General features: G+C 37.5%; 2 protein-coding genes across 3 annotated transcripts; both read right to left on the bottom strand.

Annotated features, from left to right (window-relative positions):
- Positions 1 to 5,843: 5,843 nt before the first annotated feature.
- Positions 5,844 to 90,338, bottom strand: RAB6A (RAB6A, member RAS oncogene family). 2 transcript variants are annotated; one of them, XM_052652352.1, is made up of 8 exons: positions 89,824 to 90,338; positions 46,903 to 46,961; positions 35,889 to 35,942; positions 34,227 to 34,332; positions 32,343 to 32,454; positions 23,824 to 23,917; positions 9,110 to 9,176; positions 5,844 to 8,105 (listed from the first exon to the last, which is right to left on the bottom strand). In XM_052652352.1, exons 1-8 carry the CDS (start codon positions 89,891 to 89,893, stop codon positions 8,041 to 8,043), a joined length of 627 nt encoding a protein of 208 aa, XP_052508312.1. In that variant the 5' UTR covers positions 89,894 to 90,338; the 3' UTR covers positions 5,844 to 8,040. The 2 variants fall into 2 exon arrangements, with proteins under 2 accessions (XP_052508312.1, XP_052508313.1); XM_052652353.1 differs by lacking the exon at positions 34,227 to 34,332 and adding an exon at positions 34,399 to 34,504.
- Positions 24,443 to 25,908, bottom strand: LOC128060099 (sorting nexin-5-like). The gene has a single exon (XM_052652351.1). The coding sequence runs from the start codon at positions 25,906 to 25,908 to the stop codon at positions 24,694 to 24,696; it is 1,215 nt and encodes a 404-aa protein (XP_052508311.1). The 3' UTR covers positions 24,443 to 24,693.
- Positions 90,339 to 117,563: the final 27,225 nt, after the last annotated feature.

Raw genomic sequence — 117,563 nt, forward strand, 5'->3', positions numbered from 1 at the left:
GAATGATTTAAAAGGTGGAATTCTTAGGACGTCCCTGGCAGTCCAGGGGTTAAGATTCTGTTTCCACTGCAGGGAGTGCAGATTTGATCCCTGTGAGTGGAACTAAGATAGCTGATGCCATGTGGTACACTGAAGTGAAATGAAAATGAAAATAATAGAAAGGTGAAATTCTTAATCAAAGGGGAAACAGGAACTCGAAATTTGAAAATTTTTCAGCCTATTCATATTGAATAAGAGAGTTCATTTAAGAGAGAATACAAAGGGTGTGGCAGGATTTGGTAAGAATTATATGGAGCTACCATTTCAACAGAAGCTAGGAGCTGTTCTAGACAATGGGGAGATTGGTTGGTCATCTAAAGACAGGACCTATTCTCCAAGGCAATAGAAGAATGACCCCAAAGGCATTGCCATCACTGTCCCAAACTGAAAGGGCATATAAGGACAGATTAATTCCAAAGGAGAGGCTTCTGCTGCCTGGTACCCTTTCACATTGCAGGATCTGATCCCCAAATTCTGGCATCTAGCCCCTCAGCTGCCCTCGGTGTAGTGCAGGCCATGGTGGCAGTTCTTTCAGAGGTGTAGCTAGCTCTGTCCACCCAGATTCCAAAGAATGGACCCTTCTGGGCCTCTGGTGTGCAACCCCATCAGAGAACCACTTTAGGGTACAGCAGAGAGCTCCTATGATGGCAAAGCCCAGAAGAGTTGTGGGGGTGGGACTGCTCTCAAACCCCCAAACTGGTAGAGCCAGTTTTGAGTGTGAGATTCCACTTCCAGAGCCACAAGCACAAGATTCCAACCCACAAGAGCTGGGGTGTGGCCACTCCAGTTAGTCCAAAGTGCAGGTCCCTGCCCCAGTGTACCTTAGGGTTTTGGACTTGCTTAGGACTTGTTACCCCTTTCTTCTTTTGTTTAGCCATGCCATGTGGCTTGTGGGATCTGTTTCCTGACCAGGAATTGACCTGGGGCCCTCAGCAGTGAAAGCATGAAGTCCTAACCACTGGACCGCAAAGGAATTCCTTTATTTCTCGTTTTTGAAGTAGGAATGTCTATCCTATGCCTGTCCCACCATTGTATTCTGGAAGCACATAACTTGTTTGACTTAATGGGTTCATAAGTTGAATCAACACTCAATCTCATCCATGTAAAAAAATTAATAAACAGAAGCGTCAGAGTCAGGAGACCAGAAGAGGGAGCTCTTAGACTCTGCAATGATAGTCTTTCCTGGCAAGGAATCGGCCAATGAAAAGCCATGAACTTTCCCCTAGTCCTCCTTCTTTTCCCCACTAAAAAACCATTCTCCTTCCCTTGTCAGGCAGGGACTTGCCACAGTTGCAGATCCCAAACTGCAATTCTCTGCTGATTCTGAATAAAGCCTTTTTTACCCCCCCTGGAGAAGTAACTCGCAGTTTGTCTGTTTTAGGTCAACACCCATTTCTAATTTGGATGAGACTGGTGGCCTAGACGGTAAAGAATCTGCCTGCAATACAGGAGACCTGGGTTCAATCCCTGGATCAGGAAGATCCCCTGGAGAAAGGAGTGGGTACCCACTACAGTATTCCCTGGAGAATTCCATGGAGAGAGGAGCCTGACAGGCTATGGTCCATGGGGTTGCAGAGTCAGAAAAGACTGAGTGACTAACAATTTAACAGATTTAGGCTTTAGAGTCAGTACTTGAACAGGTAGATTTGGGGGTTACTGGGATGGAATGAATGTATTTTTCATGTGAGAAGGATATGGACTTTGGGTGGCCAGGGGAAGAAAGCTATGGTCTGAAAGTTTGTGTCCCTCCAAAATTTTATACATTAAATCCTCCAAAAGATGATGGTATTAGTAAATAGGGCTTTGGCACATGCTTAAGTCATGAGGGTGGAACCTTCATGAACAGGACTACTTATAAAAGGGATTCCAGAGAGATCCCTCACACCTTTCACCCTGTGAGTTCACTGAAAAAAAGGTTATGGCAATGAACTAGCACCTCGCCAGGTGATCACACTGGTGCTTTAATTTTGGACTTCTCAGTCTCCAGAACCATAAGCAGTAAATTTTCTGTTGTTTATAAACTGCCCAGTCTGTGGTATTTCGTTATAGCAGTCTGAACAGACTAATATAGAAAAGACATCCTGTGTTCATGGACTGGAAAACTTAAATGACAAACTACCCAAAGTGATGAGAACAAAGAAGCAAGACCCACACTTCGAGGCCTCCAAGTATACCACAAAGCTACAGTAATGAAAACAGTGTGGTAATGCATAAGGACAGACACACAACAGATAACACAGAAATAAACCCTCACACATATGGCCACTTTTCAACAAGAGTATGAAGACCATTCAATGAGGAAAGGACAGTCTTCAATAAATGTTGCTATGCAAACAGTATTTATATGCTAAAAAGAATGAAGTTGGACCCTTACGTTATGTCATTTACAAAAGCAACTCAAATTGATCAAAGATCTAAGCTTTAAGAGCTAAACTATAAAACTGTTAGAACAAAACATAAGAAATAATCTTCATGATATTGGATTTGGCAAGGATTTTTCTGATATGACACCAAAAATATAAGCAAAAAAGGAAAAAAGATAATTGGAATTGATTAAAATTTTAAAACTAGTGCATCAAAGGACACTATTTGAGAATGAAAAGAAAACCCATAGAATGGGAGGAAATACTTGTAAATCCATATATCAAATTAATATCTAGACTATATGAAGAATTCCTAACTCAATAGCAACAAAAAATATTAATAAACCACCCAATTTGAAAATGGTTAAAGGACTTCAATAGACATACCTCCAAAATCTCTCTGTAAAACAGCCTGCAAGGAACTTAGAATGTATACAAATGGCAAGTAAGCAAGATGTTCAACATCGTTAGTCATTAAAGAAAGGTAAATCAAAACCACAATGAGAAAGATACCAATACATGCCTATTAGGATGGCTATCATTTAAAAAGTCAGAACATAAAGTGTTGAGGATGTGGAGAAATTGGAACCCTCATGCACTGCTTGAGAATATAAAATTGTGTTGATGTTGTGAAAAGTATTTTAGCATTTCTTCAAAAAGTTAAATATAGAATTATCATATGATCCAGCAATTCCATTCCTAAATACTAAAAAGAAATGAAAATAGAGACTCAAGAGACTGGTACACTAACGTTCACAGTAGCATTATTTAAAATAGCCAAAAGATAGAAATAACACAAGTGTCCATCAGTAGTGGATGAATGAATAAACAAAATATTGTATATACATACAATGGAATATTAGCCACATAAAGGAAGCAAATCTGATACACGTTACAACATGAATGAACACTGAAAACATCATGCCTAGTGGAGGAAGGGGGACACAAAAGGACTTGTGATTCCACTTATATATGGTACCCAGAATAGGCAAATACAGAGATAGCAGAATAGAGGTTACTAGGGACTGAGGAAAGGGAGAAACAGATTGTTGTTTAGAATAGTTTGCATTTACTAGAATTTTATATAAATGAAAACATATTTTTCTTTTTGAGTAATTTTTTCTCACTGAGGATAAGTTTCAGAGATTCATTTATGTTGCAGGTACCAACAGTTCCTTCTGCTTTACTGTATATGATTCCATAGTATGTGCCATAGTTTGTTTACATAGCCACTTCTTGATGGACACTTGGGTTATTTCTAGTTCTTGCCTAATACAAGCAAAACTGCTATGAACATTTGTGTTCAAGTCTTTGCATAGAAACAAACTTTCATTTCTTGTGGGTAAGTACTTAGGTGTGGAATGGAAACTTTACCTAAATACTTATTTAACTTTTAAAGAAACTTCCAAACTGTTTTTCCAAAATTTCAGATATCTAAGTACGAGAATTCCAGTTGCTCATCTTCACCTACACCTAGTATGACCAATCTTTTTAATTCTAGCCTTTCTGATATGTATATATTTCATTGTGGTTTTAATTTGCATTTCTCAAATGACTAATGATGTCAAACATTTTTCATGGTTTTTTCCCTATCAACTTATGAGAATTCTTCATCTATTTTGAATACTGGTCCTTTATCAAGCATGCAATCTACAAATATTTTCTCAATCTGTAGCTTACTTTTTGTTCAGTTCATTTCAGGCTGCCTAATTAAGAATCTCAGTTCCTCATTGACTGGAGGCTGCCTTCAACTCATTGCGGGGCCTCTCCACAGGCAGCTCAAATGTGGCAGATTGCTGCATAGAAGCAAATGAGGAATCAGATTGTGTGGACAAGACAAATGCCACAATTATTCATAATCTAACCTCCAAAGCGATGATGCTACCCTTGCTGTATTCTATTCCTTAGATGCAAGTCACCAGGTGCAGACTATATTCTAGGGAAAAGGATAATGAAATGTATGAATATGAATACTAGAGGCAGATATACCATTTCAGAAACTGCTTTCAGAAGATACACAGATGCCTATACAAATATTATCTTCAAAATTCTTTTTCAGTACTTTATAATTCTTCTTGGTTTTTATCTTACTGGGACTTCTGAATGTTGCTATGTATATTATTCTATTCCTAATCTTTACTTTTCTATTTCTTTGCTAATGAAACGGCTCCTCAATTTAATTTGCTAATTCAATCAATGCAATCCAGTCTACTACTTACCTGTATTTTTTATTTCAGCTATTATATTTTTCATTTAATAGTTGTATTTTTGGTTATTTTTCACTATTACTCCACATATTAACATTATCTTATTTCTTTAATATTTATCATGCCATATTTAAATTATTGGTTGTCTTTTCAAGTATTTCTGCTTCAAATGGTATTCACTTTTTCTTTTGAGGCAGTTTTCAGATATCCAACTACTCTAGCTTATGAGTCCGAATTCTCCTAGGGTTTGGGCTATAACTCTGGGAAGGTACACTGGGCAAGAGCCAAAGACCAGAATGTTAAGTATTAAGGCAGAAAAGGGACAAACCTTGGCACAGCTTTCTAGGAATCACAAGACCACATATAACTGTTTCCATTCAGTTTCATCCCACCAAACCAAACCTTTAAATCCAGTCTAGGAAGAAGCACCTCTTGCAGGAGGCAGTCTCCCTAGATTACAGACCAGTAACTGATGTTTTCAAAGGATAAAGAGTGAGTGAAAGGCCTAAGGTAGATAAGTTATTTCCCACCTAGTTTCATTCTCACTACTCAAGGATTTTTTTTTTTTTTTGCCATGCTGATCAGGGATTAACCTGGGCCATAGCAGGGAATGCCCAGAATCTTAACCACTAGATCACCAGGGAACTCCCTCTCACAGATTCTATTCTGCCCTGATTTCACCCCGGCGGATATCTGCCACCTGTAATCTAGGTTGGGGCCTCCATTTCTATAGTAATGGGGCTAGTTGTGGTTTGCCCTAAGGCAGGGATCAGCCCCTTTTTCTGTAAAAGATAATAAATATTTTTGGCTTTGGGGGCCATAAAGTCGGTTACAACTACTCAACCCAGTCTTTGTAGGCGAGTATGGCTGAGGTCTAACAAAATTTAATTTAAAAACAGGTCGCAGGCTGGATTTGGTGGAAGGGTAGTTTGTCACTCCTGTCTCAAAGCAAAAGTGGAGTTAAGAGTGAGATGGCATAAGCAAAACTTAAACTGCTTTCCTTGAGACATCTTATTATTGCCTCCACCTATCTTTCAAGTTGCAGCCACTTTCCCTCACTCTCAACTGTTGAAGAGAGTCTTCTGATTCCCCTGAGGTTTCTCAGTTTTGTTGTTACTTATCTGGAGTCCATATTCCCTTTATAGTTCTTGGGAGGAAGTAAGTAGCACATGGTAATTCATTACTTTGGCAGGAATGGGAAACCAAGTCAATAATTGTTTTCTTTTGTGTTTATTTATACATTTTTTTGGCAGCGAAACTTTATTAAACAGAAAATCTGCACTATGAACACACTTCACTGCTTCTGTTGAAGAACCCCAAGCCAAATAAAAAGACCAATATTAAAAGCAGCATAACTGGTTACTGCCTTAAAGATACATCAAATGCTACAGTGTAGGAAGACAATCATCCCCATATCAGAAATCACAACTTCTTCCAAATAAAGAATATGACCGACCCATCTGCCATATTGAATTGATATTTATTTCAGGACATGCCATGTCAAAATAAAACAAAAGAGTCAACCCTTGCCTTTAACAATAATATTGTATTATAAAAGCACTTTACAACTCCATCCCATCTTTGAGTACAAGTTACTGGGGTATGTGGGCTAATGATTATCTGAAAGCATTTCTCTATTCAGACCCATAATCCAAGTGCTCTCTGAGTATTATAAGGTGATATAGTAAGTGGGAAGTGGAGGAGGAAGAGGAAAGAGAGGGGAATAAGGTTCTCCCAGTTAAGGGCTTTGTTGCAATGAGGGGATGAGGAAGTATGAAGATATTTTTGCTGTCTTTTCATCCTTATACTGTGTTAAGTAATGCTTACAACATAAATTCAGCAGGCTTTTCCTGAGCTATAACTCAGAAATTTACTTCCTGCAAACAATGTATTTACAAATATGTTTATTAACTTACACAGCAATCTCACAATAACTAGTAAAGATTAAAATGGTGCACTCCTAGTATATTTGTTTGCAGTGTTTTAAGGGAAATACATATTGCCATTGTGATGAAGCTCTAAAGACTGAATAAAATATCTAAAAATTAATAGTTAAAAAGGCAAAGAAATAAATATCAAAGAAAAAAGATTAATTGTAGCTTAAATATAAAACCGAATCACTAATTAACCAAACTATACAGATCTAATAAAAAGCAAAACCAGGTTAAGAGAACCAACATAAAAAAAAAATGCTGAAAAATAAGGCATAAATCTGCATAATGTTAAGTTTTATTTTCATTCTCTCTTTTCCCTCTTCTATGTATGCTTGTTCAGATCTGCCTCTAAGGGCTTATAAGAAAACTTTCCATCTTCAATTTGATCTCAAATGTCCTGGGCAAAGTATTTGCTATTCTGCTGAAGAGTCTACAGTTGGTATGCTTTAGATATCATTGTTTCCACTTGTTACAGTAGTTTTGATCAAGATGCCAAATTTAAATTCTTACACTGGTTCTTCTTAAAGGAATTTGATTTCTACAGTGACTTGCCTGCATAGCATTTTTAAAAAAAGAAACAAAGGAAGAAATAAACTCAAGAGAAATCTATTGCTTAAAAAAGTCTTCTTTTTCAATCAGAACTTTATTTTGACAATTTTAAAATCTTGGGAGAATTAGCTCTTAGAAGAATTAAATATTTAAAACTTGTTCTGAAGCACTTTTACTTTTCTCTCCCAGAGTCTAACATGTGCAAGGATCATTTGTTTTGGTCAGAAATATATTTTATGTTCATTTACTTATAAGTACTTAGTGTGGTCATTAGGACTCATTCTGAAGACACATCAGAAACCCTTTCCTTATTCCAGCACTGCCTTTCATGATAGCTGAGTTTTGACCTCAATTAAGGTCTAAGTAATTTGTATCAGTGCTCAAGAATAATTTTGGATATCTTGGCTCAAGGCCTAGAGCAAGTGGTATCGCTAAAATACAAGGTAAATCCAGTGGGCTTGGTCTGACTTGGTCTGGCTTTGCCTCCTCTTGTTAGTTGAGGGAGGGTGGGTAGGACTAGGAGATGGGGTAAAGGAAAAGTGAGTACAGCAGGGAGAGATCAAGTAAGTCGGCATAGGCAAGTACTCCTATGAATAACTATTCTGTAACCAAGCCACATATTGTTGAGAGTTCCATCATTATGAAGTACATTCTCGTAACATTAAAAATGAAAAACAATGTTAAGAAAATGTATCTAATTTTTAAAGTTATCACTGGAATATGCTGGAATCATTTGGCTTTTTGTAAAATATAAATAATGAAGACACTGACTTTTTTGTGCTTGTGAAGCTAATAGATCATCTCCACGATACAGGCAGCAATGATGAATTGCAATACGTTATTACTGAAGGGAAAAGGTTCAAGCCAATATTCACACTGCAGTCAATGAAACAGTAAGGGGGCCAAAGCAGTGAGCTTCTGGAGGAAAGTTGAAGATGCCATGGGGGATTAGCAGGAACAGCCTCCTTCGCTGACTGGCTGCTCCTGAGGCTTTTCCAGTTTTATGTCAATCACTGAAACAAAAGTTAAGGAACCATAAACAGAGAAGTACAATTCCAATTCTCCTGGACACCAACAATTCTCCCATTCCTATTTGGCTTCAGAGCCTACTCATCCATTATTTCCTATATAGCTAGTCCACCACATGAAGTACTCATATGAAATAAATGTGCTTTTATCTCCTATATGCTGCAAGTTTCCAAACAAGGTTAATTCCTATTCATCAGAATCTATCCTAAGGTAATTATTCTACAGGAATAAGAAACCATACAAAGATGATGTTCCTTAAGGAATTATCTGTAACAAAAATCTGAAAACAGCCTACGAGAGTTCCAACAATAGGGACAGAATTTAACAAACAACTGGGCTTCAACTCGGTAGAACACATCATACTATTAATAAAGGCTTAGAAAACACATAACATTTAGAAATGGGAAGAGCTGACTATAAAGTGCTATGAATTCCATGGCTTTTAATAAAAATGTCTGCATATAGAAAAACACTAGAAGATAAATATGTGACAAATAAGGAAAATATAAAAACTCTTTTAAATAAATAATTTACATGTGCTTTGTTCTGTCCCCATTTCTGAAAGCAGAGGCCGTGATAAAGCTCCAGACTGAGTTATCTCCTGCCTATTCCAAGTACAAAGCTCAAATGTTAGAAAACACAGGGGAAGAAAGTAAGATATATACTGTGGTGAAAAAGCCCAGAGTCAAGAGGAGTCAAAATTAGGAAGCAGCAGGGTGGGATGCTAACAGTTTCCTGCTCATTAAAAACCAAGCAGGCAAAACAAACACAAACCCTGTCACTGATTAACTGTAGTGAGCAGCAGGCTGCAAAGAGTGCACTTGGATAACCAGACTGCATTTACTATAGAAAAACTCAGAGCTTTTTTGCTCCCAAACCATCAATTCTTAGCTCTAAAAGGCAATGGCATAATATTCCTAAGTCAACCAAGTTGGGCTTTAAAGGCCTATGTTAACAACAAAATTTTCTTATGAAACAAAAAGGATACTGTCTTCTCTGCTTCTGTCCTGTGTGCTTTCCATTCCAGGTAGAGCTGCTGCAACACGTCGGAAGAGCTATGGGGAAAAAAAAGACATGATAATTGGGAGGGGAAATTCAGCAAATGACATCAAGTAAAGACCACTGGATGGCTGAGCTAAAGGATATGGCTTCTCGGTTATTCCTTAGACCTTAGCACAATTAAAACACATTAAAATGTCTATTTATTCTATAAACGAATGCTATATGAAAACCAATATGCCAAACACAAAGAGGAATAAAGATATGATCCTTGCTTTCCAACAAGTGAGATTAGACATGAACAAACAGCTAAGAACTAAGCAGTAAAAATATAATTTGAGTCACATAAACAAAGTACTATAGGAATTCAGATTAAGGACAGAATATTAATTTAGTTAAACTGTATAGTGGCATTCCTATCTTATTTATAATGAGTTAGGTTCTAAAGTTAGTGTACAGTATGAGAAGGTCAGTCTAGTCGGAAATCATTATCTTAGAAACCACCACACCACACTCAAGTTGGGTGAGATGTTCACTTCGAGGAGCGAGTGGGAACAGAAACTGAAGGAACAAAAGATTTAAACCTTTTACTTTGTGCCCAGACCTAGCTATCCACTTACTGGGTAGAATGGCAGGTGAAACTGCCACATTATTTCAATCATTTCTCTGTTTTGTTAGGTACTCAGTGCAAAATTCCTATAAATTAAAGTGCACATATGATGTAACTACCTTGTACTAAATAAATAAGTACTTGCTTACTTGGGGCACTGTCTAAAGTTCTCCAGAGACACAGAAATGAACAAGATGTGGTTTACAGATGTAAGGAGCTCAAAATTTGGCATAGGATATAGACTCAAACCATTCCTTGTGATACAATGTTATGAGAGCTATAAACTAAGGAAGTAGAAAATGATAGGCGAATACAGCTGTAAGAAGGCCCTGTTCAAGCAATTGAGAAAAATTCTTAGGCAATGACGTTTGAGTTGGGATTTAAAGATTTCACTCAGTTGAAAACCATACCATGGAAAGCACTCAGAGTTTGTGTTCCATAAATGTTGCTGTATTAAAATGAGAAGTGAGAAGTAACAGAAAGAAGGCCAGAGATGACAGAATGGAACTATAAATAATCTGTTTAGGGAAAGAAGTATAGAAAAGGAGCAAATCTTTATCTGTAGGCAACAGCTTGATGGGGTAGGATTAAGCAAGATATGAATAAAAGTATAATTGTCTTGGTTCTATAACATTTAGTAGCATTTTAAAGATGTGCCAAAGTTAGGCATTAGCCTCAATTTTCAACCAAAATGAGTTATTAGATTTAAAACTGCAGAATGCTTACCATAACATCATTTCCGCTACTCAAAAAATTGTGCATGACTAAAGATCATGAATAATTGTATAAATTACTATCAATCAAATAACGCAACATTAATTGCATAGTGAAGTGAAAGTCAAAGTCACTCAGTCATGTCGAACTCTGAAACCCCATGGACTGTCCGTGGAATTCTCTAGGCCAGAATACTGGAGTAGGTAGCCTTTCTCTTCTTCAGGGGATCTTCCCAACCCAGGGATCAAACCCAGGTCTCCTGCATTGCAGGCGGATTCTTTACCAACTGAGCTATCAGGAAAGCCCATTAATTATTAATTAATTATACAATTAATTAAGCCATTCAGTTCAGTCGCTCAGTCGTGTCTGACTCTTTGTGACCCCATGAATCGCAGCATGCCAGGCCTCCCTGTCCATCACCAACTCCCGGAGTTCACTCAGACTCACATCCATCGAGTCAGTGATGCCATCCAGCCATCTCATCCTCTGTCGTCCCCTTCTCCTCCTGCCCCCAACCCCTCCCAGCATCAGAGTCTTTTCTAATGAGTCAACTCTTCGCATGAGGTGGCCAAAGTACTAGAGTTTCAGCTTTAGCACCATTCCTTCCAAAGAAATTTGATCCCTAGGTTGGGACGATCCCATGGAGGAGGAAATGGCAACCCACTCCAGCATTCTTGCCTAGAAAATCCCATGGGTAAAGGAACCTGGTGGGTTATGGTCCATAGGGTCGCAAAGAGTTGGATGTGACTGAGTGAGCACACACACACACAGATAAATATACACTTAAAGCAACAAGCCTCCGTTATCTACAAAATTAAATATATTACACACAGAAGAGTAAATAGGTTAACATGATCCCATAGGTTCTTCCCACTGTTTTATTTAACTTTGAGAGTAATTAGAACTAAATATTTCAGGAAAGCTTTACTGAAAGGTTATGTGTGAAGTCCTTTGCTCTAGACCAGTAGTTCTCAACACCTACAGTGCATCTGAATTACCCAGGAAACTTAAAAACAAACAAAACACCAGATGCTTGGGTTCCACCCCCAAAGACAGAGTAAGCTAGTCTGGGGTGGGGCTGGATCTTCAGTGTTTCATTCAAAAATCTCCAGGTGGTTCTAATGTACTGCAAAAGTTAAAGGCCAAGGCTCTAACAATAACCTGTAAGGAGTGTGAAGTAATCAAATCAAGTAAGGCAAGAAAGAAGCTAATACTGAGTGTTTAACTTCACATATTTTCTCATTTTTATCCTTGCAGTAACTTGTAAGGAAGGTATTAATATCCCCATTTTACAGAAATCTAAGGCTAAAGAGAGTATTTGCCATTCACCAAATGAACAGCAGAGCCAAGATTCTGAAGTTCATATTTTTCCTATTATCTTATGTTGCCTAGTATAAATGGAAGTTGTTTCTTCTGTGGGAAGAGCTATGTTAAGAAATAGCTAACAATCGATTCTGGGTATAGGAGTTTGCTTTGTGAAACACTGATTATACACAAATTACAGACATAAAAATTTAATCCATTTTCTGTAACTTAAAATTTTTACCTATAGCTTTAATCAATGTATTTGAAAAATTTAGTTCTCCTCCAAAATATTTCAGTTAAAAGGGTCAATTAAAAAGGTCAACGTCACTAACTTAACTAACTTATACTAAACTTAAGACATCTGAAAATGGGCCAAGAAAATGCTTTACAAAAACCAAGTTCAACCCTTACATAAATAAATGTAAAAGACAAGAAGGAGAAAACTTTAGAGGTTTAAGCTGTTTTAAATTATTAAAGGAAAATCTATTTCTTAAATGCCAACAATATGCTAACAGAGGTTCTGCTAAATTAGAAATGACAGTTGACTAACTATGGGGTCAGTACTGTTGGTAATATTTTTTTTAAATCCTCTCACTTGTATTTACTGAGTATCCACTTTCTTTCTTTTAAGTTTTTTGTTTTTATTTTTTGGCTGCACCATGTGGCATGTTGAGCCTTAGTTCTCCGACCAGAGACTGAACCCACACCCCCTGCATTGGAAGCATGGCGTCTTAACCACTGCACCACCAAGGAAGTTTCAAGAATCCACTTTCTACAGACATTCTTACTAGGACATTTTCTTTTCCTGGAAAAATCGTATCAATTCCACTCGGACCTCCAGGTGTATGGTATTTTACTTGTAATTTCTAGGGGGAAATAAGACATTTTAAATTGCAGTGACAGCTACAGGAATTAGCTTTGGGGATGATGACAAGTTGAATATTGGGTCTCCATAGAAACTTTAAAGTTGAATAAAGTTTGGGCTATAATTTAAGGTATTTCATTTAAAGGGGTAAATTGGAGATCTCAAAGTAAAATCACTGTTGCTACCAGTTCTTACCTTTATTATAAAAGTAACTAAGTATTTTATAAGCAAGAGGAAATTCCATTCCGCAAGCTATCCTAATCAGCTCCATTAACATACAAAAAATTTTCCCATTATGAACATAATCTTTGTAAGAGCACGGAGTGTATTATACATCACTATAATTCGCACATGTGTGCTCAGCATTTGTTAACTTTCATTTTTCTTGCTAGATTTCTATTATAATTTTAGTAGCCAAGCATTTCTTAAACAAAAGGTTACTTTATTACCTGGGTCTTTGGTTTTGTTTTTCCCCCAATAACTCTGAATAATCTTTTTGCTTCTACTCTTACCCCTCTATAGTCTACTTTTACAGAGTAGCCAGTGACTTCTTTTAAATCCTAAACCACAGCATGTCAAATCTCTGATTAAAAGCTTCCTATATTACTCAGATTATTCAGCCAGCCAGGCTCCTCCGTCCATGGAGATTCGCCAGGCAAGAATACTGAAATGGGTTGCCATTTCCTTCTCCAGGGGATCTTCCACACCCAGGGATGGAACCCGTGTCCCTGCAGTGGCAGGCGGATTATTTTTTACCGCTGAGCCACCAGGGAATCCCATATTACTCAGAATAAAAGTCTAAATCCTTGTTACAGCCTGCATGGACATGGACCTTTGTCCCCTAGTACTATCCCTCTGTAAGTTTATTTCCTATCACTTGCCTCCTCCTTCACTTCACTCTAACTGAAGCAGTCTTACTAATCCTTAAACATGCCAAGTATCTTTGAACTTCTCATTGCACTTGATGCTTAGAATGTTCTTCCCCAAATACATAAACAACATACTTCCTCAATTCCTTTAGATATCTGTTCAAATATCCTTATCAGAAAAGCTTTTCTTGATTATCTTCCATAAAACATCAATATCCTAGCACTTTAACTATACTACTCTTTATTTCCCTGACCTTACTTTTTCTTTTTTCCACGGCACTTATAGCCTCATGAAGTACTGTATTCTCATTTATTGCCTAACTTTTCATACTAGAATGCAAACTTCATAATGGTATGGAATTATGATATTTTGCTAACTATTGTATCTCCAGGGCCTATAACACAACAGAACTAGGCATGTAGGAGGGGATCAGTAAATATCTGATGAGTGAATTAATAAGAACATGCTTAACCCAACAGAACTAGGCATGTAGGAGGGGATCAGTAAATATCTGATGAGTGAATTAATAAGAACATGGTCAATATAATAATTTCTCATTTAACCAGTTCATATCCACTTGTATATGGATTCCTGACCATTCAGTGATATTAAAGTCCTACTGTGTTAGGGATATAAAGCACAAAAGGATAAATTAGGGGTAAGGTTAAATATGAAAGAAGCAGAGTGGTATAGGGTTAAGAGCACAGATTTTGGAATTAAATAGATCTGGGTTCAAATTCTAGCTTCAGCTATAATCTTAAGCAAGTCACGTACCCTCTAAAACTTTGGTTTCCTCACAGTGAGATGGATATACCTATCTACTTCAAGGGATACTGTGAGAATAAGTGAGATCAACACTTGGTATATTAAGTGGTTCTAACACATAGTAGCTGGGTAATTTGGAGAAAACTGTATAATTTCTGTGTCTCAGACCTTCTAAAATCAGGACAACAATAGCAGCAGACTTAGAGGACTGTTACATGGATTCATTCTTGTATTCAACAAAAATCTAAGCCTTTATATACTGTATGTAAAGTACTTGGTAAGAAGACAACAAAGAAGTGTTTTAAACTTAATATTTATGATTTATGACAAGTATTTATACAATATGTACTAGGCAGTCTTGTACTATATGTTAATTGCTCTTCTTTCTTGGAGTATCATCTGTCTTTTATGTATCTAAATCAAATATACTCCTTTTTTTAGGGGCTGAGCCATACAGCATGTGGGATCTTAGTTCCCTGACCAGGGACTGAATCCATGTATCCTGCATTGGAAGTGTGGAGTCTTAATCACCGGACCATCAGGAAGTCCTCAAATATACTTCTCAAGGATTTAACTTTTTTCCACGGCATTAAAATAATTATTTATTTATTTGGCTGCACCAAGTCTTAGTTGTGGCACACGGGATCTAGTCCCCAGACAGGGATCACACTTGGGACCCCTGTGTCGGGAGCACGGAGTCTTAGCTACTGGACCACCAAGGAAGTCCCTTTTGCGGCATTTATAAACAAAGTCTTCCTTGATCATCCTATCTGAATATGATCTTATTCATTTCTGCAACAAATATATATCCTTGTGTCACTATTCATTTTACATCTCAATAATTATGTGAATCTTACTATCATGTAGCATTTGCATCTTTTATCACATACTACCTACCTTTCACTACACAGATTTCATGAGAATGTGATTCTTTTCCTCAGCTATAAATGTTTTGAAGTCGAGAACCGTATTTTATATCACTTTATATTCTCCAAAGAACCTACAGTGGTAATACACACTGTTGGCACTTGATACTTGTGGAATAAGGTATGTGATAAATTACAAGATTAAGATCTGCTATGAGTCAAGAACTATGGTTGACATGGGATATGGTGGTGTGGAAGAGACACCATCCCTACCAATGCTTAAAGTAAGTATGTCTTCTCAGCACATATAAAACAATTTTTTTCATATACACATGCAACTCCACGATGAACAGTACACAAGTTTTCACTGAGTTGTTAGTGCTGATGCCCATTAGTTATCATTAATTTCCCAAAAAGTCCTCCTCTCTTTCAAACAAATCTTTTTCTTCTGAAAAGTATTGATGATTTCAGAAGCGAAAGATCAAGGAGTGTTTCAGTTCTATTTTATTTTCCAGTAATGCAAAATTATATAATATAGCAAGAAGGGTAACACCCACACAGTGAATACTTTACTAAAATAATGTATTAATGATCAGATGAAAAATGAGGTAGAACCTTAAATATTACCGTATCATTACCATTTCCTTCAGCAATTTAAATATGAGACCACTTTCACAAAGAAAACAATATTACTGTGTGTGTTTTTTTTTAAGAACAAATTTAGAAAAATAAAGGGTAAATTTTTCTTAGGCTGTGTTTCCATGAGGATTTTAGAGTTAAGTGCTTAAACCAGACTAAAGAGTAAAAGGTTTTAAGCAAAGATCATTTTTAAATAAGAAGAATAAGTAGCAATAATGAGTAGGAATAAATTTATTTTATTTTAAGCCAAAGCTCTCAGGCACTAAGACCCAATTACTTGAACCATGGTTAGACATTAAATGATGCATTAGTGAACTCTCTCCTAGAATTGTTTAAAAAGGAAAACAAGCAATAGAGAAAGCCCATTTTAAGCTTTTATTATATGTATTATAAGCCAGTACATGAGGGAGTGGGGAGGAGGAATCCAATTAGCAGAAAAAACTAAAAAGACATCTATGTATATGTAAAGTACAACTAGATGGTACCTTTAGTACTGATAAACATGTCTTATATACAGAATGACTTCTGTTTACCTTCAGTGAAAAGGCATGATTTTGTCAAATAAAATGAGTACAATGCACAATCATCAAAAGGAACTCTGTTTTGCAAACACATGGCTGAACAAACACACACAATGGTTACTGAATAGCTCACAAGAGTGTGATTCCCAATGTGTTCCAGGGTAGTGACTGGACTGTAAAATTTACCTGGTAAATTTTTGAATACCAGCACCATTTCTAAATTGTTACTGACCTACAACAAAAACTCGGAAGGAATTTGACATTATTTCTTCAAAATCACTTCTTTTGATATGTTACTCACTGACCAAATAATTTACTTCAAAGATCTACTTACACTGATCTTAGATAAGCAACAACATACAGAATCCAGGAGTAAACTAACCTTCAATATTAAATAAGACTAAGTATGTACATGCTAAATAGTCTCAGCTATTTCATTTATGATATTTTAATTTTTACCCCAGTTCAAGATAGACTCCACTTTTGGTAACGCACAGCAGCTTGTATAGGACTAACATTCTTGCAGATAGCAATTATTAACTCTGAACAACTATTTGAAGACTTTCAAGAGTAACAAGAGGAGATACAAACTAGGAGTAATTCAATCCTGGGAAAAACAGAACTCACACTCAATGGATGAGAGTCATGCTTATCAACAGGTTTTCCCAAGAGCCAATCCTAGCTTGTACAATAAAGGGTGGTTAGAACTCAAGCAAAAACTAGAGTTTTACATGTTTGAGGTGTCAACTAACTACCAGGATGGCCATACTGATGAAGGAAATAACAAAAAGGAGGGAGCCAAGAGGCCCTAAAATTTACACATAAAATTCCTACAAACCCTCAGTTAACTCCTTAATGGTACATATGTAGGAGAAATTCTAAGGAGTCACCATGTAGATGACTCCAAGGAACTACTTGAAAGCAAAAGCTAGAAAGAATGCTGAAAGAAATGAGCAGAGATTTCAGCTACCGCCTGCATCAGGGATACAGTTTAGAGTTTGAGTCTCACCAAAATAAAAAACCCTGCTGAACATCTCAGGCTTTCTACAGGCCCACCCGAACTGCATAATATCAAGACTATACAAACTCATGATCATCAGGCAGCAATATAACAACCTGCCATAATACAATCCCAAACTTTAGAGAAAAATAACAGAAACCAGAATCTCTATGTATATACTATGCCAAGCATACAATAAAAAATTACTAGATACATGAAACAGAAAAGAAAAATCTACTTAGAGTCAAGAGAAAAAGTAAACAGCCATCAGAAATAGGCTCTTAGCTGACCCAAATGTTGGAATTTGTTGCTGTTTAGTCACTCAGTCATGTCCGACTCTTTTGCAACCCCCTAGACTGTAGCCTGCCAAGCTCTTCTGTCCACAGGATTTCCCAGGCAAGAACACTGGAGTGGGTTGCTATTTCTTTCTCCAGGGGATCTTTCTGACCCATGTATTGAACTTGCGTCTCCTGCACTGCAGGTGGATGCTTTACTGCTGAGCCATCAGATACTTCCCATGGTGGAATTAGCAGACAAGAATTTCAAAGCAATTACTCAAATATGTTCAAGAACTTGAAGGTAACAATGGCCATAATGATTGAACAGATGGAGAATTCTGACAAAGAAATGGGAATTTTAAGAAATAAAAAAAATTTAGGACTTAATTACAATATCTGAAATAATAAATTCACTGAATGGACTTCATCACAGTTTAGATATGGCAGAAAAAGGATCAGTGAACTTGAAGACACATCAATAATAATATATAATCTGAAAAGAGAGGAAAATAAGGTAATAAAAACAATGAACAGAAGCCTTAATGACTAGCAGGCATGGGATAATATCAAGTCATTTAATAGATGTGCCACTGGAGAAAATAAGAAAATGGGACAGGAAAAATACTTTAAAACAACACATTACAAACAGAATGATATAAATTTGAGTTCCCTTCTCATTAAAAACAATGGAATCCAGAAGACAATAGAAAGGCAACTTTGATGTACTGGAAGAGAAAAATTTCTTTCCAAAACAAAATTTTAAAACTTTCAAAAATATTCTTCAAAAATATTCTTCAAAATTATTCTTCAAATGGCCTTTTGGCATATGTGAAAGCAGAGAGAATTTATCACTAGGAGACCCCTGAAACAAACAGTAAAGGAAGTTATTTAGGCTAAAGAAAAATATCAGGTGAAACTTAGATCTGTAAGAAGGAATGAAGAGCACTGGAAATGGTAAGTATATAGGTAAATAGGATTATCTTTTTTCTTCTTTTAATTACTGTTTAAAGCGAAAATTAAAATATTTATTGGGCTTCCCTGGTGATCTAGTAGTTAAGAATCTGCCTTGGAATGCAAGGGACACTAGTTAGATCCCTGTGCTGGAAGATCCACAAGCTGCAGAGCAACTAAGCCTGTATGCCACAACTACTGAGCCTGCGCTCTATAGCCCATGAGCCGCAACTACTGAGCCCATGCACCTAGAGCCAGTTCTTCACAAGAGAAGGCACTGCAATGAGAAGCCCATGCACAACTAGAGAGTAGCCCCCCATGAGCTGCAATTAAAGAAAGCCCACATGCAGTAGTAAAGATCCACCACAGTCAAAAAATAAAAGTAAATCTAAAAAAAAAAAAAAAACATTTAATATGGAGGTTTATAATATATGTAAATACAAAATACGTGACAACAAGAACACAAAGGACAGGGTGCATAATCTCATATGAAATGGCATAATACTAACTCTAATTTAACCCCTAGAGCAACCACTAAAAAGGTTATGAACAAAAGCTAAGGATCAAAAGAGGAATTAAAACACAACATAAAAGTATTTGATTAAAACAAAAATGACAGAGGGACAGGTAGAAAGCAAAGAGCAAATGGTAGAAATAAACCTAACTACAATTAAATCTAAATAAACCAAACACTCAAAAGATAGCCACACCAGAGGGGGAAAAAAAAAATCCAACTGTATAACATCTACAAGAGACTCACTTTACAAAGAAAAAGAGATACCAAGTAAACAATAAGTAGAGAGCTGCTGTGGCCATATTAAGATCAAATAATGGAAAGCAGTATTATCAGAGATAAAGAACAATATTTCTCATTATTTTTAAAATTAACACATTAGGAGGATAACAACATTAACATGTATGCATCTAATAACAAAACTTCAACACACATGAACTAAAAGCTGACAGAAGGAATTCCCTGGTGCTCCAGTAGTTAGGACTTCATGCTTTCACTGCTGAAGGCCCAGGTTCAATCCCTGGTTGGGGAACTAAGCTCCCATGAATACAAATATTGTTATAGAAAAATTTAATACCCCATCCTTAGTAATTGATTGAACTACCCACCTCCCAAAATTACTAAGGCTATCTAAGATTTGAACAATGCTATCAATTGTTTTGACCTAATTGATATTATTTATAGAACACTGTACCTGACAATTGCAGAGAAGTTTTTCTTTTCCAGGGCACATGGAACATTCATCAACACAGGCCACGTGCCAGGCCGTAAAACAAGTCTCAGTGAATTATAATTATAAACAACTGAAATGTTACAGAGGATATTCTCTGATCACAGCACAATTAAATTAGAAGCCATAACAAACTCTAGAAATGCCTCAAATATTTGGAAATCAAACAACCTATTTCTGTATCTTCATTAATGTGGTCATTACATTTATCAAAATTCATTTAATTATAAACTCAAGATGTGTACATATCCCTATAAATACTTATCTTAATAAACTAGTGGAAAAGTTCAATATAAATTTAGCTAAATTAAAACAAATTCAATGTATCTTTATCTAAGTTGCAGTCAAGGTACTGAATGAAGGAAAATTCCCCATGTAACCTAGATTTTCTAAGCTTAAGACACAGTCAAGCACAGTCATTAAATTATTAATCAAGCTCAGTATATTATTCTTTCATTCAATGAACATTTACTGAGTTCAGTCTAATGGGAGGCAGAGCTGACAAAAAACTTCAATATTAAAAGAGCTACTACAACAAATAGGAAAGGCACATCTACATTTGATTATGTTTAAACTGGGCTTTTAATTACAGATAGCAAATAGGGAGGAAGGAATGTGTTAGAAAGGACAATCCCATACAATGAAAATGTGAGAACACAGTAAACTTCAGGCACTTTAAGATGTATTGTATGGGTATGTGGTGGCCAAAGATTAGAATTGTGCTATATGGAGGGGCCAGATCACATATTCTGAACAGTAGAGCATAGCACACTAAGAAGTTTGCTTAAAATTCAGGATAAAATTCACAGATGTAAACTGAGCAGATCTGTATTGTAAAACAATCATTCTGGCAGCAGAATGGAGAGTAAACTAAAGTTGGGCAACATTGGAGCAGCTATCAGTTAATAAGTTATGGGAGCAAACAAGGCAATAAATAGACAAGTACCTTAATACACCAACGGAAAAAGGACAATCAACAAGACCTGGTATCTAAATGATGGTCCTAAAGTGTGGAAACAACCAAATCAAGAGAGCTTCTGGGTTTCACTACATTCGTCCTCTTATTTTACGAAGACACATTTTGACACTTGGGACGCATGACATTTAATTCCTCATGTTTTAAATTTGGCTTCTACAAAAGATTGAGGGGTTTGAGTGTAGGAGGCCTGTCTTCTGCATCTAACAGGGATTAGGGAATTAACACTTGTTCAAACAATTATCACACTGAATATATTTGATATAATTGACAAACCATCTCTATGGCTTTCTGTGTCTTTTTACAAAGTATGGTTTGCATGAGAAATCCCTTGGTATTCTTATTAAAAATGTAGATTTTAGGATACTAACCTAGACTTACTGAATCAATATCTGTAAGTCAAGCCTCAGGAACTAGTAGTTTATATAAACTTTCAGGTAACTGATGCACATTAAAATTGAGACCCATTAATCTCTAATCCTAGGAAAATAAGCACTGAACTCCAACCACACAAGGTGCACTGTCCAGTCAAGAATTGGGCAATGGTTACTGGGCAGATTTGATAAAAAGTTTACTTAAGAAAATTTCAATTTTTCTATACAGCTAACCAGTATCAAAGACCATTTTTTAAAAAAAAACATTGGAGTGACTTGTGGTGCAACTAAAAAGATAAACACTTTCATTTTAAAAACACTGGTCATTTAAAAATTAAGTTTTAAAAGTGATACTCTAGCTGATTAGTTTTAAGTTCCTTTATAAAACCTAACTCAAGGAACAGATAATCCATAAAAAATAATTTTTAAAAATGGATTATAATTTATTTCTTATCTAAAAGTTAAAATCAGTCAGTAATTTCCACACATGGCAGAAATGCATTCTAAATGATAAACTATATACAGTTAGGGGGGAAGATTTTAAACCTATTATTTAAATGTGCTTATTAACATAAGATTTTAATTGCTTTTTAATTTTTCATTATTTCATGGGCATGTGAGAACCCCAGGATTTCTTTCTTCCTTAACTTAATTATATAAGCTAACAAAGCATAGGTCTTTAAATATTGAAATAAAATTCTAAACACACCGTTGGTACTCTCTATAAAATAAAACGTAATGGTTTTTATGAGTTAAGAAGCTACAAAAACATTAAAAGGCAGTTCTGTTCCAAAGTTTGAAATCAGAAATTTTAGTCACATTTATATTTAAAAAAATAACAAAATTAGGTCCTAATAGAATAGGGACTTTAGCAAAACCACACATTCAGACATATCATCTAAATAAGGAGAAATAATAAAGTAGCACATTGGTTTCAAATTCAGGATAAGATTGTTTTGTAAAAAGTCTCTCTTCATTATCAATGGGTACCAATATCTGTCTGTACAGGTCAGGCTTCTAGAAAAAAATTGCATGGCAAGTGATGAAAATGTTCTAAAGCTGAATTATGGTGATGGTTGCACAATGATGTAAATTCACTGAAAATAACTGAATCCTACACTTAAAACAAGTGAATTTTGTGGTACACAAATTATACCTCAAGAAAGCTGTTACTAAACCTATGAGATTACTTAAGGTTGGGACTAGGGGACCACAGCAACCCCTTCTTTAGGGGTTAACCTAGATCCAAAGATGTCTTGGAGAAGACCATATTCTAACATATAAGCAACTATTTCACATCCTTATCAAAACATCTGTAAATACAGAAAGGTAAATGAAGCTACCCACTTCTTTGTCTTAAAACAGTAACATATGATAATATTATGGCAACTTTTACTACTCAAACTGTTTAATAAATTCCTTATATACTTGCAGGCTCTGAGAATATATAATTTTGATGGGAAAGCAATTTCAATACAATATGGTAAGTTCTATAACAGGGGTTTCACAGGGGTCAAGGATCTGTGAAAGCACACAAGAGAGTCATTTATCACTAAGTGATAACACCTGGAGGTATGGTGGAGAATGGGCTTCCCTGGTGGCTCAAATGTAAAGAATCCACCTGAAATGGGGGACCTGGGTTCGATCCCTGGGTTGGGAAGATTCCCTAGAGGAGGAGATGGCACTCACTCCAGTATTCTTGGCTGGAGAATCCCCATAGACAGAGGAGCCTGGTAAGCTACAGTCCATTGGATCACATAAGAGTCAGACACAATCAAGCAACCAAGCACAGAACAGCACGGTGGAGAATGTAAGAGAAAATACCTCTAAATAGCTGACATCTAAACTGAAACTTAAAAATATGGGTAGGTATCAGTCAGGAAAGAAGAAAATGAGTATTCTAAGCAAAGAGAACACAGCACGAATGCAGATATGGAGCCATGAAACAATATAGTATGAGGAGGGAATTAGTGACAATTCAGTATTACTTACATATGTTTCAAGGTAAAGAGAATTGGGAAGAGCCAAAAATGAAAACAATAATGAGAATTTTTCATAAAGCTCTACTTACTCAGTTTCAAGGATTTAATTTTACCCCTTTACTGATAACATACAATTTAAAAATAATTTATTGGGAGGTAAAGCCTATAAATCTGGGACCAGTACTCTATATGATATGTAGACCTGAAGAATTAGGCAGGGAAGTTTTTGGTTACCCCATCTTTAAGGTAACAACTTGATAATGGGAGGTCTCCCCATATTTTCCTGTTCTCCAAAACAGGAATAAACACTGTTATAAACACTGTTAATACCAGCAGTTATTAAGGATAAAATAATCAGAATGTATTTTTATAACAAGCCTGAAAGCAAATACTTGTTTATCATAATCTTATCATTAAACACTAAAATGAAGAAAATTCACCTTAAAACAAGGCAGTAGGGATGCAGTTAGAGTATGGCCAGTTTACAACACAGCAATCATCTTCTAATCATAATGAAATACTCGTTCTATGAACAATCTGAAAGGTTTTACAAGTCTCTTTTTCCCAAACTATGTCACATTTAGACTTTTCACTGTTCATTGTAGTATGTTGCTAATTCATAAGGCCTGCTACTGTCAACTGGAAGAAAATCTTACACTAGAGAATAGAAAACTCATACAATTATTTTAAAATATATTTTTTCAATTTGATAACCTTAACCCTCTCATTCTCAAATAACTTACCTGCTTTACATTGTATCCTGCTTTTGCACTAGTTTCAATAAACATAACATTCAGCTCTTTGGCTTTCCTCTCTCCTTCCTCAATTGACACTTGCCTGTAGAAAAATAAAATAAACAAATTCACCTTTTTGAATGATGATATGAAGATTATAAACAAGGTTCTGAACTTTTCTTTTTTTTTGGAGAGCATGGATTATTTTATTGGATGCTTTATAAAAAGTCCAAGCACACACATACTGTGCCCCCCACCAGGAAGGGAGGGGTTCACATTAGTTGTTCTTATACCCTCAAGATAAGCCTCTCCCCACAAATATTTGTATCCCAGCTACAAAAATGGAGTTGCAAAGGGTATATATAAAGATACGGTATTTTTCTTGCTCTTGTTATAGTACAAACAGCTGAAGGTGACTACCGATCTGTGAGTAAGAAAGGGGAAAATCACTTGACAAAGGGATGGAATGTCTGTTACCTGCAACGAGTAGCTGACTCATCTGCCATTAACAGGTACCTACCCTAAATTACAGGGACGCGGGCACATGAAACTTGAAATGACATGTGTGGGGCCCCTACTGATTACACTCGCTCCAGAAGGCACGTGATTCTGCACCCCTTCTTCATTACTACAAATTAGAGGAGAACCCAGTACTTAAGATTCTACCCACTGAGGTATTAACTGCATCAAGATTAGTTATGTCCAAGGAGCATGCAATAGAAATATTTTTAAACCAACATGGTTAAGTGTTAAGATCTTTAGAAATCAAAATATGTATTCACATAATTTTAAACTGAAGTCAAGATAAATCAAGTCAATCTTCTGTGGTAATGATCTGAGTGCAAGTGATGCTGGCTTTCTTCACATTCAGTCCTTCACTCAGTTGTTCTTGAACAGGTCGATGCAGCTTTGTAGGAGGGACACGTTGTTCCTGGCATGCTTTATTTCCAGTTCAGACATTTCAATTAGATTCTTCCTGAATGCTGCCACTCTCTTCCGCTTGAAATTGATTAGCTCTCCTTTTGCAGATTCAGAGAGCTGTTCAAACTTCTGGCAGCATTCCTGCTGGTGTGTCTCGGCCAGCTTGACATCTTTGCTCTTTAACCGGGCCTTATCCAGCGCTTTATTTGAATTCTCATAGTCGATGAGGGCTTTGGTGCGTCGGTATAAGAGATCCTTGGCAGCCTCTATGTTGAGCATGTAGTATCGCAGGAGCTCTGTCAGCTTCAAGTCTTCATCTGAGGAGACTCGACTCTCCACTTTCCTAAGTTTTTCAAACAGCTCAGCCACCTTCAACAGGTACTTCTTGATGACTGTAGGCTCCTCTAAAGCCAGGCTATGCAAGCAGGCTGCAGTGTGGATATAATCATCTGCGATATTTTTATGAGATCTGGTCATCCTGTCAGCCTTTGCACAGGAATCCTTGATCCTGTTGTAGTAATTGATGAGGAAAGTCTTCTCTTGCTCAAAAAAATCATCCACCTCTTTAACTCCTGAAAAAAGAACTTCATCAGCACTTTTCACCACACTTTTAAAAAAGCCACCAAACATCTCTTTAGTATTTTTTCGCCTGACACTTAGATCTTGATCATATTCCAAGAACATGTGGAAGTTGCGGTCCTTACTGAGAACAGGGTGGGAAGAGAGCCGCTGGAGAAAGACTTCGTGTGAAGACACCGTCTTCTTGAAGACAGCAAGGTACTCCGCTTCTAGCTCTTGCTTCATCTTGGCAAATTCTTCTTTCGTCACTGACCCTTCACCCTCTCCCAGCTTCTGCATCTTCTCTCGAGGGCCATCGAAGTCGGGCTTGGTCGGCGCCGGCGGGATAATAAGCCCAGCATAGTCTGTAGTTTCAATAAGAGTGTCATGTAGCCACACAAAGTCTTCATGTTGCCTTGTAACAGGAAACTCTGGGCTCTGAAACGTGGGCAGTGTGGTCTTGGTGTGCACTGTAAATTTGACTTTATCTCTCTCACTGAGTGCACCAGGTATGTCAATCTGAAGCGAGGGATCAACATTCAGGTCCACTGACACAGATCTCAGCTTACTGCGGTCCTCCTCCTGCTGCTGCAACACCTCGGGAACCTCGGCCATGGCGACGCGGGTCTCGAGCGGGGCCACCCTCGCTCTGGGCCACCCGGAAGCCGCCAACCACAGGGCCGGCCTGGGGACACGGAAGCCCAGGAGCTCTAGTAGCGAGGCGCGTCTCAAGAAAGCTGAACTTTTCTTAATACGGTGCTAGTTATACAGGTAAGACTAGCTTGATTATCAAACTGCAATATACTTAAAATTTGTGCACTTCTTACATCAGAAAGACAAATACCATATGATATCACTTTTATATAGGATCTAAAATATGACATTAATGAAACAGACTCACAAACATAAAGAACAAACCTGTGGCTGCTGAGGAAGGGAGGGATGGAGTGGAAGTTTGGGGTTAGAAGATTCAAACTATACAGAATGGATAAACAACAAGAACCAGAGGTGTATAGCATAGGGAATTATATTTAATATTTTATGATAAACCATAATGGAAAAGAATATATAACCCAAACACACTTTTTGGCCAACCCAGTATTTTAATATCAGATTATAAAAATTTAGTTTTGTGATTAAAATTTTTTAATGTAAAACAATTTTTAATGGCTAGACATTTATCTATTTTAACCAGTCTCAAAGTATTAAAAATGTATGTTGCTTTCAAATTTTACACTACTGTGAAAAATGTTGCTATGGACATCTTTGTGCTTTGAGCACTTTGGATCATTTCTTTAGGTTGGATTTTGTGGATTTCTGTAACTGGAACAAGTGAGTCAAAGACATATGTTAAAGTTTCTTGATACACAGTATTAATGCTTCTTTTACAGGGAAGCTTCTCAAGATGTCAGCTCTTCAAGAGCAGTATTCTCTCATTTATCGTGGTCTTCCTAGTGCCCAGCAATCATATAGGTGTTTAATGAATAAGCAACTATTCTAATTAAATGGATCTAAGATGACACCACCCTTATGGCAGAAAGTGAAGAGGAACTAAAAAGCTTCTTGATGAAAGTGAAAGAGGAGAGTGAAAAGTTGGCTTAAAGCTCAACATTCAGAAAACTAAGATCATGGCATCTGGTCCCATCACTTCATGGCAAATAGATGGGGAAACAGTGGAAACAGTGTCAGACTTCATTTTGGGGGGCTCCAAAATCACCACAGATGGTGATTGCAGCCATGAAATTAAAAGACGCTTACTCCTTGGGAGGAAAGTTATGACCAACCTAGATAGCATATTGAAAAGCAGAGATATTACTTTGCCAACAAAGGTCCATCTAGTCAAGGCTATGGTTTTTCCAGTGGTCATGTATGGATGTGAGAGTTGGACTGTGAAGAAAGCTGAGTGCCAAAGAATTGATGCTTTTGAACTGTGCTGTTGGAGAAGACTCTTGAGAGTCCCTTGGACTGCAAGGAGATCCAACCAGTCCATTCTAAAGGAGATCAGTCCTGGGTGTTCATTGGAAGGACTGATGCTGAAGCTGAAACTCCAATACTTTGGCCACCTCATGTGAAGAGTTGACTCATTGGAAAAGACTCTGATGCTGGGGGGAATTAGGGGCAGGAGGAGAAGGGGACGACAGAGGATGAGATGGCTGGATGACATCACCGACTCAATGGACGTGAGTCTGAGTGAACTCCAGGAGTTGGTGATGGACAGGGAGGCCTGGCGTGCTGCAATTTATGGGGTGGCAAAGAATAGGACACGACTGAGCGACTGAATTGAACTGAAACTATCAGCTGATAAATCTTGCTTCTTAGAAAACAGAAAACCAAAGCAATGTAAGAGAATTTCTACAAGCTCACACCACATCTATCCTACAATCTACTTTTGCATGTGCCTCATATTCTACCTCTAGACCCACGACTGTGGAAGAACTGTCCTTATTCCTCAAACTTATACCAATGTACTAGATTCCACTCTCTTCTTGTCTACAAGAAGATATTATTCTACAATTTCTCCACCTTCTAGAGCAAAATCATTCTTTATATATAATACTTCAACTGCTAATACTTTATCCTATCTGCTTGTTAAATCCACTCATTCTCTATGTATTAATCTATAAATTTTTAAAAATATATTTTTTTAACCATTTGAAAGTAAGCTGACAGACAATCAGCAGCAGAACTTTAAACACTTCAGTTCAGTTCAGTTCAGTCGCTTAGTCATGTCCAACTCTTTGCAACCCCATTCAGCAGTATGGATTTCTGAAAAAATGATTTCAGATGCCCTAAAACTTACTCGTTGAATCTTTTCTCTATCTACAATCACTGCCTTGGAGATCCTATGCAGTCTCATGGCTTTAAATATCATCTATATGCTGATGACTCAACTTATATATCTAGCTTGGATTGCTGCTCTGAACTGCATGCTCATAGCCAACTGCCTACCTGACCTCTAATTATTAGGATAGCTAATAGCCTTTCTACACTTAAAATGACCAAAAGCTGAAGTCATGATATTCCCTCCCAAACTGTTTCTTTATGCAGTCTCTCCTGTCTCAGTTAATGACGATTTCTCAGGCCAAAAATCTAGGGGTCATTCTTGATGACTCCTTCCCCAACATCATATATTCCATCCATCAGTATATATTCTATCTATCACATCAGTATATCCTGTCAGTTCTATCTTCAAAATATCTAAATTTGACCACTGATCACCACACAAGTTACCACTATCCTGGTCCAAGTCATCATTATTTCTTGCTTGGAATAAAGTCTAGTTTATCCTCCTCTCTTCTCCCCTTATGCATTTTCAACAGAGCAAACAGTGACCTATGAGAAGCTACTCCTCTGCTTAAACCCTCCAATCTCATCCAGAAAGTTTTTACTTTGTGCTACATGATCTGGCCTTCATTATCTTTCATTTTATTTTAATTTCATTTCATTTCCATATTGCTCTTTCCATCATTCTCTTTATCAGTTATATAGGCTTCCTTGCTGTCTCTCAAATAAGTGTATTCCCAACTCAGTAATTTTGTATTTTCTGAGTTATCTGCCTAGGACCTTTTCTTCCTCAACATACTTGTATAGTTAACTCCCTCACTTCCTTAGCTTCTTTACTCAAAGGTCACCAGTCATCTTCTCAGGGAGGTTTTCCACTGCTATCCCACCTAATATTACAAACTTGTCCTTAACATTTCACATTCCTTTTCCCTGCTTTATTTTCAACCTTAGCATATATCACTATAAAACATGCTATTTTTTCTTTATTTACTTATTGCCTGGTTTATTCACTGGAATAAAATCTCCTTGAAGATTTTAGTTCACTGAAATATATATAGCATCCTCTGAAATATACATGATACTCAACAAACATCTTCTGAATCAATGATTATTAGTCCATAGACCCTACATGTGAAGGATTCCAGGTAGAAATTCTACCTAGTTGTAGAACTATAAGTCACCTCAATAAAATGGTTGAAAGTTAGCTATACCAAGGTTCACAACAGTGGTTTGGATTTGTCAGAAGTCCCAGAACCTGGGACTTCCTAGGTTGCACGAGTGGTAAAGAACCTGCCTGCTAATGCAGGAGACGCAAGAGACACAGGTTTGATCCCTGGGTCAGGAAGATCCCCTGCAGGAAGCCATGGCAACCCACTCCAGTATTCTTGCCTGGAGAATCCCCATGGACAGAGGAGCCTGGCAGGTTACAGTCCATTGGGTCCCACAGAGTCAGACATGACTGAAACGACTTAGCATGCACATACCTAGAAAGATTAATTAAAACATAGATTCAAGGGACCTACTCTGGATTAACTGAATCTGGAAGAAGGCTCAAAAACATCAAAAAATTTAAAGTTGATCACAATCCTCTATAGCCAGAATCTTAAAAGAGGGTCTAATATACCGTGTTTAACAAGTGATTCTCAGGTTTGAAACGTCTGCAAAGCACTGGGCTACAGAGGACAAAAAGAATACTGAGCATCTAGGTGCTAAGACACTGTAACAGATATATTCCAGTCTTTCCTCCAAGTTTTCATGAAAAAACTAACTGTCAAAGAAAGTGGAAAAGGTCATTTAACTTTAAATTGCTGTTATTAAAACTTTTTTTTTCTGATTACAACAGTAATTTTTAAAAGACCAATACAATAAACTCCTATATAATCCCACTCTCTTCCCAAAAAATACTAGTTAAGTTTCATTTATTCTTACACAGATTTGTTCTAGGCCAAAGAAGCATCTTATTTATTTACTTGTTTTAAAGACAAAGGATTCAGGTATATGCATTAATCAAGGGTTTTTCTTAAGCTTCTGTGTAAGCCAGCAATAAATTCCTCTTTTTTTTTTTTTTTACTGACTGGAAGAATTTCATTTATATTATTAAAATACTACTACTACCACCAGTCATTTAGACTGATTTTAATTCTTTAATATTACAAATAATGGTGCAATAATAACTCTTCTATGTTCATCTTTTCACATTTCTGTGGGTATATCTATGGAATAAGTTATTGGAGGTAGATTTCAGTCAAAAAGTATCTTAAATACTGATGTTAAACTGTTTCTGCTGAAAATTGTATTAGTTACATTTTCAGTGTATTAATCTATTCAGATGCTTGATGATACAGTGCATTATCAATCTTTTGAATAATGGCCAACCTAATAGGTGAATACAATTTTTATATTTATGTATTCAAACTTATCAATCTTTCCCTTTAAGGCATTAGAATTCCATGTTATGCTTATGAAAGGCCACCCACTACCAAAGATTTTCTTTTAATGCTGTAAAAAATTTTTTTAACTTTTTTCCTCATTTAAAAATTATTTTATTGGGAATTTCAGATTAACAGATACACACTGTATGTAAAAGAGATAAACACCAAGGACCTACTGTATGGCACAGGGAACTATATTCAGTATCTTATAATAAACTATAATGGAAAAGAATCTAAAAAAGGATAAATACGTATATATGTATTAATATAACTGAATCATTTTTTTCTGAATCATTTTGCTATATACTTGAAACACTATAAATCAACTATACTTCAATTAAAAAACAAGGCAACTGTTACATTAATAAAATAAAGTAGATGAAGTAATAATAATAAAAATAGATGAAAAAACAAAATTATTTTAATGGAATGAACAAGACTCCGATTCTTTTTTTTTTTAATTAAATTTTTTTTAAGACTAATTCTTTTAAATGTGAAAGCTAACAGGCAATAGTCTGGCAAAAATTACTGAGAAAGAAGTTCTAAAGCAATGGACAGATATTATCTTAGAGAAAAGTTACTATAAACATAATTTAGATAACTTTCTGTATCTGTATACTCAACTATTATGCAGTAAAAAGAACAGATGCTTGTATGCATCCTTTTAGATAATTCCAGCTATAAAGAGAAACAAATATATATATAATCTTTCTTTTAATAGTGAAGGTATCCTGGGACTCTCCACTATAAGAATATATACATGTAAGATCTTCAAATTCTCATAGTGAAGATAAATAATGAAAATTTATATAATAGCATCGAAGTCTGAAAAATGATTTTCATAAAGAAAAGATGAAGTCATATGCTGACTTTATTTTTAAATAAAGACTTTCTTGCCAATTCCAAATGAGGTACTGTGAGCAGAAATAGGCTTTACATTTCATAAATCTTTGAACATACTGTATTTCTTTATAACTTTTAAATTAACAGCAAAAGTTCATTACTGGAATTTCAATATCCAACTAATGAATAAACAAATAATAAATAGTAAAAACTTCAAATATTAAATTGTCAAGATTACTTAAAGCAGAAAGAATATCTAGTAGATCACTGAGGAATGCTAAAGGCAGATATTCAAGCCATGGGTTCTACAGTGAATGTTAATACATTTTGCATCCTGTGACTTGAATATATCTTTGCTCATTTGACTAAGGTATCACAATCAAGCTATTCAGTTCAACCTCACAGTTTGGCTCAACCATACAATTAAAAAAAGAAAAGAAAAAACTACACTACTGAATTATAATGAATATTTATAAGGCTAGCAAAAGAGTGTGCATTTAATCATTATGAATACTTTAAAGATAGGATTTGTTTTTAAAAATATTTTGTTCTCTAACAGAATACTGCTTTTATTTATTAATATGAGACCTAAAAAATACAAAATAGCTATGAGCTTCATGTGTAAACAATCTTGCACAAGTTATTTATATATGGGCTTATACACACAAAAAAATTATTTTCCTTTAAGGACTGAGTTCAATGTTGTTTTTTTTTTTTTTTTTTGCCACACTGCGGGGTTTGTGGGATCTTAGTTTCCCAATGAGAGATTGAACCCATGTCCCCTGGCAGTGAAAGCAAAGAATCCTAACCACTGGACTACCAGGGAGTTTCCAGGACTGAGTTTATCTATTTCAGGTTCTTACATTAAAGAAAAGGAGTAGGGGCATAAGATTAAGGATTAAACAAGTCTCCTTTTAAAAACTAACAAAAATAATAGGCTGCTTAACAAAGAAATCAAACATTCCATATACATATGAAATCATTCCATACCTCTTATCAGCAAGATCTGTTTTATTTCCTACTAGCATGATGATAACATCACTTCCTCTTTCTGTTCTGACATCATCAATCCATTTTGTAGTTTGCTGGAAGGAGTTAACATCTGGTACATAGGAAGGTAGACACAGATTAGTGTTACTGCAAGTAACTTCCCAAGTGAAGGACCAAAAAGGGAAAAAAAAAAGCACTGGAAGTTGGAAGGGGGTTGGCACATTAGAACCCACCTTTAATGTGCCTGCAACATGACTCCATTTTATCTGAATACAAATATCAGTGATCTAAACAAATCATAAGAATAAAATCCACAAGGTACCTTTTATAATAGTTAAAAATTTTTGTACGTGACCAGATGAGTATAATATACTATATGTAACTGAAAAAAAATATTTAAATGATGAAAGGATAACTATGGCAGATAATATGGTGTCATGTTGCCACAATGCTCTTTTGATTACTTACACATACCAAACGTGACAAAGAAAGCATCTCCAAAAGTACATCAGCCAGTAAGTCCCAACACATCCACAAAATTTGTAAAGCCTTTCAATAGCTTTCAACACCACTCTGTTTGCATTGCTTATTCAGTTTGTGATCACTTTAACTTGGAGTTTATTAGTTTAATGTACCAGAATCACTAATAACAAAACCCATCTTTTCCAGCCCTGGATTCTGAGTACTTCAATAATTCTTACAGCAGCTAAAGAAAACAATTTGCTAATATTTTAACCACATGTGCACAAATTTCAAAGAATACACCTGGTTTTACTTGATTTGGTTAAAGTAAGCACAAACATTTTAAAGCTGCAAAACTTATGACAGCACAATAATGAACATACATTTTTAAAACAGGTAGCAACCCAAAGAAAAGCTTCAAGAAAAGAAGGACTGCATTTGGCACCTAACCAAAATAAAAAGTTTCTGAATGCAAACCTCTAACTTATAATTCTGCCATTGTAATGATTCTTAAGTAAATATGATTTCTGTTTGAGCAAATTTGTAAAAATGTATGCTAATATTATAGTTTATGTTTTTAAAGAAGTCCAAGATGTGGTACTATCCTGGTTTCCCTAAATTATGGAGCACTATATGGAATGATACTTAATATTGCCTAATATATCATAAACCAATTTACAAAGACAATTTTAATCAGATAATATGTCCCTGTCAGTCATCAAGGCTCTATTCAAAATTTACAGTCACTTAAAATGCCAAAGGCATTATTATTCAGTCTTGAGGGAAAAGAAAAAGGAAGACCATCACTTGTTTTAGTCTCCCATTTAAATGTTTTTCTTGGAGAGAAATGAAAAGTGTCACTTGTTAGCAACAAAGTAAATGAACTAGTCAGAGAATCCAGATTTCACTCAAATGAAAATGATTAACAGAAATTAAGTTTTCTCTGCTCTTCCTCTATAGAGAGGATGGCTAGAAGGTGAAAGCAGAGAAAAGCTGGTTATCAGAAGCTTTTAACAGCCTCAGTAGAAGCCTTGAAGGATTTGGAAAACTTGGCAAGAGACATAAATGCAGATTATTTTAGAGAAATCTGAAATCAAATTAAATAAAAAAGGAGACACTCTTCCAATCATAATTATGGTGTAGCTTAGGGATTACAGGATACTAAGAAAGCCTTGGAGAGGGTTCATAATTAGACCCAAATGAAAATTTCTGGGGCAAAAAACCCTGGCATAGTAGAAATAAGATATATTGGTACAAACAATGAAGCAAATACTCTGACCTAGATGGTGTGTGATAAGGTTTGGTATGATAAAACTCAATTTTACATGCCGGTATAGAAAACAAGCACAAAACAAGAACATGCATGCAACTAAGCTAAAGGTTGAAAGAAGATTAGAAATGCGTAATTCCCCCCCCACTCACTTGTGATATCATAAACAACAACTGCCACAGTGGAGTCACGAATGTAGCTAGGAATCAAGCTCCTGAACCGCTCTTGACCTGCTGTGTCCCATAATTGCAATCGTACCTAACAATAAAATCAGTCAAACAAGCAAGAAAAATAAGAAAGGTCAACCCGTTGCAAAATACCTACTTGTGATATCGTAAACTACTACAGCTGCAGCAGAATCACGGATGTAACTGGGAATGAGGCTACGGAAACGTTCCTGACCCGCAGTATCCCACAGCTGCAGCCTGATCTGTGGGATGGGAAAAAATAAATAAAAAAAAACAAAAAACAAAAAACCAAACTCATACTAAAAAGAAAAAAGAAATAATATTTTTAAAGGGAGGAAGGTGGCAAGGAGGTAAAAAGGAAACTCATGCAAAAGGTTGCAGGGATATGAGGAATGAAAACATAAAATTCCTTCCCTTTTTCAAAAGGGAGTAACATTTAAAATTTGCTTGCTCTGAAGGTACATAACTCAAAAAAATAAAAAAATAAAAAACAGCAATAGGAAAGATTTCACAGGACAAGAAGTACAGCTTCCTTTTTATCCCCCCTCTCTACAACCTCTCTTTGAATCCTATACCTTCCAGACAGCACAAGGAGACTGCTCATGTTCAAACAGTGAAAATAAAAGAGAAAAACAAAGGTAAATGTCAATGATCAGCCCCTCTGAAATGAAAATAAAATGTCTCTTTTCTCTACTGGATACAGAACACTTTGAAACTGGATCTCTGACGACTGTGCTTGTTCTCCCACACATTTATTTCTAGAACATTATATATAATGTAGCAAAAAGGAGAAATATCTTTTTACAACCCTACTTAAACGTGTCTTTACTTTCTTCTTCACATCTACATTCCAGAAGAAAAGCCTGAAAACAAGCATTAAGTTCTTTTATCATCATAAAGCAGTTTCTGTTTTCAAATTTTAAGAAATGGAATGCTATATATTAAAACATAAAGGAGAACATCCAAAAGAAAAAGACTTACAAACTTAAAGAAATGTCATTAGAGATAATGCTTTTTGGGTACAGGTCCCAAAATAATGCATTTAAGAGTTACTGTTTAGGTGACAAGAATCTCTTCAAGGGACAGCAGGCTAGAATACAGAATTTATATCGCACTTAAAGGGAGCATTCCAAAAGATGGAAGACAAAAATCAAACAGGGAGATACACATTACTTTTGTCTATTCACAGTCACTTTGGTATATACCATATTCCGACAAAGCCCGGAAGTTCACAAATTGTGTGATATTCAAATGAAATGTTTGAATGGTTCAGAGTGGTACACAAAAGGTCTTTAGCAGCTCTAATTTCTTCATGAAAATATTCTTATCTCAATGCTATTTGTTATAATATTCCAAGTCAAGACAATATATTTTGTTTAACAAGCCTAGGGCTATCAGAGTATTATAAATAATGGCTTTCTCTCCCCTTTGGAGTCTACTTGAGGATAAAGAATTCAAAGTGCTAAGTACTATTCATTCTATAATAACAGTTTTTCTCAAGGCCTATATACCAACTTTGGCAACTTTGCTAAGTACTCTTATGGCAACAATCACTGATTATAGTTTTAAGCATAATATTCTGTCCTGCAGTGTTGCAGAAAATTGAACACTGAAAACATTACTCACTGTTCGATCCTCCAAGTACATTGTTTTTGATAAAAAGTCAATACCAATTGTTGCCTATAAAACAAAACAAAACAAAGAAGTTAAAAATAGTTGGGCTTCCCTTGTAGCTCAGTCGATAAAGAATCTGCCTGCAGTGCAGGAGATCCGGGTTCGATCCCTGGGTTGAGAAGATCCCCTGGAGAAGGAAATGGCAACCCACTCTACTATCCTTGCCTGGAAAATCTCATGGACAGAGGAACCTGGTGGATTGCAGTCCATGGGGTCGCAAAGAGTCGGGCACGACTGAGCGACTAACACACATAACACACAATGACAGTCAGCAGTTTAGAATTCAAGTGAGCATTCTGATTGTAGAAAAAATAATGAATAAATATATAAACTATCATAGCCAAATAATAAATGAACAAAATTTTCAGTGATAATGGCTTTTACCTATTGAGCACTTGCTGTACATTAGAGATTCTTCTAGGCCCTTTACATGATCATCTCTAATCCTAATACATCCCTACAAAGTAGCTACCAGCTTCATTATTTTTCTCATTTTATACAAAACAATATTAGAGTTTGGAGAAGTTATATAACTTGTCTAAGAACACACAACTTCTGCTGTGGAGTTGAGAGTAAAATTGTATCTCTTTCTAATACATAGTTCCATATTCACTTTATATATATATACTTTTTAAAAAATCTATATTTATAGACATATTTTATAATTTCATGTATCATATATACTTCATATGTTATACATTTTATATACACTATACTTGTGGTGAAATACACAACTGCTCTTTTAAGAAGTCTTTCAAAAAATGGTTAAGAGGGTTAAAGAATAGTTTTCGGTTCACAGCAAAACTGATACAAAGGTTCAGAGATTCCCTTTTGCCCCTGCCCTTACATAGGCAGAGCATCCCTGTTATCAACATCCCCCAGCAGAGTGGTACTACATTTGTTACGAATGATGAACTTAACACTGACAGTGATGTAATTCTTTAAAGACAAGCTTTGTTTTCAAACTGTGGTAAAACAAATATAGGCTTCCCTGGTGGCTCAGCAGTAAAGAATCTGCCTACCAATGCAGGAGATGAGGGTTTGATTCCTGGGTCAGCAAGGTTCCCTGGAGAAGGAAAACCCACTCCAGTATTCTTGACTGGGAAATCCCATAGACACGGGGGATCTCGTGACCTACAGTCCATGGGGTTGCAAAGACTTGGATACTACTTAGCAACTAAGCAATAACAAAAATATACACACCATAAAATATGATATTTGAACTATTCTAAGTATATAATCAAAGGCATTAATTACATTCACAACTGTATAACTGTAATAGTTACAAAAGCTTTTCACCACCTCAAACAGAAATTTTGTACCCATTAAGCAATACCAAATTACAGTGTACGGATATACCATTTGTTTATCCATTCATCCACTGATAGACATTTCGACTATTAATAGTTCCTGTTTTCAACTCTTTTTGGTATAAAACTAGGAGTAAAACTGCTGGGCCATATGATAATTCTATTTAACTTTGTGAGGAAAGTTTCTACAGCAGTGGCACTATTTTATTTTAATTAATTAATTAATCAGTTAATTTTTCTTTATGGTCACGCTGCATGGCATGTGGGATCTTAGTTCCTGGACTAGGGTTTGAACCTGCATCTCCTGCAATGAAAGTGCAGAGTCTTAACCACTAGATCATCAAGAAAGTTTCCGGCTGCACTATTTTAAATTCCCACTAATGATATATAGAACAACAGACTGGTTCCAAATCGGAAAAGGAGTATGTCAAGGTTGTATACTGTCACCCTGCTTACTTAACTTATATGCAGAGTACATCATGAGAAATGCTGGGCTGGAGGAAGCACAAGCTGGAATCAACATTGCCGGGAGAAATATCAATAACCTCAGATATGCAGATGACACCACCCTTATAGCAGAAAGTGAAGAAGAATTAAAGAGCCTCTTGATGAAAGTGAAAGAAGAGAGTGAAAAAGTTGGCTTAAAGCTCAACATTCAGAAAATGAAGATCATGGCATCCAGTACCATCACTTCATGGCAAATAGATGGGAAACAGTGGAAATGGTGGCTGACTATTTTTGGGGGGCTCCAAAATCACTGCAGATGGTGACTGCAGCCATGAAATTAAAAGACGCTTACTCCTTGGAAGGAAAGTTATGACCAACCTAGATAGCATATTCAAAAGCAGAGACATTACTTTGCCAACAAAGGTCTGTCTAGTCAAGGCTATGGTTTTTCCAGTAGTCAAGTTATGGATGAGAGTTCGTCTATAAAGAAAGCTGAGTGCAGAAGAATTGATGCTTTTGAATTGTGGTGTTGGAAAAGACTCTTGAGAGTCCCCTGGACTGCAAGGAGATCCAACCAGTCTATCCTAAAGGAGATCAGTCCTGGGTGTTCATTGGAAGGACTGACGTTGAAGCTGAAACTCCAATATTTTGGCTACCTGATGCGAAGAGCTGACTCACTGGAAAAGATCCTGATGTTGGGAAAGATTTAAGGCAGAAGAAAAAGGGGATGACAGAGGATGAGATGGTTAGATGGCATCACCATCTCAATGGACATGAGTTTGGGTAAACTCCAGGAGTTGGTGATGGACAGGGAGGCCTGGCATGCTGCAGTTCATGGGGTTGCAAAGAGTCGGACATGACTGAGCAACTGAACTGAACTGGGTTAGATTCTGGGTCCAGGAAGATTTATGTTGCAGAACAGCTAAACCTGTACACCGCAACTACTGAGCCTGTGTGCCATAGAGCCTGCACTCCACAAGAGAAGCCACTGTGTTGAGAAGCCTGTGCACAACGCCTCAATGAAGAGCAGCCCCCTCTCTCCGCAACTAGAGAAAGCCTGCGTGAAGCAACAAAGACCCAGTGCAGGAAAAAAATGTTGTCATTTTGTTATTGGTTTGTACAAGTTCCTATATATTCTGGATATTAAATTCTTATAACTTTCAAATATTTCCCCCTATTCTGTAGGTTGGGCCTGGTGTCTCTGCTGAAAATCAACTGTGCGTGTGCTTACATACATATATGTGGATTCTCTACCCTATTCCATGGGGCTTTCCAGGTGATGCTAGTAGTAAAGACTCCGCCTACCAATGCAGGAGACATAAGAGACACAGGTTTGATCCCTGGGTCAGGAACATCCCCTGGAGAAGGAAATGGCAAGCCACTCCAGTATGCTTGCCAGGAGAATCCCATGGACAGAGGAGCCTGGTAGGCTACAGTCCATGGGGTCTCAAAGAATTGGACAGGACTGATCCTACTCCATTGTGTCTATATGCCATTACCACATTGTTTTAACTACTGTAGCTTTGTAGGAAATTCCCAAATTGGGAAGTGGGAAGTGTGAGTCCTCCAACTTTTTCATATTTTCCAGTAATGTCTTAGCTATTGCAAATTATGATGAATCTCTTCATATCTATAAAAAAAGGCATAGGGATTTTGAAAAGGATTGCAATGAATTTGCAGCTTGCTTTGAGTAGTTAGTACTGACATCTTTTTTCCCAGAAGGATTCATTTTATTTTATATTTATTTATTTTTTGGCTGTGCTGGGTCTTCACTGCTGCACAGTCTTTTCTCTAGTTGCAGAGAGTGGGGGCTACTCTCTGTTGTGGTGCATGGGCTTCTCATTTTGTGGTAGCTTCTCTTGTTGAGGAGCTCATGCTCTAAGTCATTCGGGTTTCAGTAGTTGTGGTGTGTGGGCTCAGCAGTTGTGGTTCCTGGGCTCTAGAGCACAGGCTCAATGGCTGTGGCTCACAGGCTTAGTTGCTCCATGGCATGACGGATCTTCCCAGACCAGGAATCGAACCCATGTCTCCTATATTGGCAGGTGGATTCTTAACCACTGAACTACCAGGGAAGCCAAGTATTGACATCTTAACAACATTAAGTTTTCTGATTCATTTACCTGGGATGTCTCTCCATTTAATTAGGTCTTCTTTTATTTTTTTGAGTAGTTTTGTAGGTTTCACTTTCACACAGACTTATATTTTAAAACAAACAACAAAAGCAGCAGCTTCCTCCTTTATTCCAAACTATGTGACTAACATACAACCTAGTACTAATTCTACCTTATGACATTCAATTTGAGAATTATATCCCACTCTTTCATATGGTGGAATGGGCTTATAAACCTGAATTACTATGCAAGAGAATCTAATTGATAAACCCCAGGTATGTACAGGAGTGGCATGGCTGCATTTAAGAAATCTGACTAGTAGAACCTCATTTACTCAGACAGTGTGGCAGAGGTAGTTAACTACCTACACAAATATCCATCTACTCCTTCTTCCTTACTAACACAATCAAACATTTATTTAAATCCATACTTTTCCCATTTGAAAAACTACATTTTCCAGCCTTCTTTGAACTTTAAATAAATGGGGTTAACTCAGTTAGGAGGTAGATTCTTGTTTTTTCTCCCTTTCATCCTTCTTCCTTCCTGAACTGTGGATACCAAGGCTGGAATTCGGGAATCATTCAGTAACCATGAGGCAAAATTCAATATGGAAACCATAGATTAGATTAGGTTAGACAGAAAATAGAAGTTTTGGTCCTGGATGACCATGGAGTTGCCACACTAGCTCTGAAACAGACTACCTTTACACTTCTTTTACATGAAAAAAACAATTGTCATGTCACTTATCAATGTTATTTTATATTTGTTATAAACAGCTGAAAATAATTTTTAATGGCTATAAACAGAAACAAGTTTCACATCTCACAGTCACGATATAAATGTTTTTACAATTAATACAAAGTCAGACTTTACAATAGTCCTCCCCTTCCATTGTACTATCCAAGTTCTGGGGCATCATTTATACCACTGAACTCATAAAGATCAAAACTAATTTGAAAAATAGCCTGCTGCTGCTCTTTTTTTTAAGTTAATTTTATTTCAAGCTGAGCTACTACAGCAAAGAAGTTGATCAGCTTTAAGAATTAAGCCAAGAGTAGGAAGAACAGAAAGGAGATGCCTGGGAAACTAAGCATTATCAACTACTTCAGCATCTTGAATGCTACTGATGTGGAACTAATTCAAACTTTCATAAAAGACAGATGACATTAGTGCAGTCTTTTGCTCATCTCCTTAGAGAAATGCAAAAAGCAATCATTACAGAAGAAATTAAAAGAGAGAATTATCTCATGTACCTTAATTTACTTTTTTACATATTATTTTAAATGTTAACTAATTCATGGATGTTGGGGGGAGTGTCTACTTTGCAAAAAAAAAAGAGAAAAAAATTAAACAGTACTTTTATAGGAACTTACAAATCAAGACTGAACAACAGCTTACCCAAATATATCGGTGTCAGGATGATAACTTCCATTTGTTTATTTTATTTGGATGCTCTTCACTCAGAGAGGTGCTTATTTATCCCAACAGCTAATTTATGAAAGATTGCAGATATAAGTTACAATTCTGTCTGACTTTGTATATGGTGGTTTGTCCCCTGTCCTGATGCCAGAGAAGCTAGAAACCCATAAACATGATTTTCACATGGGGAATGTATTTTACCCAGTTACAAAAGTAACTCAGTAAGGAAAACAAGTTTTCTTCTGTACAAAGCAATGATAATCAGCTTCCTTCTGTGGTTCAAATACACATAAAGTTCTGTTGCCTGGCTGCTGCCTTCTCTAGAAAGAGAAAATAGAGAAGGATTTGAAAGAGGCAATGACTAAAGAAAGAAAAGAGTGGATAAGTTAAAGAATCTAAAATTAACAGAAATAATTTTAAAAAGAAGAAAGGACCCCAGAAAGAAGATGTTGATACATAATCTGATTTAGAAGAGAATCACATTTTAAAATATCCTTACATATATGTACATATACGGGGGAAAAATGTATATATATATATATTTGTATCGATATCGTTCTGCCATACTACATTTCTGTCCATTAGGACAGAAACTAGGTAGAGTCTGCGGATTTTAAAAATGAGTCATTATAATGAGAATAAGATTTTAGTTATACAAGGTGAACAAGTTCAAGAAATCTGCTGCAGAGCATTGTACGAACATGTAGATAACAATGCTATATTGTGTACACTTTAAAGTATAATAAAAAGTTAGAATCTCATATAAGTATTCTTACCACAATAAAAAAAAAAAGAAACCCATCCCAAATAAAATGACAACACCTCTAGAAAAGGCAAAAATCCTGAAAAAAGTCATTAAAAAATTAGATGAAAATAAAAAGACAAATCAAACACTGAGTCAGAAAAACAGTCCACTGGGACCTCCCTGGCAGTCCAGTGGTTAAGACTCTACGATTTCACTGCAAGAGGCACAGGTCCCATTCCCGTTGGGAAACTAAGATCCTGCATACTTTGAGGCCAAAAAATAAAAATAATAATGATAATTTTAAAAAGAAAAACAGTCCATCTAGTTAAGGATTTTGGTTCTATTGATAACTAGAATTTTGAATAGAACAACCTAGAGCTTTAACTTATACAGGTTAAGGATATACTTAACCACCACCATCATCTTTCTGGACAAGTTCATTAGTGTCTAAAACCCACTGTTTTAATCTATGCCATCCTGAACTTAACTGTTGATTTGTAACAGTCCTTGGAATAAGAAATCCTCTAAATTCAAAGAAATTTCAAAGGTTACCCTGAGTAATGTAATCTTCCTCAAAAGAATCTACTCTAGTTGTAGGAATCTTTCTTGAGCTTATTTATATTAAGTTGAACCATATAATATAAAACTGCCAATATTCTATCATTTTTGAATGATAAAAATAGCAATTATGTAATATGGTTCAAACTGATACATTTGAAACTACTGGACAAATTTCCAACTGGAAAAAGAAAAACAAAAACAAAAAACTGGTGAAAAACTAGAGCAACTTAAGAAAATCACTTCCAGCCTCTAGCTACAAATGTTTACCAGACTTCTCAGGTTTTTTGCTTTACTTTGAAATAACTGACTAAATATGGTCAATAAAGGACTCTTCTGGCCAACCAGTTTAGTCTTTTTCAAATAAAATTAATTCAGTGCAAAGGAATCATAAATAGCATGAATTATGAATTATATATAAAGTTTATCTTTTTTGTGAAATAAAATTTCACTTAAACTAAGTTTCAGATATACATTACATATAGCTCAATAATAAATTTCTAGCTATGAGACTAGCTCTTCAATTATTTCAGAAGTCTTTCTGTTGAGTGTACGGTCAGGGCATAAGACAGGGAATCTATCCTAATTACCCTGTTAAAGTAAGATTATATCTAGGACTGTGCTTAACTCTTATAAAACTTATAGCTTACATGGTTAATCAATGTCTCCTATTAATTCCACAGTACAATGGTATTTTGGCTTCAACAACTTTATAGAAAGAATAAAAATTTTTGCTTATCTGTCAAATGTAACCTCACCCCAATCAACATTACCTCCCTTAAAAAATGTCTGCATGAACAACAGCAATAGTCTTAATGAATAAGTAGCAACAGCACTTAAGACACCTAAAGATCTCTTTAATTTCACAGAGAACTTGAGTATAATGAAATACTTCAGAAAGTGAAAGTACCTGGTTTGAAGATTACTGATTTATTCTTTTTAACTTATTCTTTGGTTTTTGTTTTACAATTAAGCTATTTAAAATATTCATATATATAACTTAGACATAAACATATATATATGCAGATATACATGGTTATATTTATATACATATATATAGTTTTATATATAGGGTTAGGGTTATATATATCGGAGATGGCAATGGCACCCCACTCCAGTACTCTTGCCTGGAAAATCCCATGGATGGAGGAGCCTGGAAGGCTGCAGTCCACGGGGTCGCTGATTGGACACAACTGAGCGACTTCACTTTCACTTTTCACTTTCATGCAATGGAGAAGGAAATGGCAACCCACTCCAGTGTTCTTGCCTGGAGAATCCCAGGGACAGGGGAGCCTGGTGGGCTGTCATCTATGGGGTCGCACAGAGTCAGACACGACTGAAGTGACTTAGCAGTAGCAGCAGTAGGGCATATATATATATATATATATATAACCAGATATATATGCAACTGAGAGCAGACATCCTTGTCTTGTTTCTGATCTTAGAGAATACTTTCAGCCTTCAAACATGAAGTCTGATATTAGCTGTGGGTTTTTCATAGAGATGTTCTTTATCATGTTTGGACACTTCCCTTGCATTTGTAGCTTGCTGAGTGTGTATTACTGAGAAGGTAACAGGCAGGAAAGCCAGGGGTCTCCAAACGGAGGAAATAGGCTGCAAGTGTCAGACATTTTTTTCTCTCTCCCTTAAGCATCTGGAGGAAACAAACTACGAGTGTCAGATTTTTTTTCTTTCTCCATACAAAATTAAAAGCAGGTTTCTCTATGGAAATGTTTTTCTTAAGTTATGTTAATGAAACTATGTATTTGCTTTGGAATTTGCCTTTCTTCAAAATGGTTCCACCTAAGATTAACTTTTTTTCTTTTCTCAAACCTTGGGCTGATATTAATTCAACAAACCAGGAATCATATTAATTGTTTTATGGCTGGGGGATGACATACTTCGTGCCATCCTATCTCAAAAATGCATTTTATGGGAGAGGGGCCTGGTGAAACTCTGTCAGCCTTGAGGTGTCTCTCTTACCTGATTAATAGCTTTCTAATAGACATAAAACACCTTGTTAAAGACTAGCAGAGGTGCACTCTCTGTCCCCCTTCTGATGTCTATGTCAGAAGCTTTCTCTGTCCCTTTTCTTACTTGCATAAAACTCTGCTACACAAAATCTCTTGAGTGATCAAGCCTGGTCCCTGGTCTCGAAGCTTAATCTTCTTCAGAGATCACGAATCCAACACTGTTCACCATAAGCTATCATTATCATCAAAGGCTACCAGATTGTATCCAGTGTTTTTTCTGTGTCTACTGAAATCATCATGTGATTTGTGTCCTTTTTTCTTTTTGGCCACAAGGCACGGTTTGTGGGGTGTTAGTTCCTTAATCAGAGATCAAACCTGGGCCCTCAGGCGTGACAGTGCAGAGTCCTAACCACTGAACCACTGGAGGATTTCCCTGATTTTGTCCTTTAGTCTATTCATATAGCATATTCCATTACTTTTTGTATGTTAAATCAACCTTGCAACCTCGATACTCATCTACCAATCCCACCCGGTAAATGGCATAGATCCTTTTTACAAGTCAGCAAATTCAGTTTGGTAGTATTTTGCTAAGGTCTGTTGTGTTTCTATTCGTAAAAGATATACACTGTAGTTTTATTTTTGATGTCTTTGTCTGGTTTGGGTATCCTCATAGGATAAGTTGGAAAATGTTTCTTCCTCTTCTATTTTTGGAAATTTATGAAGTATTAATGTTGCTCTTCACGTACTTCATTGAAGTGATCAGTGAAGGCATCTAGTCCTGCAATTTTCTTTGTCAGTTTAAAAAAGAAAAAAATTCTTTATGGCCGTCCTGGGTCTTTGTTGCTCCACATGGGGCTTTCTCTAGTTGCAGTGAGCAGGGGCTACTCTCCAGTTGCAGTGCACGGGCTTCTCATTGCAGTGGTTTCTCTTGCTGTGGAGCACAGACTCTGGAGCACAGGATTAATAGTTGTGGCGCACAGGCTTAACTGTCCTGTGAATGTGGAATCTCCCCAGAGCAGGGATCAAACCCGTGTCCCCTGTATTGGCAGGCAAATTCTTAACTACTGGACCACCAGTGAAGTCCTGTGACAAGTTTTTTGATTGCTAATTTTATCTACTTATTACAGGTATGTTCAAATTTTCTATTACTTCTTGTGTTAGTTTTGGTAGTGTATCTTTCTTTGACTTTGTCCATTTCATCTAGGTTATCTCATATGTTGGCATATAACCATTTTACACTATTCTCTTATAATATTCTCTCATAGTAATCTCTACTTCCATATGGTTGGTTAAGCATGTCTTTATTTTCTGTATTTTTGTTGTCCTGGTATCTGGGAGCTTCCTAACACTAGAGAGACTGGCACTTCCAGAGTTTGCTAGTTCCATAGAGATGCAAACTTGCCCGTGAGAGGGACTTTCATATGAAAACCAACCAATCCAGACCCATACCCCAACCATCTCCTCGATCACACTCAGAGCCACTATGCCCCTGCCCTAATCACCCCAAGGCCAAGTACCAGAAAACCAAGAACAGCCCCCACAGCCCAGGGAGCACTGAAATTATTAAAACTAGGCAATCCTTTATTTGCTGGTCTTACCCATCCATCTCACAAAAATCACAATTTAAAAAAAAATCACAATAAAGGCTAGCACCTTAGTACCTACATTTCCTGTCCCCTACCCCATCTCCTGATCAATATCAGTACTGCTTTCATCTGCCCTCCTACTATGGCCTGGAGTGTCCCTCCCTCTTGGAATATGTGAGTATAACAGCCTTTTCAGTAGCAATCATCTCCTGATCTGTTGGCTTCATCATACCTGAATAATAATAATAAAACCTACATTTTAAAGCAGTTTCTTACTTCTGCTTAAGTTTACTTTTCTTTTTCTAGTTTCTTAGGATAGAAGATTAAATTACTGAGTTAATATATCTCTTCTTTTCCTTATAGAACTGCTTTAAGCTGTATCCCATTAGTTTTGGAATGTTGTGTTTTCTTTTTCATTTATCAAAATACTTCCCATTCCCAAATCTCCTTCTATTAGTGACTTCTAATTACAGTACTTATTCTTGACTTCAAGTATTGACCAAAATGTCATAGAACCCTAGACTTAGAAGAAATCTCTCCAAAAGAATATCTATCGATATAAACACTCTACTTCTATTCTAGATGGTATTACCAATAACCTTTCAATAGATTCTGCAAGAGAAGCTAAAGAAATCAAATGAAAAAGTTGAGGACTACGAGCATAATCAGTTATACTTTGTATTTATACAGCATTTTACAGGTTACAGAAAGTGCTTTTATATCTATGACAATGTAAAAAAGTGAATATTTAAAAGCACCTTGAATATTACTTGCAAACAAAATAAAGACAACTAGTAGGCTGGAAAAAACAAAATACCTGATAGGTATTGTCGAAACTGTCATACATGAATCTGGTAATCAGTGATGTCTTTCCAACTGAAATGAAAAGAAAAAAAAAGATTCACTTAGTTAGCACATTAAATTGGGTTCTCAAGTATTTTTCTACAGAGAACTGCAATTCAATTCATTGAGAAATATCTTCAATGGTTCTACTAATGATAATTTAAAAACATAGCCCTGAGTTTGTTGAAATGTCTTTCTTTAATAACAGATAATCTCTCAAATTGAGAGCACAAATAAAGCATATTCATTTAGTTAAGAGCTGAGCAAAATAAAGAGAAACATGAAGGAAAACAACTATGTTGACATCTCTAATTCACAAAAGGCAAGCAGATATTTACTTGGGTCCTAACAAAAAGAATTAGGATTATACTAGGAAGAAATTATAGTAAATTCCTGGACAGTAACTTGGGGAAAATGAAGGTCAGATCCACTTCATTCAGTGAATCAAAGCTTAATCTCTGGAAGTAGGAGACTAAAGATGAAGAGTTCCAGGAGGGGTATGAGGGCTGTAAAAACTAGACTGCTTAATGAAGTGACCTGGAAAATTGTTTTAAAATTCATCTCAGGATCAGAGCTCTATACTTCTTTGACAGGGCAGTCCCAAAGATTCATAATACTATCTTGTATTGGTATTTTTAGGTTAATCCACAAGGAAGTGCCACTAGGAAAAAATAGTGGTATACTGCCAATATCCTTATCCACAGGCACACTGTTCAAGGGCAAGAACCATATCTAATTTTCTTATTTCTCCAGTAGCTTGGCCAAGACTCAACAAATACTAAATGAATACAATAAATTTTATCAATTAGAAAACAACTGGGCAAATAAAGTATTTCAAATGCTCCCCAAAATGTAAATACTTTGGGAAGAAGAAACAATACCTGGTCATTCATATTTTTGTATGGATTTAAGTAACTTTTGATTTCAACTTCTGATTTTTAAGAGACCTGATTGGGGCCTCTTTATTGCATCCTCCATCCATGTTTCATATGAAAACATAAGGAAAAAACTGAGCCAAAGAGATAAGAATCTCATAAAATCACCTACTCCCAAATGTCTCATTTCAAAGAGTCTAAAGTAGTAGGTAGAAGAGCTAAAGCTAGTTTCCCTAGATCACAGTCAAAAGCAAATTAATATTTGAGAAGAAGTCTCTATCCGGAGCAATGAGTAGACCGATGCACTTCTTCATTAACAAATCAGTCCAGTTCAGTCACTCAGTTGTGTCTAATTCTTTGCAACCCCACGGACTGCAGCACACCAGGCCTCCCTGTCCATCACCAATAGTAGATAGTATAGTTTTTATTTTGTTTTGAAAAATGTCCCTCCTTCTTTATAAAAAGAGCAAAATGCATGCTCTAAAGCAGGCAATACAGAAAAGACCAAGAACAAAGTGAAAATTATGTATATCCTACCACCTATATATAACTAATGTTAAAACTTTAGTATATATTTTTCTAAAATGCTTTTATATATAAAAATATATATGTACTTAAAGGCAAAACCCTAGAACCATTCATAATAAAGTCAGGAACAATACATATACTACTACTAATATTATTTAACACCGATCAGAATCTATAAAAAGTAAATCTAAAATCTGAAGAGATAAAAGGCAAAATGGTGATGGGGGAAAGAGAGGTAGAAAAAAGCCAAGGTACATATAAAAACACAGTGAAGAAATACAAAGTACCTTGTTAAAAGTTTTTATTCCAATGATTAAAATTTCATTACTAAGCATTTTAAATATGATTCTTCAATATAGGATCTTTGTAAATGTATTGTTCTTGTTTACCCCAAAACCTTCTGTAAAATGGTATGTAAACTTATAATGATTTGCTTAATGTTTGCTTTCCTTGATAAAATGTAAGGCCCATATTTGTCTTATTTAGTCCACATCAGAGTCTGACACACCTTTGCTGAACTGATAATTTTCCAGAAGATAAAAAATACATATCTAGGGTTCTTCCAAATAAATCTTATTTTTAATTAAACAAGTTATTTTATTATAAATACTTCTACTACAAAACAAAGTGATAATATACTTTATATTTTTAAAGATGTCTAATGAGAATAATTTTTGTTCAGTACAAGGACTACATATTACATATTATAGCACTACAATAAAGTGAGTATTGCAATAAAGCCAGTTATATGGGAAAAAAAAAAAAACAACAAACCCTATGGTTTGTAAATCCAAGGCAATGGGTTTGCTTCTATGGATAATAATGACAAAAAAATTTAAACGACCAGCTTCCTCCACTACCTGAAAGTAGAGTGTTCGTATGAAACCTTTCCTAAGCCAAAATGGCATAAAGCAAAGCAGCAATTACCTTAGGACACATCTTGCTAAACGGATGCACAAAATAAAATCAAGTTAAAGCACAGATGCTCACCCACACAGCTCAAAGCTTTAACAGCTTGATGCTAAGTATAGTTCCCAGAGAAGGAGCTTGGAGGTTCCACTCTTGCTGCCTGGGGTACGTGTTGCCTCAACAATAACCTCTCTAAGTAAAAAACACCAAATGCTATTTTCACTTTTTGGTGAAAGCAAAAATCCTCTTCAGATTTCTTTCAGGTAGTGAAAACAAGTACTGATGGGTCTTACACAAAAGTAAAGTGGCATAAAGCAGACTTGTGAAAAGCAGGGAATACTGTATCTTTTTCGGCCTCAGATCCTATACTGGGTATTTTATAGGACAATGCTAACCTTGACATTAATTTGCAAGAAGTGAAATTTTATTTCCATCTTTCAAGAAAAGGTAACATGCTCAGGAGTTTAGAAAATTGCCCAAGGTAATTCAGTTCCCTATTACAACACAATGCCATTCCATTTCTAACCAAAGGTCATGTTCTTCTCAATATACTACTTTCTTTTGCTGTTTAAAACAAGCCCCCTCCCCGCCACAAAAAAAAAAAAAAAAAAAAAACCCATGGTCACCGCAGCAGAAAAGCTATTGTTACTACCTACCTAGCCTCCAGGTTTTAAAGAATCTGAACATAGACCATAAGAAATAGAAAATGAAAGGGAGTATATCTTTGAAAGAAAAAATAGTGAAAAATGAGAGTTTTCAGGCAGTAACTTTTTTCCTGAAGCACTAGGAAACATAAGGGCTTCCCCGGTGGGTCAGTGGTAAAGGACCTGCCTACCAATGCAGGAGACACAGGTTCAGTCCCCAGACTGGGACAATCCTCTGGAGAAGAAAATGGCAACTCACTCCAGCACTCTAGTATTCTCACCTGGGAAACCCCATATACAGAGAGGAGCCTGGCAGCCAAGAGTCCAAAGGGTCACAAAAGAGCTGGGCATAAGTTAGTGACTAAACAACAAACAATGAAACACAACCCAATGGGCATGTTTCTGGTAGCAGAAGACCCAATTCCTAAAAGGTTTGAGGAGTCACAGGATAAAGTTCAGGGCTCAAAGAACACTTAGAAAGATTGGGAAAGTAGACTTCTGCAAGAAAAGAGAGCTCCAAATAGAGAGATCTGCATTTAAAACGTGTCCTAATTCTTGGCTGATGTCCTCAATGATCTATGAGGACTTGATGGGCAGACCTTAGGGTTCCCAGCAGTTGATGGATGTTAAAAGAGTCCAACACACAGTTCAGAATTTGAATCCAGCCAAAGTAACTGCCTTCTAGGACAAAACAACTCTTTGGAGTAACAATAAAATCTAGAGTCTGTATATATGTATGCTTCATCATCCTGTATCCAATTAAAAAAGTGTGGATGTGCAAAGAAATAAAAAAATATAATTCATACCCAAGAAAAAAAGGAGTAAAAACACAGACTCCAACCTCGATGGAGGGGAGTTTGGGGGATAATGGATACATGTCCATGTACGGCTGCATTCCTTCTGCTATTCATCTGATACTATCTCAACATTGTTAATTGGCTATACCCCAACACAAAATAAAAAGTATAAACAAAAACAAAAAACTAAACCAAAAGACTCCAAGATGAGTCAGATTTTGTAGTTAGCAGACAAGGATTTAAAGCAGCTATCAGAGACATATTCTAGACCTTGGAAGAAGATATGTATAAGAAATAAATAAAAGGGAAATGTCCACAGAGAAACAAAAATGAGAAAAAAGAATCAAATGTAAATTGAAACTTACAATAAGTAATCAGAAAAGTAACTATGGATTTAACAGATGATGGAAATGGCAGAAGAAAGAAGTGAAGCTGAATATAGGTTAAATAGTTTAATATATATATAAAAGAAGTTCCCACTGGATAAGATAGAAGAAATTAGGGGGAAATATTTGTAGAAATAATAGCTGAAAACTTTTCAAATATAGTGAAACATTAAGAACTTACAGATCCAAGAAATTCAATAAACAGGACAAATACAAAGAAAATCATACCTTGACAAACTATTAAAATCCAAGGATAAAGGAAGAAAATCATCGAAAACATCCAGGGAAAATGTACTACACATAGCAGGTGGACAGGGGAAAAGGCAGGAGGAGAAAGTGATGTACATTTTTATGAACTCCTCCACAGAGAAAATGAGAACACAAGACAATGGAATTACCTCTTTAAATTTCTTAAGGAAAATACATTTTTTAACACTTAAATACTGTATCTCGTAAAACTACCTTTCAAAAATGAAGATTAACTGAAGATTATAAAGTAAGGTCATAAAGTGAAGTCGCTCAGTTGTATTCGACTCTTTGCGACCCCATGAACTGTAGCCTATCACGCTCCTCCATCCATGGGATTTTCCAGGCAAGAGTACTGGAGTGGGTTGCCATTTCCTTCTCCAGAGGATCTTCCCGACCAAGGGATCGAACCCGGGTCTCCTGCACTGTAGGAAGACGTAATTACCGTCTGAGCCGCCAGGGAAGTCCACAGACAAGTGAAGATTACAGACAAACAAAAAGGAGAGAATTCCTTGTCAGATCTGTAATACCTGGTGGTCCATCAGTTAAGAATCTGTCTGCCAATGCAGGGAACACACATTCAAATCTGGTCCAGGAAGATCCCACACACCACGGAACAACAAAGGCTGTGGGTCACAACTACCCAACCCACGCTTGGGAAGAAGAGAAGCCACTGCAATGAGAAGCCCAAGCACCACAACAAAGAGTAGCCCCCACTCACCGCAACTAGAGAAAGCTCCTGCAGAGCAACAAAGACCCAGCAAAGCCAGAAATAAATAGATAAATAAATAATTTTAACAAGAGAGAGACAGACAATTAAGAGAGTGAGAAGGAAAACCCAGATTGTGAGATATGTGAAAGGGAAACCAGTTTCAGCATGACATTGTAATGAGCTGCATACACCAACTTCCCAGTGAAACTGGGAAGAATTTAAACAAAACCAAAAGCATTTAAAATCTCTGGAAACAGTCCTAAAGGCATAAAGCAAATGAACATTTACTCAAGAAAATATACTAAAATTCAGTAATAAAAGAATGTCTGCGGTATTTGAACAACAACAAAAAAGCCAGGTACAAGTATGTTAAAAACAGCTTTATTCATAATGGCCAATAACCAGAAGTAATCTAAATCTTTATCAATAAGAGAATGGATTAAGAATTCCCTGGATGTCCAGTGGTTAGGGCTCCGTGCCTCCACTGTGGGGATATAGATTCAATTTTAGTCTTGGAACTAAAATTGCACATGCCCTGGGACTAAAAAGAAGGGAGTGGTGGGGGGAATGAATTAATTATGGCATAGTAATAAGGAAATGTTACACAAGCAAAAATAACATCTTATATACACAACTAAGTGAAGTTTCTCAGTCGTGTCCGACTCTTTGTGACCCCATGGACTGCAGCCTACCAGGTTCCAACATCCATGGGATTTTCCAGGCAAGAATACTGGAGTGGGTTGCCATTTCCTTCTCCAGGAGATCTTCCCAACCCAGGTCTCCCACATCGTAGGCAGACGCTTTACCATTTGAGCCACCAGGGAAGTCTATATACACAACAACATGGACAAATTTCACAGACAATACATGGAGTGAAAGGGGTCAGATATAAAAAATATATATGTTGTATGATTCCACTTATATATAGTTGAAAACTGGCACAATTAATCAGTGGAGATAGAAGTGAAAGTAGTAGTAACTTCTGGAGTTTCTAACTGGAATATGGAGTCAGGGAAACTTCTGACTGCTAGAAAGACCTACATTTTTATCTGAGGAGTAGTTACAAGAATGTATTAATACGTAAAATTTTCAACAAGCCATACATTTAAAATTTGTCTACTTTATGGACTTCTCTGGTGGCCCAGATGGTGAAGTGTCTGCCTACAATGCAGGAGACCCGGGTTTGATCCCTGGGTCGGGAAGATCCTTTGGGGAAGGAAATGGCAACCCACTCCAGTACTCTTGCCTGGAAAATCCCATGGACTGAGAAGCATGATAGGCTACAGTTCATGGGCTTGGAAAGAGTCGGATACGACTAAACGACTTCACTTTATGACCTTACCAGATATTACACTTTAACAAAAAGAATTTTTTTTTAAAGTAAAATACTTAATTATATATATGTGATTCCCAATAAAAACTGCATATATTTATGTGGATATCATGTAATCCTGATCTATTGTATTAAGAAGGGTCTTTACTTCTGTTGCAGTCTACCCTATACCTGAGAAAAACAACAGATAAACCCAAACTGGGGGCACTCTAAAGCAGCGGTCCCCACCCTCTAGGATCTAATGCCTGATGATTTGAGGTGGAGGTGATGCTTTTGAATCATCCTGAAACACTCCACTCACTCCTGTCTGTGGAAAAAGTATCTTCCATGAAACTCATCCCTGGTGCCAAGAACTCTGGGGACTGCTGCTCTAAAGGATACCTTGCCTCAAGATGGATCATGAAAAACAAGCAAAGGCTGAATGAGAAACTGTCACAAACCAAAGGAATCTATGGAGACATGAAAACTAAATGCAATATGGCACTCTAGACTGTATCCTGGAACAGAAAAAGGGTATTAGTGAAAAAAACTAGTAACATTCAAATAAATGTCTAGAGAGTTTGGTTATATATAGCAATACACTAATGCCAGTTTCTTAGACAAATGTACCATAGGAATTTTAGATGTTAACATGAGGTAAACTGCTGCTGCTGCTGCTGCTAAGTCACTTCAGTTGAGTCCGACTCTGTGTGATCCCATAGACGGCAGCCCACCAGGCTCCCCCGTCCCTGGGATTCTCCAGGCAAGAACACTGGGGTGGGTTGCCATTTCCTTCTCCAGTGCATGAAAGTGAAAAGTGAAAGGGAAGTCGCTCAGTTGTATCCGACTCTTCGCAACCCCATGGACTGCAGCCCACCAGGCTCCTCCATCCATGGGATTCTCCAGGCAAGAGTACTGGAGTGGAGTGCCATTGCCTTCTCCTAGGAGAGGGTTAAATGGGAATTCGGTACTGTTTGTAATATTTCTACATATTTAAAATTATTCTAAAATAAAAAGTTCATTAACAAAGGTAAAACATACACACAAAATCCCTGAATTCAAAGTTTAAAAGACTTGTATGCTTTACTGTGTATATATTATGTCTAACCTAAAAAAAAAAAAGAAATCTAACAAGTCTCAGAGCCTATACATGCTTGATCCCTAAAAAGAGGGATCAGAGGAGACATGTAATGGGTCAGAGGATTCAGGTTAACTGGCACTAAACAGTAAAAGTAACAGTATCCTGGAACTGAGTATACTATATCCACTTGAGTAAACCATTCATTTAAGTTGGATAGAATCATCATAAAGATCAGAAAACAGGGACACTTCATCAAGTTTACATAGACTGTATGAAGAGTTCTATGTCTGGCTGCTAGTAAATGGTTAATAAAAATCTATAGGTTTGACAGGAAGAGGGACAGACAGAAAGGACCACAGGGAGGGAAGCTTGATTGCTACTCTTTCAGGGTAGCAGAGAAGGAACATATGAGAGAAATAAAACAAGAAATGCAAAACATTAGTAACATAAGCTCTTTGATGGTACTTGGGGACTGAAAATCAAAAACAATTACAATCACACAGCTTACTATCTACATAAACATCACTTACTATTCTAGTGTTATCAACCTGACTTTACTGGCCTGCATGTGTGCAGGCAGGTCACTTCAGTCATGTCCGACTCTTTGTGACTGTATGCGCTGTAACTGGCCAGGTTCCTCTGTCCATGGGGTTTTCCAGGCAAGATACTGGAGTGGGTTGCCATGCCCTACTCCAGGGGATTTTCCCAACCCAAGGATTGCACCCATGACTCTCATGTCTCCTGCACTTGGAGGTGGGTTCTTTATTACTAGCGCCACCTGGAAATTCTTATCTAGGGAATCAGAGTGCAAATAACTACTGCTCCTTCAGGAAATTCCCCAAAGTTCATCAAATTAACATAAAACTGTCCATCTAGTCATAAGATAGCATAAAATGATGTTTACTCTCACAGATTTCTTAAAAACGTTTGCTTGCTTGTCTGCACCAGGTCTTAGTTGTGGCGTGCAAGATCTTTAGTTGCAGCATGTGAACTCTTAGTTGCAGCATATATGTGATCTAGTTCCCTGACCAGAGATTGAACCTAGGGCCCCCTGCAATGGGGGTTTGGAGACTTAGCCATTAGACCACCAGGGAAGTTTCTCACAGATTCTTTGAACTTTGTCTCAAAATGCTCACTCTTTGTAGTGTCCACAAATTTTAAATGATTGCAACAGTCTTTACCCAATTCTAATCAAGCCTCCATATTAATATAGCCTCCTTAAATCAAACCTCCCAAACCATAAACATCCCAACTTTGCTCTCCTCCTTCCCAAAAGGCTACAGTGTTGGTTTGAATAGTGTATCCCCAAAGCTCCTGTTCATTGGCAAACTGAAAAGTGACCTTCTTTGGAAATAGGGCTCTTCACAGATACAATCAAGTTAAATTCTGGTCATGATGGATTAGAATGGGTTCTGGCAATAATCAGAAGCTAAGAGAAACAGATAGGATGGTTTCTATTACAGAGCCTTCAGAGGGAGAATGACCTCCCTGACAACTTGATGCGGGACTTCTAGCCTCCAAGAACTGTGAGATAATAAACTTTTGTAGTTTAAAGACACTAATTTGTGGTAATTGCTATGGCAGTCCTAAGAAATTAATAAAGCTCCTAAAACTAAGCATTATCTTCCTTAAAGTGGTAAGCAATAAACTCAGATTTACCTTAACAACAGGTTGTGTTAGTGCAATTTTCAGGGAGTAAGCACTGAACAGAGTTCATTATACTATCTGAACTATATGACATACATTTGAAAAAGTCCATAATAAAAAGCATTTGAAAATATTTTCATAATCTAACATATCATGGCCCCAATGTGAAAATCAGCATGTTACAACTGAATTATTATAAAGGTCAAAGGATGCTCTGTCATTAGTTCAAATATCATTTCACATGAAGTCTTTATCCAAGTCTTTACAGCTTCATCCTCTATGCTCTCCTGACAGTAAATAAAGCCTTAATGACAACCCTTTTCCTTAGGTAGAATGGATTCTTCTATAGAAAGACAAATAAACAAATGGTCCTGACAGTAATATTACAAAGGCTATAAATCCTAAATAATATGGGTAGTGAACCAAGAACTTCTAGACGTACAAGTTGGTTTAGATAAAGCAGAGGAACCAGAGATCAAATTACCAACATTTGCTGGATCATAAAGACTGAGAAGGAATTCCAGAAAAACATCTCCTGCATCACCAACTACGCTAAAGCCTTTGACTATGTGGATCATAGCAAATTGTAGAAAATTCTTAAAAGAGATGGGAATACCAGACCACCTTATGATGTTTCCTGAGAAACCTGTATGTGAGTCAAAAAGCAACAACTAGAACCAGACATGGCAAATAACTGATTCAAAATTGGGAAAGGAGTGCAACAGGGCTATATATTTTCACCTTGCTTATGTAACTTATATGCAGAGTTCACCATGCAAAATGTCAAGCTGAATTACAAGCTGGAATCAAGATTTCTGGGAGAAATATCAACAACCTCAGATATGCAGATGATCCCACTCTTAGGGTTAAGGTTAGGGCACAGAGCAAAGAGAAACTAAAAAGCCCCTTGATGAGTGTGAAAGAGGAGAGTGAAAAAGCTGACTTGAAACTCAACAGTCAAAAAACTAAGATCATGGCATCCAGTCCCATCACTTTATGGCAAATAGAGAAAAAGTGGAAGCAGTGACAGATTTTCTTTTCTCAGGCTCCAAAATCATTGAGAATGGTGACTGCAGCCATGAATTTAAGACACTCTGTCCCTGGAAGGCAAGCTATGACAAAGTTAGACAGTATTAAAAAGCAGAGACATCACTTTGCTGACAAAGCTCCATATAATCAAAACTATGGTTTTTCCAGTCGTCACGTATGGATGTGAGAGTTAGACCATAAAGAAGGCTGAGCACCAAAGAATTGTTGCTTTTGAATTGTGGTGCTGGAGAAAGACACTTGAGAGTCCCTTGGACAGCAAAGAGATCAAACCCACCAATCCTAAAGGAAATCAATCCTGAATATTCATTGGAAAGGCTGACGCTGAAGCTCCCATACTCTGGACACCTGATACAAACAGCCAACTCATTGGAAAAGACCTTGATGCTGGGAAAGACTGAAGGCAAAAGGAGAAGGGGGCAGCAGAGGATGAAATGGTTAGATAGCATCACTAACTCAATGGACATGAATTTGAAGAAATTCCAGGTGATAGTGGAGAACAGAGGAGCCTGGTGTGTTGCAGTCCATCGGGTCACAAAGAGTTGGACACGACTGAGTGACTGAACAACAGTGTTAGGTCACTTAAGTACATTCATTTAAAATGGGAGAAGCATCTGGGGTATTTTATTTCAAATTCCAGTATTAGCAAAGCTAACAAAATGTTGCATAGTTGAGAATATAAGGACAATCTTTCCTATAGAGCCACTTTGCTGTATTTATCAAATATGGAGCTCAGACTTTCCTGGTGGTCCAGTGGTTAAGAATCCTACTGCCAATGAAGGGGACACAGGTTTGATCCCTGTTCCAGGACGATTCCACATGTTGCAGGGCAACTAAGTCCCTGAGCCACTACTGAAGCCCTCACACTCTATAAAGCACATGCTCTGCAACAAGAGAAGCCACTGAAATGAGAACCCCACCCACCACAACTAGAAAGAAGCTTCTGCTCACCTCAACAAGAGAAAGCCTGAGCGCAGTAATAAAGATCCAGCACAGCCAAAATATTTTAATTAAAAAACAAAACGTGTAGTTCAATCCAGCATGCAGTTTGATCTAAACAAGTAAGAAAATAACCAGACATATACACAAAGATTTAGGTATAAGACTGTGCCTTAAATAGTATAGGTACCACTATCTTTAAGAGTAAAATTTAGGAAAAGCCTGCTATTACAACAGGGCTATCCATGGTTATATCAATTATAACATCTTCCTAAGTTCCACAGTGCTATGTATCTAATTCAAATTTCTGCTATAGAAATCTTAGTGACAGAGGAAATGGGTAAAATAAAGTTGTAAAAGAAAAATCTGTATAATTTTATTACCCTAATTTTCGTAAAGCAAACATGTCTTAATTATTCACAATCAAGAAAGATTACATCTACAATAATTAAAACTTATAAAAGCAGAACAATTTCTAATAGTAAAAATCTAAGTTAGAGGAGAATAAACAACTAAAGGAGAGAAGCCCTCTCAGAGTAAAATTAAATGGGAATAAGACAACTATAAAATACTGGAGGTCAAGGTAGTTAAATACAATAATTTTTTCTCAAGTAGCAAATATCAATGTTTTAAAAAACTAAAATTGGTACTGTTATGCAATTAAGACTGAAATGCAATCAGAGACCCCCCAGGAAGAAACAAAAACTTTTTTTCTAACCATGGGACAATTGCACTTATCTTCTATGCTAGTAAGGTTATGCTTAAAATCTTGCATGCTAGGCTTCAGCATTATGTGAACCAAGAACTTTCAGATGTCCAAGCTCAGTTTAGAAAAGGAAGAGGAACCAGAGATCAAATTGCAACATTTGTTGGATCACAGAGAAAGAAAATTCCAGAAAAACACCACCTCTGTTTCACTGACTTACATCAAAGCCTTTGACTGTGCAGATCATAACAAACTGTGGAAAGCTCTTAAAGAGATGGGAATACCAGACCTGTCTCCTGAGAAACCTGTATGTGGGTCAAGAAGCAACAGTTAGAACCCTGTATGGAACAATTGATTGGTTCAAGATCAAAAAAGAAGTACAACAGGGCTGACTGCTGTTGCTCTGTTTGTTTAATCTACATGCTGAGGACATTATGAGAAATGCCAGGCTGGGTGAGTTACAAGCTGGAATCAGGATAGGTGGGTGAAGCATGAACAACCTCAGATATGTGGATGATACCACTCTTATGGCAGAAAGTGAAGAGGAATTAAACAGCCTCTTGAGGGTGAAGGAGGAAGAGTGTAAGAGCCAGCTTAAAACTAAATATGAAAAAAACCACAGCCCCATTACTTCATGGCAAACAGAGGGGAAAAGGCGGAAGTAGTGACAGATTTCCTCTTCTTGGGCTCTAAAATCACTGCAGATGGTGACTGCAGCCATTAAATTTGAAGACGTTTGTTTCTTGGCAGGAAAGCTATGACAAACCTAGACAGTGTGTTGAAAAGCCGATAAAGGTCTATATGGTCAAGGCTACGGTCTTCCCAGTGGTGACATATAGTTGTGAGAGCTGGACCATAGAGAAGGCCGAGCACTGAAGAACTGATGCCTTTGAACTGTGGTGCTGGAGAAGACTTCTTAAAGTCCCTTGGACAGCAAGACCAAACCTGTCAATCTTAAGGGAAATCAACCCTGCATACTCAATGGAAGGATTGATGCTGAAGCTGAAACTCCCAGTATTTTGGTCATCTGATGCAAACACCTGACTAAATGGAAAAGTCCATGATGCTGGGAAAGACTGAGGACAGAAGAGGTCGTCAGAGGATGAGATGGCTGGATGCCATCGCCGATGCAATGGACATGAACTTGGGCAAACTTTGGGAGATGGTGAGGGACACAGAGAGACCTGGCATGCTGCAGTCCATGGGGTCGCAAAGAGTCAGAAATGACTGGGTGACTGAATGACAACAAATGAAATATTCAAATGTCCTGTTCTGATACATGTATTTTCAAGTAATCTCTAAAATGACTAGAATGGCATTTAAAATGCTGCCTCAATGCCACCTCCAGAAACAGAAATTCTAGCCCAATTCCAACATTTGTAACAACGTGTCTGAAATCAGACCATCAGCAAAGCATTATTTCTACTCTCTCGTAGTTCACTACAGACTAGGCATTGATAAGTTCTTATTGGGATTCCTATTTTATTTTACTGTAACAATCACTGAAGAACAATTTAGGTATGAAATCTAATTCAAATGGTGTTCCTGTTCAAATTAAGTAGGGAAGACAGAAAAAAACTAATGCAATGTGATTAAAAAGTAGAAATATGTACAGAATGTTGTGGGTGGGAGCAGTCTTACACAATGAGGCTGGAAGACCAGGAAAAACCTCTGAGAGAAAACCTTTAAAGCCGAGGTGAAAAACAGATTAGTTAGCTAGGAGAGATAAGATGGCATCTCCTGACCTTAACAAGCATTATGAACTACCCTATATTTGACAGCTTACTTGTGGAGCTTCATTTAATTTTCCAATCTTATCTGAAATACATCTAAAAAGAATTAAATATGCAACTCCATTTCTATATAGAAGTACCCGAATTCTTAAAAAACAAATCAGAAAAGAGCATTTGCAATAAGCTATATATAGGATATAACTCTCAAATTACAGGCTGATGAGATTTTATTTCTAATATTGAACCTATCGCAACCTCAAAAGTCTGAGTGAGTGAATAAGCAGTTTAGGGGAAATAATTCCTGAGTTGGAATTCCTGTTCTGTCTTTTTAAAAGAAATTGAAATACAATTCACATATCATAAAATTCACCCTTCTAAAGTACAAACTTCAATAGTTTTTAATATATTCACAAAGTTGTACAACCATCACCACTAATTCCAGAACATTTTCATCACTCCAAAAGAGAAATTCCATACCCATTAGCAGTCACTCCACAAAACCCCCTAGTCCTAGCAACCATTAATCTACTTTCTATCTCTATGGATTTGCCTATTCTCTAGCCCACTTTTTTACCAGCTACGTAACCTACACAGTTTACTTAATCTTTCTGTGCCCCAGTGTCATTTATAAAATAAGTATAATAATAACTCCTATATCACAGGGTGGTTATTAATACGTACAAAAAGCATGCTCAGTGAGTATAAACAATTATTAGGAAGCATTTTAGAAGACAGTTTTCTTCATAATGATTTAAGATTTCAACAGAAGGATGAGAATAATTCTAGATGAATCTAGAATCTAGTTATCCTCTAACTGAAAACAAATACTGGTCTATCAGGCAACCCTGAACAAATTTCAGTGATTTGATACACAATATATTTTCTGCCCTCAGTGAAGCTGAAAAAGAGATTTATAAACAAAAGATATCTAGAAAGACACAAAATGTTTGGAAATAAACTAATACACTAATAACCCATGGGCTCGTGAAGAAATCACAATGGAAATTTTAAAATAATCTCAACTAAATGATAATGAAAATATTATATGTTATGCATGATTCATAAAAGTCAAATGTTTATAACCTCATGAATGAATAAACAAAGTGTGGTATATCCATATAATAGAGTATTATTCAATCATAAAAAGGAAAGTGCTCATACATGCCACAAAAAAGATCAATCTACAAAACACTATGCTAAGTGAAAGAAGCCAGTCACAAAAGACCACATATGACTCCATTTATATGAACTGTCAAGAATAGGCAAATATATAGAGACAGGAAGTAGATAAGTGGTTGCTTAAGGATTGAAGAGGGTAGGGGAATTGGGTGATGATAGCTAACAGACGCAAAGATTCTTCTGGAGGTGATGAAAATGTTCTAAAATTGTTTATGGTGGGACTTCCCTGGTGGTCCAGTGGTTAAGAATCTTTGTGCCAATGCAGGGGATATGGGTTTGACCCCTGATTGGAGAATCAAGATTCCAAATGCCATGGGGTAAGTAAGCCCATGTGCCACAACTACTGAGGCCATGGTGCAACTACTGAAGCCCTAGAGCCCATGCAACTGCAACTAGAGAAGCTACTGCATTGAAATGCTCTAGCATCGCAACTACAGAGTAGCCCCACTCATCCAAACAGAAACCCCACATGCAGCAAGGAAGAGCCTGTGGGCCACAATGAAAACCCAGCATAGCCAATATAAATTTTACAAAGTGCTTATGGTGACGGTTGCACAACTTTGTGAATATACTAAAAACTACAAACACTTCAAATGCGTGAATTTTGCTTTCTTAAAATTTCCAGTAGAATTTATTGCAGAATTTATTTCCAGTAGAATTTATTATCATGTTTTTCTTTTAATTTTATACTGGAGTATAGTTGATTGACACTGTTAAGTTAGTTTCAGGTGTACACCAGTGTGATTCAGTTATACATGTACCTATTCTTTTTCAAATTCTTTTCCCATTTAGGTTATTACAGACTATTGAGCAGAGTTCCTTGTGCTATACATAGTATATCCTTGCTGTTGGTGGTGGTTGTCTAGTCACTAAGTTGTGTCCAATTTTTCTGACCCCAAGAACTTCAGCACGCCAGGCTTCTCTGTTCTTAACTATCTCCCAGAGTTTGCTCAAACTCATGTCCATTGAGTCGGTGATGCCATCCAACCATCTCATCTTCTCCTCCTGCCTTCAACCATTCCCAGCATCAGGGTCCTTTCCAATGTGTCGGCTCTTTGCATCAGATGGCCAAAGTATTGGAGCTTCAGCATCAGTCCCTCCAATGAATATTCAGGGTTGATTTCCTTTAGGATTGACTGGTTTGATCTCCTTGCAGTCCAAGAGACTCTCAAGAGTCTTCTCCAGCACCACAGTTCGAAAGCATCAATTCTTCGGTGTTAGTCTTCTTTATGGTCCAACTCTCACATCAGTACATAACTACTGCAAAAGCCATAGTTTTGACTGTATGGACCTTTGTCGGCAAAATGGTGTCTCTGTTTTGTAAAACGCTGTCTAGCTTTGTCATAGCTTTCCTTCCAAGGAACAAGTGTATTTTAATTTGATGGCCATAGTCAACATCCTCAGAGATTGTGGAGCCCAAGAAAATAAAATCTGCCACTGTCTCCATCTTTCCCATCTATTTGCCATGATGTGACAGGACCAGATGCCACGATCTTAGTTTTTTGAATGTTGACTTTTAAGTCAGCTTTTTTACTCTCCTCTTTTACCTTCTTCAAGAGGTTCTTTAGTTCTTTAGTTCCTTTAGAGGTTCTTTAGTTCCTCTTCACTTTCTGCCATTAGGGTGATAACATCTGCATATCTGAGGTTGGTTATCTCTTTTAAATATAGTAGTATGTACATGTCCATCCTAAACTCCCAATTTATCCACTTACCCACCCTTCCCTCCTCCCCGCTTCACTGCGCCCCCCAACCCTGTAACCTTAAGTTTCTTCTCAAGTCTGTGAGTCTCTTTCTGTTTTGATTAAGTTCATTTGTATCATTATGGATACTAATTCCTTGTTGGTCACATCATTTGCAAATATTTTCTTCCATTCTGTGGATTGTCTTTTCGTTTTGTTTATGTTCTCCTTTCCTGTGCAAAAGTTTAATTAGATCCTTTTTATTTTTATTTCCATTACTATAGGAGACAAACTGAAAAAGATATTTCTGCAGTTTAAGTCAAGGAGTGTTCTGGATATATTTTCCTCCAAGGGTTTTATAGTATCTGCTTTTACACTCAGGCCTCAATAAACTCCACTTTGAGTTTATTTTTGCTTATGGTATTAAAGAATGTCTTTTCTTTTTTTTTTCAACATGTAGCAGTCCAGATTGTTTCTTCAATTTCTCCTTCTGATTTTTTATTGTTAGTGTATAGAAATCCAACAGAGGACTTCCCCGGTAGCTCAGTGGTAAAGAATCCACCTGCCAATGTAGGAGACATGGGTGCGATCCCTGGTCTGGGAAGATTCCACATGCCACAGAGCAACTAAGCCCATGCGCCACAACTACTCAAGCCCATGTGTCCTAGAGCCAGTGCTCTGCAGTGAGAAGCCATCGCAACGAGAAGCCCAAGCACAACTACAGAGTAACCCCTGCTCCACTGAACTAGAGAAACCTGTCCCACATGCAGCAACGAAGACCCAGCACAGCTGAAAATAAATTAGTTAAAAAAAATGCAACAGATTTCTGTGTATTTATTTTGTATCCTACAACTTCACCAAATTCACTGATGAGCTCTCGCAGTTTTCTGGTAGCATCTTTAGGATCTTCTGTGTATAGTATTTCATCTGCAAACAGTGACAGTTTTACTTCTTTTCCAAATTGGATTCCCTTTCTTTTTCTTCTCTGATTGCCGAAGCTAGGACTTCCAAACCTATGTTGAATAGAAAAGATAAGAGTGGACATCCTTGTCTTGTTTCTGATCTTAGAGGAAATGTTCTCAGCTTTTCACTGTTGACTATGATATTAGCTGTAGGTTTGTTATATATGGCCTTTATTATATGAGATATGTTCCCTCTATACCCCACTCTGTAGAGTTGTTATCATAAATGGGTGTTGAATTTTGTCAAAAGCTTTTTCTGTAACTACTGAGATGACCATATGGTTTTTTCTTCAATTTGTTGATGTGGTATATTACACTGACTGATTTGCTGATACTGAAAAGTCCTTTTATCCCTGAGAGAAATCCCACTTGATCACGATGTACGATCCTTTCAATGTATTGCTGGATTTGGTTTGCTAGTATTTTGTTGAAATTTTGTATCTATGTTCATTAGTGATATTGGTGATGGTTGCAAAACTCTCGAATATACTAAAAACTATGGAATTATATACTTTAAATGAGTGAACTGTATGGTATATGATTTAAAAAATTTTTTTAAACTTCCTCTAGAATTTATTACAGCTACCATGTTATGAAAACAAAAGCAGATCATTCTTAATGTGCCGAATTCATTAATGAAGTAAAAATATTTAATCCCAATCACATAAAAAGATAATTTTAACTCTACCTTGAAATTGAATCAATGAATAATTATCTGTTTGGAAACTACATACCTAGTACCATATTATACCAAAGATAAGGTTGCTGTCCTCATAGAATATATGGATCATTGGTAATCAACCATTAAACTAGTTAATGTCACAATGTATTGGGAAATATTGAAAAATTAACAAATTTATCTGGATACTGTTCATCTTGCCCTTCTGAGAGACTTACAGATCTAGATGAGATTAGTTTTGAAAGGGGGTCTTGTTTAGCCCAAAAAATCTTCAGAATTAATCAGAGACTAAGGGTTTCCCAGGTGGCTCAGTGACAAAGAATCTGTCTGCCAATGCAGGAGACAGGGATTCTATCCCCTGGGTTGGGAAGATTCCCTGGAGGAGAGAACAGCAACTCACTCCAGTATTCCTGCCTGAAAAATTCCATGGACAGAGGAACCTGGTGGGCTGCAGTTCATGGGGTCACAAAGAGTCAGACACAACTGAGTGACTGAACATGCATGCATGCAGAGGCTAAAGAACCTTTATACGAAGAAGTAGGCTTAGAAATCAAGCAGTCCTATTTTGATGTTTTAGTCAAAATCATGGAATTAATGATCAAGTATCAAGAATTTCCTACTATGATGGTACTTTGATGAGAGACAGAAAGCAAAAATACTGCCAGTATTAAATAAACTGCACTCCAATGCCTATGATCCCTAAAGATAAATCTTTTTAACATTAGAAAACTCACTGAGTCAAATGAATGGTAATTAAAGAAAATGTAGTGTACACAAAACTGAAGTAAGAAACCTCTAATTACATAGGAAATCTATGAAAGGATCAATCATTTTAAGAAAATTATTTTTCCACTAGTCCCACTGCTATGAATATCATCTTCATGAGCCTAGGCCACCTTCTCCAATGGATACTGAGGACCCATTACTGATCTTAACCAATCAATTTCCATTTTGGCTTGAAGGACTGCTGCAAACTGCTGAAATTCCTCCTTGGTAGATGAATACAGAGCAACTCCTATTCTAGATTCCTTTGCCATGATGTCCCATGGATTTATTTCAAAGGACCTCTGCTGCCAACAACTATTACTTGTCCTCCATGTGACAAAAGATTCAAATCATTGCTAAGATTTACATTAGCTAACATTTCAATAATCACATCAACTTCTTTTCACCAACAGACTTCTTAATTTTATCAACTTAATTAGCTTCTTTGTGATTAAATACTTCATGGGGTCCATTCTGCTAAAGAATGTTTTGTCCTTCTTCAGAACCAGCTGTGCACAAAACCTTTAAGCCATAAGCTCTAGCAATGCGGCACACTGCCTACCCAACTCCTCCACCAGCCCCATAACCTGAATACTTCCTCCAGCTTTCACAGGAGTACTATGGAGCAGAGCTCAGTAAGCAGTAAAATACAGGAGCTCCTTGTTTAAAGTCCAGTTTTTCTGGCAGTGTGTAAACAAGTTTGACTGCCTGCCAGACCATACTTTGTGTAGCCCCCCGAAATGTGCTGGTAGTAAAAACTGTCAGCTTTCTTGAAAGCAAACACATGTCCTCCAACAGCGTCTATTATCCCAACTAAAACTAAACGAGGAGTATAAGAGAGAAGTGGTTTTCTACTTTAAGCACCAAAGTAAATGTGTTTACTAGGTTTACATCACATGCTTGGACTTTGATTAGAACCTGATGGTCTTGCAGAATGATCTTGCTGAATCTGACTTGAGTTACAGCACTTTTGATCCACCAAATTTAAAAACTAACAGCTCTCATCAACCTCTCTCCAGTCACCATGATGACCTAACCTAGGTATCAGTTCTAGAGGGGGAAAATCTGACAGAGTTCCTTCAGATTCCAAAGGAAAGCAGGGGTGTGTGGTATACAATTTTATCTTAATAAAGCTGTGATTAAAAATCTATGATGGTGACTACTGTACAACAAGGTGAATATATTGGATGCGAGAACTGGACCACAAAGAAGGCTGAGCACCGAAGAATGGATGCTTTTGAACTGTGGTGTTGGAGAAGACTCTTGAGACTCCCTTGAACTGCAAGGAGATCCAACCAGTCAATCCTAAAGAAAATCAGCCCTGAATACTCCTTGGAAAGACTGTTGCAGAAGTTAAAGTTCCAATACTTTGGCCACCTGATCCGAAGAGCTGACATGCTGGAAAAGATCCTGATTCCGGGCAAGACTGAAGGCAAAAAGAGAAGGGGGTGGCAAAGGATGAGATCATTATATAGTAGCACCAACTCAATGGACATGAATCTGAGCAACCTCCAGGGGATAGTAACAGTAAAGGACAGCTTGGTGCACTGCAGTCCATGACGTCACAAACAGTCAGACAAAACTTAGCAACTGAACAACAACTGAACTGTATAAATAGAAATAAGTTAAAATGGTAAATTTTGCTATGTATAATAATTTTAATATTGGAACACCAAAGATAACTAAAAAAAGGCACTGATTACTAAAGATTAGAGAACTAATTATTGGGCCTCCAGAAAACCAAGGGATAATAATTTAAGAGAGAACTTCTGTAAGTTAACTTCTATAAAGTAATTCCTTACATAATATGTTCTTTGAGAATACTTAGGATTCAAAGCATATAAGACTAATGTTTGCATAAAAAGAGAAGTCTCAGTTATTCTACAACCTATATAAATGAACATTTATCAACTGCTTCGAACCTTGTCAGTTATACTGGCCGGGTAACACTGAAAGGGACAAGATATTTAGATTTTCTAACTTTTCCCCACAAAAATAAACCACTATAAAAGATTAATGTGCTATGATAATACTAGTTTAAATCAGATGCTATGATTTTAGTAACAGAGTTAAGCATAAAAATACAACAAATCACAACACTATCTGTAGTCCATCATAGTAACAAAGACACCCGAAAAAGGTACCTAGGGATCACACAAAAAAAGCTCAGCTGCAAGCAAAACTCACTGCAATATTAAAGCCAGGATGTCTCACCTAGGTGATGCAATTTTACAGCAAAACAGAAAATCAATTAAACCAAGCTAACACTACACCCAGGTAGCAAACCTAATCAACAACACTGAAGTTCAATAAAGCTAGTAACCTTTCTCTAAGGACCAAAATTGAATAAAGATATTGTTTCTCCTCAAGTTTTTAAAAGAAGAAAACTGCAACTACACTTGTACAATCGCATTTAAAAAACAGGGAGAATGAATTCAGTCATATAAATAAATTGCTAAAATAAGTAATTTCACAATATGGCTCAAAAATTGTTTTTAATAAAGATGTTTTACTTCTTTACAATAATATTATGTTAAAGGCATTATATCTATGATATGAATTTCCAGGCTGATGAAATGGAGATATCCAAAGTAAAAACAAAAAATAGTTAATTACACAAGAAGACAGAAAAGATATTCACATACAGGTAAAGACTCACTGATGAATAAAACTTAAACAAATATATTAATTCTTGGACGGCTACTATTTCTCACTTCATTCTAAAATCACCAACTGCTAGGAAACGAGGCTGGAGAATGAGAGACTGAAAACCAAGTCAGAGTAAGGCCTTGAACACATAGGAAGTTTACGATGCACTGAGACACAAATATGCACACGTACAAGAGAGTCAACAAGAAAGCACTGTGCAAAGTAAGCGTCCATTCTATGCGCTGCCAGTTTGCTGTTACGTTGTGCTCAGTCGCTCAATCATGTCCGACTCTCTGCAACCCCACGGACTGGAGCCCACCAGGCTCCTCTGTCCATGGAATTTTCCAAGCAAGAATACTGGAATAAGTTTGCTTTTCCCCCTCCAGGGGATCTTCTGACCCAGGGATCAAACCCACGTCTCCTGCACTGGCAAGTGGATTCTTTACCACTGCGCCACCTAGGAAGCCCAATGCCAGAGGTGTCATTCATCAATTTATAAACATTCTAATGCCACCCAGTATCCATAAGCTAAAGATCCTTACCAGGCGCTCAAACTGGAGACTAGCCTTTCTACTGTCATCTCCTACCCCTGCCAAACATAAAAAACATCTGACAGTGATGGAAGGCTATTAGTTATTCTTCTTGCATAACATGTTCCTTTGAGCCTCTGAGATTTTGCTCATGTAACCTAATTTTGTGGAACTTTTCTTTCTGGTTACATTATGAACTTATGAATTCAATATCAGATACAGTTCTGCGTGGAGGAGAGAAAAACTAAATTACCTCTCAACATTACTCTCAGCTGAATTCCCTGGTGGCCAAGTGGCTAGGTTTGGGGCTTTCACTGCTGTGGTCCAGGTTCAATCCCTGGTCACGGAACTGAGACTGCGCAAGTTGTGTGGTGCATTGAAAAAAAAAAATTACTTTCAGCCTAAGACTGTATTTCGAGAAGTATTTTAGATGGCTGCAAGGCTTTTAACTTATTCTCACAACAGAGTCAACATCCATCTATGAATGTATCTTAAGGATAAACTGAGCTGAATTAATTTTAAAAGATACATGCATCCCAATGTTCATACCAGACTATTTACAATAGTCAAGACATGGAAGCAAGCTAAATGTCCATCAACAGAGGAATAAAGAAGATGTGGTGTATATATACAATGAAATACTACTCAGTCATCAAAAAGAATGAAAAATGCCATTTGTAGCAACATTGAAGGACCTAGAGATTATCATTCTAAGTGAAATAAGTCACAAAGAGGAAGACAAATACCAGATGATATCACCTATACATAGAATCTAAAATATGATACAAATGAACCTATTTACAAAACAGAGACTTACAGACTTAGAAAACAAACATGGTTATCAAAGGGAAAAGAAGGTGGGGAGAGATAAATTAGGAGTCTGAGATTAGCAGATACAAACTACTATATAGAAAATAAAGAGGTTCTATTTATAGCACAGGGAACTATATTCAATATACTATAATAAACTATAGCAGAAAAGAATGTGAAAAAGAATATATACACACTTACATATACAAATATATCTAAAACTGATTCACTTTGCTGTGTACAAGTAACTAACACAAATCAATTATACTTCAATTAAAAAATTTATTTTAAAAAGATGAGCTGGAAAAAAATCTGCATCCTCAAAGAACAGTTGAGTGGAAAGTTCAAAATTCTAGTGTAAGTTTTACATTAGCTTTACTCAAGAACTTTTAAAGTCTAATTGTAGAAATTTAAGGTAGTTCAGACAGTAAAGCGTCTGCCTACAATGCGGGAAACCTGGGTTCAATCCCTGGGTCGGGAAGATCCCCTGGAGAAGGAAATGGCAACCCACTCCAGTATTTTTGACTGGAAAATCCCATGGATGGAGGAGCCATGGCGTTGCAAACAGTCGGACACAACTGAGCAACTACAGTGAAGGTAAGGAAGGGCTTCTCTGGCAGCTCAGACTGTAAAGAATCTGCCTGCAATGCGGGAGACCTGGGTTCGATCCCTGAGTTGCAAAGATCCCCTGGGAGGAGGGCATGGCAACCCACTCCAGTATTCTTGCCTGGAGAATCCCCATGGACAGAGGAGCCTGGAGGCTACAGTCCATTGGGTCACAAACAGTTGGGACACAACTGAGTGACTACGCACCCACACACAAGGTAAGGAAAAGCAAGATCCACTTTTTATAATGAGAGAAAACTACAAAAAATGGCAATATAAGAAACATCTCAAATTACCTTATTTATGCATTGTTTACCATTTTATCTTTCCCAATTTATAAATGATAAGCTGCAGAATACGGACCTTATCTATCTTGATCACAGCTATACTCATAGTTTTGGTACCTGCCTGCACTAAATGAAATAATGAAAGAAACCACCAAGTAGGCAGCATTCACTAAGGTTGTCAAGAGTCTGCATTTTTGGCAAGTTAAAATAGATATAGCTCACAGGGACACACATCATAAAACTCAATAAACAGGTTTTAAAACCAGAAGGCCAAATTTACTAATCAATGTAAGAAATAGCTTTCATAAGGATGGGAATATTCAGGTCAATATGACTAGCAAATTTTCTCACTCAAGCTGACACTTATGATTTATATGCTTTTCTATATGTTGCACTTCAATAAAAACGTTTCCTTGTAAAACAAAAATCTAGTCGTTGCCTGAAATGGAAACATGGGGTTTTATACACACACACACTTAAAGTACACATTGTAAGTCAAGTCAGAAGGAAGAATGGTAAGTAGAGTTAGAGTGCCAAGGTCCTTGAATTGTCCAGAAGGGTAAAGGAATCACTTACCTGTAGACTTGTAAGTCATGGCTGTGTGCCACAACTTCTAGGGTAATCACTTAATAACAAGAAAAAAAAAGGTATAACATCCCAATTATATAATAAAGAATATGGAATAATTTTTTTAAAGACTACAAATCCAAATAACACAAGAAGAGAAAAAAGAAATACTCAGGACCAAAAAAAGCACATTAAAACTATGGTAGATTTATTTTTAATCCAAATATATAATTATATTAAATTTAAATGTACCAGATTTCCCTAGTGGCTCAATGATAAAGAATCTGCCTGCTAGTGCAGGAGACACAGGTTTGATCCCTGATCCAGGGAAGATCTCACAGGCTGCAGAGCAACTAAGCCCATGCACCACCACTATTGGGTCTGTGCTCTAGAGGTCAGGAACCTCAACTACTGATCCCATGTGCCACAAATACTGAAGCCCAAGCTCCTGTAGCCTGTGCTCTGCAACAAGAGAAACCACTGCAATGAGAAACCCCAACCCTGCAACTAGAGATTAATCCCCGCTTGCATCAACTACAGAAAAGCCCACGCAGCAATGAAGACCTAGCACAGCCAAAAATAAATAAATAAATATTTTTTAAAAATGTAAATGTACTAATGTTCCAATTTTAAAAACAATTACCAGACTGGACAAACACAAAACCTAACTAGATGACTACTAAGACACATCTGAAACACAAGAATTCAAAAACGATGAATGTAAAAAGATAGAGGGACATTCCTGATAGTCCCACAGTTAAGACTCTGCATCCACGTATGGATGGCTAATAGACACATGAAAAGATGCTCAATATTAGGAAAATGCAAATCAAAGCTACAATGAGGCCTCATCTCACACCAGTCAGAATGGCCATCATCAAAAAGTCTACAAACTGTAACTGCTAGACAGGGTATAGAGAAAAGGGAACCCTCCTGCACTGCTGGTGGGAATGGAAACTGATACAGCCATTACAGAGAACAGTATGGAGATTCTTTAAAAAACTAGGAAAAAAAAAACTACCATATGACCCAGCAATCGCACTGCTGGGTATATACCCTCAGAAAACCATAACTGAAAAGACACATGTACCCTAATGTTCACTGCAGCACTATTTACAATAGCTAGGACACAGAAGCAATCTAAATGTCCACTGGCAGATGAATGGATAAAGAAGTTGTGGTACATATACAAAGGACTATTAGTCAGCTATAAAAAGGAACGCATTTGAGTCAGTTTTAATAAAGTGGATGAACCTAGAGCCTATTACACAGAATGAGTAAGTCAGAAAGAAACAAGCATCATATATTAACATATATACATGGAATCTAGAAAGGCGGAACTGATGATCCTATTTGCAGGGCAGCTTCCCAGGTGATGCTGCTGGTAAAGAACCCGCCTGCCAATGCAGGAAATATGAGGCAGGTTTGATCCTGGTTGGTGAAGATCCCCTGGAGTAGGAAACGGCAACCAACCACTCCCGTGTTCCCGCCTGGACAATCCCATGGACAGAGGTGCCTTGTGGGCTATAGTCCATAGGGTAGCAAAGAGTAGGACATCACTGAAGCGACTTAGCAAAGGATATGAAGAACAGACTTTTGGTAAGAATAGGGGAGGGAGAGGGTGGGATGACTTGAGTAGTATTGAAACACATACACTGTTGTTGTTCAGTTGCTAGGTCATGTCCCAATCCGACTCTTTGTGATCCCACGGACTGTAGCGTGTCAGGCTTCCCTGTCCTTCACTATCTCCTGGAGTTGGCTCAAACTCCTGTCCACTGAGTCAGTGATGCTGTCCAATCATCTCATCCTCTGCTGCCCCCTTCTCCTCCTACTCTCAATTTTTCCCAGCATCAGGGTCTTTGCCAATGAGCTGACTCTTCACATCAGGTGACCAAAGTATTGGAGCTTCAGTTTCAGCATCAGTCCTTCCATGAATCAGGGTTGATTTCCTTTAGGACTGACTGGTTTGAGCTCCTTGCTGTCCAAGGGACTCAAGAGTCTTCTCCAGCACCATGGTTCAGTTCAGTTCAGTTCAGTTGCTCAGTCGTGTCCGACCCACACTCAGCTTTCTTTATGGTCCAACTCTCACATCCACCAATGACCACTGGAAAAACCATAGCTTTGACTACACGGACCTCTGTCAGCAAAGTGGTGTCTCTACTTTTGAATAGGCTGTCTAGCTTTGTCATAGCTTTCCTTCCAAGGAGCAAGCACCTTTTCACTTCATGGCTGCAGACACTGTCTGTAGTGATTTTGGAGCCCAAGAAAATAAAATCTGCCTCAATTTCCACTTTTTCTCCTTCTATTTGCCATGAAGTGATAGGACCAGATGCCATGATCTTAGTTTTTGAATGCTGAGTTTTAAGCCAGCTTTTTCACTCTCCTCTTTCACCATCAAGCGTCTCTTTAGTTCCTCTTCACTTTCTGCCATAAGGGTGGTATTATCTGCATATCTGAAGTTGCTAATATTTCTCCAGGCAATCTTTGATTACAGCTTGTGACACATACATTACCATATGTAAAATGACCAGTGGGAATTTGCTGTATGATGCAGGGAACCCAAAGCCAGTGTTCTGCGACAACCTAGAGGGGTGGAATGGGGAGGGAGGTGGGAGAGAGATTTAAAAGGGAGTGTGTGTGCTAAGTCACTTCAATTGTGTTCAACTCTTTGCAACTCTATGGACATAGATCACCAGGCTCCCCTTCCATGGAATTCTCTAGTCAAGAATAGTGGAGTGGGTTGTCATGCTCTTCTCCACAAATCTTCCCAATGCAGGGATTGAATCCACATCTTTTGCATCTGTATTGGCAGGCAGGTTCTTCACCACTAGTGCCAGCTGGGAAGCCCTTAAGAGGGAGAGGACATGGGTACACCCATGGCTGATTCATGTTGATGTATAGCAGGAAGCATCACAATATTGTAAAGTAATTATTCTCCAATAAAACCTATACCAACATCAGAGTATGTACATTAGTACGTGCTCATTCAGTCAGTCATGTCCGACTTTTGCAACACCATGAACTGTAGCCCACTAGGCTCCTAAGTCCATGGGATGTCCCAGCAACAATACTGGAGTGGGTTGCAATTTCCTCCTTCAGGGGATATTCCCAATACAGGGATCGAACCCACATCTCCTGCACTGGCAAGTGGATAACATCAAAGTAAACTTAAGGGCAAAAAGCATTACTAGAAATAGTGGAATACCTGATGATGATAAAAGGTTCAAGTCACCAAGACCATAACAACAATTCCAAATTTGTGCACACCTAATATCAAAGGCTCAAACACAAGTTAAAAATGGAAAAACTATAAGGATAAATATACAGAGACACAATCATGAGAAATTTTAACATACCTCTCAATAATAGAACAGACAAAAACTGAAAAAAGACACATAATATTTGAACCACTTGATTAACAAAACTGATCCAGTGACCATATATTGAATTCTACACCTAATATATACACATTCTCTTCAATCACACAGGGAATACTTACTAAAACTGACATAACATATGGACCATAAATAAAGTCTCAAGAAAATTAAAAACACTGAAAATATATTCTCTGACCACAGTACAATTAGATATCAAAAATTTAAAGAAAATTATAAAAAATAACTCCCCAAGTGTTTGAAAGTAATAACTTCTAAATAACCCATGAGTCAAAGAGAAATCAGAAATTAGAAAGCATTTTGTACTGAATAACAAAAATGCTGCATAACAAATCTCCAAAACAGTACTACAATAGTACTTCAAGGGAAATTTATACAATTATACACACACACTTATATGCAGCACATATTAGGAAAACAATGACAACAAAAAAACCCAGAGCTATATATTTCTCTCTTAAGAAGATGGAAAACATCAGGAAATAAACAAAAGAAACGAAATAAAAAGCAGAAATAAGACAGAAAACACATGACTGAGAATCAACAAGGCTGGTAAATAGTTTTCTGGGGGGGGGGGGGGACATTAAATTTATATGTGTTCAGTTGCATCCAACTCTGTGACTCTGTGAACTGTAGCCCGCTGGGCTCCTCTGTCCATGGGATTTCCCAGGCAAGAATTCTGGAGTGAGTTGCCATTTCCTTCTCCAGAATTAAACTTATAAACCTTTAGTAAATCTTACCAAGGAATGAAAGGTACAGATAACGAGTATTAGAAACTAATGAAGCATGACTACAGACAGATTCTGTAGACATTAGAACATGAATAATTTGTGCTAATAAGTTTGAAACATTAGATGGAATGTACACAATCCTAGAAAAATAAGAAAAAATAAGAAGGAGAAAAGAAAATCTTAAATCTTACTAAAAAATTGAAGCTCCATTTTAAAAAATTTCCCCATGGTTGCAAAAGTCCAGAATTGCCAAGCCATTCTTAAGTAAAAAGAATAAGGTGGGAGGATTTGCTCTCTGGTAAATCAATAATTTTTATATTTAAGTTATACTGGGTAGGTTTTGTATTGTTGCAATAGTAGACAAAGCAATTATCAGAACAGAAATTCCAGAAACAGACTGTCTGTAAAATGAATTTACAGACAGACATTCATTAAAAAATTGACATGGCAGAGCACTGAGGAAAAGAAATGTTTTAAAATGTATGATGTTGGGATAATTACACATACATATCGAAAAAAATTAAACCTGACATCTATGTGATAGAACACATAAACATCAATTTCAGGTGGATTATAAACCTAAATGTGAAAGGCGAAACAAAACACAAAAAACAAAGCAAAATTTCTCAAGTATTATATGGGAAGCTATCTTCATTACTCACACTATGGAAAAACTACTTAAAATGGGACACAAAATTCAGATTTTTATAGACTGATACATCTATCTATATTAAAACTAACATTTTCTATGAAAAAGTTGTAAGAGTGAAAAACGCAAGCAAGCATAAATTGGCCTATTCAGAAGAAAAAATTACATGTTTTGTTCTTCTTTATGGAGAATAAAGGACACATGTTTTGAAGGAGGATGAAGCAACAGTTATCACAGTGTCTCTGTCACTGCCTTAAAGTTTTTCTTTAAACTGTGAGTATAGTTTCTCTGATGTGCACCTTAACTTTTCTGTCCATGGCAGAATTTAAGCAGACAATTTTTGATTTGGAAAAATACTTCTGATAATACAATAAAGTAATCAAAACTAAAAACCCAAAGAAAAAAGCAAAGCTCAAAAATACCCTCCTTTCAACTCTATTAAAACACATTTCCAGCATACTAATTTTTTTTTTAAGTTACAAGAAATAAGAAAACTAAAGGCTTTGCTCTCATGGGGTTTAAAACTGGCAATAAACATACCTTACAACATAGGTATATATTATTTAGGTGTGGAGGATAAATTCTTTAATACAAAACGCAAAAAACAAAGCTAAATTTCTAAAGTATTATATGGGAAGCTATCTTCATTACTCACACTGTGGAAAAACTACTTAAAATGGGACACAAAATTCAGATTTTTATAGACTGATACATCTATCTACATTAAAACTATCATTTTCAACTAGTTTTTGTTTTGTTTAAAGACAGAATCTCCAAATAGTAGATCAGGATCTCAATGTCTCATCTGCTCAAGCACTGAAGTTGTTGTATCTTCCTTACATGGACAGTACCCCAAAATTTCAGAGAAAGAGTAGTCCACTTAGGTGGCTCCTTTACATAAAAAGACATACTTTAGTCCTCTTTGAAATATTCCTACCCACTTATGGTCACAAGATTTCCAGAAATTAGAATAGCTCCTTTTCACATAAATATTAAACATATCTACTTTTAAAACAGCATTTCTTCTGTATTCATTCAGAGCTCTTTGGCTAAGCTTATTTCTCCAAAAGTTTTCAAAATCCCTACTAGTACATTTATTACATGCCTTCCCTGGTGGCTCAGCAGTAAAGAAACCGCCTGCAATGCAGGAGATGTGGGTTTGATCCCTGGGTCAGGAATATCCTCTGGAGAAGGAAATGGCAACTGCTCCAGTAGTCTTGCCTGGGAAATCCCATGGACAGAGGAGCCTGGAGGGCTACACAACTTCGTGACTACACAACAACGTTCATTATGTCCTCCCATATAAAAGCAATTTAAATGATCATTTCCAACACTAATCAATCTCATACTGAACACTGTGGCTATTCATTTTTTGTTCAACAGTAGTTTCAGCATTTGTACCTAACACTCCTGTGCAACCATGCATACAAAACTTCACACAGCATTATACTCTAATACCCTTTTTCCTATCCCACTCCCAATCCATGTCATGTAGTTTATTCTATATTATATAAATAAATTTATTCAGTCCATCACCAGAAGGTCTGATAAAATGAAGCTTATATTGAGGTTAAGACCAATTGAAACAAATAAGAACATTTAATTATCAACAAATATGGTTCTGCAGAACACAAAATACAATGGTAGGCATTGTAGTTATACTTCTGGTTCTGTCTGAGCATGCCTAGCTCTCCCAAGAAATCATTTCTCTGTTTGAAAAAGGAAGTATTTTCAGGTGATTTCATAACCCACTCTTAATGCTTCTATAACCTTTCCAGTCAGGAAATTCTTCCATATATATGACTTAAATTCACATGTTTTAGCTTAAGCCTTTCTCCTATTGTTCAGATCTTAAACTGAAAATTAATAAGCTATTATCTTTTCTGTAGTGAGTGAGTGAGTGAGTGAAGTCGCTCAGTCATGTCCGACTCTTTGTGACCCCATGGACTATAACCTACCAGGGTCCTCCCTCCATGGGATTCTCCAGGCAAGAGTACTGGAGTGGGTTGCCATTTCCTTCTCCAGGGGATCTTCCCAACCCAGGGATCGAACCCGGGTCTCCAGCATTCCAGGCAGATGCTTTAACCTTTGAGCCACCAGGGAAGCCCTCTTTTCTGTAAGATATTACAAATTCAAAACTTTTTTCAGTTGTACTTTTGCTTCTTGAGGTGACTAAACAATTCTCATTTGAATATCACATTTTAATTCCATGATTAAATAAACCTATAATTTTCCTTGTGTGTAAGGAACATTTTGAAGTGATTCTGATAATTCAGTATTAGCCAGTAACAATCATCAACAAAGCAAATTTTATCAGAGCCACTGAATTTTAAAACTAATTTGTTTATCTTACTATCTACTTAACAGTTTAAGTGACAGGTATTAAAAATTGTCATATAAATTACAAAATTCTAGTACAGCAAAACACCTGAGAAAAACACTTAAATTTATGTAACAGATTTACTTCATATAGTTCAGCTTTCCACAGATGATTACAGTTTTTTCACTCTTATTGTTTCAGGAACACCAAAGTATCCTGTACTTTCTGCACATATTTCACCTATACAAAATTTATCAAGGAAGGGTAGTACAGATTTGTGTTTCAGTACTAGAGCTCCAGAACCAGATTGTTGAGCCAAAATCCAAGTGTGGCCAGTTAGTAAACTATATATTGGGGTTAGCCAAATAAAAGGTTCATTCTTTTTCTCCCCATTAAGATGGCTCTAGTAGCACTCAGATATCTTTAACGTCATTCAAAACAAAATTAGATTGTACTGTGGCAGCTGTCATATCAGTGTGCGTTTAAAAAAAATTATCAAAATTCATGAATTTTTGTGTAGTCATTTTGAAGACGGAAGAAAAAAGGACCATTTTCGGCATATTAAGTTTATTATTTCAATAAAGGTAAAAACCAACTAAAACGCAAAAAAGACTTCCGCAGTGTATGAAGAAGGTGCCATGACTGATGGAACATGTCAAAAGTGGTCTGCAAAGCTTCATGCTGGAGATTTCTCAATAGATGATGCTCCACAGTTGGGGAGACCAGTTGAAGTTGACAGCAATCAAAGCAAAGACATTAAATGAGAACAATCAACGTTATACCATATGGAATATAGCTGATATACTCAAAATATCTAAATCAAGTGCTGAAAACCATGGGCTGAAAATCAGCTTGGTTTTGTTAATCATTTTGATGTTTGGGTTCCATATAAGTTCACGTATTTTTGCATGCAAATCTCTATTAAAACATTCTGTTTCTAAAACAAACTGTGACAGGCAATGAAAACTAGATACTGTGCAATCATGTGGAATGGAAGAGATCGTGGAACAAGCAAAATGAACCACCACCAACCACACCAAAGGCTGGTCTTCATTCAAAGATGATGATGCTGTATACACGGTGGTATTAGAAGGGAGTCCTCTATTACGAACTCCTTCTGGAAAATCAAATGATTAATTCCAAGAAGAACTGCTCCCAGTCAGACCAAGTGAAAGCAGTAGGTAAGGAAAAGCATCCAGAATTGGTCAACAGAAAACACACAATCTTCCATCAGGATAATGCAAGACTGCATATGATACATGCTACAGCTTGGCTGGGAAGTTCTGATTCATCTGCCATATTCACCAGACACTGTATCTTCAGATGTCCATTTATTTCAGTCTTTATAAAGTTCTCAACGGAAAAACTCTCAACTCCCTGGAAGACTGTAAAAGGCACCTGGAACAGTTCTTTGTTCAAAAAGATAAAAAGTTTTTTGATAAGATGGAATTATGAAGTTGCCTTAAAAATGGTAGAAGGTAGTGGAACAAAACAGTGAATAGGCTGTTCAATAAAGTTCTTGGTGAAAATGAAAAATGTGTCTTTTATTTTTAACTTAAAAAAATCAAACGAACTTTTTGGCCAACTCAACACTACTGAGAAAAGTTATTTAAACCTATCTGTGCCTCAATTTCCTCATGGTAAAATGAGAACAAATAGTGGTTTAGAATCCGCCTTGCAGTGCAGAGGAGGCAAGTTCAATCCCTCATGGGGGAACGAAGATCCCACATGCTGCAGAGCAACTAAGCCTGAGCACTCGGAGGCCATGCCTTGCAACTAGAGAGCCCACATGCTGCAATGACTGAACCTGCATGTCACAACTAGAGAGTCCATGCGCCACAACAAAAGATCCTGCATGATGCAAGTAGGACCCAACAGTCAAACAAACATATAAGAAAGAATATCAATCAGACTGAGACTGAAATAACTACTTAGATTGTTTTTACATAAAAGACTAAATACTACAGTAAATATATTGAAAACAAATGTACAATATTTTGGAGAGGAAAGTTTTAAGAATTTTGAAAGTACAAAAAGAATCCTCCATTTAAAACTAAACATACTCAAGTCTTTCTGTGGAGAGGAACTATTTTCACTTTCTGGAGGCTTTGTGAGGATTAAATCGGTAGGAATACGAGAGGGTGCTGACAGTAAATCCCTGCATGGAGCCTACGGAGGATCATCTATGCAGGCCAAATTATATGGGTAGATTCTTCTCATTTTACATAGAGATTAAAATAAACTCTAAGAGCACATAATATATAAGGTGGTAGAGCAAAGATCATAGTTCAGTATCCCTTACTCTTGCCCTTCAACTTTTCCCCCATATCACATTAACTATAAAAATTTCATGAACCAAAGGAAATAAACATTCCATATTAAACAACTTGATAAACAAACATAAGAGGTTTGCAAATTAATAAGTGCAACAGCCATCCAGTTTTGTTTTATTTACTTAATGTCAATATGCTGGTGCTTATGTCATCTTCTTAAAGAAAGAAAGTCCTATTTACTCAGTTTCCTAATGACTGGACAGATTCAATATTTTATGGTTGCCTATATGAAGGACATTATGCTAGACACCAAGGACAGAAATTTAAAAGATCTAAGATGGCTTTTGTGCAGCCTTAAGAACTATCAGATTGAGACTGAAGTAACCATTTAGATTGTGTTTACATAAAAGACAGAACATTACAGTAAAAACTCTGAAAACAAATGTACAATATTCTGGAGAGGAAAGTGTTAAGAATTTTGGAAGTACAAAAGGAATGCTTTATCTAAAACTAAACGAACTCAGTCTTTTTGTGAAAAGGAACTATAGGTCAAAATATCTTTAGTCCAGAAGTGGCCTAAAATCTGTCTAAATCACATTCTCTATTTCCCTATTATAAACAACTTAACTCACCTTCTAATTTAAAGTACACATCTCCATTCAGCTCCAAGAAAGCTGGCAACCAAGCTTATCCTCTCCAGCAAAACACTGGACAGCTCTTCTTTAAGAAATGTGACTGGCAAAAAGACTTAAAAGAGCTAACATCAGAGACTTTCCCCCAAAAGAAATCAGGCAAATTGTCCTACAGAGACGCCCAATAAACCCACATAAGAGCTTAAAAGCAAATTTTTGTGTTCAACTCTTAAAAAAGACAGTTAAGAATTACTAGTTCTCTGAGGACCACATCAAACAAGAAATTAAAAAACTAGAATAAAAAGTGAAAAGCACTTTATAAAAAACTGAGTAATGAGAAAGTCATATCCCTTTAATGTTCTCAAAATGACAAGAGATATACCAGAGATTAACAAACGGTGAAAATCAATTATACTTCAATAAAAAAATGTTAGTGACAAGAGAAGATGCTAGACTCAAAAAAATTCTACAGACAGAAACAATCAGAAAACAAAGAGCTCTTTGAAATTAAAATGATAGCACAAATAAAATGTAATAGAAGTTGAGAAAATCTTTTGAGAATTAAAACAGAAACAAATGAAAAAGGGACAAGATAAGATACAGTTAGAGGATCAATCCACAAGGTTTAATAAGAATTCCAGAGTGAAAATGGAGAACAGAATATCACATTAGTTAAGTCAAGAAATTTTCCTGAAACTAAACTTATGTTTCCAGTTTGAAAGGATTTATACCTATTACTCAGCATATAAAATGAAAACAAACACATTATCATGAAAGATCAAAAGACGAAGAGTTATAATGGCAACACTAGACACTACAAGACAATATATTAATGTCTTCAAATTTCTGAAGAAAGAACACATCCAACCTAAAATTCTAACGCCATCAAACTTCAGTGGAAGGGCTGTACAAACACATTTTCAGATATACAAGGTCTAAAAAAACTTTCTCCCATGTTCCTTTTTGGGATTTTCTCCAAGATGGTGGAGTAGAAGGACACATGCTCATCTTCTGCAAGAACTCCTAAGAATCTGTATGCAGGTCAAGAAGCAACAATTAGAACTGGACATGGAACAACAGACTGGTGCCAAATTGGGAAAGGAGTATGTCAAAGTTGTATATTGTCTCCCTACTTATTTAACTTATATGCAGTGTACATCATGAGAAACGCTGGGCTGGATGAAGCACAAGCTGGAATCAAGATTGCTGGGAGAAATATCAATAACCTCAGATATGCAGATGACACCACCCTTATGGCAGAAAGTGAAGAACTAAAGAGCCTCTTGATGAAAGTGAAGGAGGAGAGTGAAAAAGTTGGCTTAAAACTCAACATTCAGAAAACTAAGATCATGGCATCTGGTCCCACCAGTTCAATTCAGTCGTTCAGTCGTGTCCGACTCTTTGCAACCCCATGAATTGTAGCACGCCAGGCCTCCCTGTCCATCACCAACTCCTGGAGTTCACTCAAACTCATGTCCATCGAGTCAGTGATGCCATCCAGCCATCTCATCCTCTGTCGTCCCCTTCTTCTCCTGCCCCCAATCCCTCCCAGCATCAGAGTCTTTTCCAATGAGTCAACTCTTTGCATGAGGTGGCCAAAGTATTGGAGTTTCAGCTTTAGCATCAGTCCTTCCAAAGAACACCCAGGACCAATCTCCTTTAGAATGGACTTGTTGGATCTCCTTGCAGCCCAAGGGACTTTCAAGAGTCTTCTCCAACACCACAGTTCAAAAGCATCATTTCTTCGGCACTCAGCTTTCTTCCCAGTCCAACTCTCACATCCATACATGACCACTGGAAAAACCATAGCTTTGACTAGATGGACCTTTGTTGGCAAATAATGTCTCTGCTTTTGAATATGCTGTCTAGGTTGGTCATAACTTTCCTTCCAAGGAGTAAGCGTCTTTTAATTTCATGGCTGCAGTCACCATCTGCAGTGATTTTGGAGCCCCCAAAAAACAAAGTCTGACTCTGGTCCCATCACTTCATGGCAAATAGATGAGGAAACAATAACAGTGACAGACTTTATTTTTCTGGGCTCCAAAATCACTGCAGATGGTGACTGCAGCCATGAAATTAAAAGACGCTTGCTCCTTGGAGAAAAGTTATGACCAACTAAGATAGCATATTAAAAAGCAGAGACATTACTTTGCCAACAAAGGTCTGTCTACTCAAATCTACGGTTTTTCTAGTAGTCACGTATGGATGTGAGAGTTGGACTACAGAGAAAGCTGGGCACTGAAGAATTGATGGTTTTGAACTGTGGTGTTGGAGAAAACTCTTTGAGAGTCCCTTGGACTGCAAGGAGATCCAACCAGTCTATCCTGAAGGAAAACAGTCCTGAATATTCATTGGAAGGATTGATGTTGAAGCTGAAACTCTAATACTATGGCCACCTGGTGGGAAGAACTGACTCACTGGAAAAGACCCTGATGCTGGGAAAGATTGAAGGCGGGAGGAGAAGGGGATGACAGAGGATGAGATGGTTGGATGGCATCACTGACTCAATGGACATGAGTTTGAATAAGCTCCAGGAGTTGGTGATGGACAGGGAGGCCTGGTATGCTGCAGTCAATGGAGTCGCAAAGAGTCAAACACAACTGAGCGTCTCAACTGAACACGTTCCTTTTATTGGGAAGCTACTTACTGGTAGATAGGTTTACATAATGAGGGAGTGAACAATAAAGAAGAAAAATGTAATCTGAGAAACAAGGAATCCATGCACACGAGAGACAAGGAAAACCTCAAAATAAAAATAAAGGTTGACAGCTGTACATCACTCATGGAGGGTAACTAGTATAGAAAGCAGAGACATCAATTTGCCGAAAAAGGTCCCTATAGTCAAAGCTATGGTTTTCCCAGTAGTCATGAATGGATGTGAGATTTGGACCATAAAGAAGGCTGAACACCAAAGAATTGATGCTTTCAAATTATGGTGCTGGAGAAGATGCTTGAGAGTACCTTGGACAGCAGAAGATCAGTCGATCTTAAAGAAAATCAACCCTGAATATTTACTGGAATGACTGATTCTGAAGCTGAAGCTCCAGTACTTTGGCCACACTGATGCAAAGAGCCAACTCACTGGAAAAGACCCTGATGCTGGGAAAGACTGAGGGCTGGAGGAGGGGGTGGCAGAGGATAATATGGTTGGATAGCAAAGTCAGTGGATATGAATTTGAGCAAACTTTGGGAGATGCTGAAGGTCAGGCAAATAAATTAGAAAGGATCATAAGATTCTGGGGGAGATGTCCCAGGCAGATCAAACTGAGAGAAAACCTGATACATTCAAGTTCCGAAGAAAATCTGCCATCTTATGAAAGGAGGAATAAAAAATTATATTTGTATTTGCCTGTGCTTGCATAAAAAAATTCCAGAGTATATATAACATATATATATATATAATTACTAATGGAGGAGGAAATAAGGAATGAGGTCACACGAACAGAAGCAGTAGTAAGGTTTTCTTGAATATAATTTTACATAATTTTGATTTGTGAAATATGTGACTGTATTAACAGTTAAAAATAATGTTAGGGGAGAAAAAAAGTGGTCCAGTTTAAAGTCCTAACAGAAATGGGTTGACTTCTTAAGTATCTCCTTCAACTTTGGAAGCTCTAATTCAAGAATTTCAACTCGAAGATGCTTAAACTATTAGTCATATTTACAACGTACCTTTCCCAAAACACCACACTCCTCTGTCACGTCTCTGTACCTTTTACTTATACCTTTCAAAGTAACTGCACTCATCACACTATACTGTACTCAGTCATGTCTGACTCTTTGTGACCCCAAGAACTGTAGCCCACCACACTTCTCTATCCATGGGATTTTCCCAGCAAGAATACTAGAGCTGGTTGCTGTTTCCTCCTCCAGGGGCTCTTCCTGACCTAGGGAATCAAACCTGAATCTCCTGTGTCTCCTGCACTGGCAGGTGGATTCTCTACCACTGAGCCATCTGGGAATCCCATTATATATTTCTTCCATGATGAAATGTTTATTTCTTAAGAGTAGGCTCATATTAAACTACTTGACCGCATAGCAGTTTTCAGTGCCAGGCACTCTTCTAAATACTTTACCTTTTAGTAACTAACTTAATCTCCACAGTACCTGTATATGATAGGTCCTATTATTTTTATTTTATAGAAAAAGAAGTCAATAATTTGCCCCTCATCAGTGATTAGAGTTAAAATATGAAACCCAGACACAGTGCTCATAATTACTAGCTCTATTGATTAGCTTTACCATTTCAGAACAAGATATGGAAAAAATTCCTTCTGTTCTAAATACAACATGAAGCTATAAGATACAACTGGTTTAATATTATCTAGAACCTAGTAGTTCTCAAAATATGGTCTACCAACTCCCAGGATCTCTAGGACCCTCTGGCTGGGCCCACTACTCTCCTGAGGGTCAAAACCATTTTCGGAATATCAAGATGTTATTTGGCTTTTTATCACTTTCATTCTCTCATGAGTGTATAGTGGAGTTTCTCAGAGCCTATGTGGTGTGTGATATTATAAGAGACTGAATGCAGAAGCAGTTATTAGAACCAGATGACGTTTAATACATCAGATATTATAGAGATTTGCAAATATGCAAAACGATGCCACTCTTTCACTAAATTTTTGTTTGGAAAATAGTCCTCTTTCATTAAAATGATTATGTCAACATGTAATAGATTTTATACTATTATTTTTAGATGAAATAAATATTTTAAAATTTTCTCAATTAACTTTTGATGCAGTAAACAGGGATATAAAAAGCTCTGTAGAAGCCTCAACAATTTGTGAAAGTGTAACAGGATTTTAAGAAGAAACAAAGAGCACTGACCTAGCCAGTCAAAACAGTTCAGTATTTCTTGTCTCTGATATTAAGATTTTTCTTCCAACACTGCATACTACAATTCAAAAGAACTAATGTAAAAAAGGTAATAAGTAAAAAAATAAGCAGTACTAAGCCAGGTATGTGTTTCTTTTTGAGATTACACTTCCTAATTTCTAACTCATAACATTTGTTTGTATTATTTTCTACTCTAAACTATCATGACATTCTTAGAAGCGCCTCTGCATTTCAAGACAATGATCGAAAGTAGTAACAAAAGAGGTTCCTCAAATAAAACTTAAATACACAGATTTAAGATGTGTATTTCAACATTTCTTTATTAAATCATCTATACTACTGAAATACAAAGAAACCATAAAAGTTTACTACAGTAAGATTACCAAAACTGATGTCATTAATTCAGTATGAGACTTCGTAATACTAAACAATTCATCTTCACTATAGAGCACAGATCCTTAATTTTTTGAAAAGCTAAATAAAACAGTCTATCTAACTTCAAATCTGTTCCATGAATCTGTCTTTAATAATTATTTGACACATTTTAGGCACTATAATAAAAGAAAATAATTTAAAATAACTTTAACAATAAAAAACTAATTTTGTTCAACTAAAAAAAAAACGTATAAAATTATGGTCACTTTTTTTACGTGCCATGATAAAGGCTGTATGTAAATTATTGGAATCCATGTCCCCTGAGCATATGTACTATCCCCATATACAATCAAATAATTTAAGTACAAAATGTTATTGTTGGGAATTCACTGACAGTCCAGTGGTTAGGACTCCGCACTTTCACTGGCTGGCGTGGGTTCAATCCCGGGTTGGGCCCAGAAATCATGCAGTGCAGCCTTCCCCTCCCAAAAGAGTTACTGTTACTATTAATTGCATAAGGAAAAAATGTAGACTTCACCATAACAAAGATGACTTTGGCTTTGGTTACTATTAGATTTAATCATCATTCATTCTGAGTACCTGCTATAAGCCTGGCACTCTTCTAGGCACTGGGGATACAATGAACAAAAAAATAATTTTTAATCTTCATGGGACTTGCATTCTGTTGTGGGAAACAGACAAAAATAAACACAAGTAAGAATTAGAAATATGGTAAATGCTATTAAAGAGACAAGGCTTTGCTACAGATTAGTCTTTGAAAGATGAACTGTGGAATTCTAAAACCTAAAAATAAAAAATTCATGAGTTAAATCAAGATGACATGGACTCTAGACTTTTGCTAATGCATAAGGAAACTACAGACACTGCCTGTGAAAACAGAGATCAATCCTTCCAAAGCCAATGGATGGTATTACTGAGCAATACAGTGGTCTCAAAAGATAATAAATCTCACAGTTCTACAGTTAAAAAGCATGTAAACACAATGCTAAAAAAAAAAAAACATCTAAGATGAGCCTAAGGAGACAGGACAACCAAATGTAATGTGGCATCCTGAATTGAATGTTTAAAGACAAAGAGATAAAAATTAAGAAGACCTGAATAAGCTATATATTTTAGTTAATAATGTATCAATATTGGTTCATTAACAGTAACAAATGCACCACAGAGATATAAGATGTTAACAATAGAGGAATCCGGGTGGGGCTAGATGGGAACTCTGCAAGATCTTAATTTTTCTGTAAATCTAAAACTGCTCTAAAAAATCAAGTCTAGTTACAAAAAATTTAAGACGGTGGAAGGAAGGGGAGTTAGTTAAGATTTAAGAAATTAAATGAGAAGCCATAAAACTCTGCAATGTGAATTAGAATATACTCAAGAAATTCAAAGGAAACTTGCAGATTCTTAAATTATGGTCTCTATTCATACTAAAATCTTCCTAAGACAGAGATTAATGTATTTTTCATGCAAACTGAATAGCTCTGCATCACAATGTAAGGCAGGCAATCAAATCCCTAGAGTGCACCATAAGCACTTTGTGTGTGTATGTGTATGTGTGTCCTATTTATCAATAATGACCAATAGGTGTATTTTATGTATGGCACTGTCTTGAAACTGTCATAAAATACATAGACAGGGATCAATCTCAGAGGTTTCAGTAAGTTACTTAAAGGAACAAGTTTATATTTACTTGGAAATATATAAAGGAGAAATACGCAATGAGGAGACTTGATAAGAGGTCAGGGAGAAAAGATTATTTATGAAAGGAGAAAAACAATTCCTCAAGACCAACTGGAAGCAATTTTGCAACTATTATTAACCTATTTTAATGCCATTCCAATTAATATAAATAGTTCAAAGTAGTAATAAGAGCTCCGAATTTATTTGCTATCTATCAGTTATTTTCTTTCCCATCAAAAGAAATAAATGTCTTCTATAGCCTAACCTAAAATATCTAGCAGGTAACTCAACTGTCTGATGACTCGGGAGAAACTAATTAATCTCTCAATGACTCAATTTTAAAGACAAGAAAAATGTGAGAGAAACAACAGAGCATGATAATCGCTAAACTACAGAGTATGAAGTTTGCATAATATAGCATAAAATTAGAATTACCATAAGAAGTAATTTTAGAAACGGTCATCACAAAATTAGAACCTTATACCTAATTTGTATTACTTTGTAGTACAAGGACAGCACAAGTTTGACCAGGTAAATGACACAACAATTTCACTCATCAGATACTAATATTAACTATACAAGAATCATTTAGTCAAAATGATATTACATATTCAAATCTAATTTAGATAACAAGTGGATGAATCGATTCCTTCTCTACTCTCCTCTTCTCTACTCCCAAAGCCCAAATGAAATCCTACAAAACAAAGATGTTCATTATTCTAAACCTGTCTCTCAAAGTAATCCTAAATATTGATATATATTTGGAAAATACTAATGAAATGGAATAATTAACACCTCCCCAGTAATTCCTGTCTGCACCACCGTGAGGAGAATCAGATACTGCTTCGCGTTGAAGCAGAAAAAGGAGAGGTGAGATGTGAAAAATTCCAAGTAAAACGATCATGACATAGCATCTGGCATGGAAAGGCATGAACACTGCCGAAAGGATCGTCAGGGATGAAAGTCAAAAGAAAAAAACGAGGTTTTCCAACGAGCCACAGCCTAACCCAAGGGGCAAAAATCGCCACTGCCGCCGCCACTCCCTCACTCACCAACCACTCCATCCTCAAGTCCCCTCCAATTCAGATACATATCCTCCAAAACCCCGGCCAATTCCCCCACCCAGGCGAAAACAATCCAATAATTTCCTAGGACCGCCCCCCCCCCACCCACCTACTTCCCACCTTCGGTAAGACCCGCACCTCTCGCGGCTAAACCTCTGGGGAAAACAACGCCCAGATCCCACCCTCCCAGCGCAAGGTTGAAGAGTGCGGGTTACCCAGCGTGGGGCTTCCCGGGTGGGCCTCACAGAGCAGACCAACTGGGATAAGAGCAAGGAACAAGGGTGGGGCTCAAGGGAGGGAGCTGGGGTTGGCGACACGACGGAGACCGGAGGAAGAAAGGGATGGACAGCAGGCTGGGGCTGGGCGGGGTGAGGAGTGGGGAGGGCAGATCGACCGGAGAGGGCCGGCCTGCGGGGAACGGAGCCCGTGGACTGAAGGGTCAAAATCCGAGCGACGGATCATGGGAAGAGGAACGGGTGGCGAAGAGGGGTCGGCGAACCGAATACAGGCAGGGGCTGCGGGGGGTAGAACCGAGCGCGAACGCGAGGCCCGCAGGGAGCCTCCAAGGACTGAAGGGCCGCATTGGGGGGCGGTGCGGGGAAGCCACGGCCAGCTGCCAGGAGTGGGGGGAGCCGCGCACTCACCGCTCTGCTCCCCCAGGAACACCAGCTTGAATTTCCTCAGCGGATTCCCGAAGTCTCCGCCCGCGGACATGATGGAGCCGGAGAAGCTGCCGCCGCCTCAGCCCAGAGACCTCCCGGACCGACGCCGCTCCAACCGGTTGACGAAGAGGCTAGAGGAAGGGCCGGCGCCGAGCTCTCTCGGCCCCTGCAGGGCCCGGCGGCGGAGCAAGGCTGGAGAGCAGGGCTCCTCTACACAGACAGGCAGCCGTCGCCGTCGCCTCCCCTCGGAGTCGCCTAGCACCTGGCGAGGCCCGCAGCTAGAAAGGGAATGGAGGCGGTGTCGGAAGCAGCCAGGGGTGTGCTAGGGGTGGGGGGGATCCCAAGGCTAGAGCCTTTCCCCTCTCAGCACCCGGCACCGAAACTGAGGTGAGGGTGGCGGAGTGGGAGCCGCAGAAGCGTTTGGGACCTCTCACACGCAGCGCTTCAGCTCCACAGCTGCCGCCGCCGCAGCCCAACCTGCTGAGTGCGCGAGCCTGTGGCGCGGCGCGGGGCGAGCCCGGGCGCGAGCCTGCCGCCCCGCCAGCCCCGGCGTGCGTGCGTGCGCGTGCGCGCCACAGACTGCGCCTTCCTGGTTCTGCCTGCTTTCCCGGCTCCGCCCGCTCAGCGGAGATCAGGGGTGGTTAGGTTTCCACCGGCTTGGGAAGATGCAGGGAGGTGGTGGGGCGGAGGCTGGAGGAACTGTTGGAGGTGGAATAGGGAGCACTTACGTCAGTTACTGGATGAACCAATCGAAAGAGGTCAAGGGCAGGCAGAGATGGGAGTGAGTTGGCGGCGCCAGAGCGCGCGCGCTACCCTCGCTTGGTGGAAAGCGGCTGAGCGTGGCGGCCATGCGAAGTGTGGCCAGGCCCAGCCTGAGGGGAGGGGAGGGGAGGGAATTGGGGCGGAGGCGGGGCCGGAAAGGAAAGGGAATTGACCCAGACAAGTGCAGGTGAAGTCGGAAGGCCTTAGGTGTGCAGATGGTTCCTCTTTCCTGAGCCCTCAACCTTGCTTCTCATTCCTCACATCCGCCTTTCACCCACTTTCTCCATTTTCTTTCTTATAATTCCTCACGATACCCTTCTTGGTACATTCTCCGCTGTTGCTCCGAGGAGTTTCTTAACTACCAGAAGCAGGGCTTTCATATTTTTTGCAGATGAAGAAACAGAAGCTCATGGGAAGGAAATGACTTACAAAATCCACAGTCATAAAGTGGAACCCAGGTTTTGTCTTTTCCCCCATTGAACCTCCACAACTCCTGTTGATAAGCCTATTCACTTTCTTTGCCTGACCTGTTAATGGTCTTCTGTTACCAATCTTTGTTGTTCAGATATGGACAGCTCTAGGTGACCCCACCTTCTACTGTGATAGAAAAGGATTTAGATATCAGGTAAACCAAATCCTCCATTTCACAGCTGGTGTAACTGAGGCTCATGTAGGAAATGGGTTTGCAGAAAGGTCACACAGCAAATTGGAGGTAGAGCATGGCCCTGATGTGGGGAAGTGGATATTCTAAGGATCATCTGTTTCTTCTAAAGCAGGGTTTCTGAATCTGCTGTGGGTAGACCTCCCTTAAATTAGCCATCTACAGCTTGCCTATTTTTCTGTGAAGAGAATCCATAACTTTCAACCCAGTTCATGACCCCCAAAGTGAAGATGACCCCCCAAAACTAATGTCACACTCAAGAGGAGCTCAAGAAGATGTGACAACTAAGAGTAATGTGGACACACTAACATAACTAAACTGTTAAGCTGAATGGGATCCTGGAACAGAGAAAGTACATTAGGCAAAAACTAAGGAAATCTGAATATATATGGACTTTAGTTAATTACAGTGTAACAATATTCAGGTATTAATTGTAACAAACATATCATACTAATGCAGGGTAATAGAGGAAACTGGGGGTGAGGAGAGGCACATGGGGATTTCCTGTACTCTACTCAATTTTTCTGTAAATCTAAAACTTTAAAAAAATAAAGTCTATTAATAAAAGATAAATAAATGTTAAGAATTATCAAATAAATTGTCAAATTAGAGAATTTGGCATCAACCCCTACCATACTTCAGTCACAACTCACCATACTATAGGACAGCATATGAAAAAGTAATCCTTGCCCTTGAAAGAGACACTTTTGAAAACTGGTATCAAAAATACTTCCAAGTTAATAATAAAAAATAAGTTATTAAATTTGTGTATCAAGCCATACCATTCACAAAACACATTTATGTACATTTTCTCATTATTTGAGGGTTATTTACTTAGCTATAGAAATGACAGGATCAAACAATTGCCTTCTCAAACCCAGGGATGAATTGCTGAATGAACTAGGATAAATTGAGGGGAGGAAAAGAGATTTTTAAGTCTTCATCTATTCTGGCCTATCAAGACAACAGATATATCCTCGAATCTCCTTCTCCATCAAAATTTACTTCTGTCTAGTTCCTGTCAACCAAGCAGCAGAAAGATTTTAGAACACACACCTAAAATGAAATGGTAAAAACCTCAGTTGTGACATGGAAACAACTTTGATTTTTCTTTTTTAATATTTGATTTTAAAAGTAATTTGTCAGGTCTGCTAAGGCCCTCTCCACCAGTAATCCAGAACCTTAGTACACAAAAAGAGTAGCTAATACCAAGTAGAAAAACTGCAAACAAAAATGAGTGGCGATTTTTCTTTCTGATGTGTACCAGGTCTTCATTATGTTTCCTAAAATAACCTTTAAAGGAACATCTGAGGATTGGAACTATAATTATTTTGTGCTCCCTCCAGAACTTTATGAATCAATTCTTCCCTGCTGCTTTGATCTCTGTAATCACCTGGGTGGGTGTGACTATTCCTACCATTCTAAAGAGCAATATTACATAGGCATCTCTTACCTCAGATGTTTTTAATGTTTTAACTTGGCATTTTGCATCAACACATACACAGCCTCATTCTCTTCTGAAGCTAAATTCATATTTATCAAGTGCTCTGTGTAAGCAATATGTTTTATCTTTAGAGATCTTATGGTCTAAAAGTTGCATATTGTGTACTATGCAAATCCATTCATCAAATGGAGAAATTACTTGGAAGAAGAAAGAATTAAAGGGGCCTCTTTCAAGGGTGCTTTCCCCAAAAGGTGCTTCCCCCAACACTTTCACCTCTGTGATTTCTCTTTATCTTGAACATCTTCCTTCCTCTTCCCAATTCCTACTCATTCTTTAAAATCATCTTTTAAAAGTTCTTAAAAAATTCCTCATTCTGCCCCCATTCCCACCAGGAATAAATACCCTCCCTGTCCTCCCACTGCATCCTGCGGGCATGCCAGGTCGCTTCAGCTGGGTCTGACTCTTTGCCACCCTACACACTGTTGCCTGCCAGGCTCCACTGTCCATGGGGGTTCTCCAGGCGAGAATAGTGGAGTGAGTTGCTTTTACCTCCTGCAGGGGATCCTCCCAACCCAGGGATCAACCCCTTGTTTCTTCCATTTCCTGCATTGGCAGGTGGGTTCTTTACCACTAGCACCACCTGGAAAGCTCTCTGTTGTATCCTATTCTTCCCCATCACTTAATTGTATTTGTTAATTGTCTGATTAACCTGACTACAAGCTTAATGAGGTAAAAGCTCATGTTTTGTATTCCCAACACTTGCAGAGTGCTTGCTCCACCGTAAGCATGTAACAAATTTTTGTGAAATAAATGAGAGATTATTTTTAGTTTTCTTCAAAAGGTGAATGCGATTTGGGCATATGGAGATAGAAGGGCAAGAGCATTTTGGAGAAAGAGAACATCACTTAAAATCATGTGATGTAAATGGATACTGCATTCCTTTAACACACTTATGGCAAAGATGCCCAGATCAGAATTTCATAACTAAAAATTGGGGACAGTGGGAGAGGACAGCCTTGGCAGCTCCATTGGGAAAGTACCAGAGCAGCATTCTTTGATTAGTTTAAAAAGGATTGCTAATTTAAAGCCCATGAGTGTGACCAGGAATCTAACACACAGAAATCGTAGTACAATTACAGCTTGTCTTTCTGCCCCCAGAGAAAAAAACCTCCTGAGGGAGGACCGAGATTTCATCTTATTTCCTGTGACAGACACTATTTGTTGCCTATCCAAACCAACACACACACACTTCCACAATATATACTGGAAATGATGAATACTTTTCCAGCTTCCCTTCAGCTAAGCTATATGGGCACCTGACTTTGTCTGAGCCAATGGGATACGAAGGAAATGTGCCAGAGACTTCTAAGATAAATTTTCTTCCTTGATAAGAAGAGATAGATGAGGAAAAACTGCCATTTTTCTGCCACTGAGTATGGTTATATAAGGACATGATATTTAGTGCAAACACATTATGTGAACATTAATATATAATCCTGAAGAAAAAGGTCAACTCACTGATGATGGCTGAGCAAAAAGCTAAAAGGCATCATCCTATCGCTGAACTTCCTCTGGGTTTCTTTTTAGCAAAATAATAAATGTCTTTGGCTCAGAGGTTAAAGCGTCTGCCTCCAATGCTGGAGACCCGGGTTTGATCCCTGGGTTGGGAAGATCCCCTGGAGAAGGAAATGGCAATCCACTCCAGTATTCTTGCCTGGAGAATCCCATGGACGGAGAAGCCTAGTAGGTTACAGTCCACGGGGTCGCAAAGAGTCGGACAAGACTGAGCGACTTCACCTCACCTTATATGTATTAATGTCTTCACAATATGTCTTTGTCACTGTTACTTGTAGCTGGAAGCATCTGATAGTCTCATCTTTAGATCCCCTAAAATACTTCATACAACTCCTTAAACATTAGGAACTCAATACTTTGTGCGTGTGTATGTATATATAATACAGTAATAGTTACCATACTGGAATGCCTTTTTCTGCTTACTACTCCCTAAAAAAAATTTATTACTCTTGGAGAGGCAGGAAATCAATAAAAGGAGAAAAACTACCCAGGTAAAAGAACTGAACTCATATTGCTCATATTTGAAATGAATAATAACTCTGGCAGGAATTCAAATTTCATCAAATGTGAAGCCCTTCTAACCTATTCTGAAAGTTATTAAAATTATTGCTACTAAAAATAATAGTGGATCAATATTACAGAGCATAAAAAATGACAAATGCCCATTAATTCAAGGTGACCAATTAAATGACCATAATTAACACAAGATATATTTAAGCAAGTCCTATTTCAAAAGGAGTACAATTAAAAAAAAAAGAAGTGGGAGGCCTCATAGCAAAACCTGTTTTCCAAACACCTTATGTGCTGTGGGAGTAGTATAAAGGTTGTTCAGTCAAGGTGGAGGAGAAGGCAGTTAGAACCTCAATGGAATGGTTCTTCCTATGATTATGGCCAATTCATAAGCTGAGTCAGAAGTTATTTTTGCTACAGAGTGATCTACACAATCTATTTTTGATAGTTCCATTTTGTTCTGTTCATGTGAATCATGGACCGTGTTATGAATAATGCGGTTTCTCAGAGCCTTAGATGTGAGATGTTACTTCTAGGCTTTGAAATGCAGTGGGGGAAGAGGTTGCTTCTTTTAAAACTAGTCCAGAATGTGTAATACCTGACACATTGCTGGAGCTCTCGACTCCCCACACTCTATCCCCCACAAATAATAGTCTCCTCTAAGATGTGCAGGAGAATGAATCATCCCACCTGCTACTAAGAGATTATCACTCTCACAGAAGAAGAGAACAACTGCTTCTATTGCTGTTTATGTAAAGAACAGAGTATCTTAGGACAGAAAAATGAGACCAATACTGTTTGCACTTAAATGCCAACAGACTGTACAGCCAAATTGTAACTTGCCTAAAATGCCAAGAGAAACCATCTTTTTGTGGACATATTTCTGGATTTTTGAATTTTATACAAAAATCAAAAGATATCAAAATCATTATTTTGTAGCTGAAAGTATCCAGTGAGATGGTAAGCTACAATATCATTTGGAAAAACTGAACAAACTTCCAGTTTTAGCATAGTAGATTAAAGTTGTTTCTGCTTTCTTCCTTCTCTGAAACTGTTCCAAAACAAGAACGAAAAAAATAAAATGCAAACTCTGGCTTTAACATCTCTAACCCAGTTCCATAATATTTTAAGTTAGGAGACAAAGAACAATGGTAGCTGACTAAACAGAGGATAGAAAGTGCTTACAGAAGGGAAAAGTAACAAGCAAGTCAATCAGCCAAGCAGAACACTGGAAAGGCTCAGGAATGTGAAGTTCCAGGTACCACAGAAGTTAGAGAGGAAAAAAGGGACACAAAACAAGGGAACTGTATCAAAGATCGTATAAACAGTAGTTAAAAACCTATCCCTAAAAGTAGAGGAAATGAACATAAGAGGCTCTAGGCATAGTATCTCTAGGCATATACATATCAGGCATAGTAGAGTACTAGAGTGAGGTGCTGTCAGAAGATATGGGGCTTGATAGCCAATGGTCTCTCTCCATGCAACTTTCATAACACGGGCAGCAACTTACAAGTCTGAAAAACAGAGGGAAGACCCTTTTTTATATAAGCTGAAACATCTCAGAGGAAAGACAAGTGAATTCTGAATATAGAGGTAAATTCTGCCAGTTCACCATCAAATCATCCCATATTGAACCCTTCTATCAGTAAATGCAACCCCCTCACACTGAGCTTCCGATTATTTTGATGCTTCTCTTAAATCTGAACAAGCTGTAAAGATTTGCTATATATTTGATAAAGTCTCAAATATTAAATAGAGAATATAAATAAACCAGGGAAAAAAAGAAAATGTATGATAAAAGCTATTGCATTTTTGAAGGAAGAGCAAGATTCTATTTTTAAAAAAGGGACACTTTCAAAACAGGCTTTCTTGGAAATTAAAATTATGATAGCCAAAGTTTAAAAATAAAATATTTGGAAAATAACATTAAGGAAATGTTCCAGAAAGCATAGCAAAAAGCTAAGAAATGGACACTAGATAGTTTGAGGAGTATCTAGGATTAATCCAGAAGACTCAGCATGCAAATAATAGAAATTCTATAGAGAGAGAATAAAGAAAACTTTAATGCAGAGATTATTATAAAATAAATCATATAAAACAAGTTCTCACATCTGGGAAACATGAGTTTCCAAACTGGAAGGGTATGTCAGACATCCAGCAAAAATAAAAGAAGAATATTTCAGGTTACATCATTATGAAATTCCGTATCAAAGAAAAGAAGATCTTAAAAGTTTCCAGAAATTAAAACAACACATGTTGAAAAGATTAAAAACCAGAATGGCATCAATATTCTCAATAATAACACTGGAAATTGTCGTGGGGGGGAGGTGTAGGGTGGATGAAGGAACTTCTAAGTGAAAAGATTTTCAACCGAGAATTCTATTCCCAAGCAAACTATCATTTAAATGTGCAGGTAGAGTAAAATACTTCGAGATATACAAGGTCTCAAAAATTCATTCTTTTCAAAAAAGCCATTGACAAGTTAAATCAAAGAGAAGGAAGTTAAAGATCCAGATATAGTAGATCTACACACAAAAGAAGTAAAGGGCATTCCTAGGAAAAGCCAAAAAAAAAAAAACTAGAGAGAAATCAACCCAGCAGAAAAGAGTGAAGTTAATTTTATTTTTATTTTTTGGCTGCACCACACAGCCTGTGAGATTTTAGTTTCCCTACTAGGGATCGAACTTGCATCCCCTACATTGGAAGTGCAGAGTCTTGACCACTGGACTGCTAGAGAAGTCCTGAGAATAATAAAGTTAAATTTGACCATATGGAAAATGGAGTTGAAGGAAAACTTACCAACAAGTGCAAAAAAAAAAAAAAAAAAACACAACAAGAACTAGACAAATGAAAAGAGAACTACAGCACCATTAGATTTTTTAAAACTATACATATACACATTTTGATTAAATGTAATTAAATTCTATAATTGGTGTTGAAAAAACTGGACAGTCACGTGCAAAAAAGTGAATCTTGACCACTATCTCACACCATATACTAAAATCAACTCAAAACAAATTAAAGACTTGAATGTAAGACACAAAACAATAAAACTCCTAAAAGAAAACATAGGCAGTACTTTTGACATTTGTCTTAGTAATATCTTTCTAGGTGTGTCTACTAAGGCAAGGGAAACAAAACCAAAAATAAACAAATGGGACAACATCAAACTAAAAAGCTTCCAAACAGCAAAAAAAAACTATCAACAACAACAAAAAACAACCTATTAAGTGCAAATGGAACATTCAATAAGGGGTTTATATCCAAAATAAAAAAGAACTCATACAACTCAACAACAAAAAGCAAACAACTCAATTGAAAAATGGGCAGAGGAGTTGAGTAGACATTTTTCCAAAGAAGACCTACAGATGGCCAACTGGCACAGAAAAAGATGCTCAACAGCACTGAATATTAGGGAAATGCAAATGAAAACTATAATGAGATACCACCTCCCAACTGCTGTTTGTTGCTGTTTTAGTTTCTAAGTCATGTCTGACTCTTTTGCAACCCCATGGACTAGTCTGCCATACTCCTCTGTCCATGGGATTTCCCAGGCAAGAACGCTGGAGTTGTCATTTCCTTCTCCAGGGGATCAAATCTGCATCTCCTGCATTGGCAGGCAGATCCTTCATCACTGAGCCACCAGGGAAGCCCCTCATAACTGTTAAAATAGCTATTATAAAAAAAGGCAAGATATAGCACATGCTGGTAAGGATATGGAAAAATGGAAACGCTTGTGCTGCACAATTGTTAGTAAATTGGTGCAACTACTATGGAAAACAGTATGGAGATTCCTCAAAATGTAAGAATAGAACTAACATGATCCAACCATCCTAATCCTGGGTATTTATCCAAATAAGAAGCAATTAACATGAAGATACTAATTCAAAAGATATATGCACCCCTATATTCACTGTATCATTATTATAATAGCCAAGATATGGAAACAAACTAAGTGCCCATCAATGGATGAATGGATAAAGAAGATGTGACATATATATGTAAAATCAAATACTATTCAGTCATAAAAAGATGAAATCTTGCCATTTGTGACAACATGGATGGAACTTGAGGGTAATATTCTAAGTGAAATAACTCAGATGGAGAAAGACAAAAACTGTATGATTACACTCATTTGTAGAATATAAAAAAAAAAACAAGACTAAATAAATGAGCAAACTAAATCGGAAAAAAATAAAGCCATAGATACAGAGAATAGAGTAGTGGTTACCAAGAAGGAAGTGGCAGAGGGGAGAGAGAAATGGATAAAGGGAATCACCTTCTATGGTGACAGAAGAAGTGATGTAAGGTATATAGCAATAGAATGTTTTACACATGATATTTATATAACGTTATAAACCAATGCTCCCTCAATAAAAAAATAAATCAAAATTTAAAAATGTAAGTGATTCTTTGAAAGTACTGAGATGGTTTATGCCAGGCCACGCTGATTTTTTCTACTCCACATTCATTTTCATTCTTAAAATTTGTGGCAGTCCTTCATTAAGTATTAACCATATGTTACCATCTATTGTTATTAAATTTCTTTCAGAAAACTAAATATTTGAGTGTCTATTAAGCACCCTAATTTAGTTGTTGTTCTTTACAATAATGCTATAAGGTAGATATTATCTTCATTTAAAGATAAGGGAATAAGAGAATCAGTCCTAGAGCTAACAAGAGTTGGGAATTACTTAAATCAGAATATTTACTGTCATCCTTGACTTTTTCTTCTTCTTTATCATTCATATTTAATTAGTCACCAAACCCTGTGATAGCTATCTCTTCAACATCCCTCTGTTACAATTAGTTCCATCTTCACCATTACCATTATTCAGTTCAGTTCAGTTCAGTCGCTCAGTTGTGTCCGACTCCTTGCGATCCCATGGACTGCAGCACGCCAAGCCTCCCTGTGCATCACCAACTCCCAGAGGTTACTCAAACTTATGTTCATCGACTTGGTGATGCCATCCAACCATTTCATCCTCTGTCATCCCCTTCTCTCGCCTTCAATCTTTCCCAGCAACAGGGTCTTTTCAAATGAGTCGATTCTTCGCATCAGGTGGCCAAAGGACTGGAGTTTCAGTTTCAGCATCAGTCCTTCCAATGAATATTCAGTACTGATTTCCTTTAGGATGGACTGGTTGGATTTCCTTGCAGTCCAAGGGACTCTTAAGAATCTTCTCCAACACCACAGTTCAAAAGTATCAATTCTTCAGTGCTCAGCTTTCTTTATAGTCCAACTCTCACATCCATACATGACTACTGGAAAAACCATAGCACTGACTAGATGGACCTTTGTTAGCAAACTAATGTCTCTGCTTTTTAATATGCTATCTATGTTGGTCATAGCTTTTCTTCCAAGGAGCAAGCGTCTTTTAATTTCATGGCTGCAGTCACCATCTGCAGTGAGTTTCAGTTCAGTTCAGTTCAGTCGCTCAGACGTGTCCGACTCTTTGCAATCCCATGAATCGCAGCACACCAGGCCTCCCTGTCCATCACCAGCTCCTGGAGTTCACTCAGACTGGCGTCTATCGAGTCAGTGATGCCATCCAGCCATCTCATCCTCTGTCGTCCCCTTCTCCTCCTGCCCCCAATCCTTCCCAGCATCAAAGTCTTTTCCAATGAGTCAACTCTTTGCATGAGGTGGCCAAAGTACTGGAGTTTCAGCTTTAGCATCATTCCTTCTAAAGAAATCCCAGGGCTGATCTCCTTCAGAATGGACTGGTTTGATCTGCTTGCTGTCTGAGGGACTTTCAAGAGTCTTCTCCAACACCACAGTTCAAAAGCATCAATTCTTCAGCGCTCAGCATTCCTCACAGTCCAACTCTCACATCCATACATGACTACTGGAAAAACCATAGCCTTGACTAGACGGACCTTAGTCGGCAAAGTAATGTCTCTGATTTTGAATATGCTATCTAGGTTGGTCATAACTTTTCTTCCAAGGAGTAAGCGTCTTTTAATTTCATGGCTGCAGTCACCATCTGCAGTGATTTTGGAGCCCAAAAAAATAAAGTCTGACATTGTTTCCACTGTTTTCCTCATTTGTTTCCCATGAAGTGATGGGACCAGATGCCATGATCTTCGTTTTCTGAATGTTAAGCTTTAAGCCAACTTTTTCACTCTCCTTTTTCACTTTCATCAAGAGGATTTTTAGTTCCTCTTCACTTTCTGCCATAAGGGTGGTGTCATCTGCATATCTGAGGTTATTGATATTTCTCCTGGCAATCTTGATTCCAGCTTGTGTTTCTTCCAGTCCAACGTTTCTCATGATGTACTCTGCATAGAAGTTAAATAAGCAGGGTGATAATATACAGCCTTGACGTACTCCTTTTCCTATTTGGAACCAGTCTGTTGTTCCATGTCCAGTTCTAACTGTTGCTTCCTGACCTGCATACAGGTTTCTCAAGAGGCAGGTCAGGTGGTCTGGTATTCCCATCTCTTTCAGAATTTTCCACAGTTTATTGTGATCCACACAGTCAAAGGCTTTGGCATAGTCAATAAAGCAGAAGTAGATGTTTTTCTGGGACTCTCTTGCTTTTTCCATGATCCAGCAGATGTTGGCAATTTGATCTCTGGTTCCTCTGCCTTTCCTAAAACCAGCTTATAGATGGGGAAACAGTGGAAACAGTGAGACCACTTGGTCATGGTCATAGCAGTGAGTTTAGAGCCCCCCAAAATAAAATCTCTCACTGTTTCCACTGTTTCCCCATCTATTTACCATGATGGGACCGGATGCCATGTTACCACTATTAAGATAATATGAATGAATCTAGGCCTTTATCATTATACTCCTACCACAGGCCCATTTCAGCATGGTACCACAGTCCAGAGAAACAAAAAATATCACTCTCTCACTCCATTGTGTTCTCAAATAGAAAGTCTCATTACACCTACAATCAAAATCAGTCTAAGGAATCTCAAAAATAAAGATTAGGGAGCCCCAAGCTGAAACGAGTGACTCAAAAGTCTCTAAAGGTATGACCTGGAAAATCCATTTTTAACAGGTTTATTAAATGGATTTTTATGCACCCTAAGTTTGAGAACCAATATGCTATTCCATACTTTTTTTGTGTCCTAGTTTTCCAATTAGATCATAAATTATTCAAGGTAGGGCTTTACCTTATGTATATAATGTACTTATAGGGGTTTACAGTGTTTGGTGATCAGAAATACAGGTATTTTGGTGCATCAGCATTAACATCATTGAGTCACTGCGTTTCTGACAAGGGTGAAATCTCAGTTGCATTTTGGCATACTGGCAGAATAGATGAAAAGGGAGGAGAAAAAAGTAAAAATACTAAATTTGTATAAATAATATCGTAATAACTCCAAAGAACTGGTATCAATATTTATTTTTAAGTCTCCTGAGTATAATTACCATTAGAATTCTCCCCTTAGGTTAGAAAATTTCAGCACTGAGTGGTAGAATCAGGCTGAAAATTCTCATTATTTTCATCAGTAAAAGCAAGAAGTTTTCATATCACTGATCCTAAAATACATCTTCCTAGCTTCACTTGACGGAGAAGGCAATGGCACCCCACTCCAGTACTCTTGCCTGGAGAATCCCGTGGACAGAGGAGCCTGGTGGGCTGCAGTGCATAGGGTAACTAAGAGTTGGACACGACTGAGCAACTTCACTTTCGCTTTTCACTTTCATGCATTGGAGAAGGAAATGGCAACCCACTTGTGTTCTTGCCTGGAGAATTCCAGGGACGGGGGAGCCTGGTGGGCTGCCGTCTATGGGGTCGCACAGAGTCGGACACGACTGAAGCGACTTAGCAGCAGCAGCAGCAGCTTCACTTGACATGCAAATTATTGTTTTTGTTGTCTAGATCTGAGATTATCAAGGTTAATATGCAAATAGTCTTTTCAGAGGAGGTTTGCAAGAACATCTGCATTACAGCTTGAGTCCAACACAGACGACAGAGTCAACGTGTGCTCTTTGTCCATAGTCCATGTAGTCTAATGAGGAAAAGAAAAGGCATAGGTTATTTACTATGTTATCCTTTTACTGAAATTATCAGTTAGGAATCTTTCAGCTGGAAGAAATAGAAAACTCAACTCTAAAGAGTTTAAACAGTTTAAACAGTGGGGCAATTCACATAAAGAAGTCCCAAGTTAGGGCAGCTTCAGACTTGGTTAATTTCTATCCAACAATGTCTGTAAAGACTACTTTCTTCTGTCTTTCTGTTCTGCTTTCCTCAGTATATTGACTTTGCCTCTAGATACTAGCTTACCAAATAATCACAACATGGCTGTGGTAGTTCTAGATAGTATAAAGTCCCAAGAAAGAAGATACTTCTGTGTATCTTTTTTTTTTTTTTTTGGCTCCATGTGTGATTTGTGGGATCTTAGTTTCCCAATGAGGGATTGAACTTGGGCTCTGGGCAGTGAGAGTATGGAGTCCTAACCACTGGGCCGCCAGGGAATTCTCCAATGTATTTCTTTATAAGTGAGAAACTTTCCCCAGAATCTCCCCAGCAGATACCTCATTACATCTCACTGGCCAGAATTTCTTTATATACCCATCCTAAATCTGTCCCCAGCAAGAGAAATGGGATTACTCTGATAAAATACATGTGTATGGCTGTGTGGAGGGAGATGGGTTATTATTATAAAATTACAATTTTCTAATAAGGAAGTAAAGATGGAAAGTGACATTTGGCAGTCCACCACCATTGTGCACTACATTAACACACCATTTCAGTTTCAAGTATGTTCTGCCCTGACACATTCATTTATTCATTCTACAAATACTTTTACCTACTTTATGCCAAGCACTGTGCTTTCCTACTGGAAAGACAAAGCATAAATAGATTTGGTCCCTGCTCTTGAATTTATATCAATCGACTGGTGAGACACGTATGTAAAAGTGTTAACTAGAATGAAGTAGTAGAGTTGCAGGTACATTAAAATTCTATTTAAAATACACAATCAGCTAAGAAGAGTATATTATGGTCTTACATATAGTCTTAGAGACTTCAGAGATCATACATATATTCCATATTTCATCCACCACTTTGAAACTTAACACAGTATGGGTGAATCTTAATTTCCTTTGCCAAGAGGAACAGTATTTATCTGTTCTAATTTGATGAGTTTTCTGTTGCATTTTATTACAGACAGAGAAGAGCCACTGTTGATGATAAGCAATTTTACTACTATACTCTACCAGACTGGAGCTCATGGCACAAGTCTGAGCTGGAAATAGAAATTTTGAAGTCATAAGTTTACAGATGGCAGTTGTGGCCATAAAGATGAATGTAATCATTTAAGTAAAGAGTAATCTGAACGGTGAGGACAGAACTGGATTGAATAGCAATATTTGAAGTCAGGCAGAGAAAATAGTCTCTGAAGAACTAGCAAAAAGTTCGGAGGGAAACCAGGAGAAAGTGATGGCCAAAAAGAAGGGAAGAGAAAGTTTCAAAAGGAAAGGTGTGGTTAGTAGGGCCAAATATATTCAGAGCAGTTAAGCAACTTGTGGGCTGAAAATCAGTCATTGAATCTGTTCTCAAAAGGTAAGTAACTGCAAATGGGCACAAGGTTCTTTTCTAAGCACTAGAAATGTTCTAAAATTTTATTGTGATAATTGCACAATGCTGTAAATTAACTAAAAATCACTGGATTATAATTAAGTCACTTAAAATGAATGATTTTTATCATAGGTAAATTATATTTCAATAAAGTTTTATTTTCTTTAAAGGGTCACTGGCTTGAGTTAGAAGTTTCAATGGAGAGAGGAGGACAAAAGCCATGTTTGGGTTTAGGAGGAAATGCGAGATTTAAGAAATGGAGGCAACAACAACAACAAAAAGAATAAAGAGAAGAAGAAATGGAGGCAAATGGAGGCTCTTTTATCTAAGGAATTTGGTTCAGAAGAGAAGGAAAGATACAAAAAGGTAGCAAATAAAGAGGTGAGACATACAAGGTCAAGGAAGGGAGGAAGATAGCGAGTTTAGTTTTAGACATATTGCATTTGAAGTAAGAATCCAAATAGCTAGATAATTATTAGTTTTTGTTTAGAAGTAGGAATTGTAGTCCATTCTAAAGGAGATCAGTCCTGGGTGTTCACTGGAAGGACTGATGCTAAAGCTGAAACTCCAATACTTTGGCCACCTCATGCGAAGAGTTGACTCATTGGAAAAGACTGATGCTGGGAGGGATTGGGGGCAGGAGGAGAAGGGGACAGAGGATGAGATGGCTGGATGGCATCACTGACTCGATGGACATGAGTTTGAGTAAACTCTGGGAGTTGGTGATGGACAGGGAGGCCTGATGTGCTGCAATTCATGGGGTCGCGAGGAGTCAGACAGGACTGAGCGACCGAACTGAACTGAGGAATTGTAGTATAAGGTTCCACAATAGGTGGACATAGGATTGAAGCTGGAAAGGGAGCAACCAAATAAAATTCCCCTCTTTGATCTCCAGGCAAACTCTCTTTCCCATAATTACTGAGCTCAGAGAATATTTAATCATCACTATCAGTTTCTAGGCATATAAATATCAGCTGATTCTTTAGTATACTATATAGTAAAGAAAATCTCTCCAACCTCCCCATTCCAGTTCTTCACTATCAGGAAGTTTTTACTTGTATTGAACTCAGCTCTCTCTTTTCAAAATTAAGCGCTTTCAAACTTTTCATTTAAGAAAAACATTTCTTTTAAGAAGAACGTTTCATTTAAGAAACAATGTGTGCTGTTTTGTTTTCTGTTGTTTGTGTTTAAAAGACTGCCAAATAGCCTACAAAAATACTGGATCACATCTCTCTCTAGCCTTGATTTCTCCATCAGGATAAAATCAAATAATATCTGTAAAGCATTTAGTATACCAGTACAGAAAAAGAACTCAATAAACAGTTACCATTTGGAGGGAAAGGTAAAAAAGTGTATATGTAGAGATGTTGCTCTCTTCCCCATGGGATAACATCACTTTTGTATTGATACAAAAGTTAACATTAGTATGAGCTACTAACCCATTTTATAAACTCATCAAACTCATCAATTGGACAGTGAAATTATTCATATTGCAAAACAATTCATCCATTGCAAAGGGGTCACAGACTGCCTTTTAGTACCATCTTCTTAAGTGTTTATTTGTATTTAATTTATTTATTTATTTTTTTCCACACGGAGTGTGGGATCTTAGTTCCCCAGTAAGGGATTGAACCCATGCCCTTGCAGTGGAAGCATGGAATCTTAACCACTGGACTGCCAGAGAAGTCCCTTTAAGTGTTTGTTCAGAGATCATTAAATTCCATTAAGTTCTTAAGAGAAGGCAAACCAAAAGCTCAAGTATAACAAACCACTATTGATTAAATATCAATCACAAATGAAGATAAAGCAAGTTTGAAATTATAATGAAAAAAGAGCATCTAAGTGTATATTTTCTAATTTTTCACTTTACTGTAGAGAGAATTAAAATACTGGACAGCCCTGTTCAATACCAATATTTATGCTTTGGTAGCAATGAACAGGGAAAAGCCAAGCTAATTTCAAGATAGAACTTCACTACAGAGGAAGGACTCATTGTTCTTACAAACACCTGAGAAGTACCAATACTCAACATGCAAAGAAACAAACTACAGAGACATTGACAGTCAGTTCTATATATTAATTTTACTATAAATATAATTTTCATTTGCTTAATATAATTTCAGTGTCTGCCTGGTATCTTCCAATATTATAAAATCTTTGAGGACACACACTTTACCTTCAGTTTGACCTACAAAGCCTAGCCCAACATTTCACTATAGTAGTGTTCAATAAAACATAATAAGTTGAAATAATAAATGTAAAATATTGGTATATTAACTGGATTGTGTTGCCAGATAAAACACTTGATACCAGATTAAATTAGAATTTAAAATTCTATATTCAAATTTAACTGGGCATCCTTATTTTTGTTTGCTAAATCTTGCAACGCTATGAGTAACCTTTAGTAAGAAATCAGATCTTGCACTCCCACAGATTGGCTAAGGGTTTCTTTCTGCCTTAATCTGAAAGCTTTAGAACCAAGCAATCTCACATGCTCAACAGAGAGACTGAAATAGAAAACATGTACTATAATGGTCAGATTTTATAGAAGATAGATTAAAATACTCACTGTAATTATTTGCAGAAAAATTGGGAAGGAGATAATTATTATGCCTTTTTATATTCCTGAGAAGACATATGCTCTGCAGGTACAAAAATCATATTTAGACACACTTTTCTTTCAGGTCTGTTTATTTTTAAAGGCAGTTCTGATAGAAGATGGGCTGAGGGGTGGGAAGATTCGTGGAAAGGTTTGAAAGAGACAGTATTATAGTTGGCAATTTCTTCACTTTTTAAATTAATTGCTTAGTGCATGCAACATCTATTTTGGACAATTTAAAAAAATTTTTAAGTAAAAACTTCCATATTTTTTTAAAAGCACAACATAATATGGACAGATGGAATTGGAACCTCTGACTTCGAGGTGATCATATTTTTCAAGTATTACCTTAAGGATCAAGGAGGCTGGGTCTATACAGTGAAGAAACTTGACCCTATGGGACAACAGACTTGCTCATCCCATTCTGGTCTGTTAACCCCAGACCACAAATACTCTTGACACCCAACTACCATCAAGGAATGCTTCAAGGTACTCATGACTCAGTAACCATTCCCCCATCCTCTGAGGAGCTCTTAAAATTTCATGTCCCTTCTGCTACCTGCTAGCTCTCAAGAGACTTTCTGAAACCAAGCTCTTCAATCTGTGAGCCCTGAAGCCTTCCTACAACTCTTGCTGTTCAGAATCTGGTCTCATTATTGCCTTTGATCATGCTTGTTGTAAGGCAAGGTAGCATCCCCATACTTTGAATCACTGCCAGAGTATTAAAATGATTTGAAGAAAAAAGAACACAATATGACCCCACCAACCTTACCACCTACTTCAATTAGGACAGGGTCTAAGATCCCTCCTATTCCTGAGATTTCTAATTGATCTCTATTCCAAACCTTATAGTCTCAAGGGAAAATAATAATGCTACTAAGATGTCCAGAAACAAATATGATGGGGAAGCACTGGCACTACAGATACACCGCATTTCTTCTTGACTTGTATACATATTAGAAGGAAAGCCTTGTTCAAGCCCTAATAGATAGCACCATATAAATTTCAGAGAAAGAGAAATTCATAATACTTACAAATTAATGAATAAAATAGGAATAAAGATCCTAACAGACCTAAAGTTCCCTATAGGTATCTGTTGAATAAAATGATTTTAAACTTAAGACGTATGTGCTCAATTTTTACGGCAATTTTGCAAGGTATTTCTATTCATGTACACTGGTGAAAAAATTTAAGTGAAATTGACATTTTGGCTCTTGACCTCAACAGGGAGCCCCCTCAAGTAACTCAGCCAGTAAAGATTTAGATTTCTAAATTCCTGGTATATAAGGCCATGAATTAAAGGGTCAGTCTATAAATTTTATGTCCTGAAGTAAGCTAGGTTCTTGCTTGTTTCTTTCTCAAAGAGATCAATTTTTATTTGTTTGTTTAATACCAACTCTAAAAAATTATTCAATCAGAGTTGTCTACTGTCACAATAATTTGAACTATACATACAATCTTCTCTGTTTATTCTATGAGCAAAGTTATTCTGAACGTTCTACTCTATTATACTGTTTTATTATTGAAGGTAAAATTCCCCTCAATAATTTTTAAGCATTTTTAAAAATTGATGGTTTTGAATGGAACTCTGGATTTTAGTACCAACTGTCAATTGATGGCAACATTGAGCCCTTAGGCTTTTCCCCATGTAGTCTTCAATTTCCTCATATCTGAAATGAGATGGACCACATGACCTTAGATTTGGCAAAGATTTCTTGAGTATGATACCAAAAGCACAGGCAACAACAAAATAGATAAATTGGACTTTACCAAAATTAAAAACTTTTATGTACCAACAAATGTATCAAGAGAGGGAAAAGACAATTCACAGAATGGGAGAAAATATTTGCTAATCCTATAGCTGATAAGGAGTAATAGTCAGAATATATAAAGAACTCCAACAATTCAACAGTTCAAAAATAATGGGCAAAGGACTTGAATAGAAATTTGTCCAGAGAAGACACACAAATGACCAGTAAGCATATGAAAAGATGCTCAATATCATTTGTCATTAGGGAAATGCAAACCAAAATTACAGTGAACTACTATTTCATACCTGCAAGATGAATATAAAAAGTAAAAACACAAATTGGAAAATAACAAGTGTTGGTGAGGATTTGGAGAAATTAGAATCCTTATCCATTGTTGATGGAAATTTAAAATGGTACAGTTGCTGTGGAAAACAGTAGGACAGCTCCTCAAAAGGTTAAAACATAGAATTACCATATGAACCAGCAATCGCACACCGAAGTATATACTCAAAATAATTGAAAACGTGGAGTCAAAAAAAAAAAGCATATGGAAGTGTTCATAGCAACATTATTCACAATAGCCAAAAGGTAGAAACAACTGAAGTGTCCATCAGCTAGCTAATAAATGGATAAACAAATGGTGGTATAACCAATGGAGGGCTCCCCTGGCCGCTCAATGGTAAAGAATCTGCCTGCCAACGCAGGAGACATAGCTTCAGCCTCTGCGTCAGGAAGATCTCCTGGAGAAGGAAACAGCAACCTACTCCAGTATTCTTGCCTGAGAAATCCCGTGGACAGAGGAGCCTGGTGGGCTGCAAGGCCACCACTACAAAAGAGTGGAACACAACTTAATGACTCAATAACAAGAACAAATAACCAATGTAAGGTTATTATTTCATTATATGGAATGAAGTACTCATAGATGCTACACTATGGGTGAAGATACGCTGAGGAAATAAGTCAGACCTGAGAGGACAAACATTGCATGATTCCACTTATGTGAAATATCTAGTACAGGCAAATTCAAAGAGACTATCAGGGACTAGTTCAGTTGGGGCTGAGGGAGCGGGGAGTTATTGCCTAATGGGTTGAGTTTCTGCTTGAGGTGATAAAAATTTTTTGGAAATGGTGATAGTTGCACTATACTGTGAATGTAACGAATACTACTTGCTGCTGCTGCTGCTAAGTCGTGTCAGTCGTGTCCAACTCTGTGCGATCCCATAGATGGCAACACACCAGGCTCCACCGTCCCTGGGATTCTCCAGGCAAGAATACTGGAGTAGGTTGCCATTTCCTTCTCCAATGAATGAAAGTGAAAAGTGAAAGTGAAGTTGCTCAGTCCTGTCCAACTCGTAGTGACACCATGGTCTGTAGCCCACCAGGCTCCTCTGTCCATGGGACTCTCCAGGCAAGAGTGGGTTGCCCACTGGAGTGGGTTGCCATTGCCTTCTCTATAATACTTCTCCATGCTGCTGCTGCTAAGTCGTTTCAGTCGTGTCTGACCCTGTCTGACCACATAGATGGCAGCCCACCAGGCTCCCCCGTCCCTGGGATTCTCCAGGCAAGAATACTGGAGTGGGTTGCCATTTTCTTCTCCAATGCATAAAAGTGAAAAGTGAAAGTGAAGTCGCTCAGTCGTGTCCGACTCTTAGCGATTCCATAAGCGATTCCATGGACTGCAGCCCACCAGGCTCCTCCGTCCAAGGGATTTTCCAGGCAAGAGTACTGGAGTGGGGTGCCACTGCCTTCTCCATACTTCTCCATAATACTACTTAAAATGGTTTAAAAGAATTTGCGACACCACGGCTGGAGCTGGAGGGTACTATGTTACATGAATAAATCACAGACAAAGCCTGTATGTTCTCACTTATACATGGAATCTAAAAAATAAACAAATGAATATAACAAAAATATATATAAACAAATATATATATATAACAAAACAGAAACACACTCACAGATACCGAGAACAAACTAGTGGTTACCACTGTGAAGCAGGGTGGGGAACGGGCAAGATAGGTTAAGGGGATTAAAATGCATGAAGTAGTAGCTATAAAATAAATGATACAAATATGTAATGTACAGTTGATATAACTTTAAATGGAGTAAAAGCTATAAAAATATAGAATTAGTATGTTATAAACCTGAAACCAATGTAACATTGTAAATCAACTATACTAAAATTAGAAAATAAAAATGAAAAAAAAAGTTAAAATGGAAGTGTTTCATACATTTCAACACACACACACACACACACACACACCACAAACAAAAGAACCGGGCCTAGGATTTGATGATCTGGAGTAGGGTGGCTCTAAATTCCCAAATAGTTTACATTTATGACTGTTGTGTCAATGCTAATTATTAAGTATCCACTTAGGCATTCAAAGCTGTCGCAGTTCGAACAATAAACTCTTCGGTCACCCTGTCTCTAATGATCTAAGGTTCTGAGACCCCCCTAACCACGGGGCATTAGGACCTTGGAAAGGTTTTGCGATGACATCACCTCTGGAAAACTAAGTCCCACTGGACTCCCGGGAACTGGAGGCAGGGCAGGAGACCTCTGCACATTACACGAACGCCCCGCTACCAACTGGGCAAACAACCCTTTCTTCTGGGTCCTGATAACCCGAGACTACAGAGAAACACAGGAAGGGGCAAAAGCCAAAGAGCGAACCACACCCGCGTCCACGTCCCGCCACACTCAGTATGGCTACTCCTGTCGGAAGTGGAGGGGGGACGCACCACCTTTCGTAGGCCCAGGGGGGCGGGCTCTAGAAGCCAAATAAGTTTCAGTGGACCAATGAGGAGAAGCAAAGGGCGGGCGCTCGCCAAGGGCGTGGGCCAGAAGGCCTTCCGGGACCACTCGGGCGAGGCCAGCCCAGCTGGCGTTTTGCGGCTGCCACGTTATTCCCATGCTTTGCCGCTGGATTTTGCCCGGTAGGGTGCCACCGTCAGCGCTGCCGGGTTGGACTCAAATTTAGCTGAACAGTCCCCACCCTATCCAGTACTTGTCCCTCCTCTTCAAAGCCAGCCCTTGTCCTTGCCCCGCTGGCCCCTCCTTCGCCTTTGAGGTGACTCATCTCTATATCCCGACAGTAAATTGGCGGCTCCAGGTGTGGCCTAACATATTTGAACTTAAAAGGGTTTTTTTTCTGATTGTGAAAACATATACATAATTTAGAAAACTGGGAACTTGGGAAAAGAATAATTAAAAGTCCACCGACCAGAAATAATCATGATTGATTTTTGTCGTTCTTCCTTTTATTTTCTTCTGTGTACCCAATCAGGGCAATGCAGTATAAAGTTATGTATCGTTTGTTACAAAGTAAATATTTCTTTTACTATTTTAATTGAATACATAGTATAAAGTACTCTGTGGATGAATGTGCCATAATTTTTGTATTCCACCAATAGGCTTTTAAATGTTTATTTATTTGGCTGCCTTAGGTCTTCGTTGTGGCCTGTTTGCCAGGTTGAATGGCAAGGAAGGCAGGCTCTAACCCTGTCCTAACCTGCTTCTCTTGGATTGGAAGGCAGATTCTTAACCACTGGACCACAATAAACACCTGAGACTAAGTGAAAAGCAGACTGGAGGTGGGGCAGGTAGAGAAGGAGAGATAGCTAAGAACTGGCTAGTCCACAAATTGATTTTCCTTTGGAAAGTTCTTCCATAAGAGTTACAAAATTGTAGAGCCTTCAGAGACTTTATAGTCTTAGGATTGTAGAGTGTTACAATCTTGAGAAACTCAGAATCATAGTATCTTGGGGTGTAAGGATCTCTGAAGAAACAAATCCAAACTTCACCAAATGGTGAATATCTAACAATCAGAGTCTTCTCAAAAATCAGGTCCTTTACATTTAAAATGTCACCTCTGGATTTCCTTGATGGGTCAGTGATTTGGACTCAGAGCTTCCAATGCAGGGGCCTCTGGTTGGATCCCTGGTCCAAAATGTTGTGCATGCCTTAGGATGTGGCCAAAATACCCTCCAACCCCTCAAAAAAAACCCACAATGACACCTCTTACTAGATATACTCAGTGTTTCTCCTGTGTTAAAATGCGTCTAACAACTCTTCACAGCCTGGTCAAGAAATATCAGGTGGTGTAGCCCCAACTTCTTCCTACCTATAAGCTTGTCTAGGTATCTGTCTCACACTGCAGTTTCTAATTAGGCAGATAAGCAGGATAAGAAGGGGGAGTTTTTCATGATTTTATTCACTTATTTGATAGGCGAGAAATAAGTTTTGATCCCTTCCATGAGACCTTCCATAGGAGTAGAGAGACTGACTGCTCAGGGATCCTGTAATAAAGATAAACTGGCCTGAATGTGAGTCTCCAAGTAACAATTATCAAACAATATAGTGATGGTGGCATGGTGGTAAAGAAAACGAAAAGGAAACGGTAAAGGAAACGAAAAAGACCCAGATTGGGAATTCCACATTGGGAATTCCCTGGGTTGGGTATATCCTCTGGAGTAAGAAATGGCAACCTACTCCAGTATTCTTGCCTGGAAAAACCCATAGACAGTGGGCTACAGTCCAAGGGGTCATCGTAAAGAGTCAGAACAGCTGAATGACTGAGCACACACATAATGTTGAGTAGTGGAGGTTGGATGAGAAGATCATTGGGCTAGGAGATTAAAACCTGAGTCCACTTTCTAGCTGTGTAATATTGAGCAAGTCACTTCAATTCTCTGAGTCTTATTTTTTTTTAAATATTTATTTAATTGGCTGTACCAGATCTTAGTTGTAGCACGCAGGATCTTTGATCTACATTGAGGCATGTAGGATCTAGTTCCTTGAACAAGGACTGAACCTGGGCCCCCTGCACTGGGAGCAGGGAGTCTTAGCCACTGGATCACAAGGGAAGTCCCCTCTTTGAGTCTTAATTTCCTCATCTTGTGATGAAGATAAGTCTTCCTTATAAATTGTGTATAAGGAAGATTGTATATAGAAGGATAGTTGAAAGAATGTCTGTGAAGATGTTTTATTAATAGAAAAAAGAATGCACTGCATTGTTATTATTAGATGGCATAAACACTTTTTTAAATAAAGTTTTGAAAGTTTTTAAGAATCATAATCCAGAAAAATTGGAGGAGGAGATGTGGCAAAAGTAAGGTGACATAGTGACTCCCCTAGGCCTATATGGCTGTGCATGTAGGGGAGTCCTTCCGGAGGTCAGTGCCCACTTCCTATGTCATGACAGCATTATCAGCAAGGGGTGATTTCTGTTTTGCTTTGAAGAATTTGCTTCCTTGGCTTGTAAGGGACAGAGTTACTTAAAGTGATTTAGGGTAGAGATTTGTTGAGCATTTCATGGTAAGGAGTCACGTGTTGGAGAAACCCTGAAATGCTGAGCAGCTCAGTTTCAGGGAGAGTTGGAATGCAGGGAGAAGGAGTGGTTCTGGATTCCACAACAGAGTTGGAAGGTCTGGCTTCCTCTTAGCCAAACTTGAAGAATAATCTGTCCATTTGGGTTTAGTTTGCTCATCTATGAAATGAAAAAAAAACAACACATTGCCTATTTATGGCAGAATAATGGAATCCAAGACCTTTAGAGATGAAAGGGCCTTAGGAATTATATGTAATTGAGGGCCTGGGTTCAATCCCTAAGTTGGGAAGATCCCTTAGAGAAGGGAAAGGCTACTCACTCCAGTATTCTGTCCTGGAGAATTCCATGGACTGTGTAGTCCATGGGGTTGCAAAGAGTTGGACACGACTGAGTGACTTTCACTTCACTATATAATAGATTAAAAGAGAGTTGTGTTATGCCCAAGTCGCGAAATCTCCCAATGACCACCAGGGAGCCGGTATCCGATGCAAAAGCAAGAGAGTTTTTATTACCAAGCTCGAGCTGGGGCTCCCACCATTACCGATGCAGCAGCTAAGGAGAGGAGCCCCGAGTTTTGGGTTACACTGCTTATATAGGGAATATTCAGGTGAAAGGGTAACCAAGGGGGTGTTCAGGCTGAAGGACTACTGATTGCTTACCCTCTTCTATAGGGTTGTGTGTGGATTTCTAATTGTTTTTTTTTACTTCCACGGTAAATCATTACTTCCAAGGTAAATTACAAATGTAACTCATTACTTCTAAGGTAAATCACAAATGTAACTCATTACTTCGAAGGTAAATCACAAAAGTAAATCATTACTTCCAAGGTAAATCACAAATTCTTGAACTTAAAGTCAGGAGGTTTAACCTAAGGGCTGATTGGCTCGTGCACAGTGGGGCAAGTTTAAGCAATATCCAAAGTCTAAATCTGTTTGCCTGGTACCTTTGCAAAATGGAGCTCTTTTACAAGATGGAGTAGCTTAGGCTCTTCAGTTGTTCTAGTTGAAGAAGAAGGCAGGAGTTTTGGACAGTAGCCACTTGGCCTTTCCCTTGATCTTACAGCTCCTAGTGTATCACCCTTCTTGTATAGTTTTGAATATTGAGGTCTAGAGAACAGTAACTTCCTCTGGGTCACGTAATGGTAGTGCTGGGGCTTGAAACCAGATTTCTTGAAGCTCAGTGTGGTTTTCTTTCCCTGACTATAAGCTGCTTCCTAAAACATGATAAGAGTATGTATAAAAGGCTGAACTTGGCAGAAATAAGAGTATTAAGACTCCAAAGGATAAATTGGTAGCCAGCAATTCACAAAGGAAATAAAATTGCATAACCAAGCATAGGGAAAGGTTCAGCCATACTATCAATAGAAAATGAAAACTATGCAATTTACAAACTGTCAAATTTGTGAGGATTTTTGATATGAGATTTTTTTACTTAACGAGCTTTGAGAAAATTTTCAAATATATTAACATTCAGTGCTTCATGAATGTGGTAAAAAGATGAAATACAAAAAAATAAAGTGATGGCAATTTGACAAAATATACCAAAAACTTCAAAATGAATCTATCTAGAAGTAATTCTGCTTCTCATGATAACTATCATAAAGAAGTAACTTTTAATGTAAGAAAAAAATCTATATATTTATTTGGCTATGTGGGGGTCTTAGTTGTGGCACACTAGATCTTTGATTTTCTTAGCAGCATGCAGGATATTTTTACTGCGGCATGCGAACTCTTGGTTGAAGCATGTGGGATCTAGTTCCCTGACCAGGGATCCAACCTGGGCCCCTTGTGTTGAGAGCTCAGAGTCTTAGCCATTGGAACACCAGGGGAAGTCTCAAGGAAGTAATTTTAACATGAAAATTTAGTACGATTTGTAATATTGAAAGTAGACAATTTAGGATCCAATGATATATCTTTGTAATAGAATATTATGCAGCTACAATATGATATTTGCAATGAGTTTTTTAATAAACGGAAATAAAACTACTTCTAAAACTGGATGCAGACTAAGTCAAAACTATTTTCAAAATACATGGATAAAAAAGAAATATAATGAAATGTTAACATACTGGCTGTCTTTGGCTAGTAATGATTTTCTTTATATGCTTTCGATTTTCTATCCAAATGTTTTGCAGTAAGTATGTCCTCCCCACCCTTTTAAGAAAAGGCTCTCAGGGACCCAAATAAGAGTAGCATATTATTAGAACTATTTATGTTTTGATTAGGCTTCCCTGGTGGCTCAGATGGTAAAGAATCCACCTGCAATGCGGGATATCTGGGTTTGATCCCTAGGTTGGGAAGATCCCTTGGAGGAGGGCATAGCAACACACTCCAGTATTCTTGCCTGGAGAATCCCCATGGACAAAGAGCCTGGCAGGCTACAGTCCATGGGCTTGCAAAGAATCAGACATGACTGAGCAACTAAGCACACACACACGTTTCGATTAGAAAATCTGGGGGCAAAGATGTTAGTATTCTTCTGCAGGCCCAGTGTTTGTCCACAGATATTTTCTGGTGCCTTCAATACGTACATGCAATAAAGATGCTGAGAGAAACACAATGCTGAATCAGACAGGGATTCTCAAATCAAAGAGCATTATCTAGTGGTCAATTTTCAACTATAATACAAATGGTGAACTCCAAAAGAGAGGTATAGGAAAAGAGGTAGATCAGAATTTCAGTGTAATAGAAGCAATGAGTATGTAAATAGGAGTGGTTGGAATGGCAAATTGGCAATAGATCATGAGAATTATGAATTCCAAGGAAAAGAGTGTGTTGTTAAACTGGAGGGCTACAAATGGCGATTGAAGTTTGGGGTTAAAAAAAATTTTTTTTTTCTTTCTGTTTTTTTCCTTTTTCCTGGCTGTTTTGCAAGGCATGCAGAATCTTTAGTTCCCCAACCAGACTCTTTAGTGCCCCCTGAGTGGAAGCATGGCACTGGACCACCAGGGAATTCCCCTAATGTTGTTTTTAAAATTATGATCTCCATGACATGTACTTCAGGAACACAGCTTTTGGAAATAAACTGGAATGGGGATGAGACTGAAGGCTGTAAGAAGCCAGCACAATAGTTCACATGAGAGACAGTACAGGTGGATCTTGGAAGGCAGATGTGGAGGCAAGGAAGAGGAGGCATTCAAATAAAGTCAGGGACAAGATAATTGAAGATGAAGGTTAGAAGCTCCTATCTCAGTAGGTCAAGGAAGTATTAGTATTTTCTGAGGAATTTATTTAAAAGTGAGCCTTCATATCACGATTTTATAAAATCTGCACTTGTGTCTCTGATCCCAAGTTGCTGGAGAGGAGAATTACACTTTGAAACTGTGAGCAGTTTGCTAGAGTGAAATTACAGTTTTTCTATTTTTCAGTACACATGTGACATCTGGGGCCTGGGCAGCAGCAGTACAAAGGATTCTTCCTAGCCCATAAGAAGAGTTTTTCAATATTTAAAGTTTTTAACATGATGAATGTGCCTCTGGCTTGTAAATGTTAAATATTATTACAGTATTTAATATAGAAAATTTCTACTTCATTATCAACCTTTTGTTT

Source organism: Budorcas taxicolor, chromosome 15, assembly GCF_023091745.1.
Source record: "Budorcas taxicolor isolate Tak-1 chromosome 15, Takin1.1, whole genome shotgun sequence".
In the NCBI taxonomy this organism is placed as follows: domain Eukaryota; kingdom Metazoa; phylum Chordata; class Mammalia; order Artiodactyla; family Bovidae; genus Budorcas; species Budorcas taxicolor.

Excerpts from the sequence above, each read along its gene's own strand:
- LOC128060099 (XM_052652351.1), bottom strand. The coding sequence starts at position 25,908 with ATGGCCGAGGTTCCCGAGGTGTTGCAGCAGCAGGAGGAGGACCGCAGT.
- RAB6A (XM_052652352.1), bottom strand. The coding sequence starts at position 89,893 with ATGTCCGCGGGCGGAGACTTCGGGAATCCGCTGAGGAAATTCAAGCTG. Across the intron at positions 34,333-35,888 it reads TGTACTTGGAGGATCGAACA|GTACGATTGCAATTATGGGA; the intron begins GTGAGTAATGTT and ends TTTTATTGTTAG. Across the intron at positions 9,177-23,823 it reads CAGGATACAATGTAAAGCAG|CTCTTCCGACGTGTTGCAGC; the intron begins GTAAGTTATTTG and ends TTTTCCCCATAG.